The sequence below is a fragment of the Carex rostrata genome, chromosome 33 (genome assembly GCF_964058835.1).
Source record: "Carex rostrata chromosome 33, lpCarRost1.2, whole genome shotgun sequence".
In the NCBI taxonomy this organism is placed as follows: Eukaryota; Viridiplantae; Streptophyta; class Magnoliopsida; order Poales; family Cyperaceae; genus Carex; species Carex rostrata.
Genome location: NC_135950.1, coordinates 5004449 through 5123502, shown reverse-complemented (window position 1 = coordinate 5123502; position 119054 = coordinate 5004449). Strand labels below are relative to the sequence as shown.

Sequence of the window (119054 nt, the reverse complement as noted above, 5' to 3'; positions counted from 1 at the left end):
CAATCGGCACTTACAAATCATAATGTAAAATCATTGTGCGGAGGTGAGACTTACTCCCGATTTCTCCCCTTCATTCTCTTTAATGAGAAGTTTCTCTCTCCGTTCTGGAGCACAACCTTAGTAATTGTCCAGAAGTTCCTTATAGCATTTTATGTTGTTTGTAGTATTATTAAAATCAGATCGACTAGACGATTGGACTAGATAAATCGGACGATGTTACCAGTTTGATTTGCTTAGTGCATTATTTATCAGACAGTCTGACCAGTAAACCCTGGACCCGAATATTTACCTGCTCAAGGTTCGTCCGATTATGATACCATTGGTTGTTTGTGAATATCTCTCCAGTTTCCATTGAAAAGGATTATAGATTTAGCTGAGCATTGATTTATAAAAAACTATGGTACATCAAATCAAGGTCATTTTGTCACACCCCGCGGCCACGGGTCGTAACAGTCCCCCGCCGTAAGCATACAACGCCGTGTATGCTTACAAGGCTACTCACATTTCAAACCAAACAACAAGCAATTCAAACAAGTTTCTAATATATATATCAGAGTACACAGTCTGGTCAGCATATAATACAACAAAAGTATCTCATCCGGATACCAACCACGAGGCCTACCCTAAATCTATACAACAAAAGATATCTAGGGTCATATACTGGTAAGCTACTAAGGCCTACTACTCTCGTGCCTCTCCGGAATCAGTCGCACCAATACCTGTAAAATAACGGGGAAGGTGGGGGTGAGAATAAATTCTCAGTGCGAAAATTTGCCACAGTTCAGACTATTGGACTTGCAATCAAACTCTATATTCAATAATGAAACCCAAACAACAACAATGCAAACGGTTATATAAGAAAACATAAATAACAGAATGCCACTACTCGACAACAGTTAATCAACCTGAAACACAGTTTACGAAATTTCCAAGATGAATCTCAAACACAACATATATTTTGGCTTAACTCGATTCCTAACTCAGTTCAGTAGGGCTTGTAGCAATTACAGATGTTCTTTCGAGCTGAACCTTTATCAAACCCACATCTGTAGGGTTACTGACACCTACAGATGGCCAACCGCTGGACCCTTTATCTGACACCCATCTGCAACCGCTTGGCTTAACAGTTTATTAAGGTCTGGTTCAAATCATGTAAAGAAAATCCACTTTAGAATCGTTTCCAATATTCGTCATATTCAATCGACCGTTCAAATGCATTAACACGTAGGAAAATGCTACCGAGCCATAGACGTTACACAAGTCAACCACGATTTCCTATCACACATCTCATAACATAATCACCCTCCCTCGTCCCAACCGGTACTGGGAATATCGAGGGCCGTTCACCTAAGGCCATTTAGGATCCTGGGAATCCAAGTCAGCATACAGCCCGACTTGGCAAATTCATTGGATCCAAGTGCTTAACTTCGTAAATCCATTCACATACATATCAAATCAAATCAAATCAATCGTGGTGACTTTCAATCAAATCAGATCATAATAGATCGACACAACCTACAACCATACCAGCATGCAAAATCACTCAAGTCATATCAATTCGAGTTTAATTTGATTGGGATATGCAAATGCTTTACACAATTCAGATGCAATCAATGATATTCAACATGACAAAACGAATACACAGTTTAATTCCTGAAAATAAAGTATCAAACAAGTCCAAGAATCCCGCACCTTAGTATGACGAGCGTACCGCTTAATTTAAGGATCGGACGTCTCGTATTGTCTCGCAAGTTCTTGCTCGACCGAGCCTACACCTATATTATACGTATACTTGGTTTAATTTGGATTCAGTGGTCCATACGTTTACTTAGGGTTTGTACAGTCCTAAATCAATTCTTATGTTTTGGTATCGATTCTTTTCGGTTCTTTCTTTCTTACCAAAATCTCACATAACGGTACACAATTCCATCTAGGCCCTCTAGCCTTATACTATTTCACTTTGGTAACCATCAATCACCGTTTCACTACTTTGGTTCTCGGATCAATTCGATTCACCGTTTGGTTAACCCTAATTTGGTCAAAACCTCAAATCAGCCGTTAAATGTTCTAAAAATTCACGATCAGGAGGCAACCCTACCGATTACAAGTCTAATTGGTCGGGTTAAACAAATCAAATCACGATTATGCCAACTTTTAATTTTGGCACGAAACCCTAGAAATCAGATTTCATAAATCGGAAGAAATCGGGAAAAAGAATGACAAACAAACTAGTAAGAAGTGTAGAGGAACTAGTCCTCGAGCAATTCGAGCACAAATCTCGGGTTTAAAACGAGAATCCGAGAAATCGAGAAAATTCGAGGTTTCGAAAGTAAAAAGGAGAGAAAGAAATACCAAATAGAAGGGTTCTGAGAGATCCTCGGCTGCTTTCTCGGTTCCAAACTCGATTTCTCGCAACAATCGGGAGTCTGAACGAAACGGAAACTCACGGGATCTTTTCCTTCTCTCTTGGACGAATTTCACTTAGAAATGGGGAATGGTGGAAGAGAGAGAGAGAGAGAAGGTTTAATTTGGGTTTTAGGGTTAAAATTACCCTGAATGCGGATTAGCCAATCCGCACTGCGGGTTACCTAATCCGCACTCGAGACTTAGTCGGTTGTCAGCCGAATCCAGGAAAAGTCCGAGCCTACTACGGATGAACCTGATCCGCACTGCGGTTCAACCTCATCCGCACTCACTACTTAGCCGATTTCAGGAAAATTCAGTGCAATACAGAAATTCATGAGTGCGGCTAAACTAATCCGCACTGCGGATCCCTCACCCGCACTCACTACTTAGTCGATTTCAGGAAAATTCAGTGCAATACAGAAATTCATGAGTGCGGCTAAACTAATCCGCACTGCGGATCTCTCACCCGCACTCACTACTTAGTCATATTTTTGTCAAAATTCCAGAAAAATCCTGAGCCACTGCGGATGAGGTTGATCCGCACTGCGGTCAATCTAATCCGCACTGAGCCCATAAGGTTCCGAAATCTCGAAATTTCGACGCGGTTTCAATTCACAATTAACTTACTTATTTAGGGGAACCTTAATTAAGGTTTAAACTTCCATTTTATTAACATGATTTATCGATTCTTTCTTTTAAATCATTCGAATTTAATTGTAAAAATTTCATAACGTAACACATTTGAAAACCAAAATTTCAAATCAAAATTGTAATTAATTCATAAAAAAATGCAAGAATTTAAAGTAACTTTTTTGGAAAAAAAATGAAGTCATTATTCATGTGACATGTAACATGAAGTAATAATTTACTCAATTTCAAGTAATAATTCGTGGTACATCAAATCAAGGTTTTTAATAGCACGTTATAGCGTTTTCGGACTATAAAAATTGTGGCAAAGCAATATGAGCATAGTGTTGTTTTTTAATCGTTCTGCTATGACGCAATAAATGCTAATTAAATATTTGCACCAAATAATAAATTGTATAGAATTAAACCTAAAATTGCAGAATTTCAAGATTTTTCTTATAATACATATAATTTTTTATAAAATTGGAATAAAGTCATGCAACAATATTTTAATATTAGAGAAATTCTTCGTTCAGATTTTCCACACAAAAGATACTACCTTTTGTAGTAGATCAAAATCAAAAGCTAGTTCTAAAATTAAATAAATAATTATTTGTGCAACACGAACTATGAAGTGATAATTATCGATCATTGCATTTCTCACAAATTTCGATCTCTAACAACAAAAAATAAATATAATAGAAATGCAATTTAGATATAAATTAAAGTTGGATGTAATTTCAGATATTACCATACATTAAAAACAAATATACATATAGTACATAAATTAAAGTTGGATGTAATTTCAGATATTACCATACATTAAAAACAAATATACATATAGTACATAAAATTAACGCCCATCACATCATGCGGTGTAGATGAGAAGTTGAAAATTGTAAAAAAGATAGAGACAAAAATGATCCTATTGTCAAAGCAGTACTGTTGTACATCATAACCTTTAAGAAAGAGAAGTACACTTTTCAAAATTAAACTGCTTGTCAATGAGCTTGTTAAATTAAATAAACGGAGTAGGTTAAGTAATTAATAGATATATACAGTTAATCAGACAAATTAATTATTACTCAGTCTCATCTGCAAAATAGCTTTCCGATAAATCTGTTCGTGACAGTTTAATTATCGCCGCTAAGTAATCGATCAAATCTGTAGATTAATTTGGTCACCGCCACTGTGAAATTCTGAAAGCAAAGAGAAGGTAGCTTGAAAATCTCATGATTTTCGCGAAAGCTGCCGGAGACAATGAATCAATCATATTCGTATATATAGAAAGCCACACCTACATACATACATAAATACTGCTTTTAGCATCTAATTAAAGTTTGTGACAAGTTGATCTGTAACCAATCATGCATACCAATTAATTAAATTAGTCGATCGCATTCAAATAATACAATTAATGATTATACTACCAACTACAAAGTAGCCGTTAGTGTACCATTTTAATTAATATTTGACCTAATTAATTATGACTACTGCCTTTGAGCCAACAGAAAAAGAAAGAAGTGGACGGACAAGTATTAATTAATCTCATTTAAGTGACGCTTGCTAATATCTCCGAGCACAAGTTCCGTGCAAAACAAGCTCACGAGGCCTTGTCTCCGAGTTGTCTGCAACTTTCACACTTATTCGTTTAACTACTGGACCCCTCCAGTTCATCATCTATGATACCATACTAGTGAAACAGGTTGTTATTCTGTGGAGATCAGTCATTCAGTTGGTTCAGGTTCAGGTAGTAGATTTGTTAATTAATATAAGAGATGGTAGGCATTAATTGTACATTTGTTTGTTTTGTTGTGTGTTTCTCAATCTCAATGATTGGTTTTATAACACAATCTACCAAGTCCAACTGTCAGAGATGAAACAAACTGTTATTACTTCTAGCATACCTACTCCAGATCAGGCCCAATGCACTTAAAAGTTGGCCCAACACACTTTTTTATTAATTGGGCCCAGTTCAACCCATTCAAACTCAACCTTCTGTCAATGAATCGAATTTGGATTCAATTACAATATATAAGGATCCATTCATATTCATATCAATTCAGTTCAATGAGGCCATGCGGGTAACCAACATATATGCCCCAGCCATATCATTGACCCCCTCGTAGGAATCCAAAAAAGCTCCGCCCCGCCATGGCGCCATTAGACAATAATTAATAAATATAATTGTCAGATAGAAATGTAGTTTAAATATGATTGACGCATGCAGTGCGTAGAGGATGAAAACAAATGATACAAGCAAAGCAAAGGAGGCGGGAGAGAGAGGAGGCAGGTTGGAAAGGGGTGGGAGAGGGAAAAATTAAGAAGCAGATGCGAAGAATGCAGGAGAGGGAGGAGGGCTCGGGAGAAGGATCGACGCTGGCGCCAAGGAGCTTCAAGTTGAGAAAATTAACAAGACACTAGGCGTACGTCTCTAGAATAGAATCGCCTTGCAAAATTACTAGTTGACGATTTGCCTGTAGCTTCCCCCTCCCTCTGCCTTCATCTTCCGTCAAACTCTTCACTCTATCCTCCACTTTTGATATGAGCCGGTGCTTCTGTCTAATGGTTCTAACCACTACTGCACGCTCTCAGTGCTTTTATCTAATGGATCTGGCCACCGCTCGTTGCTCCGTTTTCGTCTGAACCGAGTTAGCTCGAATTTTTCTGCATTCTAACTTTTGAGTTCAAAATAATTAAATAGCTCGTCTGTTAAGTCCTAATCCCTTAAGCCTCTCATATACAAACAAAATCATGACATGGTCAAGTACCTATTTGTCGATACATATATAGAAGCAATTCATGTCAATTAAACCCATGCGAATTAATTTCATACAGAATTAATGGTTAATGTTGGTGGCAAGTGCATGTCAATTAGCTCAACAATATTTGGCAAATATAATTCCAAGTAGGCAAAAAGCCTACTTCCAAAAAAAAATGGCTCAACAATTCCTTATACATATATTGTACTCTGCATTTCTATTTAATTTTAATTTTGTGAGCAATTGAATTCTCCATGTTAAGTTCATCTCATCTGCCAACAGTGAGGAGTAGGGGTGTTCATCGGTTCGGTTTGGTTGAAACCGAATCGAACTAGGCAAATTAAAGTTATAATTTGGTTTCAAAAATAGAACCAAACCGAACCGATTTAGCATTACAACCAAATCAAACAGAAGTTTTATTTAGGTTTGTTCGGTTCAAACCAAAATATAATAATTTTTTTATTTAAAGCAATGAATTTATAATAAACCGAAGTATATTAAGAAATAAACCTAAGTATTTAAAGCAATTGATTAAGAAATAAACCGAAAAGGTCCGAATCAAATTCATAATATATAAAGTTCGATCGGTTCGGTTATTTCAGTTTTGAAAATTTCCAAACCGAACCTAACCATTAAATCGAAAAAACCAAACCATTTAGTCTAAACTAATTCGGTTCTGTTCAAAGCCGACTAAACCGGACCCAATGAACACCCCTGTTGAGGAGCAAATTAAGAGACTCCATTTGCTATATATATATATATATATATACAGAGAGAGAGAGAGATGAGCTATGGTACATTGCAATGTATAGTATTCTTTGTACATTGGACTATAAATCACTTGATTCAAAGTCCAAATAACAAATTCAAACCGTTCATCTTGTTGTCCATATTAATATGTGTTTGGAGACCAAATTTTATATTTTTTGAATTTTTTTTACTATTTTTTTAGATTTATTGAAAATTACTGTTTTCAGACAAATATGGACCATAAAATTTAGAGCAAAATGAAGTTCCATGGGGTGATTTTAATTCTTGCTAAGAAACCGATGCTCAGCGAGATTAAGTAACTAAAAAAACTAAATGAAATCATTAAAAGAGCCTCAATGAGATTTAATTTATGAATAAAATTTGGTTTATCTAAAAAAATATTTTCACTTTTAATTAAAATGTTGTAGCAACGTCTCAAATTGTTTCTAGGAGAAAAAATTGAGAGAAATTTAGATATATACCCGTCATAACTTCTTCAATTAGATATTTTTCCATCAAAACTTTAAAATTAATTATTTTCCCATCTAAACATAACTATACTATGAATATATCAATTACAAACACTGATTAATAATAAAAATAAAATAAAAGGACAATTATACCCTTTTAATTAATTCACTGCTATGTCTCTCATCATATATGACAGGTGGGACCCCTTTTTTATGTCTCAATTATATCACTGCTATGGCTCTTCCGGAACTCTAAGTTCATGTACCCTCTTGAATTTGCTTCCTGGCGCATGGAACACCAGTCTTCTGAGTAAAGAGTCTCCTTCCTCCTTAGTCTGTGAAAAGAAAAAACAAAAAACGAGATTCGCGAATAAGAAGGAAAGAACAACAGTGAAAATGGAAACAGAGAAATTAGGCTCTTTTGATCGATTCCTTGCAATTATTGAATGAGGAGGATGAGGAGAGCACACTGGTGCTACTAATTTGTCCTACAGTTGCAGGAATTAAGAGAACACCTTAGTGCTTCTCGGGTTAACTTAGTCAAACTGAGCAGTTGAGAACACAATTAATAGTTTAAATCACTTATACAGGGAGAATTATGACAAGACCAATTGGACGACCAATTTGCTACTAAACTAAACGGTAGTAATTAACAACTAAATACATGAAAAGGGTGCCCGAATAGATCACCATAAACAGAACGCACAATGTTAGACCACTACCCTGTCATATTTTCTTTTTTTGAAACGTGATTATAGTAAAAGATATTTGGCATAATGATAGAGTCGATCATAGAATCATATTCATTTGAAAAGAAAGCTTAATATATATAAGGATGACACTATAAAAAATACAAACCAGTTTAAAGTTGAAAATAAAGTTTCATATCAGGATTTAAGGGCTGTATGTGTCAGTCAAAGCAGTATGCTAGAAGGTGCATGTAATAAAGCTCAAGCTCAAGAACTGCACAGATGACTTTCGAAGAACAAATAGTACCACTTACCAAAATAATAACATAAAAACTTACTCAAAGATGTAATAAAGCTCAAGCTCAAGAACAATTCATCGGTCTAATTAGTAAACCATTTACTCAAAGATTTATCAGATTGAGATCCGGTCTGATTGATAACACTGGTCATTTGTCAATTATCTCTCGAGTTCTCATGGAAAAGGATTATAGATTCAGCGAAACATTGATGGTTCATTTCAAATACAATTTCAATCAGACTTTTATACAAAATTTCAAACCAAAATTGTAATTAATTCATAACAAAAATTCCAAGAATTTTAAGTAAATTAAAAAAAAAAATGAAGTCATTATTCACGTGACATGTAACATGAAGCAATAATTTACTCAATTTCAAATAATAATACTTGGTACACCAAATAATAAATTATATAGAATTAAATTGAAGAATTTCAAGATTTTTTTTTAAATAATAGATATACTTTTAATAAAATTGAAATCAAGTTGTACAACAATATTTTTAATATTATGAGAGATTTTTCATTTAAATTTCTCACACAAAAAATATTACCTTTTGCAGTAGATGAAAAGCTGGTTTTAAAATTGAATAAACCAAATATATATAGTACATGAAATTAGCGTTTATCAAATCATGCGATGTGGTGGATGATAAGAAGTTGAAAATTTAAAAAAAGATAGAGACAAAAATGATTTTATTGTCAAAGCAGTACTGTTGTACATCTTTCCTCCAACATATACAATCTTTTTTTTTTTTAGTGGAACCAATATACGCTGCTTGTATCAAAAGCTAGCAGTGGTGCAAACGTCAGACGAACAGAGTATTATTAAACAATTAATAAATATGCAGTTAATTAATTAAAATTTATAGATAATTTTGTATTTTCATTAAAGTTATATATATACTCATAATATATTAAAAATGATTAATTTAATTTATTAAACTTATCAAAATAAATTTATTTTAACTTATTTACTTTGTTAATTAATAAAATTTTATAAAATTGTCATTTAGAAAATATGCATATAAAATAAGGTAAAGTATAATGTATATATATAAAGAATAATTGTAAAAGGAAAATAGCAAAGTATAGTGTATACAAAGAATAATTGTCAAAAAAGATAATAATAAAAAAGACCATTAATTGACCGTATTAACATAAAACTTATGATTAATCAGATAAATCAACTATTACTCAGTTTTATTCACACAATTACTTTCCAACAAATATGTTCATGACAATTTGATTATTGTCACCAACTAATCAGCCAATTAATTGGTATTTATTTATTTATGTAAATTTTGTCACTACCACTGAAATTCTCGAAGCAAAGAGAACGTAGCTTGAAAATCTCATGATTTTCGCTCTCCTCGATACGACAAGACTCGCAATATATTCACGTTTTATTTATTTTTTGACGTTTCTGAACTGAACTCCGAATAAAACGCGAATCACGAATTATTCTCGACAAAAACGCGAAGAAAAAAGACTTTCTTTTTTTAATTTTTCTTATTTTTTTACTGGGGTTTTTTGGATTTTATTTTGCTTCCTTATTGTACCAAATCATTCCCGAATTATACTCAAATTATATCCGAATAAAAAAATTTTGATCCCGCCGAACCGAACCCGAACTATTCATTTGTCATTATGCCCGATACAATGAATCAATCATATAGAAGGCCACACGTACATAAATAAATACTGCTTTTTTCATTTTAGTGATAGCTAGATCGATAGCCCCGTAGGAATAAATAGTGCTTTTCGCATGTAAAGTATGTGACAAGTTGATCGGTAACCAATCATATCAATTAATGGCGATCATCTATATATCTAACTGATTAATTAAATTACTCGATCGCATTCAAATAATGCAATTATACAATTAATGATTGTAGTACAAAGTAGCCGTTAGTGTACCAATTTAATATTCGGAGTAGAATTAGGGTGTTCTTAAGTTCATCAAGTCCTTTGGTGAACTCAAGTCTAAAACCCGTTAAATCGACTTCAAATAATAAATCTGAACTATTAAAACCTATCTACCTTACGAGTAATGTGTCTACATGTAAAAAATTTAAATTTGTAATGTAAAAAATTTAAATTTGTACCGTAAAAAAATACTTTTCTCACTCGAACGATATATAATTATCTGTAACGGTAAAAAAGGAAAAGAAAAGAAAATAGAAAACAATCAGAAGATAAAGGCAAGGATAAACCACAAAAAAAACAAGCATGACCAAAGTAGATAACAAAATTAAAAATAAACAAACACCCATTTACATAAAATCACCTTCCGAATGGTTTATTTTATACCCTCAGCACCGCTCTTTTTGCATATATATATATCTTGAAAATGAATAAATGATAAATTAGTTTTATAGCTCTGATACTTGTTATATATATATTGTGCAATAATTAATGCTTTGTTATATATGTAAAAGCAATATTCTCTGCTTGAAAGATTCTAAAAGTAATATTTTCTGTTTTTTCTTCGTCCTATATATTAATAATTTATTTGCTGAATCGTTATATACATTAGATAGTGATCCATATATATATATACGTACGTTATAAATAAATTAGATAGTGATCCATATATATATACGTACGTTATAAATAAATTAGATAGTGATCCATATATATATATACGTACGTTATAAATAAATTAGATAGTGATCCATATATATATATATATATGTTATACATACGTACATTAGATAGTGATCCATATATATATATGTGTTATACATATATTAGATAGTGATCGATATATATATATATATATACCTCAACTGAACGCAAGCAATGTAATAATTAAATAATACTAATAACACATTTTTGTCATATATATTTATTTACATGGATACAAATTAATTGTTATCAACTAAGGTGCTTAGAAGGACCAATCTCTAAGTTTTTATGGAACATTTACCAATTTATTACTGTTGGATGACAGCCACCATAATTTCTTATAACCAGATAATTTAGGACAGAAAGCAATTTGATATAACCAGCCAGAAATGATTTTGCTCTTTTCAATGAAACCTCATTAAAATCAGCAATCATAACATACTAGAAAGGGGCTAAAAACAAAGAACTCAAGAGTCAAGACCATACTGGTATGGTACTGATGGGGTTCCATAGGTGCTATTTGTACTTGAATATAAAAACTTATTAAATAGCTACTGACCTTGTGCCTGCATTGGTGGTGAAACTGAATGGTGTCTTCTTGTAAGTAACGTATAAAGATTCATTCGGTGAGTAGATAGTCACATTGGGAATGTGTTTGAATATGCTCCACTCAGAACCACTTCTTCCTTCGCTTGCAATCTTCACCAACAACTCCTCACTACACCCGACTGTTAGCTTTTGCAGCATTATAGTTGCCAAGTATTCTGGGAGGGTTTCCATTTCAAAATCAATTAAAACCATTCTTTGTAATGCCTTCAGGTCCTCCAAAGTTTGTAGGTTTGGGCATTTTTTTATTAGAATATGAGAGATGCTGGGTAAATTTGAAAATCTCTCCAGGATTAGATTGTTAGAAACACGAATTTCTTTGATTGATGGGAGTTTCTCCACGAAAATTAGATTCTGGGCACAATTAATTTGTAGGGACTCCAAGGAAATAGCATGGTGCGAAAGACCCTCCGGAAGAGATCTCAACTGGGGACAATCCTCAATTACCAGGTTTTTTAGCTTGGTCATGGCTGGCTGGCCCATATTCCACCACCACTCTTTCCATTTGGGCAGCCCCAAAAATTCTAGTTCACTCAACTTGGGAAATGCGGGCTTGATAGGACAACTCATAGCTATTACATCTTCGCTTTGGATATCCCTCCCCAAGAACTCTTCTCCCACACTCACGACTGAATATACACCTTTTATTCGAAGAAACACCAAATTGGGAAGTTGGCCTAACGGAGCAAGCTCCTCAAGGCAAACACAATTATGAATAACAAGATAGTTAAGGTTTGGAAGGGCTGCTCCCAAGTTCAACCAATTTGGAAGGCATCTACCAAAGTAACATTCAATTGAAAACTCTTCTAGAGAACTTGGAGGACAGAGCTCATTTAAAACATCCTCAATTACCATCTTTTTCTCATTAGTTTGGGAAAGTTGTTCTATTGGGCTCAATAAAGTGTAATAGAGGTATAGTTGCTTCAAATGATTCTTGCTCCTAAGGTTAGCCTTCTTTGCTATGTTCCTATCACATACTCTCTCTAAGCCCTCTAAACGAAGTTGAATGAGTTTAGATAGAGATTCTAACCCATCTAGGCTACTAAATCTCTCCAAATTATTCTTGTATGGCTTGAAACCATGTAGAACATTGAGCTTTTCTAGATTATTTATTCCCGTTGGGATTGCCTCGACCTTTGTAATTTCAAAACCAAGACACCTCAATTCTCGGAGATTACAAATGCTTTCGGGGACCTGCGACAACTCAGTGCAGTTTGTACACCATAAACATGCCAAATTTCTCAGATTTTCTATGGAACTTGGAATACTTCTTAACTTTGAAGCACCGACATCCAAGTATCTCAGATGCACAAGGCCAAACAAAGAATCTGGTAGGCTTGAGATACCGGTATTGCTTAGATTTATAATACGTAGATTACAAACAGTTTTACACAGATCATCAAGTGTAAAATCAGATTTTTCACGATGTACTAATGTTCTCAACCCTATTTCCTTTTTAATTACTTCAATATTTACCTCAGATGCTTCTATTGATAACCGTCTTACTTTCAGTGAACCGTCAGACTTGGATAAAACTTGTCCCTTCCCTAAGACATAGTTCTCATCTTTTCCCAATTGACGGGCAAAAGACCACAAAAGGTCATGCATTTTGCACGAGGACTTATAGCCAGGAAGACTTTCCAAAAGATTTCTCATAATTAACTCCTTGTAATACGAATCTCCCAACTCCCAAATATCTCCCTTATCATGCAAAAAGCCTTCTGCTAGCCACATATATATTAAATCTGGTTTTACGATCTCACAATCTTCGGGAAAGAGGGAACAAAAGATGAAGCATTGTTTCAAAGGTGCTTGAAGGTCCTCGTAGCTTAAATAGAATGCACGATGGATATCTCCCGATAGCCCATCCATGGACCACACATTGCTTCGAAGAATTGATTCCCAGTTGTCTCTCGTGTTGCCTTTTGTGCGAAGTACACCGCCTATGCTTTTGATGGCAAGAGGCAAACCATCACATTTTTCAACAATTTGCATTCCAATTTCCTTGAAATCTTGAATCTCGCTCTCAATCCCGTTTGGCGCGACCTACCAAATAATTATACACACATGAAATTAGTAACTTCATATTAAAAAATGAACAACTTTTGGTAGAAAATTAATTAATGTCATTGGTATACTTGCATTCAAAATTTTAAAATTAGGAGTTTCCAATTTGCATTCAAAATTAATGCCATTCATATTAGAAAATTTAAGGTAGAAAGTTTACAATTATACAGTAAATGAACAATCTAATTTAGTTGGCCATGATCGTATGCACATTTTTAAAATGCTACATCTACTGCATTTCTTTTTCATCAAGTAGATGTAGAACTACATTTTTAATTAAGCTAGATGCTGCTCTCTAGTTCAGACAACAGTAAGTCAAGAAAAAAAAATATAGAAAATAATAGCAGGTTAACCCATCTAATGTTAATTCAAATTAGGAGTAAATTGTAAAAATCATCATAATTTCGAGTGATACCTGTTTAATTAACAATGACCAGCCATCCATGTCAGATAACTTATTGACCTGATGAGATCTTGATGCCCTCATTACATTCGCAACTCTTTCATCTCGAGTGGTGACTAGTAACCTACTCCCATGCGCTGCACCACTCATGGGAGCACGCAATAGGTTATCCCAAACTGCTCGACTCTCTTCCCAAACATCATCGAGAACAAGCAGGGCCTTTTTCTTCTGAATGGTTCTCTCAAGTAAAGGCACCAACTCTGATCTTTCTTGAGCGGCACCGTGCTCACCTCCTGCCTCCCGTATCATACACTTCAGCACTTCTACTCCGTTCACCTCCTTTGAGATGCATACCCAAATTTTTAACTGGAATTCCTCTCGAATTCTCTGATCATTAAAGATACTTTTGGCTAAAGTGGTCTTTCCAATTCCTCCCATCCCCACAATAGCAGTAACAACAATGTTTTCTCTCACATCATTCTCTTCTTCAGTTAGCCACTTCACTAGTAGCTCAGTATCATGTTCAATCTTTTCTCCAATAATATCAGTTAGCACAACTGCGGGATCAGTCTTCTGGCTGATGATCGAGTCCACTCGGCTACCTCGAACGAAATGCCTAGAAAAGATCATTTGTGTTTCGGTCAAACCCAGAGCAGCCTTACCCTTGGCAATCTCTTGTAGCCTCGAATTTATATCTTTGATTTTGTTACCGATCTCGTGAGCAAATAAAGGATTGCGGAAGCAAGACAGCAAATGGCAGCCAAAGAGAGCATTTGTTGAGGAATGGGAACTGGAGGCAGCAAGGCGCTCCTTTGCCTTGATCTGACAGAGGTCAATGACATCATCGGCATCGTACAAGACATCCTTGAGCTGCCTAAGCCAGCGCTCTATGGCACTGCCCTTGCTCTGCTTTCTCTCAGCATCGGCTAGGACGCATTGTATGTCACCAACAGTCTTGTTGAGCTTCTCGATCTGGCCAGGGATGCCCAACAGCATGCCCATCTCATCCTGTGTCATTTCCACGAGAAGCTCACTAAACTTTGACAGGAAGGCATCGAGTATCATCACCATTTTTGTTATGGACGAGAGCTACAGCTAGAGCTCGGGAGAAAGAGAGATTACAATGAGGATAGTTGGAGAATGTGGATTGAGAACAAAGAGAGATTAGATTAATTATTCCTTTCTTGGGGTGGTTGAATTAGTCGGTGATGGGGCTGGGAGCAAATTGGTTTTTTTTTTTAAAGCAACAAATTATGAAAGCAAAAAAAACTTATTCGTTTCTTTCTGTTGTACCTTTTCCTTTTCATATATATATATATATATATATATATTTTGTATTTGAAGCTTTATTATTCCAAAGAGGTGGAGCATATATAATGGCAATACAACCAAATGTTGCAATGCTTTTGCTTTGAGCAGACATCTATAGATTTCATTCTTTATTTACTTTTTTGATGATATGAAAATTCATTGCTTCAGCGACTAGCCGATTTTTTTAAAAATATCCAAAAAAAATTATTTTATTAAAAATAACCAGGTTCTGAGTGGAACTTTAAAAATACCCAGGCTGCAGATTTTTTCCGCGCCTCGGAATTTTTATTCCGCGTCGCGGAAAAAATTCGCGATCCGAATTTTTTTTTTATTTTTTATTCCGAGCGCGGATTTTTTCAGTGGCCCGGATTTTTTTTTTTTTAGAGTTTGGAGAAAGAAAATATTGTTTTTTTTTGGCCCAAATTTGCACTTTTGATTAACATATCAAAACACTTTCAAAAATCATGAAAATTTACCGACATGCATTCTTGACTTCATAGAACAAGACTGTGAAGTTTCATACAAAATCTCAAAACAGATAGTGAGATATCGGCTCTCAAAAATTGCCCGAACTGCTAAAGGAGTGCTTCATGATTTTTAAAGTTTTTTTAATATGTTAATCAAAGGTGCAAATTTGGGCTCAGAAGCATTCCTTCAGAGAGAGTTCAGTTTTGTTATGTTTGAGTTTTGATTTGTTATGTTCAGGTTTATTATCTTCTTATTATATGTTTTATTATGTTTGAGTTTTCAGTTTTGTTATGTTTCATTATCTCACGATATGTTTTGAGATTTTGTATGAAGCTTCACAGTCTTGTTCTATGAAGTCAAGAATGCATGTCGGTAAATTTTCATGATTTTTGAAGGTATTTTGATATGTTAATAAGAGGTGCAAATTTGGGCTCAGAAGCACTCCTTTAGCAGTTCGGGCAATTTTTGAGAGCCGATATCTCACGATCTGTTTTGAGATTTTGTATGAAACTTCACAGTCTTATTCTATGAAGTCAAGACTGCATGTCGGTAAATTTTCATGACTTTTGAAGGTGTTTTGATATGTTAACCAAAGGTGCAAAGTTGGGCCGAAAAAACAATATTTTCTTTCTCCAAACTCTAAAAAAAAATATCCGGGCCACGGAAAAAATCCGCGCTCGGAATTAAAAAAAAAAATTCGGGTCGAGAATTTTTTCTGCGGCCTGGAATAAAAATTCCGGGACGCGGAAAAAATATGCGGCCTGGGTATTTTTAAAATTCCACTCAGAACCTGGTTATTTTTAATAAAATAATTTTTTTTGAGTATTTTAAAAAAAATCGGAGCGACTAGCCATTTGTTAGTATTTACAAACATAGTTTTTCTTGGCTGGGTCTTTTATTACCGAAATTTTTAAATATACCATTTTATAAAAAATGTTAAACCAAAACACCAGTTCTGGCTGTTTTTTACAAAAATCGCATGGCCGCTTGCCCTGGAAGCGGCCACATGGAGCTTGGCCGCTTTGGAGGGAAGCGGGCACCTATTATGGGCCGCTTTGGGGGCCAGCGGCCACTGTTCATTTTTTTTTTTTTTTTTTTTTTTTTTTTTTTTTTTTTTAACAGAATTTTATTTTTATTGTTTGTATTAAAATATTAGAAATGTTGAACATATTTCTTTGAAAATAGATGAAATACAATATAATTTGATTTATTAGAAAGACTGCAACAAATAACCGGATCAATATTTTTCAGGCCGGATTTTTCGCGGCTGTAAGAAAAATTAATATATTTCTTTATGTGTTATTGGAAAATAATAAAAATACTTAGATTTTGAGTTATTGATCCCGGTTCAAAAGTCACTTCTAGGTAATCCAGAAAATATTGTGATCTTTCTAATACATTTAATTTATAAAAAGTTATATCTATTTTTAAAAATATTATGATCCTTCTAGTGCATTATGATCCTTAATAGAAAAACCGAAACTAGTTCATTTCGAACTAGAAGGATCATAATATTAATCGAACCAATTAATAGAAAAACCGAAATAGATTAAAAATTGAACCAAACTAGTTCATTTCAAAAAAAAAAAAAAAAAAAAAAAAAAAAACTGAAACAATTAGTTCAAAGTTTTCTAATTCGGTTAAAAGCTGAATAGACTAGAAACCAATTAAGCAACCACCAGTGAGTGCAAATTGGCACGCTCGTATAAAGTTGATGCAAACCTGTCTATTTCTGTTTTTGTCATCAAAGGTTCCGAACTTCCAAGTGTTACACATTAAGAGGAAAGTAAATACACTTTAGATGGCTCAATTGCATGGGCGTGCAAACCTTTTTTTGCATATGTTATGATGCGTCACAATTTAGATGGTCCAATTTATCATAATTATGATGTGTCACAACCTGATTTGTCCATACTAAATTACTTTCATATTAAAAATAATTCTAAAAATAGATACAACTTTTTAAAAATTAAATGTACTAGAAGGATCATAATATTTTCTGGATTACCTAGAAGTGAATTTTGAACCGGGATCAATAACTCAGAATCTAAGTATTTTTATTATTTTCCAATAACACATAAAGAAATATATTAATTTTTCTTACAACCGCGAAAAATCCGGCCTGAAAAATATTGATCCGCGTTATTTGTTGCAGTCTTTCTAATAAATCAAATTATATTGTATTTCATCTATTTTCAAAGAAATATGTTCAACATTTCTAATATTTTAATACAAACAATAAAAATAAAATTCTGTAAAAAAAAAAAAAAAAAAAAAAATGAACAGTGGCCGCTGGCCCCCAAAGCGGCCCATAATAGGTGCCCGCTTCCCTCCAAAGCGGCCAAGCTCCATGTGGCCGCTTCCAGGGCAAGCGGCCATGCGATTTTTGTAAAAAACAGCCAGAACTGGTGTTTTGGTTTAACATTTTTTATAAAATGGTAATTTTAAAAATTTCGGCTTTTATTACAGCAATGTTATAATAATATTTTATCAATAATTCCGAAAGATTTCTAGAGCTATTGTTTTGATTGTATTGAAATTATTTATTAAATTAGCTCAGGTTTGATATAATTTAAACAAATAATGTTCGTTAGTTCAGAGAGTATATATATATATTTTGCTATTATCTAAAACTTGCGTAGTTTTCTTGGCTGGGTCTTTAATTAGTACATTAATGTTATGATATATTTGATCATTAATTCCGTAAGATATCCAGAGTTATTAATTTGATTATATTGAAATCATATATTAAATGAGCTTAGGTTGGTATAATTTAACAAATAATTAAGAGTGAGCCTATGTTACTTTGAAATGTACGGATCGTTACGTGCATTAATTGGATTCATATCTTTTCAAAGTTTAAATAGTCGATCCGAACCGCTCAACATTATTATCATATGAAAATATACTTGGAGACCAAATTTTATATTTTTTGAAACTTTTTTTACTAGACAATTAAAAAATCACTTGATCTAAAAGTTCTAGACCATCCAAAGTAGTGATTTTCTATACCTACCAACAATAGTTAAAAAATCCCAAAAAAAAATATAAAATTTGGTCTCCATGTATATTTTCATACGATAATAATGTTGAGCTGTTCGGATTGATAAATCCAATACACGAAACGATCCGCACATTGCAAAGTAGCATGGCCTCACTCAATAATTAATGTTCGTTACTTCGAAGAGCAATTTTGCTACAATGAAAGAGTAATTATTCCTTTCATTCTGTTGTACCTTTTTCTTTTTCTTTTTCTTTTTTCTTTTCTCTTTTGTAAATTTGAAGCTCAATTATTCGAAAGAGATGGAGCATAATATGGGATTGGATATTTGACGCTTAATTGTTGATCAATTTATACATAGAATATTAGAGGGCCCCAGGCGTTATAGGTGTGGGTTAGATTGGCTCTGATCCTGATCAGACGACTGAGATGCAATCACTAGTGGAAAAACTAGAATCAGGATCAGCCTATCTGGATTGGCTATATGAAACAACTGATCCTAATATCTATCTGGATTAGTTTTCTTAAAAAAAACCGATTCTAAAAACTATTCAGATCGGGTTTTATGGTCAACCGATCTTAATTTATGAACTATTAGGATCGGTTTTTTGTTAGAACCGATCCTGATACTATCAGGATCGGTTTTTACAAACAACCGATTCTAATGTAACACATATTAGGATTGGTTGTTTAAAATAACCGATCGTAAAAGTTTTTTTTTTTAGAATTAGAATCGGTTATTTTAAATAACCGATCCAGATTACTACTATTAGGTTCGGTTGTTTAAAATAACCGATCCTAATTCTAAAAAAAAACTTTTAGGATCGGTTGTTTAGAATAACCAAACCTAAAAGTTTTTTTTATTTTAGAATTAGGATCGGTTATTTTAAATAACCGATCCAGATTACTACTATTAGGATCGGTTGTTTAAAATAACCGATCCTAACTATTTTATTTTTTTTGAATTAAGATCAGTTATAATAACCGATCCTGATAGTATCAGGATCAGTTTTTTGGAATTAACCGATCCTAATGCTTATGTAGCGCTAGGGTTTATTTTCGTTTCACGCCTCTGTACTTATCCAAAATATTTGAGTCTCAACTCATCCCTTTATTTTTGTTTCGCGCCTCTGTACTTAGCCAAACTATTTTAGTCTCAACTCATCCCTCTCCTCCGTGTCTCTCTCTTTCTCTGTCTCCGTCTCTCCCTCTCCTCTGTGTTTCTCTCTCTCTGTCTCCATCTCTCCCTCTCGCCTCATCTTCTCCGCTCAGTAAGCTTCACTGTTAATTTTAGATTTATTAACAAAGAACTCACAACCAATCCTAATAGTAGTAATCAGGATCGATTGTTTAAAATAACCGATCCTAAAAGTTTTTTTTTTTTTTGAATTAGGATCGGTTCTATTAAGCAACCGACCCAGATTTCTGAGGTATTAGTATTGCCCCGATCAGGATCGGTTGTATTCCGATACTGATATGCGTATATAACCGATCCTGATTTCTGTTTTTCTACTAGTGAATAAACTCAAAAAATTCTTCTTCTTTTTGAGTTAATGCAAAATACGTGGACTCCCCCTCCTCCGAACCAACTCCACTCTTTCCACTTCTTGTAGTCCTTTTTCTTGACACAACACCTCTAATTTCTCTCGATTCTACCTTTTTAAGTGGAGAAGAGAATGAGAGAGAGGAGGGACCGGAGCTGAGAGTGTGGTATCGTCGAAGTTTGAAGTGTAGAGTCCACATCTCGATTGGAGCATGACAATGAGTAGATTCGGTTGTCGTTGGAGCGTGGCGATGGTCAAAGAAGCAGATTCGGTCATGGAGCGAGATGACATTTAAAATATTAGAGTGATTAACATCTCGATTAGAGTGTGACAGTGAGTAGATCCGATCGTTGTTGGAGCGCAGCAACGATCGAAGAAGCGGATCCAGTCATAGAGCGAAATGGGAATTAAGATATTAAAGTAATTAAGATTGTGTATAAATATAATTATAATTGAGAGTGTATATAAATAGAATTCTAATATAATAGTAGTTTAGAGAATTTTACGAGAATAAAAGAGTAGATATAGGAATAACAGTCATATGACTCATTGTAAATATTTTTCTATCAATAAAATTATCAGTAGACATTTAAAATCACTGACTTTTGAAAAATAAAAATTCCTTTCTTTATGTTGTACCTTTTTCTTTTTGATTTGCTCTTCTCTTATGTAAATTTGAAGTTTTATTATTCCAAAGAGGTGCAGCATATAATGGCAAAAGCAACCAAATGGTGCAATGCTTTTGCTTTGCACAATGTGGACAGGTACATATAAGTTCCATTCTTTATTTACCTTTTTATGATATGAAAATTCATTGCTAGAGTGACTAGCTATTTGTTAGTATCTACAAATTAACATAGTTTCTCTTATAATATAGTAAATGAGCTCAGGTTTGGTATATAGTTTAACAAATAATTAATGTCCGTTACTTCGAAGAGCAATTTAATTTGCTAGGATCAAAGAGTAATTATTCCTTTCGTTCTTTTTTACAAAAAAAGAAAAATAGGCATAAATGCCCGAAATTTTTATTAATATTCCAAAAAAAAATATTAAATGTCAAAATCTTCACTATGTTTGACAAGATTTTGAAAATTGACCAAACTGCAGATTTATTTTCCGATTTTAGGCCGAATTACCGGAAATTTATTTCTTGGTTTTGGGATTCCAGAACCGGATAATAAATTTCCGGTTTTGGTTTTTGAATTCCAAAACCGGAAAATATATTTCCGGTTTTAAGTTTTTTATTTTTAATTAAACCAAAATGCTATAATTTTTTTAATTTAAATATTAGAAATATTTTTTGACATTTTCTAATATTAGAAAATTGTTATAATTTATAAATAAAATATTTCTAATATTTCAATATAAAAAAATAAATAAATTATAACATTTTTTGTTTAATTTGAAAATTACTTAAAACCAGATATATATATCCGGTTATGGAATTCAAAAACCAAAACCAGAAATTTATTTCCCGATTCTGAAATTCCAAAATCAAAAAATAAATTTGTGATAATTCGGCCTAAAATAGAAAAATAAATCTGCAGTTTGAATAGTTTTCGGAAACTTATCAAACATAGTATAGATATTGAAATTTAATAGTTTTTTATATTAATAAAATTTTTGGCACAAATGCCTTCCCATTATATAAAAAAACATACAGAGTTCTCCCCCAAAAAATCAAAGTGCTTTTGAATAGTCTCAACACAGCACACCCAACATCAGCAACCATATATATATACTGACCTTTCGTTCTACTGTACCTTATTCTTTTTTTTCTTTTGTAAATTTGAAGCTCAATTATTCGAAAGAGATGGAGCATAATATGAGATTGGATATTTGAGACTTAATTGTTGAACATTTTATACATAAAATATATACTAGCATCGTACCCGTACGTTGCAACGGAAACAAATTATTTCATTATAAAATATTATAAAATGAAGAAGATCAAGCGTTTCAGATGCAACTGGCAAAGACAGAAACTGGTAAAGCAGCTACAGGGAGTCAAGCAGTCTGTTCAAGGATTTGGTTCTCATATCATGCGAAATCTGATTAAGGTATTTGTTACGAGTGTAAAATTGTTTGCGTGACCTTTTTGAAAATCAATCGTTCAAATACGTGCTGTACAAATCTCAAAGCAATAATAATACTGATACGATACGGATACGGCGATACGGCAATTTTCAAAAATGAAGGATACGATACGGCTATTAATATATATATTTTTTCATTATTTTATATATGATATTTATATAATTATAATTTAAATCAAATTTGTAGAGAAAAATAGTTAAATACTATATTTATCTACAAGATAACACATGTGAATTCTAGTGCAGTGGTAATAATTTTGGCACCAACAGAACCCAACTTGGTTCGAATCCCGCCTTCAGCAGAAAAAAGGGTGCGCGGTGCACGAACTCGATCCACAGGCGCCGTGCGTAGTTCAGAGGCGCGGTCCACGGGTGCGGTGCGCGGTCTATGGGCGCTGGGATCATATGCGGTGCGACCAGTGCATGCTTAAGTGTTGAAACGCATAATTTGGAAAATTTGTCTATGTGCGATCTGGAAATTCAACGGTTGAGCATCCTTAAAAAAAAAACAGTAAATCAGGACCCTTGCAGGATCTAGATATTAAGTTCCTTAATAAGGATGAGAGATAACTAAAAATATATACGCTGAAAATTTCTAAAAAGATAGAGAAAAAAATGATCATGTTGTAAGCGTACGTTATCCGCTGTTGTAAACAATTCCTTGATACATACATAATTCAGATTCAGTGAAGTAATCCAATATTTGGATTTTGGATCGGAACCGTCCGATTCGAATCTGTGATAAACTATCTGAAGTGGAGCACATATATTATGAGAGATGAATTTGAATGATGAAGAAATATTGAGCGAGGAATTTGAATCGGACGGTCCTGATACAAAATCCAAAGATTTGGTTACTTTAGGGTATTCGGACCCTATGTAGGTATAGTCACTTCAGATCAAGAATTTCATGTCATATATATGCGGAAATTGTTATCTGTACCATTTTCTGAAAAAAAAAGATAAATAAAAAAATTTCAATTTTTTTGAAAATTCAACTTCTATTTGTAGTCGCAGAACACGGTGCGAACTCAAAGACTGAGATACGCACTATGCCGATGCGACCTCAGACAAGAATCCACACCGGTGTTCTGTGACTCCATCTTTATTCTTTTTCTTTTTTGGTCTAAAGAAATATGCTGATGTCTCTTGGAATTCGCATCCTCCGATATATATCAACCCCATTCTCAAAGCAAAAAATGAATTTGAAAGTTTAATTCTTCGGAAGAAAAAAGAGAGGAAAAAATTGGGCCACAAAATACGTGTGTGGACCCTGTTTGGGGATACATCGACATAGTGCGAACATCAGTATTTGGGGCCACATCGGTGTTCAACAGCCGTTGTAGAAGTCGAATTCCTCAAAAAAGAGAGTTTTATGGTTTATTTTTTGGGAAAATGCTAGAAATAAAAATTTCGGTATCATATGTCATATATTGGAGTAGAACTAGAGTGTGTGTTTTTAAACTCATCACTAATTATCATTGTGAATTCAATTTTAAAATTTATTAGATTGACTTTAATAGCAAATTCGAACCATTGAAATCTGTTTACCTTACAAGTGATACGTTTACATTCAAAATTTTTAAACTTTTGAATTAATTTAATATAAAATCAAGTGGTCAAAATTAAAAGGTTTGTAAATTAATTTGGTGAAAGAAACACATTTCTACCTCCAGCTTAATTTGTACTTATTTTAAGTTTCAAGACATACTAGAAATTAATATTCTTTTGGAGGAATATCACGTATACCCCTCAAAAACCTCAAAATTACATATTTCTCTATCTAAAGTTTAAAATTACCGTATTTCTTTGTAAATTTCCAAGACTCACAAATTTACCCATTTTATTGTCTTTTATATTAAAATTCATTTTAAATTTATAAAATACTAATTTTACCATTTATTAAACTCATAACAAATTTTTTACGCTTTTATTGAAGGGTAAAATGAGTATTTTATAGATTTAAAATGAATTTTTATATAAAAGACAATAAAATGGGTAAATTTGTGAGTTTCGGAAGTTTAGAGGCAGAAAATACATAATTTCAAAGTTTAGAAGGGAAATACGTAATTTTGAAGTTTTGGAAGGGTATACATGAAATTCCCCCCTTTTCTTTTTGTAAGACAAAATCACTAGATGAGTGTGTGCAAAAGTCATAGATCCTTGTGAGCTCTAGTATATATATATGAGGAGGGTTCAAATGCCTCCATGTTTTTGTGCCTCCATCATGTCTCCATCTCTCTCCATTATTTTCAAAGTTCAAACAGTCAATCTGAACCGCTCAACCTAACCTCCATACTAAAATATGTTTGGAGACCAAATTTTATATTTTTAGGAATTTTTTTACTATTTTTTTAGATAGGTAAAAAAATACTGTTTTTAGATGGTTCAGATTTACTGATTTTGTACCTATCTAAGAAAATAGTAAAAAAAATTCCTAAAAATATAAAATTTGGTCTCCAAACATATTTTAGTATGAAGGTTAGATTGAGCGGTTCGGATCGACTGTTTGAACTTTGAAAATGATGGAGAGAGATGGAGACATGATGGAGGCACAAAAACATGGAGGCATTTGAACCCTCCTCTATATATATATATATATATATAGCATTTAAGACAGTGACGCTAATATTTCACACTTATTCGTTTAACTGGATCCCTCCATTTCATCATAATATATTAATATATATGTGAAACAGGTCCCCTAAGCTAATCTGTCAAGTTGTTATTCTGTTGTGAATTCAATTCAGTTAATGTAACCAATTTTAAGGCTAGGCCTGAAAGAGGGTCGGAAATAAATCTGCTGCGATTCTAAAGAATTGTAGGGACTCTGTTATTGTAAATTCAACCGTTTATTTATTTTAAGATTCGTGCATAAAAATTAATTTTTATAGAGATTCGTACAATTCAAAAAAATAAAAGGTTGAATTTAGAATAACAGGTTTATTTCCATGAAAGGTGTACCAGTACCTCTCCATTAATTATATAAATTAAATTTTTTTTTTTTACTTGATATAAATTTATAATTCAAGACCTTTTAGGTACCTATATAGGTAGTAGATTTATTAATTAATTAATATAAGAGATAGTACGCATTAATTGTACGTGTGTTTCTCAATCTCAATGATTTGTTTTATAACATAATTTTTCGGAATTTTTAAAATCAAACATAATTTTTCGAAATTATTAAAATCAAACGTACAGAAATAGAAATAGTGCTTCGTTTTCAATAAACATAGAAAGATCTGATTCATTAAGTCCAATCCAAATATTATAGATCAAATTCAATAATTCAGATCCATGTTACTTTTTTTTTTTTTAGTTTGGATTCGAACCGTCTGATTAGATAAGAATCAAGCTCAGGTCCAGAGATGATTTCAGAAAAACATAATATTTGGATCTGGATCATTGAATCAGATCCATATATTTTAGATTGAACTCAATGAGTCAAATCTTTCTATATTTGTTAAAAACAAGACACTATTTTTATTTCCGTATGTTAGAATTTAATAATTTTTATGGATAAAAAATTTCCCAATCTTCCAACTCCAACTATGTGAGATGAAACTATTATTACTTTTAGCATTCCTACTACAAATCAGAATTATCTCATATGATTTATTTGACAATTAAGTACGAAATTTGGAGTAAATACACAAGCATATGGTTAGGTTTAGGAGATTCATATTATAGCACAGGCCCAATAGGCAAAGGAAAGGAAACGAAATGTACTCAAAAGTTGGCCCAACAACAGTTTTTTTATTAATTGGGCCCAGTTCAACCCCTTCAAATTCGGCCTTCTGTCAATGAATTCGGATCCGGGTTCAATTACAACATATAAGGATCCATTCATATTCAATTGCAATCGGATAATCAGAATCCGATCCGCATCCGGTCATTGTAGCTAGACTCGTGGTAAGGTTTCGCAATGCGGGTAATAAATCTGAATCGGATCTGAACCCGTATGCCCCTGCCATTGACCCCCGCAGGAAGGAATCGAAATAAGATCCGCCATCAAACTAAACCTTCGACCAACACCACCAAGTATGCTTCTCAGATCTGATCTCCACCGAAACCGAATGGTGAATGGTGTAAGAGTAGAGCACTAACACTCAAACTAACATGGCAAAGGGATCAATTGAAGAAGAGGGAAAATGGTCATCCATGTGCAATTGCGTCGTTAACTTTTTGTTAGAAGAAGGTTATCAATTGACTGCGTTCGAGCTGTTACATGAATTACTAGAAGATGGTCGCCATGACCATGCAATTCGCCTCAAAACTTTCTTCTCTGATTCTGAATCCTTCCCTCCTGATCAGATTGCGAGATTCAATACCTCCAAAGGTGATTATCACTTCTTAATTTGCTCTCACAAAAATAACCTCCTAATTTACTGTAACAGATGAAGATCAGACATTCTTTTTCTGTTAATTACAGTGGCAGATCCCCAGACTTTGCTTGGGGAGAAAATATCGACAGAGGCGAAATTGGCACTTGCTGAGTATGACCTTAGATTAGCTCAAGAGGATGTGGCAAGGCTCACATCAGAGTTGCAAAAGCAAAAGGAATCATCCTCTCAAGAAGCAAATGGTTTTTATTTTTATATTTTTTTCTCTTTCTTATCATTTTGAAATTTTTTTTTACTATTTATTAAGCTGGTTTGAAAACCGTTGTTTTCAGTAAATTTCCGCAATATTGAAAACAGCGGTTTTCAAACCAGCTTAATAAATAGTAAAAAAATTCTAAAAAATCTAAAATTTGGTCTCCAAGTATATTTTAATATAGATTAAACATCTAACGGTTTAGATTTGTTGTTTGAACATCACACGGTTAAATATAGCCTCGGTAGCATCTGCTAAAATGCTACCAGCAGCAATTTAGCCGGGCTCATATATATATATATATGTGTGTGTGTGTGAAACAGGTTCCCTAAGCTAGCCTGTCAAGTTGTTATTCTGTTGTGAATTCAATTGAGTTAATGGAACCAATTTGTTGAAGGCCTATGATCAATGTCTCCACTTCTACATATAACAAATTACAAACAAGCTCAAGCTCAAAATTAGTTTTCATGAAGATATCAAGAATTGTTTAGAAACTATTAAATAAAATATCTTGTAGTGTAAGATGTAGGAAAATCTAGAAAAGGCCAAAAATATTTTAGATCTAGATGTTTCTTTAGCTCTTATGGAGCAAGTATAAATAGGGGTCTTGGTCTCCACTTTGAACCATCCAAGCAAGAAAGCAATCCAAGAAAAATAAGAAAGTAAGAGAGATATTAAGAAGAGTGTTGTAGTATTTTGGAGATATAGGATAATATTAGTAGTGGGTGTAATCTTGGAGGTTAGATAATTAAGTAGTAGAGTTGTAAGAATAGTTTGAGTGAGTAATAAAGTTAGTTTCAATATAGCGTTCCTACTCAACACAATTTTAAGGCTAGGCCTGATTGAGGGTGTACCAGTACCGCTCCATTCATTATATAAATTTAGAGTTTTTTTAGGGTAAGGTGGCAAGTTGCCATCTTGCGATTTTCATTGATAAGGAAAATTATACAACCCAAATGGGCTTAAAGTTTGAAACTTAATTACAATTAATTACATTATCTCAAACAAACCTCAAATTCCATCTACCAACTAGTCTATCATTGTACCAATTATTCTCGTCATCTAACTGTGGTTAATCCATTGCCTAATATTGCCTCTCGTTTCTCTCGTTAGTATTTCCTGAGTTTTCGATCTCAAGCTAAAGATTCTATTATTCCTCTCGCGCCATAGAGCCCATAGCCCTACCGACCAAACCGTATCCCATGTCCTCCTCCCGACCTCATCCAATTGCCGAGCTATGGCTATCCATAGTTGCACATGTGACCTGGCATTTATCGGTCGTCGATCATTGTAGGATGTCAGAAGCATACGCCAGTATATAGCTGTATAGGCACATTCCCAGAAAAGGTGCACATCTGTTTCTGTTACCGTGTCTCCACACAATACACAATCTCCAAGCACTTGACATCCTCTGCGTAAGAGTACCCCTCTAGTCAATAGTTTGTTCTGTAATAGAACCCATAGAAAAACCTTCACTTTAGGCGGTGCCCTGATCTTCCATAATCTCTTTTGGTAGCCGCAAATCATACCCGTGTTGTGTAGCATCCTATATGTGGAAGCTGTTGTGAACTTACCACTTGCTTCCCATCTCCACATGAGTTGTAGGGAATTTGGATCCTGCTTGGTTGAGACCCTATAGAATGGTAATAGTTGCTGAAGATCTTTGAGGAAGAAAGAAAATCGTTGTTGCAATGGTTCCTCAGATAAATCTTGAATACCATATAGGTCCATCAAAGTGGCGGCCCAATTACCCTGTCTATCCGAGTGGCATATCCAGATCCATTTCGTCAGAAGAGCATCATTTTGAGTTTTTAAATCCATAATCCCCAAACCTCCATTCTCCTTGAGCGCACAAGTTTTTTCTCAATTAACTAAACAATTGATCGGTTTACACATCTGGTGACCCTTCCATAGAAAGTTTCGTCAATAGCCTGAAATACCCATTTTGGTATTTTCAGAGCCTGCATATAGTGAAGTGGAACCGCTGATAAGACCGATTTAATGAGTATCAGCTTTCCTCCATAGGACATAAGAGCCGATTTCCAGCTCGCTACTCTAGCCTCGACCACCGCAATTAGTGGAAGGAAGTCACTTCTCTTGGGTTTTCTATCCGAAAGCGGAAGTCCCAGATATTTAATCGGCAGTTCTGTTGTGGGGTATCCCAGAGTTCTCTCAATTACCTCCTTGAGGTCGCTTGGGATAGCTATCGAAACGAAGGCGCTTTTCATTCTATTGATCTTCAATCTCGTAATCTTCTCGTAAATTGCCAATATGAGAGCAATTATTTTAAGAGTTTTCGGGTGTGCCTCGGCTATGATAATTGTATCATCTGCATACTGTATGAGTTTCAGTGGGATATGAATGGGTTGATGCATCAAACTTAGTGAGTTTTTTATCAACCAGTTTAAGGAATCCGCGACAATTATGAACAACATTGGTGAGAGAGGATCCCCCTGTCTCAAGCCTCTTGAGTGGGTGAAGTATTCTGTTAAGTTTCCATTGACGCATATCGTTGATGATGAAGTTCTTAGAATCAAAAGTACTGCTGATATCCATTTTGGCGGAAAACTGCGCTCTATGAGTAGGTTAATTAGAAATGTCCAACTTGTTGTATCAAATGCCTTAGCAAAATCTACCTTGAAGAGAATTGATGAAATCTTCCTTTTACTACATGAGTTTAGGAATTCCCGATCCACCAAGAAGGATTCGATAATTGATTTTTCTTTCACAAAAGCCGTCTGGTTGTTGGAAACCAGAGCCTTTAAATGTGGTTGCAGTCTATCAGCCAGGATCTTCGTGATGATTTTAACCGAAATGTTTATCACACTAATGGGTCTAAAGTCCGCAATTTCCACTGGGTTTTGTTTTTTCTTGATCAAGGTTACCGCTGCTCTGTTTATGCTCGATATGTCAATCCTTCCCATTTGAACCCTCGTTATCACCTGCATGAGGTCAGGTGCAATGATTTCCCATAAATGTTGATAGAACTCAGTAGAGAATCCATCAGGCCTACTGGCCATATTCTTCGGTAACTGCATGACGACCTGTTGTACCTCCTGTGCTGAAATCGGGTCATCCAAACCCGCCAATTCGGCTGTCATATCGAGCCCTACTCGGCCTGACAAGTTGAATGGATGATTTTGAAGTTCCCGTTCTCCCAATAGGCCTTTATAGAAGTTGAGAATTGTTCCTTCCAGGAGCTCCGATTGAATTTTGAAGCCATCTTGAATTTTGAGACTCGTAATAAAATTGTTGTTTTTTCTCACATTAGCAGAAGCATGGAAATACTTAGTATTTTTATCTCCCAGTTGTAGCCACCTGCAACCCGATCTCTGTTTCCATTTGGATTCAGTGATTGAAACTAAATGAAAGATGTGTTCCTTGAGTCGAATTCTTAGAACCCTTTCATTTTCATTTAAATTTCTCCTTTTTTCTACCCGATCCAGTTTATGAACCACCCATTTAGATCTAGTGAGGTATGTATCTCTTTTTGCAAATACCTCTTCCGACCATAATTTCAGTTCATACGCTATTGCTCTCAGTTTTATCTTGAAATTTAGAGTTTCAGACCTTTTAGGTGGTAGTAGATTATTAATTAATTAGTATAAGAAATAGTAAGCATTAATTGTACATTTGTTTGTTGTGTGTTTCTCAATCTCAATGATTAGTTTTATAACACAATCTACCAAGTCCAACTCTCAGAGATGAAACAAACTGTTATTACTTTTAGCATACCTACTCCAAATCAGAATTATGTTAATAATTTATTTGACAATTAAGTATGAAACACGGAACAAATGCAGTTCAATTAAATTTGTACAACTAAAAAAAAAAAAAAAAAAATTCTCGCTCGAAACGATATGGAATTATCTGGTGACTAATTATTTACGCATATGGTTTGGGAGATTGATATTAATTATAGTACAGGCCCAATAGACAAAGGAAAATAAATGCACTTAAAAGTTGACCCAAAACAGTTTTTTTTTTATGAATTGGACCTTTTGTTGGACGACCGTAACTGAATTGAATTCGGATTGAATTATAATATAATCTATATACGGATCCATTCATATTTATATATTTACGGTCATTTATGCACTAACCAGTATATTAAAAATATGAAAATCCAAGCAACGGTTCATAATTAATCTCCTTTTTTTTTACCATAAAAAAAGAAAAGAAAAAAAAAGAAAAGAAAATGAAAAACAATCAGAAAATAAAGGCAAGGATAAACCACACAAAAACAAGCATAACTACAGAAAAATTGTTTTGACTTTTGAGTATTTTTTAGGGCTAGAACAGTCTTTTTCCCTCCCTGCTCCGTTATCTCTTTCTCACATAAATAACATCGTTACATTCCTTGTCTCCTTCACTCTCTCGTCGCTCCTTGATCGGAACACCAATTCTCCAACCAAAACGCGAAATGATTTGAAGGGAAATTTTCGGCTCAATATTTTCTAGTGAAAATTGATGAGATTCGGCGAGAATTCATTCTACAAAAACTGACGCTCTTTTTTCTTCCAGCGATACCCTTTCGCTTTCCGTGAGTATTCTCTTTGCTTCTACCAGTGTCAGTGTTCAATAACAACAAAGGAGAAAAGGGGCGGAGTCCTACGAGCAGTATTCTCTTTCACCTTATTTTTACTTTTTACTGGTAGTTCCCTGTTAAGGTATAAACTCTAGAGTAGTATATTTTTTATGCATTTTTTTTTTACTTTGGATTGATTTAAAATTGAGAAGCTATTTACTTTGAATTAATTTTCTAGTTATTTCACATGGAAGTGAGTGATTTGTATTGTATATTTAGTGTTTGAGATCAATTATATTCTCATGAAAGGATTATGTAGATATGGCAACACCATCTGTTTGATGAAATGCCAAACTGAGAAGAAGCCCGTATTCTTCTTTATGCTGTCTACAATGGTTTACACATGGGGATGCTCTTTAATTTTTCTCTTTATCCGAACAACTCGTATCAATGCATTGCCAATTTTGAACTTTTTGTATTTTGTCCCTAAACCATGTGATACGTGAGGTGGAGGGGGATTTTCACTGCTCATAGATTGGTGCTCGCTGCTCACTGCTCGGTCGCCGGTATTCAATGCAGAGCTCTTCGGGCCAATTTTTGAGAGCAAAACTGAGACCATAACTATTAAAGATATGAAGGCAACAGTTTTCAAGGCCATGCTTCATTTCATCTACACTGACTCGCTCTCTGAACTTTCATTACTGTATTATAGACATTTCTTTTTGTTTTTTTTAACATATGCTTCTTTCTGTAGGTAAATGATGGGGCTGTGTTACCAGACAAAGCAGCTCTTTGTTTAATAGCAATTTAGGATAATGTGTATGGATTCAACATGAGTGGTATCAAGAAACTAGCAATGACAGAGCCGCTTGTTGATACTGTCGATCCCAATCAGATTGTCACCAATTCCCAACTCCTCAAAGTGGGTGGTTTCTATTTTCTTCCTTTCTTATCATAGATTTCAAAATTGTTACTTCATGTCTTTGCTGGTATACTCGAGGTGAATCCAGGAATAGGTAACGAGTGCATGTTCATAAATGGTTTTGTGATGTATCAGTGACAGAAAGTCATTTAATTTTAAATTTAACTCTGGTACAGTTCATGCAGGCTAGATTGAAGTTAATTTAAACTTCTAATTTGAAATTACAACTTGTATTCCTTTATAGACTATAGACATATGAAAAATGACGCCAGGAGATTCCTCGTTCACCACACCATTTAAGTTGATAGCTGAGCGAACAGACTACATACATGCACTTGTTGCTTACTTTAATTAAGAAGGTATACTGATTCCTCTCTGTTATAATTTATAAGTAAAGAAATTACCAGTACTACATACATGCACTTCATGTTGATATAGCATGTGACAAAGTGCTAGTAAACCTTACTCTCAGCCTAACTTCTTTTCTGATAAATTCTAATTGCACAAGTGAGAGATGAGAAAAGCTTAATTACTTGATGCTGGATAACACCAAATGAGGGGGGGGGGGGGGGGGGGGATGGGGTTGGATTGGGTAACTTGAGATGATTGCAAACCTTAGGATTAATTAGGTTCAGTTGATTATTAGGAAGGGTTGCAGACATTAGATTCAAGGCAGAATTGTAGGACTGAGAATTTATTAGTGAGCCAAGTGCTGATTGCATTGTTGGAAATTATGACTCGGATTGTGGTATTGGATATAGAAGAGAGGAGTTTATATAACTTTGATATATTCTATTATTTAAGAGTACAAGATTGTGATATATTCTCACGCCTCACTATTATCTGATTCTATATATATTTCACTTCATTACACCTATCCTCTATTTATATTACATACATGTCGGTTACAAACTTTCTAGATTGTTCCTGGTACTAATATATAAAATATTATAGAAGTTTCTACTACAAATCCATAACCGGCCATATAAGTCGGTGATTTACAATTATCTAGAATGTACAAGATATACAATAATATAGACACTATAAGAAGCATCTAGCACATTTTATTTTACCGACTATATGAGTCTCTTTGGTAGCTATTGAATATTCCAGAAGGAATTAACGGGCCGGGCTTTCGGTGCTGATTAATTTCAACATGCATATTACAAGTTCTATTACATACCGAAGAGGGCTTGATCTAGGCTTCTATTTTCCAAGTATTTTATAGACCAAAAGGGGGTTGTTTCCTTCAATAGAATTTTACATACCGTTCAGTAGTTTCTTTATCTTGTAGGTAACGGCAGCTGGGCTCCTTCAGCCTTTGTTTTCAGTTATGTTTGTTTTCCAAGAGCAGTTTGCACAATAGAAGAACAATTTTCTCAGCAAGGTTGAATAGAAGGGCAATATGAGAAATGAATTGTTTGTGTAGAAGCAGTAGCAACTTAGGTTTTTTGTTTTAATTATTCACAACAAGTAGTAGTTTTCTTACATATAGTAGGATCTTAACTAAATTTGTACATAATCAATTTGTTTATAGAACAATTACCTTTTTCATTGTTAATCTTCTCGATGAGCCTTTGTCAGTATGATACTTAATTTCTTCACCATTCATTGTTAATGCTTTTTGGCACATCATCAGACATATATCCATTCTTTGGAGATTCTTTTTTGTTATGGAACATAATCTCTAATAAGGTGAATTCTTTTTGTTATGGCATATAAATCCATTGTTTCGAGTCACATATAATTATGATCCACTACAGCAGAAATACCCTTCTGCGACCGGCCAAATGGGTCGCAGATGGGTGAAGCGCCGGTCCCAGATGACTGAAATGGGTTGCAGAGACCCGGTCGCAGTTGCTCCGTCACTGATGCTTGCCCTGCTGACGTCACCGGTCTCTGAAGGGTATGGCGCCAGTCGCAGATGACCCCTTCAGCGACCAACTAAATTCGTCCCTGATGTGACATGCTGACGTGGCTAAGGGCTTATCAGAGACCACTGAGTGGTCACAGAAGGTTCCCATATGGGTCGCAGAAGCGTATTATTTTATTTTTTTGTTATTTATTTATTTATTTTTATTTCCAATTGGTAAGAACTGTAACAAACAAATATAATATTAAACCCATTCTATTCATATATTTTTCTCTCGCCTTAATTAGTACGAAACGTGACCTAGTGACGAAAACTCATATATTTTTTTGTTTTAATTGGTACGTACCATGAATTTAACATCAAATATCAAGTAATTCGCAAACAATTCACAGAACAACATAAACATGAAACATCTAAAGTACTACATAACATCAAATATGAAATATCTCAAAGTATGACATAAAACATCTAAAATACATAAACATCAAATATGTAACATCTCAAGTACGACATAACATCTAAAGTACTACATAAACATCAAATATGAAATATCTCAAGTACGACATAAAAACAAAATATTTAAAGTACGACATAATATCCTAAAACATCAAATATCTACTAGTCATCTCCGAGATCATCCCTGCTGTCATCATGAGTATCGGGGTGCAAGGTAGAACCTCCCTATGATAATATAACTAAAATTTTTATGGATGACCTTATTGGATTCAAACATACCCAAAAATTGGATTCCGTACCTGATGAGATGAAGAACCCGCCATGGTACGCCTCATCTCTTCCATGAATTCCATGAATTGGTTGAGCTGTGGTTGAATAATGCCTAACACCTGACCTGAAATCGCATTTATGTCTTCTTGCCTGAGAGGAGGCGGCCCCGAAGTATACGAGTGCGATTGCGATTCGGCTCGCGATTGTGAAGAAGACGCCCGAGACCCTCCTGGACGATACATCGATCTCGTCTTGCCTAAGACATTACAAAAAAAATAATTAGTGTTACATTACAATTTTAAATACAAATTTATAAAATTTAAGTATGTGTATTTTACCTAGAGTACCGAGACCGTAGTTGTCGCCGTGAGCATTATTGTCAGTGTTGGCATACCATATGTCTTCGTCAAAAGAGGGCCAAAGAGCTTCATCAGGCCCATACTTTTCGCTCATATCCTGATTGTACTTGTCCTGCAAAATTTATAAAATAAAACAAATAAAAAACGTACAAAAAGAATGAATATTATTAAAAAATTGTTATGTTATATTACCCGTGCCCTTTTCGCCCTCTCGGAACAAAGTTGCCCTGTCTTCTTGTTGGTATGTGTCGGCGTGAACAGCTCGTCAGACCACCTGGGCTCGCGATTGTTTTCATCCATCTATTATGTACAAACATTTCAACACAAATAAAATTATCAAAGTTAGTTCGAGTAAACTGAAATTAAAATTAATTGTTTTGATGAAATAAAACATCTTATGAATTTTTGTTTGTGAACTAGCATGTTCACTGAGCCTGTGGATGCAAAGGTAGCCTCTTTAGATGAGGTCCTATTTTTATGATTCTTCTCGCTCCGGATAGCAAAGTCTTCACTGCACCAATGGTCGCACAATTTGAGCCAGTTATCCCCCGTTATCCAATCATATGTGCTTGGCACCCCTCGGTCTTTCCACTCCAGAATGTTATCACTGTACTTATCTTTCGCATCATCTTTGCACTTGTTTAGCATGTTTTGGAGAAGTTTGTTGGCTATGCTGCTGAATGTCTTCCAGGCCTGAGCCATGTCTTCCTCTGGGGCAAACTGAAAGTGCTTCTGCATGCATTATTAAAAAGTCGTTAGTTAGCTAAAAAAAAATAGTAGATTGCCAATTTCAAAAAAAGAGATTTTACTTACCAAAAATTCTGCCTGGACCCCGAGTTTAGTTTTATCAGGAAAGTCATCATATTTTGTGCACACTGCTATGTTGGGTCTGTTAGTTGTCTCAGGAAAGTACAAACGTGCACATTGTGAGATTATTTTGTTGATATTTTTTGTCACGTCCGCCTTTTCTCCAATAAAAGCTCTACAAACAAAATTGATTAAAACCACTACAAATGGATAATCCTACATACACAAAAATAAAAAAATAAAATGAATTTTACCTATAACCGACTCGACGAATCACTGGTCTCTCCTCCGGCGTGTCTGGTAGCTTAATGTACTTATTTCGACCGCGCGGAGGGTACTTAGTCCCACTGGAAGATGCCTCCTTCTCCTTCCCCTTTCTGCTCGACATACCTTCAATAAGGTTTGTCTTGACTGTTAGTTTTATAAACAATTTTAACAAAAATAATTTCATTGAAATGTCAAATAAATAATACAATCACAATAAGGATTCAGTGCTTTCTTTTTATGAAAAGCAAGGACCCAGTCCTTGTGTGATTTATTCATAGAAGGGATTGTTACAAGTTTCAGGTTCTGAAAACCAAACCCGTCGAATGAAAGCAAAAATAAAAGGTAAAAAAACTTAAAAAATCCAAAAAAACCTAAAAAATCTATCTAATGTAAGAATCGCCATTGTAACAGAACTTCATCCACCATTTCATCTAAGTACTTAATCTTCTCGGTGCTTATTCACGAACACCTTTCTCTCCAGAAGATAAACATTGTCCTAATTCCTCATTGGTTGTTTTTTCCTCGACCTTTTTTTACTTTTCGGTTCATTACTTAAGTCTTCTACTGTTACTTCCTCAGGATCGGCCTCATCCACGAAAAGACTTGATTGATTCAATCCATCCTCAGCACGCACTTCAAATTCAGTGGGTGTGCCATCTTCTTGAAAGAACGCATCGCCATCGAACAAAATAAGCGGCCTGGATTTTCCTTTTGTCTTAACAGTAACCCACCAAAACCGAATGTTGAAATTAAAAAGAACTTTACTGGTACAGGAAAAGGATAAAAAAAACTTTACTGGTACCAGCCAATAATAAAAAGGAAACACAAAAAAGTGCACTTTACTGGTACACGAAAAGGGTAAAAAGACCTAGAAGCTGAAATTAAAAAGAGCACTTTACTGTACCAGAGATGAACCGCTGTACCACTGCGAAGCCAGAACCAGAGATGAACTGCTGCACTTTACTGTACCAGAGACAAAATCGATTAAAATCGTGTAATAGCTAGAAAAATCAATTAAAATCAGGGACAAAATTGAGGATTAAAAGATGTAATTTTTGAAAGTCCAATTCATTAATTAATAGTCCTAACTTTATATCAGTTTATTAAAGAATGATATCAAACTTCATAATTATGATCCTTGCTAAATTGTCAGAAACCAGAAAGCATGCTATTTAAATTTGCAATCCCCAATCATGCTAAATTGATTGAAGTAATTAAACAGCACCAAACCACTTGATAGAAAATATTATTTTAATCCTTCTTTCTTTCTTTTCAAATTTCACATCAAAATTACATATTATGGTTGGTAGTGGAATGAATGCTGGGAATGGTTTTGGTGCAGAAAAAATAATATTTAGAAAGCCCTTTGAGAAAAAATATTCTCTTGAAGCAGCAAAAAAAATTGCAACCAGTAGTTTTGGTGCTTCACCAATGAACTGCTTTTAAGTGGTCGCATAATGTTCAATCAATCATTTTCTCCCAATCTTCAAGCCCTTGGGGACATTGCTTCTACAGCCAATTTTAGTGAATTTCTCACTATTATCTACAACAAATTGCCAATACTTCTTCGGACCTGTTTTGCATATATGGCTGCGCTTTTCCCTGTCAATTACCTAATACATGCTAATTCACTAATTCGGCTGTGGATTGCCGAAGGAATATTGGTACAAAAGGAGGATGGAAGAACAATGGAGCAGACAGCTGAGCTCTATTTAGATGAACTCATCCAAAGGTATTATGTTAATAATAATAATCATAATTATTATTATTATTATCATTACTAAATTGTTGGCCATTTATTTTCAAATTTCACATCTAAATAAATTGAAGTAATTAAATGATTCATGAAATTGATGAACTTCATGTACCATCTGATACTGGTACAAGCATCTCTGTACCGGACAGGTACTGGTACGAGCAACTCAGAGATGAAAAATTTTCGAAATTTTCAATGCTCATGCTTATTTTCAAAAAGGGGTAAATGCAATGCATGGTAAATTAATTTAAGAGGAGTTAATTAGTACCGAGAGTCAGAAGACGGAGACTGAGGTGAAGGCCTTCTCGATTGCTGAAGGAACGCGAGCAGGGGAGGAAGGCCTTCTCGATCGCCGATCGTCGCCAGCAGGAGAGACCCGATCGCGTGCGGCGTGTGTCGATTTCCCTTTTTTTTTTTTCTTTTTTTTTTTTAGCTAAACAAAACGCGCCAAATAAAATACTTCACGGGTTTTCGCGGTGTAATGTTTCAGGGACCTTCTGGGACCGGGCCAAATCGGTCCCAGAAGGCTCTGGGCGCCGGTCCCAGAAGGACATGGGCCAATCCGTCCCCGCTGCGTACATTTTTCTTTTTTTTTTTTGGTTTTTCGTGGGATCTTCTGCGACCGGCGATCGGACCCGTCCCAAAATCCGGTCCCAGATAACTAATTTTGCTGTAGTGATCTGATTGTAGAGCTCAGGCAGATATCAGTACCATCAGTTTATTCAATGGTTCGTATCAGGTCTGTCTAGAAAAATATAAAATAAAACACTTTGGTTCCAGATGTAACTAATCCAGTCATCGTCTATCTTATTTTCTTTCTGTAAACATTCTAAATCTATATCAATAAACTCACAAAAGGATATGGAATAACTAAACTAAAACAACGCATGACCAGAATAGAAAAGTTGATGCATAAAACATTAGATAGCGGTTAAGGTAATAACAAACCAGAACAACATTAACAATAATGAATTAAATATGAAATAACTCCACCACACACAGCACAGAGAAAAGTTTATCCATATACTCCGTGTAAATTTCTGAAGTACAATTTTTAGAAAAAAAATTAACTAACATTTTGAAAACTTCATCCGTCACAGCGAGCACTCACAAAAGATTGTCATTGCCACTTCCAACTGCTTGTCTTCTTCTTCCATGTTTGATTTCTCAAATCGGGAGCAAAGAAAAACTATTGTTGGATCGAGGCGGCAATGGCACCAAGTACTTCAAGAGTTGGAAATACAACAAAAATATTATCTTTTAGCTCAATTAATTGCACAAAAGGATGTAATTATAGCAGGATTCATTGGCTGCCTACTCTCTTACAACATTTCACAGTACTCTCACTTAATACTTCTTCCACGCTATATTTGTACATGAACCCCAAATCAACCAACTTATTTGAACTAGTCTTCAAACTCTTCCCGTTTCCTTCAACCCTGAAATATTATATCATTGTCATATAAATACCTTAATGATCAAATTTTGTAAAAAAATTGAAACTTTTTTGTTAGTCCTTGTACGGTTCAGATTATCTAGCATGCACACAAAGTAAAAAAAGGCTCATTGTTATACTGACCAAAAGAGAAACCACAATTACAACAATATCAATGTCAGTGGTCTTACTCTTTGAGTAGCTTGAGCTCTGGAAACGGTCCCCTCAACTAAAGAGCATATCCTCTCTGGTACCTGACATCCTAACTGCTACCCAATAAGTCCCAACTTATTGTCTGCATTGAGATTCATGCTGGCACAGATATCAAAAGGGATGAACAACTTAAAATTTTCTAAAGGGAAGGGCAAGGGACTCGGGTCAAATTCCTCAGCTAATTGTTGCTGATTATATAAACAAGACAAATGTAGCTCTTTCCTTGCTACATTTTTTTTTTATTCTTTTCTGAATATTATACTATGCTGTTACTGGCACTATTGTTGTTGTTATTACTACTATTACCACTTTCTGATGTGAAAGGAACTAGATAGATGAAAGGAACAAGACTAATGTACCTTACTTGAAGGAAAATAAGAAAAACACCGACTAATGTAATTCCACCAGCAACAGAAGTAATCACTTTGTGGCCTGTGTGTCTCACTTATTGCTTCCTCTCTTTTTCACACCCTTCACCTTGACACATTTATTTGCTAATTCTACAAAGCACAAACAAGAAAAAGATAAATCAGTTTTATAGTTCTGATACTTGTTATATACTGTGCAATAATTCTTTGTTATGTAAAAGCAATATACTTTGCTTGAAAGATTCTAAAACAATCTTTTATGTTTTTTCTTCGTGCTATATATTTATAATTGTTTGCTGAATCGTTATACATACATTAGATAGTGATCGATATATATACCTCAACTGAACGCAAGCAATGTAATAATTAAATAATACTAATAACTCATTTTGTTACCAACTAAGGTGCTTAGAAGGACCAATCTCTCAGTTTTTATTGAACATTTACCAATTTGTTACCTTTGGATGACAGCCACCAGAAATTCTTATGCATGTTATCAATCAAGAAAGCTACTTGATATAACCAGCCAAAAATGGTTTTTCTCTTTTTAAATGAAACCTCATTAAAATCAGCAATCATAACATACAGAAAGGGGCAAAAAGGAAAGAACTCAAGACAGTACTGGTATGGTACTGATAGGGTTGCATAGGTGCTATTTGTACTTGAATATAAAAACTTATTAAATAGCTACTGACCTTGTGCTTGTATTGGTGGCGAAACTGAATGGTGTCCTCTTGTAAGTAACATATAAAGATTCACTCGATGAGTAGATAGTCACATTGGGAATGTGCTTGAATCTGTTCCACTCAGAACCACTTCCTCCTTCGCTTGCAATCTTCAGCAACAATTCCTCACTACACTTGACTGTTAGCTTTTGCAGCATTGTAGTTGCCAAGTAATCTGGGAGGGTTTCCATTTCAAAATCATTTAAAACCATTCTTTGTAATGACTTAAGGTCCTCCAAAGTTTTTAGGTTTGGGCATCCTTTTATTTGAATATGAGAGATGCTTGGTAAATTTGAAAATCTCTCCAGGATTAGATTGTTAGTAACATGAATATCTCTGATTGATGGGAGTTTCTCTATGAAAATTAGATTGTCAGCACGTTCAATTTGTAGGAACTCTAAGGAAATAGCGTGGTGCGAAACACCCTCCGGAAGAGATCTCAACTGGGGACAATCCCTAATTACCAATGTTTTTAGCTTAGGCATGGCTGGCTGTCCCATATTCCACCGCCACTCTTTCCATTTGGGCAAGTTCAAAAATTCTAGATCACTCAATTTGGGAAATGCGGGCTTGACAGGACAACTCGTAGCTATTACATCTTTTCTTTGGATATCCCTCTCCAAGAACTCTTCTCCCACACTCGCAACTGAATGTAAACCTTCTAATCGAAGAAACACCAAATTGGGAAGTTGGCCTAATGGAGCAAGCTCCTCAAAGCAAGCACAATGTTGAATATAAAGATAGTTAAGGTTTGGAAGGGCTGCTCCCAAGTTCAACCAATTCGGAAGGCATCTACCAAAGTAACCTTTAATTAAAAACTTTTGTAGAGAACTTGGAGGACAAAGCTCATTTAAAACATCCTCAATTACCATATATTTCTCGTTAGTTTGGGAAAGTAGTTCTTCTGGCCTCAAAAAAGTGTAATTGAGGTATAGTAGCTTCAACTGATTCTTGCTCCTAAGGTTAGCCTTTTTTGCTATGTTCCTATCGGATACTCTCTCTAAGCCCTCTAAACGAAGGTGAATGAGTTGAGATAGAGATTCTAATCTATCTACACTACTGAATCTCTCCAAATTATTCTTGTATGGCTTGAAGCCCAGTAGATCAGTGAGCTTTTCTAGATTATTTAATCCCATTGGGATTGCCTCAACTTTTGTATTTTCAAAACTAAGACACCTCAATTCTCGGAGATTACAAATGCTTTCGGGGACTTGCGACAACTCAATGCAGTTTCTACAACATAAACATGCCAAATTTCTCAGATTTTCTATGGAACTTGGAATACTTCTTAACTTTGAAGCACTGACATCCAAGTATCTGAGATGCACAAGGCCAAACAAAGAATCTGGTAGGTTTGAGATATTGGAATTGCGTAGATCTAAAATACGTAGGTTACAAACAGTTTTACACATATCATCAAGTGCAAAATCAGATTTGTCACGAAGTACTAATGTTCTCAACCCTTTTTCCTTTTTAATTACTTCAATATTTACCTCATATGCTTCTATTGATAACCGTCTTACTTTCAGTGAACCGTCAGACTTGGATAAAACTTGTCCCTTCCCTAAGACACAGTTCTCATCTTTTCCCAATTGACGGGCAAAAGACCACAAAAGGTCATGCATTTTGCATACGCTTTGAGTGCTATGAAAACCTTCCAAAAGATTTCGCATAATTAACTCCTTGTAATACAAGTCACCCAGCTCCCAAAAATCTTCCTTATCGTGCAAAAAACCTTCTGCAAGCCACATATAAAACAAATCTATTTTGTAAATCTCACAATCTTCAGGATAGAGGGAACAAAAGATGAAGCATTGTTTCAAAGGTGATGGAAGATCCTCGTAGCTCAAATAGAATGCACGATGAACATCTCCCGGTAGCCCATCCATGAACCACACATTGTTTCGAAGAATTGCTTCCCAGTTGCCTCTGGTGTTGCCTTTTGTGCGAAGAACACCGCCTATGGTTTTGATGGCAAGAGGTAAACCATCACATTTTTCAACAATTTGCATTCCAATTTCCATGAAATCTTGAATCTCGCTCTCAACCCCGTTAGGCGCGACCTACCAAATAATTATATACACATGAAGTTAGTAACTTCATATTAAAAATGAACAACTTTATGGTAGAAAATTAATGTCATTGGAAAATTTGCATTCAAAATTAATGCCATTCATATTAGAAAATATAAGGTAGAAAGTTTACAATTTTACAGTAAATGAACAATCTAACTTAGTTGCCCATGATCGAATGCACAGTTTTTTTTAAAAAAAAATGCTACATCTACTGTATTTCTTTTTCATCAAGTAGATATATATAACTATACTTTTAATTAAGCTAGATGTTGCCCTCTAGTTCGAACAAAACAATTAGTCGAGAAAAATAAATATAGAAAATCATAGCAGGTTAATCCATCTAATGTTAATTCAAATTAAGAGTAAATTGTAAAAAAACATCATAATTTTGAGAGATACCTGTTTAATTAACAATGACCAGCCATCCATGTCAGATAACTTCTTGACCCGATGAGATCTTGCCGCCCTCATTCCATTTGCAACTCTTTGATCTCAAACCAACTCCCATGTGCTGCACCACTCATGGGAGCACGCAATAGGTCATCCCAAACCGCTTGACTCTCTTCCCAAACATCATCGAGAACAAGCAGGAACTTTTTCTTCTGGATGGTTCTCTCAAGTAAAGGCACCAACTCTGATCTTTCCTGGGCGGCACCATGCTCACCTCCTGCCTCCCGTATCATACACTTCAGCACTTCTACTCCTTTCACCTCCTTTGAGATGCATACCCAAATTTTTAACTGGAATTCCTCTCCAATTCTATCATCATTAAAGATCCTTTTGGCTAAAGTGGTCTTTCCAATTCCTCCCATCCCCACAATAGCAGCAACACCAATGTTTTCTCTCACATTATTCTCTGCTTCGGTTAGCCAGTTCACTAGCAGCTCAGTATCTTTTTCAATATTTTCTCCAACAATATCAGCTAGCACAACTGTGGGATCAGTCTTGCGGCTTATGATCGAGTCCACTCGGCTACCTCGAACGAAAGGCTCAGAAAAGATTTGTGATTCGGTCAAACCCAGAGCAGCCTTACTCTTGGCAAGCTCTTGTAGCCTCGAATTTATATCTTTGATTTTGTAACCGATCTCATGAGCAAATAAAGGATTGTGGAAGCAAGACAGCAAATGGCAGCCAAAGCGAGCATTTGTTGAGGAAAGGGAACTGGAGGCAGCAAGGCGCTCCTTTACCTTGATCTGACAGAGGTCAATGACGTCATCAGCATCATACATGACATCCTTGAGCTGCATAAGCCAGCGCTCTATGGCACTGCCCTTGCTCTGCTTCCTCTCAGCATCGGTTAGGACACATTGTATGTCACGAACGGTCTTGTTGAGCTTCTCGATCTGGCCAGGGATGCCCAGCAACATGCCCACTTCATCCTGAGCCATTTTCACAAGAAGCTCGCTAAACTTTGACAGGAAGGCATCGAGTATCATCACCATCTTTTTATTGGACGAGAGCTACAGGAGATTAGTGCGCGGGAGAGAGAGAGTGATTGGAATGGGGATAGTTGGAGAATGTGGATCTAGAACAAAATTTCTTTCCTTATACTTTTGCTAGGATCATAGATTAATTATTCATTTCTTGGGGTAGTTGAGTAAGTCGGTGATGGAGCTGGGACCAAACCACCCACCCCCCCAAATTAAAAAAAAAATTGCATTTGTCAAGACTCAAGAACAACTCCCGCCCACCCACCCACCAAAAAAAAAATGCATTTGTCAAGAACAGCTCATCGTGATAAAGAAATCATTTTTTATAGTGGAATCAAATGGAGTCACGGGGATAAGAATTCTCTATTTTCTCGCTAAATGCAATTCACTGACATCACATGGGTAATAGTGTTCAAAGAAAAGACAAATAAATAGATGACTGTCTAATTATTTAGTCTCACAACAAGAGATTAAAACTTGATTGAAACAGACCAACGGGTGATGCTGCTGCTGGAGGTTTAATACGAGATGAGCACGGCTTTTGGATGGGAGGATTTCAAGCATCATTAGGCTCCATTTCAGTTCTAAATGCCGAACTCAAAGCTATCCAACTTGGACTTCAAATAGCGTAGGGAAAGGGGTTTGAAAAGATGATTGTGGAGACCGATTCAGCAGAAGCTTTTCAGATTTTACAAAGTGAAAGAGAGGAAACTGAGAACAACACATTGGAGCAAATTTGGGTGTTAATGGACAAAGATTGGGAGGTGAAGATCATGTGAACCGAGAGGAAATGGAACGGTTATGTTGATTTATTAGCAAAAAAATGCCCTTTCAAGTGGCATTATTTTTAAATCCTTAAGTTTTATTCTCCATTTTATAAATAATTTGTATTGTGCGGATGTATTAGGTACAAATTGTAATAACTTGTTTAATTATGTTTAATAAAATAGGAGGTATACTCCTCTGATGGCTATGCCGAATGAGGGGTGTGCTTTTTTCCTTGTCTGATAAAAAAAAAAGAAACTTGATTGAAATAGTTATATACAAGCCTGCTCCAAGGTAATTTATATCGAAGCAGAGTGGAGCGGAGCAGAAAAGGTAGAAGATTTTGATACACTTTTATGACTATTTCAATACCATATGCTTATAAGTTGTTTTTGTGTTTTAAAAATTCAAATAATTGATTTAAACTGTTTAACAAGATATCCATATTAAAACTTACTTAGAGACCAACTTTTATATTTTTTTTAAAAACTTTTTTACTGTTTTTGAAGTAGGTAGAAAATAATTGTTATTTATGATCTAGAATCTTCTGACTCAATGGATTTTTTATCTATCTTAAAAACTAGTAAAAAAGTTTCAAAAAATATAAAATTTGATCTCCAAGCACTTTTTAATATGGATATCATGTTGAACGATTCCAATTGACTGTTTGGACTAAAATGACTGATAAACATATGGTGTTGAAGTACTTGTAGAAACGTATTAGCTGATCTTATAAAAAAATTGTATATATAAACGACGTCCCAAATTTTTCTCTCACTCCGGACCTCAAAATCTTCAGGACTGACTCTGATGATGAAGTCACTGATGGTAAGTAAATTTTGTATGTAAAATCTATAGGTGAATTGAACATTAGTTACATAAACACAATAGTAAATGAGGAGGGTTCAAATGCCTCCATGTTTTTGTGCCTCCATCATGCCTCCATCTCTCTTCATCATTTTCAAAGTTCAAACAGTCGATCCGAACCGCTTAATCTAACCTCCATACTAAAATATGTTTGGAGACCAAATTTTATATTTTTAGGAATTTTTTTACTATTTTTTTAGATAGGTACAAAAATACTGTTTTTAGATGATTCAGATTTACTGATTTTGTACCTATCTAAAAAAATAGTAAAAAAATTTCTAAAAATATAAAATTTGGTCTCCAAACATATTTTAGTATGGAGGTTAGGTTGAGCGGTTCGGATCGACTGTTTAAACTTTGAAAATGATGGAGAGAGATGGAGGCATGATGGAGGCACAAAAACATGGAGGCATTTGAACCCTCCTCATAGTAAATAGGAAGGAGCAATTTATCAATGATCAGTAGCGGCTTTATATTATTGCAATATTATATTGGCATGCGATCACCAGTCAGGGCTAAATTCACATCATAAAAACACAAAGTTTTTTTTTGATGGTAGGTTGGCAATTGACAGCCTACTGTTTTGCATTGATAAAAAATTAATTACAAATGTTCAAACACCTCCTATATATATTACATTACTCAATGAAATTAGATATTCTACTTTTGAAGAAATAAGAAAACCGAGGGTTCATGCTCCTCTAAAACCCCTCATCCATTATCTATCCATAGTCTAACTTCCTTGATCGTTTCTTCTACGAGCAACGTAACTGTCTTTGTCTTTTGATTAAAAATTCTACTATTCCGTTCTCGCCACAGGGACCACAATCCCGCTGCCCAAGCTGTTGTCCACACCAACCTCAGTTCTTCCGTTTGCATAGCTCTTGCTCCTGCTCCTTCTCCTACCCAGAGTCTAACGTGATCGCTAACACTATTATGTATTGTACCCAAACCCAATTTGAGAAGCAACAGAATCCAGTATGCTTTAGATACTGAACAATCCCAAAAAAGGTGTTTACTTGTTTCCACCATATGACCAGCACATAATCCGCATCCTCTTCTCCGTAGCATGTCTCTAGTTAATAGTTTATTGTGTAACATTACCCATATGAATACCCTTACCTTTGGTGGCGTCTTGGCCTTCCAAACCCTCTTCTGATATGGGCATAGTACTCCTGTGGTGTGCAGCATCTTATATGCCGAAGATGTCAATAAAGAAGTGAACAAGTATTAATTATAGTGTGTGTGCAAAAGTGGTAGATATTTATGAGTTATGAGCTAGCTCTAATCTCATTTAAGTGACGCTTGGTAATAGTGGTTTGATTTTGTCCCAGTCGGGTATACCCTACCCTGCCTGCCCGTACCCGATACCCGGGGTACTCGTGCCCGAGCCCGGGTATAGGTCGGGTACACGGGTAGGCGGGAAGGGGCAAAAAACGGACCGGACCGATTTTTTTGGACAAATGCCCGACCATATACATGTATTTTGTAATATTTATTATTTATAATATATGCATTATTTGTTCACTAATTTTTTTAAATTTTTCAATAGTTTCGCTTCTAGGAGCACTAGCAGTGGTGGTTTGTTAGCAGATTTCCAGTCAGAGATCGAACCACAAACAACAAGCGAGATAGTGACCTATGTATTGATGATGAACGGAAATGAACAGGGACTTGATGTCATGGCATGGTGGAGGAGGCATCAAAGGGCATTTCCAACACTGGCGATGATGGCTCGTGACGTATTTGCCATGCCCGTGTCAACCGTACCTTCCGAAAGTTGTTTTAGTTTGGCGAACAGGATCCTCTCCGATAAATGCAGTAAATTGGGTGCAAATGTTTTTGAGAGACTTGTGTGCTTGAAAGATTGGATTCAAGCTGAAGAGCGCAGGCAACATGTGCATGAAGCATCATCATCCGAAGTCGACACTGAGGAAAGCGGTACCGAGGCACGGCACGAGGCTAATTCGGATTCAGACGGTGCAGAAGAGAGCGAAGAATGGTATAGGAATGAGAACTTCTAGATATGTAGTGTCGGTATAAATTTCTAACTTCTTTTAATCTTTATAATTATTTTTTAAATTATAAATTTCTAAACATTCCAATTAGTTTTTAAATTATTCGTTTTAAAGAAGAATTACTAACAATAAAAAAGTTAGAATCCGCCTATGTTATTTTACATAGCCGGTCTCAAGCCCGGAATAAAGGAGGAGGGTAACTTTTATTTTTTAATCTATTGCTTTAAAATAATTCATAATTATTTAAAGTAATTGATTTAAGAAAATTTTTATTTTTATTTTATTGTTTTAAAGTAATTGATTTAAGATATTTTTTATTTATATTTTTTGGTACCAATTGAAAATAAATGAACGTTTACAAAATATATTATCAATTTAAAATGAACGTTTAGAAAATATATTATCAATTTAAAATGTAAACTAAAAAGTTCGAGATATAAATAAATTATGAAACTATATAATTAGAATGAGAATTTAAAAATAAAATAAAATGACTCGTGTAAAGAAATAAATAAATACATTTGTACTTAGCCGATTAAACATATAAATTTTCGCAAGAATAATTTATATATATATGTTACAAATTTTATTTATGTAGGAATTATAAAAATGTGACTTGATAATTTTATGTATATATATATATGAGGAGGGTTCAAATGCACCCAAATTTTTGTGCACCCAAATGCACCATATCCTTTTTTTCCATTTTCAATGTCCGAATAGTCAATCCGAACCGTTAGATGCGATCTATATATTAAGATGTGCTTGGAGACCAAATTTTACATTTTTTGGAATTTTTTTACTATTTATTAAGCCACTTTGAAAAATCGCTGATCTAATGGTCCAGAATATGTAAAATCAGCGATTTTCATAGTGGCTTAATAAATAGTAAAAAAATTCTAAAAAATGTAAAATTTGGTCTCCAAGCACATCTTAATATATAAATCGCATCTAATGGTTCGGATTGACTATTCGGACTTTGAAAACGGAGAAATATAATTTGAAAGATAGGGTGCATTTGGGTACATTGGAACCCTCCTCTCTCTCTCTCTCTCTCTCTATATATATATATATATATATATATATCTCCATTCTATTATTAAGCACGTTGGGTGTCCGATCCGCCAACGGCTACGATTGAAAGATAAAACTTCGGATTTGATCTCAGCTCTCCAATTACATAATTTGTCTTCTTTTGATTAAATGCATCTATTTTATGTATAAAAGTCTAAATTTAGTTAAAAGTATACTCACCACATGTGCTGCCACACGATATGTTACAATTAAAATTGAACAAATTCTGAAATTTAGCGATATATTTATTCATTTCCTTATTTCTTTGTTTCTATATTTCTCATCTTCAATTGAGAAGACTCTACCTTCCATTTTCTTATTTCTTTGTTTCCTTACTTCTTCTTCGTTTCTATACAGATCATAATGGAAATCAATTTTTTTTTATTTCCTTATTTATCTTTCTTTGTTTCTATACATATTGGTGTGTGCAATTTAAAATATATTTTCAATATATAATATATCAATGTGCGTGTGTGTATTCTAAATTAGAAACAAAGAAGAAGAAGAAGAAGAAGAAGAATACAAAATTGGAATGTGTGTAAGCATATATTTCTCTTATAATATGTGTGTGTGTATGTGTGTCTATATATATATATATATATATATATATATATATAGAGTACGGCTAACGCGCTTCCTCTAGCATATGGGCCGAAATGCTTCCGGTGGAAATTTGAAATTTTAAAATCCAAAAAGTCGATCTGAACCGTTCATCTTCTTCTCCATATTAATATCTGCTTGGAGACCAAATTTTACATTTTTCTGAAATTTTTTACTATTTATTAAGCCATTTTGAAAATCGCTGATCCAACGGTAGCTTCTGATTTTTACTGTTTGGTAAGCCACCGTTGGATCAGCGATTTTCAAAATGGCTTAATAAATAGTAAAAAATTTCAGAAAAATGTAAAATTTGGTCTCCAAGCAGATATTAATATGAAGAAGAAGATGAACGGTTCAGATCGACTTTTTAGATTTTGAAATTTCAAATTTCCACCGGAAGCATTTCGGCCCATATGCTAGAGGAAGCGCGTTAGCCGTACTCTATATATATATATATATATATATATATATATATATATCCTATACATACACATGATAATACTTTTTATTTATATTTTTTATATCATATTATATGTCGATATTGAATTGTTGTATGATATATATATGTCGATATTTGATATTAGATTCGAATCGAGTATTTGATATTAGATTCGAATCGAGCTATTATTTGATATTATTGGTACTTAAAAATAAAGAATCATCACATCATCAAATTGTTATTAAAGATCACGATTAAAGTTAATTAAAAATACAAAATCATATAATTTTTCTATTAACATGTGTCTTAATTTTTAGATAATTATTATTTTCATTGACATATTTGTTTCTTATAATATATCCCCGTTGCAACGCACGGGTATGATACTAGTATATATATATATATACTATTTGATATTGAACTATTCAGATTTTAAAAGTCGAATTATAAACACGTAATAATATTTATACGACACTGTTAAAAAAAAAACATAACAAAAAAAGAAAAAAAAATAACAGGAAAAAAATAGAAAAAAAAACAGAAAAAAAAACGGACCTACCCGGACCGCCCTACCCCTCAAGGGTACCGCGGGCAAGGATATAGGACGGACAGGGCACAGTTTTTGAAAAAAATACTCGAAATACCCGTATACCCGCCGTACCCGTGCCCGACCTCTACCCGTGCCCCTGCCCGGGTATACCCGGCCCGCCCGTGCCCTGCCCGAGGTTAATACCCTACTTGGTAATATCTCCGAGCTCCGTTCAGAAGCTCATGAGCCTTGTCTCCGACTTGTCTGCAACTTTCACACTTATTCATTTAACTGGATACGTCCAGTTTTTCATAGATATGATACCATAGTGGTGAAACATGTGGTTATTCTGTTGTGAATTCAATTCAGTTAATGGAACCAATTTTAAGGCTAGGCCTCAGGGCTCAGGGTGCATGTACCGCTCCATTTAATTAATTAATATAAGAGATAGTAGGCATTACTTGTACATTTGTTTGTGGTGTGTTTCTCAATCACAATGATTGCTTTTATAACACAGTCTACCAACTCCAACTGTCAGAGATGAAATACACTGTTATTCCTTTTAGCATACGGTACCTACTCCAAATCAGAATTATCTCAATAATTTATTTGACAATTAAGTATGAAACTGGAAATAAATGTAGTTCAATTAAATTTGTACAATTAAAATATATATATATATATATATATATATATATTTTTCTCGCTCGGAACGATATAGAATTATCTGTAACGGTGACTAACAAAAGAAATCTTCATGATATTAGTATAGCACAGGCCCAATAGACAAAGGAAGGGAAATGCACTTAAAAGTTGGCCCAAAACAGTTTTTAGTTTTTATTTTTTTATGAACTGGGCCTTCTGTTGGATGACCGTCGTTGAATCGAATTCATATTGAATTATAATATAATATACTAGTATCGTGCCCGTGTGTTACAACGAAGACGTATTACAAGTTATCTTTGCATGTCAATGCATGCACAATAGTTTTTTTAGAATTATTTACAACACAAATGAAAAATATATATTAAATTTGAAGTTATATGTTGCTAGACAACAAAAACAAATATAAACAACAAAAATAACTTGTATGTTGCTAGATAACCTGGGTGCAAAATATACAAGGACAAAGTATTTCAGCTTAAAAATGTGCAACATACTATTATAAAAAAGAGAGTAAAAAATTCATAACAAGAAAAAAGAAATTATGCTTTGTTCTTACATTTACTGACAAACAAAAAAACATGCCCTTTGTTCTTACATTTACTGACAGATCATTCTTTTTGTTTGTTATTTTTGGGAAGGTTATAACTAAAACCAAACATGTTAGATTCTGCATCTTTTACCTACAATTAACTCACTAATCCTCTTCTCTTGTTACTGTTCTGATTCCTCTTTCTAGAAGATTGAAGAGTCCAGTTCCATTTGGAAACTCTTATCACATTTGAACTGTGTACTTGGTGCCCCTTGAAAGCTTGTGTTATTTCTTCTCGCCCAATTTGCAATTCAATGCGGCTGTTCCAACGCTTTCCTTGGTACAAAGGTTAGTTTAATGTATTCCTTGTGTGCCTGGTACGTGGCTGCACAGTGTGCCACCAATGCTGCCGCTCTCCAGTATGGCAGTTCCTGTCACCACGATCCTACAGTCCGAGAAAATGTCGAATCTTCCATTAGCAGATTTAACAAAGAATAACAGATTTATAGTAAGTAATACAACAACAACAACTACAACCAAGCCTTCAGTTCCAAACAGATTTATAGTAAGTAATTAATAGAATTACTTTTTTTATTGTATTAATTACCTTCTGGCAACAGTACAAAAATATGTCGGAAGTTCAGGAAAGAAAAGGAAAAAAAATCGGGGATTGGTGTATAAGCTGACTTAAGAAAATAAAATCTTGAAAGTACAAGCAATTAATTACCAGAATGGTAGCATTCATGTTTTCGTTTGAGTTCATTCTTTTTCATTTTGCAGCCCTAATTCCAGATTTATATATGAATCTTCTAAATAAAAATAAAGGATATTAAATATTTAATCAAGAAAGCATAATTAACAATTGTTGAATTTCAAGACTTGTGCAAAGAATACTACAAAAGATAGTATAAAGTTTGTGACAATATCAGACACTAATTCAAAGGGTAGTACAAAAGTTTATGACAAGAGGCTAGTGTGGAAAAAAGTGCCGTGACCAAAATTATGAGAGGTGGTCACGGCACACGAATGGTTACGGCGTGCGTCGTGATTCGCGTGCCGTGACCAAGTCGTGCCGTGACCAAGTCGTGCCGTGACCAAATCGTGCCGTAACCAAACGTGCAGTGACCAGTCACGTTAACAAAGTTTTAGAACCACACATGAAAATTTCACAGCCAAGCCCCTACTTTTATTTCTTTTTTTTTTGTGCCGTGCCGTGCTGTGACCAAGATAATTTCCGTGCCATGCCGTGCCGTGTCTTCTGTGCTAACAATTGGTCACGACACGGGACACCCGAGTCATGGCACGTATCTGACACCCGTGCCGTGCTGTACCGTGACGGAGCCATGCCGTTCCGTGACGGACCCGGCTCCGGCGTGCCATTTTTCCCACACTACAAGAGGCGCACCATAATTTAAAGGACTTAATGGCAGCCATATTTTTGCAAAGAAGCCCAAAATTTGTTACTTATTTTTTGTTTGAGATTCCTAGCAAGTTGACATTTTGTTTTAGTGATTTGCAAAGAAGCCCAATATAATATAAAGGAAAATCACAAGCAGGAACTTCTTGTTCTGAACGGTTCTCTCATGTAAAGGCACCAACTCTGATCTTTCTTGGACAGCACCGTGCTCACCTCCTGCTTCCCGTATCATACACTTCCGCACTTCTACTCCTTTTCACCTCCTTTGAGATACATACCCAAATTTTTAATTGGAATTCCTCTTCAATTCTCTGATCATTAAAGATCCTTTTGGCTAAAGTGGTCTTCCCAATTCCTCCCATCCCCACAATAGCAGCAACACCAATGTTTTCTCTCAGATCATTCTCTTCTTTAATTAGCCAATTCACTAGCAGCTTAGTATCTTTTTCAATCTTTTCTCCAACAATATCAGCTAGCACAACTGTGGGATCAGTCTTGTGGGTGATGATCGAGTCCACTCGGCTACCTCGAACGAAAGGCCTAGAAAAGATTAGTGATTCGGTCAATCCAGATTAGCCTTACTCTTGGCAATCTCTTGTAGCCTCGAATTTATATCTTTGATTTTGTAACCGATCTCATGAGCAAATAAAGGGTTACGAAAACAAGATAGCAAATGGCAGCCATAGCGAGCATTTGTTGAGGAATGGGAACTGGAGGCAACAAGGCACTCCTTTACCTTGATCTGACAGAGGTCAATGATGTCATCGGCATCCTTGAGCTGCATAAGCCAACGCTCTATGGCACTGCCCTTGCTCTGCTTTCTTTCAGCATTGGCTAGGAGTCGCCCACTGACTGACTCTGAGGTAGACGAAGGCTCAGCCACAAAAGTAGCGATAAGACCAGATGAGAAATAAGAAGAGAATAGCGTAACTTATTTTCTTTTCCAATAGCGGCCGAATAAACTACTGCATTCAGACATTAGGCCCGCATAAATTACAATAAAGGCCCAATATTTGTAAAAGCCGTCAAAACACATGCCTCTATTTGTTACATCTCGGCTCTCTTTCAGATGTAAATAACCAATCATACAATTCTAACTGATTGATTAAATTAGTCGATCGCATTCAAATAATACAATTAATGATTAATTATACTACAAAGTAGCCTTTAGTGTACCATTTTAATATTTGACCTAATTATATACATATGATCGAGTAATGACTGCTGCCTTGGAATCAAAAGAAAAATGAAGAAGTTTAAATATTTTAAAACATCTACGTATTTTGCATAGAATTGAACAACTTGTGTATGAATATATGTAATTTAATTTGTTGATAATGACACCAATAAATTTATCTTGGTTTGAACTGAACAAACCAAAATTTACTTCGGTTCGGTTTGTTCAGTTAGGTTCAATTCTATTTTTAAAAACTAAAAAAAAAATTATTTAGTTATTTTAATTCGGTTTCAACCGAACCAACAGTTGAACACCCCTACATGAGACCTTGTCTCCGAGTTGTCTGCAGTTTAAATAGTTTTTAAAAAAACGTGGACAGAATAGTCCAAAATAATTTTTTCCTTTTTTCTCTTCACTACTTTGAGCCAAAAAGTTTACTGTTGAAATCTACACCCATCAAGGACCCGCTGAACTATATACTTTAGTTTTATTGGTGATAAATTTGATTTTATACGGAAGTGATACAATTTTAATTTTTATACAAGACATTTAAAAAAAATATATACCTAATTTAAAGATTTCCTTTTAAAAAAAAATGCAAACCTTTTCTGAAGTCATAATTTATAATTTAATATGTAAAAATAATTCAGAGTAGGTGCGATATCCATCGGACCTAATTTGGTTTGATGGTCTCAAACACCGATCTGTATTAAGATGTATGTGCTCCACTTTAAAATTTGTGCATGTTAACTTTTATGTTCGTGTGCATATATTTTAATACAGATCGGACGATATCAGAGCTCATTGAACTCAAGAGTAGATCATATACGGTCATACCCATAAAACCTACTCTGTTCTCATGTATAAATAGACAAAATAATTATTGTTAATATAGAAATAAATAGACACTTTTAAATAAACAATTGAAGAATGAAGATAGGCGCTTTACCTTTTTCCTTATTGAAACGATTTAAATTGGTTCCATTGACTGAACCAAAACTCAATAAATAAATTATATTTTACTACCTCCGTTCCAATTGTTAACTTCTCAAAACACGGGAGCGGGTTGACAAAGGTAAATGGATTAAACTTTAATCCACGCTAGAGAGATTATGTTTGGTAGGCTTAATTCGTGATCTGTAGAGATAAGGATTAAGAATACTTAATTTATGAATAGAGGTGTCTTAAGGCCCGGACATATGATTAAAATTTATAACAAAATGAAGTTCAAGGAGGCGATTTTAATTCTTATTAAGAAACCAATGTTCAGCATAATTAAGTGACTAAAAAAGTTAAATGAAATCATTAAAAGAGCCTCAATGAGATTTAATGTCTGAATAAAATTTTCGGCCATTTTTATTAATATCCTTAAAAAAAACTTAATTTTAAAAATAATCCTACATTTAATTTTTTATTAAAAATGCCCCAACCGCCAGGCTCTATTAATAATCCTATATTTAGACTTGTGATATCCAATTGACAAATAAAATCAAAGTTCACCAAAAAAATAAAAATAAAAAAAATCAAAGTTATAAAAATTTACGACATCACTTCGTAAATATATCAAATATTTTATTTTTTGGCATACACTCTAAATAAGAAAACTTTTTTTTTTCACAAAATTATTCAAATCAAAATACTAAGATCTCTAAAAAAAAAAAAAATCAAAGGCCATGGGGCGCCCTAGCCACGGGCGCTCCGCTAGTGGGTATGGAGCGCTCCGCTTGTGTTTTGGGCTGCCCCATGGCCTGGCGGTTGGGGCATTTTTAATAAAAAATTAAATGTAGGGTTATTTTTAAAATTAAGTTTTTTTTAAGGATATTAATAAAAATGGCCGTAAAATTTTGGTTTATCTAAAAAAATCTTTTCACTTTTAATTAAAATGTTGTAACAACGTCTCAAATTGTTTCTAGGAGAAAAAATTAAGAGAAATTTAGATATATATCCATCATAACTTCTTCAATTAGATATTTCTCCATCAAAATTTTAAAATTAGTTATTTCCCCATCTAAACATAACTATATTATAAATGAGGTGGGCTACGGTGAGTTGCGAAGTAAAACGCATTTCTACTTCACGCCGTATTTTTATTTTGAAAGTCCAAACGACCGATTCGAACCGTTAGATATTTAATCCATATTGAAATGTGCTTGGAGACCAAATTTTACATTTTTTGGAATTTTTTTACTATTTATTAAGCATTTTTGAAAATTACTGTTTTGCTGTAAACAGTAAAAAACAGTAAAATTTTCTAGACCATCAGATCAGCGACTTTCAAAATTGCTTAATAAATAGTAAAAAAATTCCAAAAAATGTAAAATTTAGTCTCCAAGCACATTTCAATATGGAGAACAAGATGAACGGTTCGGATCGACGTTTTGAACTTAAAAATCGCAAAATATGAACGTGAAGTAAAATAGTCGCTTTACTTCGCAACTCACCGTAGCCCACCTCATTATAAATATACCCATTACTCAATTATATAAATTAAAAACACTGATTAATAATAAAAAAAATAAAAGGACAATTATACCTCTTTTAATTATTACTTCACTGCTATGTCTCTCATCAAATATGACAGTGGGACCTTTTTTTATGTCTCAATTAAATCACTGCTATGGCTCTTCCTGAACTCTAAGGTAATGCACCCTCTTGAATTTGCTTCCTGGCGCATGGAACACCAGTCTCCTGAATAAAGAGTCTCCTTCCTCCTTAGTCTGCCAAAGGGAAACAAAAAATGAGATTCGCGAATAAGAAGGAAAGAACAACAGTGAAAATGGAAACGAAGAAATTAGGCTCTTTTGATCGATTCCTTGCAATTACTGAATGAGGAAGATGAGGAGAGCACACTGGTGCTACTAATTTGTCCTACAGTTGCAGGAATTAAGAAAACACCTTAGTGCTTCTCGGGTTAACTTAGTCAAACTGAGTAGTTGAGAACACAATAGTTTAAATCACTTATACAGGGAGAATTGTGACATTCATACGAGACCAATTGGACGACCAATTTGGTATTAAACAGTAGTAACAACTATATACATGGAAAGGGTGCATGCCCGACTAGATCACCATAAACAGAACGCACAACGTCAGACCACTATCCTGTCACATTTTCTTTTTTTGAAACCTGATTATAGTAAAAGATATTTGGCATAATGATAGAGTCATAGAACCAGATTCATATATTTGAAAAGAATGTTAATATAAGGATGACACTATAAAAAATACAAACCAATTTAAAGTTGAGAAGAAAGTTTCATATCAGGATTTAAGGGCTGTATGTGTCTGTCAAAGAAGTATGCTAGAAGATGTAATAAATTAAGCTCAAGCTCAAGAACTGCACAGATGACTTTTGAAGAACACATAGTACCACTTACTAGAATAATAACATAGACACTTTGTTCAAGTTAAAGTTTCTAGGGATCTTCGTGTATTTTTGTTCAATTTGGTAATTTTTTTCATGTGTTTTTGTGTAGTAGTTTTGATTTTCTCATGATTTATCCGGTACTTCACAAATATCGTTTAAAAGGGCGGAGGCGTAGTCATCTCAATTTTTTTTTAATGTAAGGGCATAATTATCTTTTTTATTTTTGTTATTATTATTAATTAGTATTTTTAATTGATTTAGTTGAGTAATAGGTATATTTATAATATAGTTAGAGTAGAACTAGGGTGTTCTTAAGCTCACTAGGGTGTTTGGTGAGCTTAACTCCAAATCTATTAGATTAGCTTGAAACAATAAATCTAAACCGTTAAAACCGATTTACTCCAGTGATGAATTTATATTGAAAGTTTTTAGAATTTCGAATTAATTTTGTAGAAAGTCAAGTAGTAAAAAAGGTTTAAAAAATGAATGTACTAAAATTCATTTATAAACCTTCTAATTTTGACCGCTTGACTTTCTACAAAATTAATTCAAAATTCTAAAAACTTCACATATAAATTCATCACTGGTTAAGTAAATCGGTTTTAACGGTTTTGATTTATTGTTTCAAGCCAATCTAATAGATTTTGGAGTTAAACTCATCAAACACCTTGGTGATCTTAAGAACGAATGTGTATCCTCTGCATTAACTCATGAGTTAATGAATCTCAACCGTCTGATTTTAAACGGAACAAATCCGGCTCTTACTGGTCTTTAATATTAGTGTAGATGTAGTCCGCACAAATCTTAAAACAGATCGGATGGTTGAGATTCATTAATTCAAAAGATTATCTTTTGAGTTAATGTAGAGAATACGAATTTCTTAAGAACACTCTAGGGAAATAACTAATTTTAAGTTTTGATGGGGAAATATCTAATTGAAGAAGTTTTGATGGGTATATATCTAAATTTCTCAAAAATTAATTATATTCTAAAATTAATAAATAAATATTATAATGTGAAGCCTAATGTTGTAATGAAGATAGAATTTTTATTTTCTTCGAGACCAAAAAAAAATCTGGAAGCAAAAAGTAAGAATATCTTTTTGTATTTCGTAAAATTAATTTTCTCAGTTTGGGAATAAAATGCAAATATTCGTTAATAGGAATAATGATTGGAGTTCAAATACCAAATAACAAAAGAGAAGGAAATAACTGTTAAGAGCTGGTCTATTTTCTTGAACAATTGACCAATTTGCTCATTTCCGGGAAAGCCTCAGCTGAGTTGTAAGTTTGCGGAGATTTGATAATTAGCTCTATTATCTTGTTCCGTAATTAAAAAAACATTAAAAATTTCAACATAAAAAGTCAGCCCCTTTCTCTCTGTTTTTTTTTTTTTTTAAATCTTGAAATTTACAAAAATATTAAAAATTACAATATAAAGTAAGAATTGTCCATAAGTTCCTTATAGCATTCACTTTTCTCTCTATGTTATTTGCACTATTATTAATATCGATGCTATTTGAACATAGCGCTGTTTTTTTAACCAGTCTGCTATAACACGATAAACGCTATTTAAACCTTTGATAATAACAGAAGATAGATGGCTATACGGACTTCTAGTCCTAGATGGCATTACATGTGAACAAAAACAAGAATTTGTTTTGTAGTCTTATAAGTTATATACACAAGACTTCGAATATTTTTTTATATTACAAAATAATAAATTATATATATTATAAAGGGAGCTGCTAACAACGCACTATAGTACTTGCACTATATCCGCACCATAATTATCTGGAGAGACCGCAAAAACTCCAATACTTAATTTTTTTCTAAAGTATAATAATATCCATGTATCTATACCTATGTGTCAACTATTTTGTTAGAGGAAGGTTGATGCGCGGAGACGATTGGAAAAGATTGTGGTGATACGGAGTCCTCACTACTTCATTAGACGGATGACTGAGGGACTGAAAAAGATATGATCATAACAAGTTATTCATCAAAGTATTAATATTTTATTTTTCAAGTGTTTATATTTATGAAGGTTGATATGCAGGGATAATATACAAGAATGGGAGAGTACTCGCGACCGATACTATCGGTATACCCTCGCGGATACTATTGTCGCTAATAGGAAAAACACCTTTCTGTCGGTATACCCTCGCAGATAGTCAATTTTATCCTCACGGATACTCTTCCATTAATTCTTGTAGTATCTTTTTAGAATAATAATTAGTGGGGACTATATAACTAGCAAGGATCATAGTACATAATTTCTTTAAATGAGATGCATAAATTTTGGAGTACTCCAATAATCATTTTCTTATAAAAACTTCAGTATATTTAGTTTTTTCTCAAAATAATAATTATTGTTATTCTACTATTCATTCTAATTCACGTTAATCTTTAAAGTCCTCTATATTTTATTAAGAACTTAATTTATTATTATTATTAAAAATGATAAAAATAAAAATATTGATTTATTCTATTTTTTTTTACTAAAGATAAACACTAATAAATCAATATTTTTAGAATAAAGATTTCTTTCCCCCAGTTTATTTCCCCCATCCATCCCCCAATCATTAATTGTATAAGGGGATCACAACTTCCAGCACAAAAAGACAAGTATTAACATCTAATATAGTAATGCGGGGGACTGCTAATTAACTGAGGAACTACTTATATTTGAAAAACTTTACAACTGATGCGCGTAAATATGTATACTTATATACGCAAATATTAACATCTAATATAGTAAGTATTCATATGTAAGATATCAAGTATTTCTTTAAACAATCTTTCTTATTACATGCTTATTTTTTACACATTTTTAAATGTGGTTTTTTCTCTTACTTCAATGTCGCTCATATTTCTGATAATCTGTGAATTCTTTTGCAAATCTAAAGTCACAGACGTTTTCTACATAATTTTCTCTTTCAAATGAGATCCATGGTGAAGTATTTTGAGTTTTCCACCGCGCAAGTATTCATACCTCGTAGTGGAAGTATTCATAACTCGTCGTGATCTCGATTTAGACTGCATCACTTCCGACTTCTTATCTATCGGCTCCTACCGATTCGCGGCAACAAGGCTTTTCAGGTTGTCACATGCGATTTATTAATACTTTCCCAATGAGATATGAATACTTGCTCGACGAAGTATCAATACTTGCACAAAGATGTATGAATACTTGCTCGACGTGGTAGAATACTTGCCCGACGAGGTATGAAACTACATGACAAGATATGAATACTTACGCGACGGACGACTCGGAAGTATGTCATCATGGATTTCATTCGAAAGAAAAAATTACGTAAAAGATGTTCGTGATATTAGATTCACAAATTTCATCACAGATTGTCAGAAATATTGGCGAGATTGGAGAAAAAAACCCACATTTAAAAACGTGTAAAAGATGGATGTGATGTGTCCATTTTTTTTTTAAATACTTGATATATTATATATTAACACTTGCGTGCATATGTATCTATATTTGCGCATGCCAGTTGTAAAATCTATCAAATATTAAGCGGTTCCTCAAGTAGTTAGTGGTACACCCAGTAAATGAGCAGCCTCTCAACTTAATAATCGATAATGATGCATTTTGTTTTGTCTTTTAGTGTTGAAAGTTGTGACCCCCTCTTAATTAGTGGTCAACAAAGACAGTTGTTGACTGGGGGATAAATGAGGGAAATAAATTGGGAGATAATTAGTTGATCCCATATTTTTATTTGGACGTAAAATTTTAAAATATATCGATAAGTTCGGTTTTATATGAGATTATTGAATACATATATCTGGAAATTTCACAAATGTTATATAAAAGTATGTTCATAAGAATATTGATATCTCATATATATGTAAGTATTTAATTAAACAAGTAATCAAATCTGTTGATTCACCGGTCTAATCAGTAAACCATTTACTCAAAGGTTTATCAGATTGAGGTCCGGTCTGATTATGATAACATTGGTCATTTGTCAATTATCTCTCGAGTTCCCATGGAAAACGACTATAGATTCAGCGAAACATTGATGGTTCATTTCAAATACAATTTCAATCAGACTTTTATACAAAATTTCAAACCAAAATTGCAATTAATTCATATTAAGTAACTTTAAAAAAATGAAGTCATTATTCACGTGACATGTAACATGAAGCAATAATTTACTCAAGTTCAAATAAAAATACTTGGTACATCAAATAATAAATTATATAGAATTTAGGAATCGACTAACTATCCCCCAGTCAATTTTTTCCATTCATCCCGCAGTCAATAACTACTTGTGGGAGCCATTAACTAACTGAACTTCATTAATTACTTGGGGACCACTTAATTTTTGATAGATTTTATAACTGATGCGTGCAAATATTGATACATATGCACGCAAGTGTTAAAATATAATATATCAAGTATTTATACCTAAGATACCAAGTATTTCGAAAAAAAAAACTGGACACATCACACATATATCTTCTACACGTTTTTAGAGTTGGGTTTTTTTTCTCCATTTGATCTCGTCAATATTTCTAATGATCTGTGAGGAAATTTGCAAATCTAAAACCATAGATGCCTTCTACGTAATTTTCTCTTTTAAATAAGATCCTTGATGACGTACTTTCGGATTGTCCGTTGTGTAAGTATTCATACCTCATCATGCAAATGTTCATACATCGCCGTGAATACACTCTCGTGTAAGGATTCATATCTTGTCGAGCAAGTATTCATACCTTCTCGTTCAAGTATTAATATCTCATAATGCATGTGTATATAATTCATGTCTGAAGTGTTTGTATCTAACATATTTTATCAAATTTTTTTCATATGACACATGATGACATTTGAAAATATTAATTGCAGAATTTGAAGATTTTTTTAAAAAATAATAGATATACTTTTAATAAAATTGAAATCAAGTCATACAGCAATATTTTTAATATTATGAGAGATTTTTCATTTAAATTTCTCACAAAAAAAATATTACCTTTTGCAGTAGATGAAAAGCTGGTTTTAAATATTGAATAAACCAAATATATATAGTACACGAAATTAACGCTTATCAAATCATGATAAGAAGTTGAAAATTTTCAAAAAGATAGAGACAAAAATGATTCTATTGTCAAAGCAGTACTATTGAACATCTTTCCTCCAACATATACCATTGATGGATCCAAAAAAGAAAGCGGTACACTTTTCATACGCTGCTTGTATCAAAAGCAGTGGTGTAAATGTATGACGAACAGAGTGTCATTAAACAATTAATAGATATGCAGTTAATTAATCAAAATTTATAGATAATTTTGTATTTTCATTAAAGTTATATATACACTCATAATATATTAAAAATGATTAATTTAATTTATTAAACTTATCAAAATAAATTTATTTTAACTTATTTACTTTGTTAATTAATAAAATTTTATAAAATTGTCTTTTAGAAAATATGCATATAAAATAAGGTAAAGTATAATGTATATAAAGAATAATTGTAAAAAGAATAATAGCATAGTGTATATAAAGAATAATTGTAAAAAAAAATAATAATAAAAAAGACCAATTAATTGACCGTATTAACATAAAACTTATGATTAATCAGATAAATCAACTATTACTCAGTTTTATTCACAAAATAACTTTCCAACAAATATGTTCGTGACAATTTGATTATCGTCACCAACTAATCAGCCAATTAATTAGTATGTATTTATTTATGTAGATTTTGTCACTGCCACTGTGAAATTCTCGAAGCAAAGAGAACGTAGCTTGAAAATCTCCTGATTTTCGCGAAAGCTCCTCGATACCATAGTGACAAGACTCGATAGCCCCGTAGGAATAAATAGTGCTTTTAGCATGTAAAGTATGTGACAAGTTGATCTGTAACCCCGTCACTTAATGGCGATTATCTATATATCTAACTGATTAATTAAATTACTCGAACGCATTCAAATAATACAATTATACAATTAATGATTATAGTACGAAGTAGCCGTTAGTGTACCAATTTAATATTTGGAGTAGAACTAGGGTGTTCTTAAGTTCACCAAACTCTTTGGTGAACTTAAGTCTAAAACCCGTCACTGATACAAATTCTGTTGGACGTCCGTCACTGAATCGAATTCAGATTGAATTATAAATTTATAATATAATCTATATACGGATTCATTCATATTTATATATTTACAATCCGATTCGGTCATTTATGCACTAACCAGTATATTAAAAATATGGAAATCCAAGGAACGCTTCATAATTAATCTCCCATTTTTTTACCATAAAAAAGGAAAAGAAAAGAAAATGAAAAACAATAAGAAAATAAAGGTAAGGATAAGAAAAATAAAAATAAAAACATAACCAAAGTAGATAAAAAAATTAAAAATTAACAAACACCCATTTACATAGAATCACCTTCCGAATGGTTTATTTTATACCCTCAGCACCGCTCTTTTTGCATATATATCTTGAAAATGATGAATCAGTTTTATAGTTCTGATACTTGTTATATACTGTGCAATAATTCTTTGTTATGTAAAAGCAATATTCTTTGCTTGAAAGATTCTAAAATTAATCTTTTCTGTTTTTTCTTCGTCCTTTATATTAATAATTTGTTTGCTGAATCGTTATACATGCATTAGATAGTGATCCATATATATATACGTTATACATACATTAGATAGTGATCGATATATATACACCTCAACGTACTGAACCCAAGCAATGTAATAATTAAATAATACTAATAACTCATTTTTGTCATATTTATTTTACATGGATACAGATTAATTGTTATCAACTAAGGTGCTTAGAAGGACCAATCTCTAAGTTTTTATGGAACATTTACCAATTTATTACTGTTGGATGACAGCCACCATGATTTCTTATAACCAGATAATTTAGGACAGAAAGCAATTTGATATAACCAGCCAGAAATGATTTTGCTCTTTTCAATGAAACCTCATTAAAATCAGCAATCATAACATACTAGAAAGGGGCTAAAAACAAAGAACTCAAGAGTCAAGACCATACTGGTATGGTACTGATGGGGTTCCATAGGTGCTATTTGTACTTGAATATAAAAACTTATTAAATAGCTACTGACCTTGTGCTTGCATTGGTGGTGAAACTGCATGGTGTCTTCTTGTATGTAACGTATAAAGATTCATTCGGTGAGTAGATAGTCACGTTGGGAATGTGTTTGAATATGCTCCACTCAGAACCACTTCCTCTTTCTCTTGCAATCTTCAGCAACAACTCCTCACTACACCCGACTGTTAGCTTTTGCAGCGTTATAGTTGCCAAGTAATCTGGGAGGGTTTCCATTTCAAAATCAATTAAAACCATGCTTTGTAATGCCTTAAGGTCCTCCAAAGTTTGTAGGTTTGGGCATTTTTTTATTAGAATATGAGAGATGCTTGGTAAATTTGAAAATCTCTCCAGGATTAGATTGTTAGAAACACGAATTTCTTTGATTGATGGGAGTTTCTCCACGAAAATTAGATTCTGGGCACCATTAATTTGTAGGGACTCCAAGGAAATAGCATGGTGCGAAAGACCCTCCGGAAGAGATCTCAACTGGGGACAATCCTCAATTACCAGGTTTTTTAGCTTGGTCATGGCTGGCTGGCCCATATTCCACCACCACTCTTTCCATTTGGGCAGCCCCAAAAATTCTAGTTCACTCAACTTGGGAAATGCGGGCTTGATAGGACAACTCATAGCTATTACATCTTCGCTTTGGATATCCCTCCCCAAGAACTCTTCTCCCACACTCACGACTGAATATACACCTTTTATTCGAAGAAACACCAAATTGGGAAGTTGGCCTAACGGAGCAAGCTCCTCAAGGCAAACACAATTATGAATAACAAGATAGTTAAGGTTTGGAAGGGCTGCTCCCAAGTTCAACCAATTTGGAAGGCATCTACCAAAGTAACATTCAATTGAAAACTCTTCTAGAGAACTTGGAGGACAGAGCTCATTTAAAACATCCTCAATTACCATCTTTTTCTCATTAGTTTGGGAAAGTTGTTCTATTGGGCTCAATAAAGTGTAATAGAGGTATAGTTGCTTCAAATGATTCTTGCTCCTAAGGTTAGCCTTCTTTGCTATGTTCCTATCACATACTCTCTCTAAGCCCTCTAAACGAAGTTGAATGAGTTTAGATAGAGATTCTAACCCATCTAGGCTACTAAATCTCTCCAAATTATTCTTGTATGGCTTGAAACCATGTAGAACATTGAGCTTTTCTAGATTATTTATTCCCGTTGGGATTGCCTCGACCTTTGTAATTTCAAAACCAAGACACCTCAATTCTCGGAGATTACAAATGCTTTCGGGGACCTGCGACAACTCAGTGCAGTTTGTACACCATAAACATGCCAAATTTCTCAGATTTTCTATGGAACTTGGAATACTTCTTAACTTTGAAGCACTGACATCCAAGTATCTCAGATGCACAAGGCCAAACAAAGAATCTGGTAGGCTTGAGATACCGGTATTGCATAGATTTATAATACGTAGATTACAAACAGTTTTACATAGATCACCAAGTGTAAAATCAGATTTTTCACGATGTACTAATGTTCTCAACCCTATTTCCTTTTTAATTACTTCAATATTTACCTCAGATGCTTCTATTGATAACCGTCTTACTTTCAGTGAACCGTCAGACTTGGATAAAACTTGTCCCTTCCCTAAGACATAGTTCTCATCTTTTCCCAATTGATGGGCAAAAGACCACAAAAGGTCATGCATTTTGCACGAGGACTTATAGCCAGGAAGACTTTCCAAAAGATTTCTCATAATTAACTCCTTGTAATATGAATCTCCCAACTCCCAAATATCTCCCTTATCATGCAAAAAGCCTTCTGCTAGCCACATATATATTAAATCTGGTTTTACGATCTCACAATCTTCGGGAAAGAGGGAACAAAAGATGAAGCATTGTTTCAAAGGTGCTTGAAGGTCCTCGTAGCTTAAATAGAATGCACGATGGATATCTCCCGATAGCCCATCCATGGACCACACATTGCTTCGAAGAATTGCTTCCCAGTTGTCTCTCGTGTTGCCTTTTGTGCGAAGTACACCGCCTATGCTTTTGATGGCAAGAGGCAAACCATCACATTTTTCAACAATTTGCATTCCAATTTCCTTGAAATCTTGAATCTCGCTCTCAATCCCGTTTGGCGCGACCTACCAAATAATTATATACACATGAAATTAGTAACTTCATATTAAAAAATGAACAACTTTTGGTAGAAAATTAATTAATGTCATTGGTATACTTGCATTCAAAATTTTAAAATTAGGAGTTTCCAATTTGCATTCAAAATTAATGCCATTCATATTAGAAAATTTAAGGTAGAAAGTTTACAATTATACAGTAAATGAACAATCTAATTTAGTTGGCCATGATCGTATGCACATTTTTAAAATGCTACATCTACTGCATTTCTTTTTCATCAAGTAGATGTAGAACTACATTTTTAATTAAGCTAGATGCTGCTCTCTAGTTCAGACAACAGTAAGTCAAGAAAAAAAAAATATAGAAAATAATAGCAGGTTAACCCATCTAATGTTAATTCAAATTAGGAGTAAATTGTAAAAATCATCATAATTTTAAGTGATACCTGCTTAATTAACAATGACCATCCATCCACGTCAGATAACTTATCGACTCGATGAGATCTTGCCACCCTAATTCCATTCGCAACTCTTTCGTCTCGAGTGGTGACCAGTAACCTACTCCCATGTGCTGCACCATTCATGGGAGCACGCAATAGGTCATCCCAAACCTTTCGACTCTCTTCCCAAACATCATCGAGAACAAGCAGGAACTTTTTCTTCTGAATGGTTCTCACAAGTATAGGCACCAACTCTGATCTTTCCTGAGCGGCACCGTGCTCACCTCCTGCCTCCCGTATCATACACTTTAACACTTCTACTCCTTTCACCTCCTTAGAGATGCATACCCAAATTTTTAACTGGAATGCCTCTCCAATTCTCTTGTCATTAAAGATCCTTTTGGCTAAAGTAGTCTTCCCAATTCCTCCCATCCCCACAATAGCAGCAACAACAATGTTTTCTCTCACATCCTTCTCTTCTTCAATTAGCCAGTTCACTAGCAGCTCAGTATCTTGTTCAATCTGTTCTCCAACAATATCAGCTTGCACTACTGCGGGATCAGTCTTGCGGCTGATCATCGAGTCCACTCTGTTGCCTGGAACGAAAGGCCCATAAAAGAGTGGCGATTCGGTCAAACCCAAAGTAGCCTTACTCTTGGCAATCTCTTGTAGCCTCGAATTTATATCTTTGATTTTGTAACCGATCTCGTGAGCAAATAAAGGATTGCGGAAACAAGACAGCAAATGGCAGCCATAGCGAGCATTTGTTGAGGAATGGGAACTGGAGGCAGCAAGGCGCTCCTTTACCTTCATCTGACAGAGGTCAATGACGTCATCGGCATCGTACATGACATCTTTGAGCTGCATAAGCCAACGCTCTATGGCACTGCCCTTGCTCTTCTTCCTCTCAGCATCGGCTAGGACACATTGTATGTCACAAACGGTCTTGTTGAGCTTCTCGATCTGGCCAGGGATGTCCAGCAGCATGCCCACCTCATCCTGAGCCATTTGCATGAGAAGCTCGTTAAACTTTGGCAGGAAGGCATCGAGTATCATCACCATTTTTGTTATGGACGAGAGCTACAGCTAGAGCTCGGGAGAAAGAGAGATTAGAATGGTAGTTGGAGAATGTGGATGGAGAACAAAGAGAGATTAGATTAATTATTCCTTTCTTGGGGTGGTTGAATAAGTCGATGATGGGGCTGGGAGCAAATTGCTTTTTTTTTTAAAGCAACAAATTATGAAAGCAAAAAAAACTTATTCGTTTCTTTCTGTTGTACCTTTTTCTTTTCATTTTTTTTTTTTTTGTATTTGAAGCTTTATTATTCCAAAGAGGTGGAGCATATATAATGGCAATACAACCAAATGTTGCAATGCTTTTGCTTTGAGCAGACATCTATAGATTTCATTCTTTATTTACTTTTTTGATGGTATGAAAATTCATTGCTTGAGCAACTAGCCATTTGTTAGTATTTACAAACATAGTTTTTCTTGGCTGGGTCTTTTATTTCAGCAATGTTACAATAATATTTTATCATTAATTCCGAAAAATTTCTAGAGCTATTGTTTTGATTGTATTGAAATTATTTATTAAATTAGCTAAGGTTTGATATAATTTAAATAAATAATGTTCGTTAGTTCAGAGAGTATATATATATATAGAGTAGAACTAGGGTGCTCTTAAGCTCACCAAAGTTTTGGTGAGCTTAACTCTAAAACTTATCAAATCGATTTCAAATGAAGAATCTGAACCGTTAAAACCTGCCTACCTTACGTGTGATGCATCTAGATGTGAAATTTTTAAACATTCGAATTAATTTAGTATAAAGTCAAGCGGTCAAAAAACGTTAAAAAATGAATGCACTAAAATTAATTTATTAACCTTCTAATTTTGACCGCTTGACTTTATACTAAATTAATTTGAATGTTTAAAAATTTTACATGTAGATGCATCACACGTAAGGTAGGCGGGTTTCAACGGTTCGGATTCGTCATTTGAAATCGATTTTATGAGTTTTAGAGTTGAGCTCACCAAAACTTTGGTGAGCACCCTAGTTCTACTCATATATATATTTTGCTATTATCTAAAACTTGTGTAGTTTTCTTGGCTGGGTCTTTAATTAGTACATTAATGTTATGATATATTTGATCATTAATTCCGTAAGATATCCAGAGTTATTAATTTGATTATATTGAAATCATATATTAAATGAGCTCAAGTTGGTATAATTTAACAAATAATTAAGAGTGAGCCTATGTTACTTTGCAATGTACGGATCGTTACGTGCATTAATTGGATTCATATCTCTATTTTCAAAGTTCAAATAGTCGATCCGAACCGCTCAACATTATTATCATATGAAAATATACCTGGAGACCAAATTTTATATTTTTTGAACTTTTTTTACTAGACAATTAAAAAATCACTTAATCTAAAAGTTCTAGACCATCCAAAGTAGTGATTTTCTATGCCTACCAAAAAAATAATTAAAAAATCCCAAAAAAAATATAAAACTTGCTCTCCAAGTATATTTTCATATGATAATAATGTTGAGCTGTTCGAATTGATAAATCCAATACACGAAACGATCCGCGCATTGCAAAGTACCATGGCCTCACTCAATAATTAATGTTCGTTACTTCGAAGAGCAATTTTGCTACAATGAAAGAGTAATTATTCCTTTCATTCTGTTGTACCTTTTTATTTTCTTATTTTCTCTTTTGTAAATTTGAAGCTCAATTATTCGAAAGAGATGGAGCATAATATGGGATTGGATATTTGACGCTTAATTGTTGATCAATTTATACATAGAATATTAGAGGGCCTCAGGCGTTATAGGTGTGGGTTAGATTGGCTTTGATCCTGATCAGATGACTGAGATGCAATAAACACAAAAAATTCTTCTTCTTTTTGAGTTAATGCAAAATATGTGGACTCCTCCTCCCAACCAACTCCACTCTTTCCACTTCTTGTAGTCCTCTTTCTTGACACAACACCTCTAATTTCTCTCGATTCTACCTTCTTAAGCGGAGAAGAGAATGAGAGAGAGGAGGGACTGGAGCCGACCGGAGCTGAGAGTGTGATATCGTCGAAGTTTGAAGCGTAGAGTCCACATCTCGATTGGAGCACGACAATGAGTAGATTCGGTCGTCGTTGGAGCGCGGCGATGGTCAAAGAAGCAGATTCGGCCGTGGAGCGAGATGACATTTAAAATATTAGGGTGATTAACATCTCGATTAGAGTGTGATAGTGAGTAGATCCGATCGTTGTCGGAGCGCAGCAACGGTTGAAGAAGCGGATCCGGTCATAGAGTGAAATGGGAATTAAGATATTAAAGTAATTAAGATTGTGTATAAATATAATTATAATTGAGAGTTTATATAAATAGAATTCTAATATTATAGTAGTTTAGAGGATTTTACGAGAATAAAAGCGTAGATATAGGAATAACAGTCATTTGACTCATTGTAAATATTTTTCTATCAATAAAATTATCAGTAGACATTTAAAATCACTGACTTTTGAAAAATAAAAATTCCTTTCTTTAATTATGTTGTACCTTTTTCTTTTTGATTTGCTCTTCTCTTATGTAAATTTGAAGCTTTATTATTCCAAAGAGGTGCAGCATATAATGGCAAAAGCAACCAAATGGTGCAATGCTTTTGCTTTGCACAATGTGGACAGGTACATATAAGTTCCATTCTTTATTTACCTTTTTATGATATGAAAATTCATTGCTAGAGTGACTAGCTATTTGTTAGTATCTACAAATTAACATAGTTTCTCTTATAATATAGTAAATGAGCTCAGGTTTGGTATAGAGTTTAACAAATAATTAAGGTCCGTTACTTCGAAGAGCAATTTAGTTTGCTAGGATCAAAGAGTAATTATTCCTTTCGTTCTTTTTTTTTTAAAAAAGAAAAATAGGCATAAATGCCCGAAATTTTTATTAATATTCAAAAAAAATATTAAATGTCAAAATCTTCACTATGTTTGACAAGATTTTGAAAACTGACCAAACTACAGATTTATTTTCCGATTTTAGGCCGAATTACTGGAAATTTATTTCTTGGTTTTGGGATTCTAGAACCGGATAATAAATTTCCGGTTTTGGTTTTTGAATTCCAAAACCGGGAAATATATTTCCGGTTTTAAGTTTTTTATTTTTAATTAAACCAAAATGCTATAATTTTTTTAATTTAAATATTAGAAATATTTTATGACATTTTCTAATTTTAGAAAATTGTTATACTTTAAACATAAAATATTTATAATATTTCAATATAAAAAATAAATAAATTATAACATTTTTTGTTTAATTTGAAAATTACTTAAAACCGGATATATATATCCCGGTTATGGAATTCAAAAACCAAAACCAGAAATTTATTTCCCGATTCTGAAATTCCAAAATCAAAAAATAAATTTTTGATAATTCGGCCTAAAATAGAAAAATAAATCTGCAGTTTGAATAATTTTCGAAAACTTATCAAACATAGTATAGATATTGAAATTTAATAGTTTTTTATATTAATAAATTTTTTGGCACAAATGACTTCCCATTATATAAAAAAAACATACAGAGTTCTCCCCCAAAAAATCAAAGTGCTTTTGAATAGTCTCAACACAGCACACCCAACATCACCAACCATATATATATACCAAGCTTCTAAATAGCTAGCTATAGCGGTTTTGGACCCAGAAAGCTAAGCTACGGGCTAAAACTGCGCTAATCAAGCTACGACCGCTATAGCGGTAATAGCGGTCCGCTATAGCGCGTAGCGCGTAGCGGCAATAGCGGTAATAGCGGTCCGCTATGCTACATGGGTTATGATTTTGCAATTTTTTTTTCTGAAAACATGATTTTGCAATTTTAATGGGCCTTAATATCTAGATTGGTTTATTTTTTTTACTTTATTAAGCTATATCAATACAATGGAACATGTGCGGGCTATACCGCTATATCAATTAAATTTTGTATCATGCATTAATATATGGTAGTGGTATATTTTGAATATAAAATATATCGATAGTTTTTGAATTATGAATATTTTGAATGACAATTTGAACTTTGTATTGGTTTAATATGAATAATATTAGAACTTCTTAATTAATTTGATATTTTTTTTCTTGATGAGACATTTTTACTAGGCAAAGTCTTCTATGGACATAAGGACCTATTTGTAAAATGAACATATTTTTATTTTTAAAGTTCAAACAGTCGATCCGAACCGTTCATCTTGTTCTCCATATTAATATGTGCTTGGAGACCAAATTTTATATTTTTCTGATTTTTTTTACTATTTATTAAGATGGGTACAAAATTCAATGGTCTGAATTTGATAATTTTTATACCCATCTTAATAAATAGTAAATAAATTCAGAAAAATGTAAAATTTGGTCTCCAAAGATATATTAATATGGAGAACAAGATGAACGGTTCGGATCGGCTGTTTGAACTTTGAAAATAAAAATATATTCATTTTACAAATAGGCCCTTATGTCCATAGAAGCATCACTCTTTTTACTATTAGTAGAAATATAAAATATAATTTTTGAAATAAAAAAACGCTATTTATAATAGCTTTCGCTATAGCTCCGCTATTCGCTAAAGCTTTTTTTTTTTGGTCTCCCCGCTACACCGCTATAAACGCTATTTAGAAGCTTGATATATACTGACCTTTCGTTCTACTGTACGTTATTCTTTTCTTTTTTCCTTTTTCTTTTTTTTTCTTTTGTAAATTTGAAGCTCAATTATTCGAAAGAGATGGAGCATAATATGAGATTGGATATTTGAGACTTAATTGTTGAACATTTTATACATAAAATATATACTAGCATCGTACCCGGTACGTTGCAACGGAAACAAATTATTTCATTATAAAATATTATAAAATGAAGAAGATCAAGCGTTTCAGATGCAACTGGCAAAGACAGAAACCGGTAAAGCAGCTACAGGGAGTCAAGCAGTATGTTCAAGGATTTGGTTCTCATATCATGCGAAATCTGATTAAGGTATTTGTTACGAGTGTAAAATTGTTTGCGTGACCTTTTTGAAAATCAACCGTTCAAATACGTGCTGTACAAATCTCAAAGCAATAATAATACTGATACGATACGGATACGGCGATACGGCTATTAATATATATATTTTTTCATTATTTTATATATGATATTTATATAATTATAATTTAAATCAAATTTGTAGAGAAAAATAGTTAAATACTATATTTATCTACAAGATAACACTTGTGAATTCTAGTGCAGTGGTAATAATTTTGGCACTAACAGAAACTTGGTTCGAATCCCGCCTTCAGCAGAAAAAAAGGGTGCGCGATGCACAGACTCGATCCACAGGCGCCGTGCGTGGGTCAGAGGTGCGGTCCACGGGCGCTGGGATCATATGCGGTGTGACCAGTGCATGCTTAAGTGTTGAAACGCATAATTTGGAAAATTTGTCTATGTGCGATCTGAAAATTCAACGGTTGAGCATCCTTCCGAAAAAAAAACAGTAAATCAGGACCCTTGCAGGATCTAGACATTAAGCTCCTTAATAAGGAGGAGAGATAACTAAAAATATATATGCTGAAAATTTCTAAAAAGATAGAGAAAAAAATGATCATGTTGTAAGCGTACGTTATTCGCTGTTGTAAACAATTCCTTGATACATACATAATTCAGATTCAGTGAAGTAATCCAATATTTGGATTTTGGATCGGAACCGTCCGATTCGAATCTGTGATAAACTATCTGAAGTGGAGCGCATATATTATGAGAGATGAATTTGAATGATGAAGAAATATTGAGTGAGGAATTTGAATCGGACGGTCCTGATACAAAATCCAAAGATTTGGTTACTTTAGGGTATTCGGACCCTATGTAGGTATAGTCACTTCAAATCAAGAATTTCATGTCATATATATGCGGAAATTGTTATCTGTACCATTTTCTGAAAAAAAAAGATAAATAAAAAAATTTCAATTTTTTTTAAAAATTCAACTTCTATTTAAATTCACAGAATACGGTGCGAACTCAAAGACTGAGATACGCACTATGCCGATGCGACCCCAGACAAGAATCCACACCGGTGTTCTGCGACTCCATCTTTATTCTTTTTCTTTTTTGGTCTAAAGAAATATGCTGATGTCCCTTGGAATTCGCATCCTCCGATATATATCAACCCCATTCTCAAAGCAAAAAATGAATTTGAAAGTTTAATTCTTCGGAAGAAAAAAAAGAGGAAAAAATTGGGCCACAAAATACGAGTGTGGACCCTCTTTGGGGATACATCGACATAGTGCGAACATCAGTATTTGGGGCCACATCAGTGTTCAACAGCCGTTGTAGAAGTCGAATTCCTCAGAAAAGAGAGTTTTATAATTTATTTTTTGGGAAAATGCTAGAAATAAAAATATCGGTGTCATATGTCATATATTGGAGTAGAACTAGAGTGTGTGTTTTTAAACTCACTAATTATCATTGTGAATTCAATTTTAAAATTTATTAGATTGACTTTAATAGCAAATTCGAACCATTGAAATTCGTTTACCTTACAAGTGATACGTTTACATTCAAAAAATTTAAACTTTTGAATTAATTTAGTATAAAATCAAGCGGTCAAAATTAAAAGGTTTGTAAATTAATTTGATGAAAGAAACACATTTCTACCTCCAGATTAATTTGTACTTATTTTAAGTTTCAAGACATACTAGAAATTAATATTCTTTTGGGGGAATATCACGTATACCCCTCAAAAACCTCCAAATTACATATTTCTCCATCTAAAGTTTAAAATTATCGTATTTCTCTGTAAATTTTCAAAACTCACAAATTTACCCATTTTATTGTCTTTTATATTAAAATTCATTTTAAATTTATAAAATACTAATTTTTCCATTTATTAAACTCATAACAATTTTTTTATGCTTTTATTGAAGGGTAAAGTGAGTATTTTATAGATTTAAAATGGGTTTTAATATAAAAGACAATAAAATGAGTAAATTTGTGAGTTTCGGAAGTTTAGAGGCAGAAAGTACATAATTTCAAAGTTTAGAAGGGAAATACGTAATTTTGAAGTTTTGGAAGGGTATACATGAAATTCCCCCCTTTTCTTTTTGTAAGACAAAATCGGGAAATTTGATAAAATACCCTACTCTCCAAATATTTCAAACAAAATACCCCTCCTCTAATTTTTTTGACAAAATACCCCTGTGGGACCCACATTTACTCCTCCTTCCTCTCCCTCCTCTTCACTCTTGCTGTTTTGGCACATAATTTTTTTTTTTGAGAATTTTTGGCACATAATTTAAAATTGTTTACTCCCGCAGTTGGATCTGTAATTTTAAATTTAATTCACTTCTTCCTTGCTGTTAATTAACGCTGTCTCTCTCTTCTCCTTCTAAATAGATTTGCATCCAATGAACAAAATCATACCTCAATTTCAACTTTTTATGTTCATGAAGGACCTAGCATAGAGTCGCCACAGAAAAACAAACATTTTCTTTGATCATTCTCCTTTTTTTCATGTCCGTTACCTTGCTTCCCCTCTCATTCTGGTTTGAAGGCTCTTCTAGGGCCTGCTAGACCTCCATTGATGATGTGCTTTGCTTGGTGTAATAAGTTTTTTTTTTATTACAATTTGTTGGTTTCATCTCTTTTTTCTTCCAAATATTTGTTCTTATTTGAGGTTAATTGATCAGTTTTAATTTTATTTGGATGCTTAAGACTATCCGAGATAGTGGCGAAGGTAGCATTGTATATGGGTAGGCATTTGCTAATTATTGCTATTGAGCATTGAAAATGAATTGAATTATGGAGGCGATTCGAATCCGAATCCGTATCCTGTTTTTTATTATTACTCTGTTATTGGTGGTTTCCGTGAAAAATCATACCATTGTCGTGGGCATACTGGTCATATCCTTACAAACATAGGTGAACCAAACAAAGGTGAATCACATTAATGCAGAATAAACTAATTAATCAAATAGTCAGTTGCTAAGAGCAAAAACAAATAAAACAATATATATTAATCAACATATGTAAATGAAATTGCTTATGGTTTAGCAACATAATATTTCTTTTGTTTCGAGAAAAGCAGTTTAAAAACTTATTTAACAATAAAATATTTAATTTTGACATATACATCCTAGCAATTAGAAATTACTAAGTAAAGGTAAGGACTCCAAATTAAGTTAACCAAATTATCATGTTATGACTACAGATCTGAATTAAATAAGTATGGATGCTTATCTATTTAGAAGGGGAAGAGAGATACGGAGTTAAGAAGGAAGAGGTGAATCAAATTTGGAATTACAGAGCGAGAGAATAGTTTTTAATTTTGTGCCAAAGCAGCAAGAGTAAAGACTCTAAAGAGGAGGGAGGGGAAGGAGGAGTAAATGCGTGTCCTACAGGGGTATTTTGTCAAAAAAAATTTAGGAGGAGAGTATTTTGTTTGATGTTTTTAGAGAGTAGGGTATTTTATCAAATTCCCCGACAAAATCACTAGATGAGTGTGTGCAAAAGTCGTAGATCCTTGTGAGCTCTAGTATATATATATAGCATTTAAGACAGTGACGCTAATATTTCACACTTATTCGTAAACTGGATCCCTCCATTTCATCATCATATATTAATATTTCACATCATATTTTAAGGCTAGGCCTGAAAGAGGGTCGGAAATAAATCTGCTGCGATTCTAAAGAATTGTAGGGACTCTGTTATTTTAAATTCAACCGTTTATTTATTTTAAGATTCGTGCATAAAAATTAATTTTTATAGAGATTCGTACAATTCAAAAAATAAAATGTTGAATTTAGAATAACAGGTTTATTTCCATGAAAGGTGTACCAGTACCGCTCCATTAATTATATAAATTAAAATTTTTTTTTGACTTGATATAAATTTATAATTCAAGACCTTTTAGGTACCTATATAGGTAGTAGATTTATTAATTAATTAATATAAGAGATAGTACGCATTAATTGTACGTGTGTTTCTCAATCTCAATGATTTGTTTTATAACATAATTTTTCGGAATTTTTAAAATCAAACATAATTTTTTGAAATTATTAAAATCAAACGTACAGAAATAGAAATAGTATTTCGTTTTCAATAAACATAGAAAGATCTGATTCATTAAGTCCAATTCAAATATTATAGATCACACTCAATAATTCAGATCCATGTTACTTTTTTTTTTTAGTTTGGATTCGAACCGTCTGATTAGATAAGAATCAAGCTCAGGTCCAGAGATGATTTCAGAAAAACATAATATTTGAATCTGGATCATTGAATCAGATCCATATATTTTAGATTGAACTCAATGAATCAAATCTTTCTATATTTGTTAAAAACAAGACACTATTTTTATTTCCGTATGTTAGAATTTAATAATTTTTATGAATAAAAAATTTCCCAATCTTCCAACTCCAACTATGCGAGATGAAACTATTATTACTTTTAGCATTCCTACTACAAATCAGAATTATCTCATATGATTTATTTGACAATTAAGTACGAAATTTGGAGTAAATACACAACCATATGGTTAGGTTTGGGATATTCATATTATTATAGCACAGGCCCAATAGACAAAGGAAAGGAAACGAAATGTACTCAAAAGTTGGCCCAACAACAGTTTTTTATTAATTGGGCCCAGTTCAACCCCTTCAAATTCGACCTTCTGTCAATGAATTCGGATCGGCATTCAATTGCAATATATAAGGATCCATTCATATTCAATTACAATCGGATAATCAGAATCCGATCCGCATCCGGTCATTGTAGCTAGACTCGTGGTAAGGTTTCGCAATGCGGGTAATAAATCTGAATCGGATCTGAACCCGTATGCCCCTGCCATTGACCCCCGCAGGAAGGAATCGAAATAAGATCCGCCATCAAACTAAACCTTCGACCAACACCACCAAGTATGCTTCTCAGATCTGATCTCCACCGAAACCGAATGGTGAATGGTGTAAGAGTAGAGCACTAACACTCAAGCTAACATGGCAAAGGGATCAATTGAAGAAGAGGGAAAATGGTCATCCATGTGCAATTGCGTTGTTAACTTTTTGTTAGAAGAAGGTTATCAATTGACTGCGTTCGAGCTGTTACATGAATTACTAGAAGATGGTCGCCATGACCATGCAATTCGCCTCAAAACTTTCTTCTCTGATTCTGAATCCTTCCCTCCTGATCAGATTGCGAGATTCAATACCTCCAAAGGTGATTATCACTTCTTAATTTGCTCTCACAAAAATAACCTCCTAATTTACTGTAACAGATGAAGATCAGACATTCTTTTTCTGTTAATTACAGTGGCAGATCCCCAGACTTTGCTTGAGGAGAAAATATCGACAGAGGCGAAATTGGCACTTGCTGAGTATGACCTTAGATTAGCTCAAGAGGATGTGGCAAGGCTCACATCAGAGTTGCAAAAGCAAAAGGAATCATCCTCTCAAGAAGCAAATGGTTTGTTTTTTGTTTTTTTCTTCTCTTTTTATCATTTTATTGCGTAATTAGTCTGTAATGTACCAGTAGTTGGTAATGTAATGTACCAGTAACTGGTATGCACCACTACCCAGTATACCAGTACAACTATAATTCCTAACCTAACCATCAGATGTGAGCACACAATGAGAGAAATCAATTTGTGTGGTATGGAATGATCAGGAAAAAAAAAATGTAGGGCCTCCTTCGGAAGTACCATTATCTGATGGACCTGGTAGTGAGAATGCAAAACGAGAAATTACACTTTCATCCCTGGGCCCACTAAAGGATGCTGAGAAAAGAGACCTCAACTGTGCTGTTAAGGAGTATTTGCTTTTCGCTGGATATAGACTTACTGCCATGACTTTTATTGAGGAGGTCATCTGTCTCTACTCTCTCTTTTCCTCTCTCTCTACCTAATTTTGAACATAGAATGGATATTTAGGTTTCTGTGTGTTTTCTCTTGGCTTGTTTGCTCCCTAATTGTAACAATGGCGGGTAACTTGAGGCTAATTAAGGGATCAATGATTGAAAATTGAAGTAATTGTTCAAGGTTTAATGATAAGTTTGACACTTTGAATGCTCAATTGAGGTTAAACTTAGGTTTAATTCACCATTAGAACGTACTTTCATTCGAGATTATTTTCGTAATGAGCATTTTATTGTGTTCAGTTAAATTTATGATTAATTTCCACGAAGTTAGGTATAACTTAATTGGGCTGAAATCTCTAAATGCTATGTTACATTAATATGTGCCATTTAACTTCTAATGTTTTTGCACACCTGTATAGGTAACAGATCAAAACCTTGACGTATGGCCGAACAGCTCAGCATTTGTTTCTGATGCCTTGCGCCGTTATTACTATCAGTACCTCTCCTCATCCTCTGAGGCAGCTGAGGTAATCTTCTTATATAATGTTTATTTTGATGCCAAGTTTACTATGAAGATACTGTCATAATGAATTCTGTAAAATCTGATCTGAAGACTATCAGTTGAAAAACAATGAGGTTTAAGTGTGAAACTATACTTGGTGACCAATATGAATCTAACTTACTCCCCTTAATAGTTGGCAGGCTCTACTGAATCTTATAAATTATGGGTCTATAGAAGCCAAAATATCGGCATATGAGCCTAAATTGCATTTGTCACTCCTGGCTCTCAATTATAGTAGTTGGTATGCATATACATTTAATATCTAATCCGTATCCGATCCATTTTCACCCCTACCTCAAGGGTCATTATGTACCTGGTATGCTGGTATATTACCAGCATGTGGTTGACAGGTTGGTACTGGTAAGTGCAATAGTATCTTCTGTATTTTGTGTCTTTGGTACATGTCCATTATTTGTTCTTTGTAAAAGTTTTACCAGAGTGCAGTTGGCAGGTTGTTATTAATGGTGTATATTCATGTAAAATATGATATTGCATATGCCTCCACTTGATTCAGAAGTCTTGTGTTTTAATCCTGTACATTTGTAGGAGAAGATATCTCTTATACGAGAAAATGAAATATTGTTGAAGGAAAAGGAGAGCCTTACAAATGAAAAAGACTCGCTTCTAAAAAGCAAAGAGTTGGCCGAGGGACAATTATCAGTGCTTAAAAGGTCATTAGAAGCTACTCAGAAGGATCTTAAAGACAAGGACAAACAGGTACCCTTCATCATTGGTCAATCTTGTGTGAATGAATACTAATGTACCAGATAATAATGTAACATATATGTAAAAGATTTTTAAACTATTTCTGATCTGAAGGTCCAAGATCTGAAACAAGCTACAGAGATTCAGAGAAAGGAGTTGAATAACCGTCGGGTGGAAATCACAGCTCTAGAAATGCATATTGAAGGTAGTCGATCTGGCAAGGCTTGGTCGACGAATCCAAATGGAAGTGAAGATACAAATCTAAAGCTGCTTGATTCTGACCCTTGTTCCAATGCCGATTCTAATTCCATTACCACTGAAGGATCATTGAGTTCACAAATCAACAAACCTGTGACAGAGAATTCAACCGAAGGTACCCAGAGTGAAGGAACTGAGATTTCTGATAACGTTGAGGTGTTTTCTAATTCTGTTCCTGTTACTTGCAATGGTGATGTCAGCGGAGAGAAAAAAAAGGAATCAAAAGAAGATATGCTTGCATCGGTTCTGGAGGAGTCAGAGCCCCTATTGGAGAACATACAGAGCTCAAATAAGGAAAAGGAATCTCACAAAATGGTTAGGTTATAGTTTTTTATTTTCCATTTCGTTGATATTAAAAGTTTTTTACTTGTATAGTATGTAATCATTAATTTGTTTCTAATTATAATTCATGAATGCATATTTGCTCAAGGAAGTTTCACTCATGTACCTCTTAATTATTATAATTCTCATCTGTAGGGGCACATGCCAAATTATTAGTTCTTTTTCTAACTATAATTGGTATTATTTATAAATTTGAACTTTTATTATTTCAATTTTATACAGGCAATGGAAACAATACAAGTACTGGCAGATGCTTTGCCAAAGATAGTACCATATGTTCTCATCAACCACCGTGAGGTTTCCATCTATGATATCTTTCTCATATTCATTCTCTTTACTTTTCCATTACCAAACTGTTCTATGTTGTTCTACTGGACAGTGCATTTTTGATTGAATTATGATAAAATTCATAAATCTAAAATCTCAATTAAGCTCCTTTTGAGGCATCCATGTACCATTCAGCTATGTGCCAAAAGGAGGTGCTTTTAGTACATGGATGTAACTAACACTGAAATGTAAAAACTTTAAAATAGGAACTTCTTCCATTAATGATGTGTGCAATAGAGCGTCATCCAGATGGCAATGTGCGTGATTCACTTACCCACACGCTTTTCAATCTCATCAAACGGCCTGATGAGCAACAGAGGCGAGTTATCATGGATGTATGCTTTGCTCTCTCCCTCTCCCTCTCCCTCTCCCTCTCCCTCTCCCTCTCTTCCTAATATAATATTTGGTAATATATTATTATAAACTAGTACCGAGCCTGACTACATGGCTTGGGCCATACCAGTTTGATACTGGAACCTTATCTGTACAATTGATAAAGTGGTTTATCCAGTTGATTGATAAAGTTGTTTATCCAGTTGAACACTGGGTCATGCTATTATGAGTACCTAGACTAAAAGTATCCTGAAATACAATACTTAAATTATGACTGATTGAATTAGACTTGAAATGTGCTACAGAACAGAATAAGGAAAGGGGACGACAGCTTAGTCAGATTTGTAATTAAAATGGTACAAGTATTATACAGCTCGGTACATACTGGTACTGAACACAGTAATTTATTCCTTTGCCTAGAAACAAGCTTGAAGCAATTCAATGGTGAGGCATTTGATATGGTGAATCATTAATAATTTAAAATTATTTCTTTTTTCTAACAAAGAATTTTGTAACAGGCTTGTGTAAACCTAGCCAAGAATATAGGGGAGACGAGAACCGAAACGGAGCTGCTACCTCAGTGCTGGGAACAGGTACAACTCTAGTAAAGATTTTGGCTTGAAGAAATTATCGTTAATCCGATGTATGTTTCCAAAAAGGCTCACCTCCTGAAATTGACCGATCCACCTTTAATTTTGGTAATCATAATTGTGAAAACTGAAATGAGGAGAATTGAAGTACCTCTACCTTTTGTACCTCAATACTGCCTATACCTTTTACAAATCAATAATAAAAAGGTTTATGTAATGACAAAAAATGAAACATTAGATATGACTATCACTTCCATCTATGTACATGTAAAAGGCTTGTGACATTTTAGCTTTGTTGTGATGTGTCATCAAAAGCATAACAAACAATCAGTAGAATTTTATTGAATGCAGTTATTAAGTGGCTTACCAACTGATAAAAGGACTTGACAAATTTTAACTTAGGAAGTTTGTTTAATCTATAAATCTGGATCATCCTGTTCTAGTGCAGTTTTCTGTAATTTTCAGGAAGAAACACAAACTTTATTTTGTACCGAGTTCTTAGTGGATTACCAGTTCTTTACACCCGTTTTTTTGTGTACTTATTTTCATTTGCAAAATAAATGATATATTTTGCATAACATGATACTTCTGTTTTCAAAATTCATAAAAATAATCTGTTTCTATATGATAAATTGCAACATTTTTATTCTCAATTTTGTATCCCCGTGCATCTTTTGTGCTCAGATAAACCACAAGAATGAGGAGAGAAGGCTGCTGGTAGCACAGTCATGTGGGGAGTTAGCTGGGTATGTTCGGCCGGAGATGCGAGACTCACTTATCCTCTCCATTGTACAACAACTTGTTGAAGACACAGCCACTGTAGTGCGTGAGGCAGCTGCTCACAACCTTGCTCTTCTCCTCCCACTCTTTCCCAATCTTGACAAGTATTTCAAGGTCTCTTACTCTCTTATATACCATAGTTGTTATACCAAGAAAGGACTTTCTAAATTGGGCTGTGACGCTTTACTGATTGGTTTGCTTCTTATATATCCAAAATAATTTCACCTTTTTTGCTGCTTTTATTGTTTCTTGGTTTGCTTGGCATATAGTGTACTGAGCACCCAGCTACATTTTAGAAAGTTTATGTTTGATCAACCCATAGTCTGAATGCTGGGCTCTATATATTTCCTCAATTTATTAGAATGTTTTAACAAAATACATAATGTAAGAATTCCTTTGTTGATTTGATAGGTAGAGGAGCTAATGTTTCAACTGGTATGTGACCCTTCGGGTTTGGTGGTAGATACGACTCTAAAGGAGCTTGTACCAGCTGTTATAAATTGGGGAGGCAAATTGGACCATATTCTTCGTGTCCTTCTCTCTCATATATTGGGATCTGCTCAAGTACGACCCTTTTTCTGAACAGTTACGGGATTTACAACAAGAAATTATTTTGTTTCTCTTAGAAATGAAATGCTCATTTCTTTTGAAGTACAACTTTACCCACAAGGCCCGAGTGTTTTTCCAATTACTAAAAATTGATGGATCTTTTTTGTAAAATTATCTCTAATTGTTTATTAAAAAAATAGGTTATTATCCATCATACTTCTCTAGGGCAAAGTATTCCATTTGAACAGGATCTTTGCAGCCTTTTGATTCCAAGAATGGTAACTATTCTTGGCTCAGAAGTTATATGAGCTAACATTTTACATTTTTCCTTTTCAAATTTTAAATTGTTCAGAGGTGCCCGCCGATTTCGGGAGTAGCGGGTTCAGTGGATTCATACCTGCGCGCACTAGGAGAAAGGGAGAGATGGAATATAGATGTGCTCTTGCGCATGTTGACTGATCTACTACCCTTTATACATCAGAAAGCGGTTGACACGTGCCCCTTTACCCCTTCAGCAGAGCCCCCCACGAGCCCCAAGAAGGACAACTCATGTTTTTCCACTTCCTTCCTTAAACTTTATGCCACGTAATGTCTATTTTAGTCCTACATGTTTTCCTTTCTTCATTTATAGTTGTCTATTGTTGTTATATCACGAGGTTTTATCCCCTTTTTTCTAAAATAGTAGTTGCTACGGACTACTGATTCCATTAAAATAAAATGGCGTAAACAGACTAAGGAACAGCCTGTTCAACGTCAACCCCATAACAAAACCACCAAAAACCTATCATGTAATGAAAATCATTTTCCCTTCCTATTTGCTGCCCCTTTGCCAATACAAGAGACAAATAGTACATCGGATAATGCTACAAGCACCCATCCAATATCTATCATCTCTACTCATTATATGAGAACTCACGCAGCTGCACCAAGACCTCCAACCATGCCACCTGTCCAGTAAATGAAATGAGAGAATGAGAGCCGTTGGAGATTTACTGGAATTTGGTACCTCCAAATCCCCTTTCCCAAAGGTCAGCTTATTCTATTCCCAAATTACCCACAGGACTACCCTAAAAGTGCTCCATGTGCTCTGAAAGTGTCCTTGCCTCCTTGGAGCAATTTGCATCCCTCTCACAGGTTTTCAAAGGGTTATATTATGAGTTAAGTACTTAACCAAGGACTACGATTTGAAAAGTGAAGAAGTCAAAAGACCTAATTTCCCTTATAAAAACAATAAAATAAAGTTTCGTGTTATCAATTGCACATGAACACTACATTACAAATCAGAGTGATGACTTAGACTTACAAAAAACTTAACTATTTGCCCTGTTTGCTATCAACAGAGGACATATGGAGTGGCCCCTTTTTGAGTGGATGCACATGGACTGTCTTCATGATTTGATAAAACTCACAACATTTCTTCCCCAGAAGGAAGATAATTTGAGAACTCGAATTGTGAAGGTATTATTATTTTATTTTTTTGGCCAAGTAGATTCAAGATTTCCAATCATGACTCAAAACCACCAGAATGAGATACTGCTGTACCCGATTTATGATGGGATTGAATTGACCACTGGAAATATTTGCTCTTCTCATTTTGTATTGGTCAAGAGTCAACTGATTGTATATTGTGGCCACTATTGCAGAGTTCAGGGTTAATTAATGCCAAAGCATATAATCGATGGATAATTGCTACTTATTTGTTTATAGCATATTACAATTTATCTTTCTTTTGTTTTAGTTTTTAGGCCTATTTGTAGAATAAATGGATAGTTGCTTCATAATTTGTGTTAAGATTTTCTAAACATTTACATCTTTTTTCTATAACTAAGATCAACCCTCTGTTTGTTTGGTTTATTTTGATAAATTTTGACAGTACCTATTGAATGTTTCTGAGAGATATGGGAAAGATTATATGGAGCACATAATGCTACCTGTATTTCTTGTGGCAGTTGGTGATGGTGACAGTGCTGATTTGACATTTTTGCCCCTCGCTATCCAGTCTAGAGTTAAGGGTACTGCTTTTTTATTTCAACCATCAAGTTTTAGAACTCTTTTGTTTAGCAAGAAATGTAAGGATGCTGTATTAATTTAACAGGCCTTGATTGTATTTAAACCTCCCAATATTTAAAACACAAAGTAGTCATTATCTGTGCTCTGACCATAATGCCATGAAAATTTTGTCAAAGTTGTGCAAAAGAGTTGGTTAATACTGGGTCCTAACAGATAAAACTTATCTTTCTTTGCATTTGAAATTTCTCTTATACATTGGGTTCATCTGACCAAATACAAGCTGTAACAAATTGTAGGGTTACAACCAAAAAACATTGTCTCAGAAAGGTTGGCAACCATGTGTGTACTTCCTTTGCTGCTCGCTGGCATTTTGGGCACTCCTTTGACCCGTGACCAACTGCCCGCCTACCTGAGAAAACTACTTGTACATACAAGAGATGGTCCCTTCTCTACTTACGACACCACTGAGTTCATAGATGCTGTTCGATTCCTTTGGTGCGTACTTTTCACATAGAAGGACTTATTTGTGAGAAATATACATGTTTGAATTGGAGGTTACATTCCATTCAATTTGTAGAAAATAAATATAGAAGCATCAGGGGAGGATATGTAGGATAGAGTTCCTTCAATTTGTGAGATAGTGTTCATTTTACTTGCGAATTTTATTTGTTTTATATTATTTATTTTTGATATGTAGTACATTTGAGGAGCATCAGGGGACGATATTTAATATCCTGTGGGAGATGGTCGTCAGCTCTGACCCTGATCTGAAGGCTAATGCTGCGGCTCTTTTGAAACCACTAGTAAGCTTTTCAATCCTAAAGGGGTCAAAATTTAACCCAAAATTTCCTTAGTTTTTCACTTATCCATAATTAGGAATTAAGGAAAGTAACAAAGTAAACCTGTAACTATGGAGAGGCTGGCACTTGTTTTATCTCATTTTGAGAACCTGTAACTATGGAGGCCAACTGAGGAGTTAAATTTATTTTTGCTCTGAAATTACATTTGGTCATGTAATCCAGGTACCATACATAGATGTGAAGGTGACATCGACTCATGTATTGCCAGCTCTGGTGACTCTGGGCTCTGACCAGAATTTGAAAGTGAAATATGCAAGTATTGATGCTTTTGGAGCTGTTGCACAGCACTGCAAAAATGAAATGGTATTGTATTATTATACTTCCAAAGGTTACCATATTTACCAGATTCCAAACTTTTTCAGCTTTTGTTTTTTTTTTTTGAGGTAGAAACAGGGGAGTCAGGCTCCCAGATTTCATTGATTTTGACACCTGGTTTTTCAGCTTTTGTTTAAAGAGCAGAATTAGAAATGTATATTACATTTACCAGGTTCCTTGATATAACTTGTGTACCATCTAATAATTGTATTTTTTTTAAGGTTAATGGTAAGTACCATCTAATAATTTATATTACAAGAAAGAAAACAAGTACAATGAAAGAAATAGAAAACAGTTGAAAGCAAAAAAAAAAGCTAAAGCTGAAGAAGTTTGAATAAAAATGTCATCGGTGCCCTTCCTTCATGTAATGTAACAACCAAGGAACTGTATGCACACCAAACTGTAAATTCTTAGTATATATAGCAAATTCCACTTGAAATTTCAGAATAGTAGCAGGGTTATTAAATATGTCATCCAGATTCAGTTTCACCCTGAAAAGTTGTTCCTGTTTACAATTAATTGTTTGAATAGGTTGTTGATAAGATAAAGATACAAATGGATGCATTCCTTGAAGATGGGTCCCATGAGGCTACCATCTCTGTTATACGTGCCCTGGTTGTAGCTGTGCCTCATACAACTGATAAGCTTCGTGAATATATCCTTTCAATTTTCCTTTTCACGAGGAATTTCTTCTTGTAAGCTTCTTAGTTAGGCATTTATATATGCCATTCTAATAGAATAATGAACTGAACACTATCTGCTAAAGTGCATAAATTTGTATGTTCCTATAAAAATAATTTTACCTATGTCGGTGATGAAAATCTTGACGAAACAGTTGTCAGAATGACTAAATTATTTTCCTTGACGAAAGAAAACATCTATTATCAAAGATATTCAAGTTGACAAGCGTGCCGTCTCAAGGGAGCGATATTAGACACCGCCGTGAGAAAGCTAATGCCTTTTGTGAAGCAATTCGTGCCCTTGATGCTACTGGTTCCCTTCTTTTCCTTTCTATATATTTACCATTTTTACTCCTCAAAATAATTTATTTTTTGTTTAGTTATTCATTTTATTTTTTTTATTATGTGGGACCGGAAGATATCTCGACGACAAATACAAGAGATTTCCTGCTGCCGTCGATCCAAAACCTGCTCAAGGACCCGGATGCACTTGATCCTGCACACAAAGAAGCTCTAGAAATAATGATAAGAGAGAGATCTGGCCTCACTTTTGAGAGCTTAAGCAGTAAGGTCATGGGGGCCCACATTGGGCTTGCCTCGTCAGTCAGTAGCTTTTTTGGTGACAGCGGACTCCTAGGGAAGAAAGAAGAGCAACTACCCCATGAGGAGGTGGTTCCTGTGGGCCCTACTGCCTCTCAGCCTTCTCCCCAGGCAGCCCCATCTCCTGATGACACTGCATTTAAGCGCATTATGAGAGGAGGCTTTGGGGATATGTTGCGGGGTAAGGCCAAGGGGGTCGATGAGTCTCCTAAATAAAATTAATACTAGTCAATTGCTTTTTTGTACAAGTGTAATGTTTTAGGGGTAAATTTTGTATGCATGACTGTATAGAAGGAACTAAAGAGTAACATTGCTTTGTGTAGTACAACATTTCATATAGCAAACAGTAGCGTTTTATTTTTTATATATTCCCTGGAAGTTTTTATTTTGTTCCATGAATAATTGAGTTTTTCTTTTCTTTTTCTCAGAACACTTGCGATTTATTATTTTATATTCAACAGCTTTCCTTTCCAAATTTAGATTCTCAATTTTCATATGCTTGTAGACTTGTTTCCATGTCTATGTCCTCTGTTTATGTTTTCTTTAATAGGTCTGGAGGGTTAAGCCTTGTGGTGAACAACTTGATTTTGCATCTAGAGTTTACAAGTTTTTGGATCAAATGCTCTTTTGTTTTGATCTCCCCCAAAACTCGATATCTTGGGCCTCAGTGGAGTAAAGCAGTGACCCTTGCTCTATATTCTCTTTCGGCCCATGTAACACAGCTTCCTTCTTTTCGGTATTTGGGCCCTCAAGCCCAACAACAGTTTTCCCTTCTTCGTTTGTCAACTCCCTTGCGCCATTTGTGAATATGTTAAGGCATTCATTGGATGTCTCCAGTAGCATCTTCAAATGGAGATTGATTCACCTTTCTTTAACAGACTTTTGATTCTATTTTGAAATGCAAATCTGCTTCTGTTTGGAAATAATCAAGTAAGAAATTCTTATGTATTCATTTCCTTGATGCTACTGGGTCGTCCAAGGTTCGCTACTCCATGGAAATAATCAAGTGGGCCCACACGATGCTCTTGGAAATAATCGAGACAGGAGCCTGGTATGAAACTATTAGCAATACATTGTCTCTAATAATTGAAACTTAATTTCATGAGCTTATTAATTGATCAATATGATCAATAATGTTGATTTTAAACGAGAACATGTAGTTCATCAGCCGAAACTTCTGGGCTTGAAGCCGGAGTAGGGGTAGGGGCAGGGGCAGGGGTAAGAGTTGGAGTATGAATTGGGGTTATTGGAGCTGGAGTATGGCAGAGTTGCGTTTTTAACAAAAAAAGAAAGAAAAAAAAGAATAGCTCTCTATTTATATTTAATTTTGGGCTAATAATAAAAATGTCATATGAATATGACACTACTACAAAACTGCAGTCTTCTATCAGGTTAAAATTCCCTGCCGCTAGAGGCCAACATGATAGAAGAACTGACTTCTCTTATATCAGCTTTTTGCCCAAAGAAGAATCATCTTATTCTATCAGTATGAAACAAAGTACCGATAAAATAAAAAAGACTTATTCTTTTGGTAGTACTTTACATCCTTGCCAAAGAATAAGTATTATCAGTACTTGGTTCAATATATATATACCAATATAAGAACTGCCTTCCTCTAACGATATATCCAACAATGCCAATACAAGAATATATCACTCTTCTTCTTTCGTTTTGTAATTAACAATAATAGAAGAACTACTCAGGAGGGATCCAATTATACATTTTTTTGGTGACACCAAATTACACTCTTCATTTTCAAAATTTTCAAGCTTCAAATAGTCGATTCAAACTGTTCAACATAATGGATGTATTAAAATGTGCTTGTAGATCAAATTTTACATTTTTTCGAATTTTTGCACTCTTTATTAAGTATTTAACAAAATCCCTATATTTAGATCATTGAATTTTTGTACCAACCTTAATAAATAGTAAAAAAAATTCAAAAAAATGTAAAATTTGTTCTGCAAGCACATTTTAATATATCTATCATGTTGAACGGTTTGGATCGACTGTTTGAACTTTAAAAATATAGAGTGTAATCCGGTGTCACCAAAAAAGAATGTAAATGGATCCCTCCTCATATATATATATATATATATATATATATATATATATATATATATATATATATATAGGATTTGGCTAATATGCTATGGGTAGCTAAGAGGCCTCCCGTGCTACGGCTCAATATTTGACTTTTCAAAATCCTAACGGTCGATCCGAACCGTTCATCTTGTTATCCATATTAATATGTGTTTGGAGACCAAATTTTACATTTTTTGGAAATTTTTTACTATTTTTTTAGATTTATTGAATATCGCTGTTTTTTATGGTCCAGATTTGTCTGAAAAACAGCAATTTTCAATAAATCTAAAAAAATAGTAAAAATTTTCCAAAAAATGTAAAATTTGGTCTCCAAGCACATATTAATATGGAGAACAAGATGAACGGTTCGGATCGACCGTTAGATTTTTGAAAAGTCGAATATTGAGCCGTAGCACGGGAGGCCTCTTAACTACCCATAGCACCGTAGCCAAGTCCTATATATATATATATATATATATGGGTCTGTCTAAATTGCTGCTGGCAGCATTTCGGCAGAGGTGCTGCCGGGGCTATATTTAGCCGTGTGATGTCCAAACAACAAATCCAAACCGTTAGATGTTTAATCTATATTATAATCTACTTGGAGACCAAATTTTACATTTTTTGGAATTTTTTTACTATATATTAAGCTGGTTTGAAAACCGCTGATTTCAGTAAATTTCTGCAGCATTGAAATCAGCGGTTTTCAAACCAGCTTAATATATAGTAAAAAAATTCCAAAAAATGTAAAATTTGGTCTCCAAGTAGATTATAATATAGATTAAACATCTAACGGTTTAGATTTGTCGTTTGAACATCAAAAAATAGAAAAAATGGTGGCAGCACTGCCGGCAGAAATGCTGCCGGCAGCAAATTAGCCACAGCCTATATATATATATAGGCTGTGGCTAATTTGCTGCCGGCAGCATTTCTGCCGGCAGTGCTGCCACCATTTTTTCTATTTTTTGATGTTCAAACGACAAATCTAAACCGTTAGATGTTTAATCTATATTATAATCTACTTGGAGACCAAATTTTACATTTTTTGGAATTTTTTTACTATATATTAAGCTGGTTTGAAAACTGCTGATTTCAATGCTGCAGAAATTTACTGAAATCAGCGGTTTTCAAACCAGCTTAATATATAGTAAAAAAATTCCAAAAAATGTAAAATTTGGTCTCCAAGTAGATTATAATATAGATTAAACATCTAACGGTTTGGATTTGTTGTTTGGACATCACACGGCTAAATATAGCCCCGGCAGCACCTCTGCCGAAATGCTGCCAGCAGCAATTTAGACAGACCCTATATATATATATATATATATATATTAACAAAATTTCATATTTATAATTAACTTGCTAGTCCCCCTACAATTTGCTAGCGACTATATACATACATACATACAACAAAAAATTATACATGTAAATATCATCATAATAAACATTTAAAATTGAGATAAACCAATTATGTTCCATAAAACAACCATACAATATATCTCCAAAATCAGGTTGATACCAACAGAGATACACAACCTTTCACAATTTTCTGTTTGAACATTCAAGCCAAAATAAACGCACAAATTGTATTCCAAAATATAACACAAACAAATAAATTAATACCATCTAGCAATTGTTGACCAGATGGTGTACAACATCTTTCAACAGAAATCGGAAGAACAAACATCGTACTTCCTCTATCTCTTTTTTCGTGTAGGAAGCCTGAGACATTATGTTCTGCATGTATGCATGAATTAGTCAGAAGTTTCAAAGTTATTTATTTAATGTTACCCTTTGTATTAAGACAAAATGGGTTTACCCTTGAGAAATTGGTAAGGTGACTGTTGTTGATCAGGTCGTACATGTATCTGATCACATAATATATATCCACATTTCCATAAACCTTTGTATTGATGACACTGAATTAATTGCATATTGAAAAGAAAGCATCTTAGTATTGTTTTAAACTTGTAATAAGTAAGCATTTCGGCAAAGGTAGTTTCTTTGCACCTTTTACTGTATTGTGAACCTGACTTGAAATCCAATGTAGTATCCCTTTAATTTGGAAGTAATAACGAGTGTTTTAATCTATGTTACTCGGATACTCTATATTGGGATCCGTATCCATGTCGGATGCGTATCAGATATGGATATGCGACCGATAAGTATCCGATACACCAGCTGGCATATCCGCTTATGTGGCGTATCACATACCATCCGATACAATCTCTGATACAGATTGACTCATAGAGATACGTCTCCGATACTTCTGGATATGGATCTAATATGGCTATGATGTGCTTTGCAGGTGTGCACCGCGTGTAGACCAGTGGTTAGCAATCCAGCCCATACACCGTGCATGGACCACATGCTAAAAATTGTTGTTTTCTAACGCCCAAGCCGAATTGAAGCTAGGAGCCTAGGACCTCAGACCCAAACAACAAACCCCTCTACCTCTAGGCCACTTCACATTTGTTGTTAGAACTTAGTAACTATATATATAATATTTATTGTTTACTTGAGTTCTAGTGTCAAACTATATCCATAATTTTTTTATATTTAATTTATATAATACAAAGATTGAATTATAAATATAATTAAAATAATATATAATAGGTGTATCGTATCCTTAATTTTTTGAAATTACCGTATCGTTGTATCCGTATCGTATCGGATACGATATCCGTAACCGTATCCATGTAACATAGGTTTTAATTAAGAGACCAGATCATATAAGAATTTTTTATTTTTATAAGTTTGACAATATTTAAAAATAAAATTTAAATTTGAAGTTCAACAATATAGGTATAATCTATATGATGTATGTTTCACCGTATATCATGAAGTAATTCAAATTTTAACGGGTTGAATTTACAGTCCTTAATGCATCATCAAGTAATATTGAAATTGCATTAAATTTGATGTTAAAGACTATTTATATGTCCAATTATATATGTATAATATTTACATTTTAATTTTCAATAGCAAAAGGAGCTTGATCATCAGCCAAAACTCCAGGTGCAATGCAATATATCTTTCTTTTTTCTTTTTTCATAAGTTTGGTAGCAGCTGCCAAGTTGGTGCAATGTAATAGATCAATCTGTATATCGGAGCTCGATCTGAACCTTCTTAAAAAAAAAAAAAACGGTGCTAACCGACGGATGGGGTGGCGCTGATTGTTTTTAATCTGCATATCTCAAGTGTTTTTTAATGCTAGATATGATTTATTTAAGGGTGAAGATTCTGCTCGAATCAATAATGGTGCAGTTGGTTGATTACTCAATAGGCAGATCTGACCTTACTAATTTTCTAAAATTAGATCGAGTTAATTAACAGCATCGATCTTGTCCAGTTAAGCGCTTGCTAATTAATTATAAGCTAGTTTCTTAGTATAAATTTTTGCTGAATTTTTCTTTTATCTCCATTTGGTGTGAATCAGTTTACTGCTAAATTAATATGAAATTGATTGAAATTGTCGAATGCCCCAATTGAAGTAATTATCAGAAAAAATGACAAAAAAAGAATGATGAAAATTGCTCCGGATATAAAACACTATAAACAGAAATAAGCATATTAGAATATTAATTATTTATTGAATGCAATGACTTAGAATACATTACACTTGCGAGCTCATTTATTCTTCCTATTCAATCCTAGAAAGCTAAAACTACTTCCAACACATGGAGACGCTCGCAAATAACATAACCAGTTGGAATAATAGCCATACATTGTCATAAAATAATTGGAACTTTTAAGTAACTCAAACGACTGGGGTTGGAGGTCGGGTCCGGGCTGGAGTTGGAGCTGGAGCGGGGGTAGGAGTCGGGGTTGGAGCGCGGGCAGGAGTTGGGGTTGGAGCTGGGGTCCGGGCTGGAGTTGGAGCTGGAGCGGGGGTAGGAGTCGGGGTTGGAGCGCGGGCAGGAGTTGGGGTTGGAGCTGGGGTCCGGGCTGGAGTTGGAGCTGGAGCGGGAGTAGGTGTTGGGGTTGGAGCTGGGGTCCGGGCTGGAGTTGGAGCTGGAGCGGGGGTAGGAGTCGGGGTTGGAGCGCGGGCAGGAATTGGGGTTGGAGCTGGGGTCCGGACTGGAGTTGGAGCTGGAGCGGGGGTAGGAGTCGGGGTTGGAGCGCGGGCAGGAGTTGGGGTTGGAGCTGGGGTCCGGGCTGGAGTTGGAGCTGGAGCGGGAGTAGGTGTTGGGGTTGGAGCTGGGGTCCGGGCTGGAGTTGGAGCTGGAGCGGGGGTAGGAGTCGGGGTTGGAGCGCGGGCAGGAGTTGGGGTTGGAGCTGGGGTCCGGGCTGGAGTTGGAGCTGGAGCGGGAGTAGGTGTTGGGGTTGGAGCTGGGGTCCGGGCTGGAGTTGGAGCTGGAGCGGGGGTAGGAGTCGGGGTTGGAGCGCGGGCAGGAGTTGGGGTTGGAGCTGGGGTCCGGGCTGGAGTTGGAGCTGGAGCGGGGGTAGGAGTCGGGGTTGGAGCGCGGGCAGGAGTTGGGGTTGGAGCTGGGGTCCGGGCTGGAGTTGGAGCTGGAGCGGGAGTAGGTGTTGGGGTTGGAGCTGGGGTCCGGGCTGGAGTTGGAGCTGGAGCGGGGGTAGGAGTCGGGGTTGGAGCGCGGGCAGGAGTTGGGGTTGGAGCTGGGGTCCGGGCTGGAGTTGGAGCTGGAGCGGGAGTAGGTGTTGGGGTTGGAGCTGGGGTCCGGGCTGGAGTTGGAGCTGGAGCGGGGGTAGGAGTCGGGGTTGGAGCGCGGGCAGGAGTTGGGGTTGGAGCTGGGGTCCGGACTGGAGTTGGAGCTGGAGCGGGGGTAGGAGTCGGGGTTGGAGCGCGGGCAGGAGTTGGGGTTGGAGCTGGGGTCCGGGCTGGAGTTGGAGCTGGAGCGGGAGTAGGTGTTGGGGTTGGAGCTGGGGTCCGGGCTGGAGTTGGAGCTGGAGCGGGGGTAGGAGTCGGGGTTGGAGCGCGGGCAGGAGTTGGGGTTGGAGCTGGGGTCCGGGCTGGAGTTGGAGCTGGAGCGGGAGTAGGTGTTGGGGTTGGAGCTGGGGTCCGGGCTGGAGTTGGGGTTGGAGCGCGGGCAGGAGTTGGGGTTGGAGCTGGGGTCCGGGCTGGAGTTGGAGCTGGAGCGGGAGTAGGTGTTGGGGTTGGAGCTGGGGTCCGGGCTGGAGTTGGAGCTGGAGTGGGGGTAGGAGTCGGGGTTGGAGTGGGGGTAGGAGTTGGGGTAGGGGAAGGGGTAGGGGTTGTGGTTGGGGTAGGGGAAGGGGTAGGGGTCGGGGTTGGAGCGCGGGTAGGAGTTGGGGTGGGAGAGGGTGTCGGAGTTGGTGATGGTGCTGGGGTAGGAGTTGGGGTTGGAGCTGGAGTAGGGGTAGGGGTAGGAGATGGAGTTGGAGATGGGGTTGGAGTTATTGGAGCTGGAGTTGGTTCCGGAGTTGGTTCCGGAGTTGGGATAGGACCAGATGGTGGTGGTGGCGGCGGTGGTGGACTTGATGGTGGAGAGCAGATAGGTAATGTTTTGCTTTTAATGGGACCGGAAATAGGCAACTTCAAACACGGCAGAGGAGGTACCGCAGTGGTCACATTTACTTTTACTCCGATTCCGGCATCTGTAAAACAAAATTCAAGATTACCTAGTTTAGTGAACACACACACGCACGCACACACGATAAATCATCTTAAGCTGAAGTCAATCTATTTAAATTTAAATGTAATTGAACGAACTGCATGCACGGTTAAATGACTATGCATGTCAGTGATTGTTTAGGGTTTAGGGATGCGCAAGCTAAACAGATCAAAGTATCAGTTTGGCTTGTGATAATTTAGGGATTTAATTATTGTGACTTTATTTAATATTGTTATCTATGATACATATATATTTTTTTAATAAAAGTGGGGTAATTCTACGCATTTCATTAATGAAACCAAACTACATTTAAAAGAACCAAAACACTGGTACCTATATATACAAAATATATATTGAACTAAACTAACTAACACCTAATAAGCTAGCTATATATTACATGCAAAAATGAAAAATCACATATCCAAAACATTGTTTGTTACAGACTAAATCATACAAATTAAAAAACAATCAGTTTCATGTTAAAGTTTTCTAATGATCAAAGCTGCATGGATCATTGCATTGGTCATTATCTATATATATGAATATGATAGTACGTAGTTTAGGTTATGAAATGTTACCAACTGCTCCTGCCTCTTGATTGTAAGAAGGATTCTGTCGTGCCATTACAAAAGGAACTAGTGCAATTGCTATCAGCACGAGAAAACTTTTGGAAGCCATATATATCTATATATGCTCACTTAGCTTGTAGTGACCTCTCTGTTGTTTTGATATCCTCCAACGCTAGCTCTTGTTGGCAATGGAGCAGAAGCAAGTGCGCTTATATAGACTTGGAGGTATCTTGAGACGCAGGAACAACTTAATTTGTTTTAGAAATTTGTGGTTAGGTGAAGATTTAAAGAGAAATATGGTACCATTCTCCAGAGTACGCAGTAATTTTTTAGTCCCAAGGACACAGGAAATCTTATGAAGAGATGAAACATTCTGGTAGCCAAGTAGGAGTGCAAACGGATCAGATAATGTCTGACTGTATCTGGATTTATATTCGAAAATTTAATACGGATATCCGATATTCGAATATCCTTGCAGATACGAATACATATATAGTTTTTAATTTTAATTATATATATACAAATAGTGGATATATTCTATATAGTTTAATATATATAATAAAAATATTTATGTATATATCTACGGATATCTGTTATATCCGATCTATATCCATACGTGTCCGTCTAATATCCGATTCGTATCCAAAGAATAAAAGTGGATACGGATATGATTTTACCACTATCTAATCCGTTTGCACCCCTATAGCCAATTCAAGCCCCCACTTTCAGGACAATTAAATTTGCCATAAACATAAGCACATGATTCTATATATATTTTCATTTACCTGTCAATAAGATTTCCATTAACCACAGTAACTTGAGTTCTTACTTGCGAATGACTATATATTTTTTGTTTTGTTTCATACCCAGTACTGCATACTAGTAAATTAATTTTGGTTCTTGGTTGATTGTAACTATGGAGATCAGAGGAAGTGACGATTTTTTTTAAGAAAATTACCTAATATATATATATAGAGGTTCACTATGGTGAGCCATGGAGTAAAACACGTTTGTACTCCACGCCATATTTTCATTTTGAAAATGCAAACAACTGATTCGAACCTTCCAACATGTTCTCCATATTGAAATGTGGTTGGAAACTAAATTTTACATTTTTTGGAATTTTTTTACTATTTATTAAGCAATTTTGAAAATTACTGTTTTGCTGTAAACAATAAAAATTTCTAGACCATCGGATCAGCGATTTTCAAAGTGGCTTAATAAATAATAAAAAAAATTCAAAAAAATGTAAAATTTGGTCTCCAATCACATTTTAATATGGAGATCGTGTTGAGCAGTTTGGATTGGTTGTTATCGGATGACACCCTTTTTTGGTGACATCGGATGACACCGTACATTTTCAAAGTCCAAATAGTCAATCCAAACCGTTCAACTTGATGGATATGTTAAAATGTGCTTGCAGATCAAATTTTACATTTTTCTGAATTTTTTTACTATTTATTAAGATGGGTACAAAAATTCAACAGTCTGAATATAGCGATTTTGTTAAATACTTAATAAATAGTAAAAAAATTCCAAAAAATGTAAAATTTGATCTGCAAGCACATTTTAACATATTCATTATGTTGAACTGTTTGGATCGACTATTTGAACTTTGAAAACTTTGAAAATGCACGATGTTATTCGATGTCACCAAAAAAGGGTGTCATCTGATCCCTCCACACACACACACACACACACATATATATAGAGAGAGATGGGCTACGGTGAGTTGCGAAGTAAAATGACTATTTTACTTCACGCTCATATTTTGCGATTTTAAAGTTCAAAACGTCGATCCGAACTGTTCATCTTGTTCTCCATATTGAAATGTGCTCGGAGACCAAATTTTACATTTTTTGAAATTTTTTTACTATTTATTAAGCAATTTTAAAAGTCGCTGATCTGATGGTCCAGAAAATTTTACTATTTTTTATTGTTCACAGCAAAACAACAATTTTAAAAAATGCTTAATAAATAGTAAAAAAATTCCAAAAAAAATGTAAAATTTGGTATCCAAGCACATTTCAATATGGATTAAACATCTAACGGTTCGGATCGGTCGTTTGGACTTTCAAAATAAAAATACGGCGTGAAGTAGAAATGCGTTTTACTTCGCAACTCACCGTAGTCCATCTCTCTCTCTCTCTATTATATATATATATATATATATATATATATATATATATATATATATATATATATATATATATATATATATAGGCTGTGGCTAATTTGCTGCCGGCAGCATTTCTGCTGGCAGTGCTGCCGCTGTTTTTTTTTATTTTGTGATGTCCAAACAATAAATCCAAATTATTAGATGTTTAATCTATATTATAATCTACTTGGAGATCAAATTTTACATTTTTTGGAATTTTTTTACTATATATTAAGCTGGTTTGAAAACCGCTGATTTCAATGCTGCAGAAATTTACTGAAATCAGCGGTTTTCAAACCAGCTTAATATATAGTAAAAAAATTCCAAAAAATGTAAAATTTGGTCTCCAAGTAGATTATAATATAGATTAAACATCTAACGGTTTGGATTTGTTGTTTGGACATCACACGGCTAAATATAGCCCCGGCAGCACCTCTGCTGAAATGCTGCCATCAGCAATTTAGACAGACCCTATATATATATATATATATATATATATATATAGAATGTGGCTAATTTGCTACCGGAAGCACTTCGGCCGAGGTGCTTCCGGGGTTATATTTTAGTGTGTGATATTCAAACAACAAATCTAAACCGTTAGATGTTTAATCTATTATAAAATCTGCTTGGAGACCAAATTTTACATTTTTTGGAATTTTTTTACTATTTATTAAGATGGTTTGAAAATCGCTGTTTTTATTAAAATTCTGCACCATTAAAAAACAACGATTTCAAACCATCTTAATAAATAGTAAAAAAATTCCAAAAAATGTAAAATTTGGTCTCCAAGCAGATTTTATAATAGATTGAACATCTAACGGTTTAGATTTGTTGTTTGATCATCACACACTAAAATATAATCCCGGAAGCACCTCGGCTGAAGTGCTTCCGGTAGCAAATTAGCCACACTCTATATATATATATATATATATATATATATATATATATATATATATATATAGTGCAGTTATCTATATGATCACCAAAAGAGATATAGAGGAAAATGACCTTCTTTCTTATTACCTTTCTTTTATCTTCTAATGTATCATTTGTATGTTTTGTAAATTTCGTTCTAAAATTGATGTATTCAGTAATTATACTATTGTAAGACTGAGTATATATATACTATATAGTACAATTTAGCTTTGTTGTAGATTATGCTATCGTAATGGATTGAGCTGGTATTTTGAGTTGGAACTATATATATATATTGTTCAACCTAAGAGTTGTGATTTAATGTTTATTTGAATGACTGTATTTGTATCAATTAATGGCAGTAGTGAATATATATAGGCACTTGCAATTGACTTATAAAATATTTTTCTATCTTTTTATTTGTCTTTTGAGTATATATATATATGCATGCAGTCATAACTTTTGCCAGTTGTACCGTTCGTAACCCTAGCGAATACTGTCTCATTTTTGTAGCTATTTGTACCAACTTCATTCAAAACCAACAAATGGACAAAAACTTTGAACATCCATATAGAGCAACTTAAATTTTATATTATTTATTAAAGACAGCATTAATGTACATTAATTACATGGACGAGCACTTCACAATTGCATGGGTTAATTATACAATTGTTCATAAGGCTATATGTGACATATTATATAAAAAAAATAACTATAATGATTGATTTATCATATTACAAAAGTTCATGTACACTCTCTTTTATTAATTCCACCTTCAAATTTCGTACCCCCATACAATAAATGAAAGCTGTTATAAAATATATTTATGTGGATGTTCATTCTATAACTTCCAATATTAATTATCCACTACCTCCACTACCTCCATTATCTCCACTACCATGGACATTCATTTTCTCCTTTATTATTGTAACATCTCTTTCTAGCCTATAAATAGAGGCTTTGTAAATAGAGAATTGACACACATATTATACACAATAGTGGAGAATAAAATTCTATTATTGCTCTCTCTATCTCTCTTGTTATTTACTTACTTTTGTTGCAACTTTATCTTAATTTTACAACACGTTATCAGCACGAATTGCTCGGAAGAAGTTGCAAAGTAATCATGTAAGTAATTTGTGTGATTAATTATTATATCTTTCATTAATTTAAATTTCATTTAAATTTTTGATTATATTTGTTTTAGTTTATAAGAATCATTCCTTGAAGTGAATGATGAAATAATAACCTGAAGTTATTATCAAAACTAAATGTTTATCAAGAACCTGAAGTTCATATTACATTAATATAATAATAAGAGTAATAACCTGAAGTTATTATCACAACTAAAATTTTATCAAGAACCCGAAGTTCGTATTACTTGAATAAAATAATAACCTGGAGTTATTATTAGAATTATTTACAACCTGAAGTTCTATTATAAATTTTAGTATAAAATTAATATAATAACCAGCAGTTATTATAGGCCACTGGATGAATAATAACCGGAAGTTATTCTCAATTAAAACCTGAAGTTTTATTAGAAATTTTCATATAAAATCAATATAATAACCAGAAGTTATTATAGGTCATCAGATGAAAATATAACCCGAAGTTATTTCAAATTAAATTATACAATTGTGCAGCCAAGCAATTTAATAACTAGAAGTTATTAAATAAAATATTTTATTATAACCTGAAGTTATATAATATTAACCTGAAGTTATTAATACATTTAATTTATTTATTTATTCATACAATTTACGTATTCTTTTATTTATATTTATTTATCTCCCTTTTCATAATATGAAGTTATGATATTAATAACCTGAAGTTATGACATTGATAACCTGAAGTTATGACATTTATAATTCAAAATTATGACATTCATAATCCGAAGTTATGGCATTAATAACCTGAAGTTAATGCGTATCTATTTTGTAGTACATATGACAAATCTCACAAAGTTTGAATTTATTTCATTTTCCATTTATCATAACTTGAAGTTATGGTAGTAATAACCTGATGTTGTAAATACATATTAATGAGAAAGAAAAACGTCCTGAAGATGTTTGTTTCAGATGTGGGATGATAAATCATTGGTCGCGTACCTGTCGTACGCCAAAATATTTTGTAGAGCTATATCAAGCCACAATCAAGAAATAAGGGGAAAATGTGGAAACTAACTTTACTGAATATGACCCCAAAAAGAATGCCATATGGATACACATCTTGATGTATCATATTTCTTCCATAATGTCAATGAAGAAATATATATTATTACTTAGGAAGAAAATATAGTATAAAAAATTTATATTTATGTTTAATAAAAGTTTAGTTTATTTTTTAAATTTTTATATGCAAATAAGTTTAATGAATAAAAGTAATTTATTTTTGCATTTTAAAGGAAAATGGCTGACGCAATGATAAGTAATGAAGATTCATGTCTGGTAGACAGTGGAACAACTAATACCATATTGAAAAGTAAGACATACTTTTCACTATTGTATCTTGGTGAGACTAATATTCACACTATATCTGGCACAAGTAATTTAATAGAAGGCTCCGGAAGAGCTTGTATTTTGTTACCTGAAGGAACAAAATTAATAATAGATGATGCATTATATTCAAGTAGATCCAGAAGAAATCTACTAAGCTTTAAAGATATTCGAAAGAATGGTTATCATATTGAAACTATGAATGAGAAAAATTGCGAATATCTTCATATCACATCTATTAAGAATGGCCAGAAGATCATAATTGAAAAGATGCAAGCAATGTCATCTGGATTATATAGTACTTATATAAGTAAAATAGAATCAAATATGGTTGCTAACCTGAAGTTAACCGTTACTAACCAGAAGTTAGTTGATCCAAAATTATTTACATTATGGCATGACAGATTGGGTCATCCAGGAAATATAATGATGAGGAGAATAATTGAAAGTGCAAATGGGCATCCCCTAAAGGACCTGAAGATCCTATTATCAAAAGATATGACATGCGAAGCATGCTCTCTTGGAAAACTAATTATTAGACCATCTCCAAATAAAGTTGGACCTGAAGCTCCTTCATTTTTAGAAAGAATTCAAGGAGATATATGTGGACCTATTACACCTCCATGTGGACCGTTTAGATATTTTATGGTGTTAATTGATGCATCAACACGCTGGTCACATGTGAGTTTGTTAGCAACAAGAAATGTTGCATTTGCTAGACTATTAGCACAAATTATCCAATTGAGAGCTAATTTTCCGGATTATCAAATCAGAAGAATCCGGCTTGATAATGCAAGTGAGTTCACTTCTCAAACTTTTAATGATTATTGCATGTCTATTGGAATTACGGTAGAACATCCAGTGGCCCATGTTCATACACAAAACGGTCTGGCAGAATCGTTGATTAAAAGATTACAATTAATTGCTAGACCATTACTCATGAGGTATAGTTTACCGTCTTCCGCATGGGGACATGCCATATTACATGCCGCTGCACTAATTAGATTAAGACCACTGCTTATCATAAATATTCCCCATTACAATTGGTCTCCGGAAGAGAACCAAATTTATCTCATCTAAAGGTATTTGGTTGTGCAGTATATGTTCCAATTTCTCCTCCACAACGCACAAAAATGGGACCTCAAAGAAGGTTGGGAATTTATATTGGTTTTAACTCTTCTTCTATTATTAGATATTTAGAACCATTAACAGGAGATGTTTTTACAGCAAGATTTGCTGATTGTCATTTTAATGAATCAGTATTCCCAAATTTAGGGGAAGAAAAACAAAAACTGGATAAACAAGTAACTTGGAATTCATCGTTATCTTATCTTGACCCCCGAAGTGGTCAATGAGAACTCGAAGTTCAAAAAATCATAAATATGCAAAGAATTGCAAATGAATTGCCTGATGCATTCACAAATACGAATAGAGTTACTAAATCACATATTCCAGCTATAAACGCACCCGCTCGAATTGACATTACAAAAATATCTAATGAATCTAATGTGCGTAGAAAACGTGGAAGACCACTTGGTTCTAAGGATGTAAATCCACGTAAAAGAAAAGAGCAGAATAAAGCAGTTGGTCCAACCCCAGAAGAGGTTGATGGTAAAACTCCTGCAGAAGTCAATAAAACCCCAGAAGAGGTTGATAGTAAAACTCCTGAAGAAGTATATAAAATCCCAGAAGAGATTAATGGTAGAACTCATGAAGAAGTTGATAAAAACCCAAAAGAGGTTGATGAAGTTCCAGAAGAAACTCAAGTACCAAATGAATATGAGATTTCTATAAATTATGTAATAAATGGTACTATATTAAATAGAAATAAAACACATGTTGATGAAATCTTTGCATTCGCTATAGCAAGCGATGTTATAAATGAAGAAGATAATGTGCCAAAAACTCTAGAAGAGTGTAGACAAAGAAATGATTGGCCTAAATGGAAAGATGCCATACAAACAGAATTAAGTTCATTAGACAAGCAGCAAGTATTTGGACCTGTAGTCCAAACGCCCAATGATGTTAGCCCTGTAGGTTACAAATGGGTATTTGTCATAAAAAGAAATGAGAAAAATGAGATTGTGAGATATAAAGCAAGGCTAGTGGCACAAGGCTTTACACAAATACCTGGAGTTGATTATGAAGAAACGTATTCACCTGTAGTGGATGCGATAACTCTCATATTCCTAATAAGTCTCACAGTTGCAGAAAATCTAAAAATGAGACTTATGGATGTTGTAACAGCCTATTTATATGGTTCACTTGACAATGATATATATATGAAAGTCCCAGAAGGATTGAAAATGCCTGAAGCATATAAGTCAAAACCTAGAGAGATGTACTCTATAAAATTAAGAAGATCTTTATACGGACTAAAACAATCTGGTCGAATGTGGTATAATCGACTGAGTGAGTACCTTCTAAAAGAAGGATATAAAAATAATATAATTAGTCCGTGTGTTTTTATTAAAAGGTCAAATCTAGGTTTCACAATCATTGCAGTGTATGTTGATGATTTAAATATTATTGGATCTCCTGAAGAGATTGAGAATACTGCAAAATTATTGAAGAATGAATTTGAGATGAAAGACCTTGGTGTAACAAAATTTTGTCTCGGCCTGCAGATCGAAGATCTAAAGAATGGAATATTTATCCATCAATTAAATTATGTTGAAAAAATATTAAAGAGATTCAATATGGATAAAGCTCATCCTTTGAGCACACCAATGGTCGTACGATCGCTAAATGCAGAAAATGATCATTTTCGCCCACAAGAAAATAATGAAAAAGTGCTTGGTCCTGAAGTACCATACTTAAGTGCAATCGGGGCATTATTATATCTTGCAAATAATACGAGACCCGATATCTCATTTGCAGTAAATGTGTTAGCAAGATATAGTTCCAAACCAACCAGAAGACATTGGAATGTAATTAAACAAGTATTTCGGTATCTCTGCGGAACTAGAGATATGGGGTTATACTATCAAAAAGATACAAATCCAATTTAGTTGGATATGCAGATGCGGGATATTTATCGGATCCACATAAAGCACGATCTCAATCAGGATACGGATTCACCTATTGTGGAGCTACAATTTCATGGCGATCGACAAAACAAACTCTTACGGCTACATCTTCAAATCACGCTGAACTGGTCGCCTTATACGAGGCGGGTCGAGAATGTGTTTGGTTATGGTCAATGATTCAAAATATTCAAGAAGAATGCGGACTTGAAAACATCAAGGTAAATCCTACTCCGCTATATGAAGATAATGCAGCATGCATTACACAAATCAAAGAAGGATATATCAAAGGAGACCGAACTAAACATATTGCACCAAAGTTCTTTTCGACACACGACCTACAAAAGGAAGGCGTAATAGATGTTTGCCAAGTCCGATCAATCGATAATCTGGCATACCTATTCACAAAATCTTTACCGACAAAGGTTTTTGTACAACTCACAAAGAAGATAGGTCTACATCGATTGAAGGATATTCAATGATATCAAAATGAGGGGAAGCATTATACGCACTGTACTCTTTTTCCCTTAACCAAGTTTTTATCCCAATGGGTTTTTCTTGGTAAGGTTTTTAATGAGGCAGTACATGGTCCTGAAGTATCATGTTGATCCTGAAGTATCATGTTAATATCGATCCTGAAGTATCATATTAACAGCGTATAATGAAAGATGAACATCCAAGGGGAAGTGTTATAAAATATATTTATGTGGATGTTCATTCTATAACTTCCAATATTAATTATCCACTACCTCCACTACCTCCATTATCTCCACTACCATGGACATTCATTTTCTCCTTTATTATTGTAACATCTCTTTCTAGCCTATAAATAGAGGCTTTGTAAATAGAGAATTGACACACATATTATACACAATAGTGGAGAATAAAATTCTATTATTGCTCTCTCTATCTCTCTTGTTATTTACTTACTTTTGTTGCAACTTTATCTTAATTTTACAACAAAAGCATTAAATTTTATAGCCCAAGTAAACAATAAAATAAACCAAAGGGTCCAAATCAAACAAAATATGGGATCTTCTGTGGCACCTGGGTGAAAATCGGTTAAAATTATGGGAGACCGGAGGGCTCCTCCGGTCTTGAGGAAAGTAAAATGTTGAGACCGGAGGAGCCTTCCGGTCCTTCTGATTTTAAAAAAAAAAAAAACAATCATACTGGATCAGTAAAAATCATTTTCTCAATTATGGTTTATCAAAAAAATTCCGTAGCCTTACTCTCTCTCTCTCTCTCTCTCTCTATATATATGAGTAGAACTAGGGTGCTCTTAAGCTTACCAAAGTTTTGGTGAGCTTAACTCTAAAACTCATCAAATCAATTTCAAATGACGAATCTGAACCGTTGAAACCCGTCTACCTTACGTGTGATGCATCTACATGTGAAATTTTTAAACATTCAAATTAATTTAGTATAAAGTCAAGCGGTCAAAAACGTTCAAAAAATGAATGCACTAAAATTAATTTATTAACCTTCTAATTTTGACCGCTTGACTTTATACTAAATTAATTCGAATGTTTAAAAATTTCACATGTAGATGCATCACATGTAAGGTAGGCGGGTTTCAACGGTTCGGATTTGTCATTTAAAATGGATTTGATGAGTTTTAGAGTTAAGCTTACCAAAACTTTGGTGAGCTTAAGAGCACCCTAGTTCTACTCTCTCTCTCTCTCTATATACACACACACACACACACACACACACCATATATATAGGAATATGCTAGCATGCTATGCATAGCATAGAGCCCCTCCATGCAACGGCTCGGATTTCGAGTTTTCAAAATCCTAACGATCGATCCGAACCGTTCATCTTGTTCTCCATATTAATATGTGTTTGGAGACCAAATTTTACATTTTGTTGAAATTTTTTTACTATTTCTTTAGATTTATTGAAAATCCCTATTTTCAGCAAATCTGGACCATAAAAAAACAGCGATTTTCAATAAATCTAAAAAAATAGTAAAAAAATTCCAAAAAATGTAAAATTTGGTCTCCAAACACATATTAATATGGATAACAAGATGAACGGTTCGGATCGACCGTTAGGATTTTGAAAACTCAAAATCCGAGCTGTTGCATGGAGATGTTCTATGCTATGCATAGCATGCTAGCATATTCCTATATATTTATTACAATAATTATAGCACTGAATTGTTTTTTTTTTTTTTTTTTTAACTTGAACGCCCTAATTAGGCAACTTTTTTATATAGAAAACAGTGCATGCATGAAAAGTAAATCCCAGATAGCATATAATATAGGGAGAGGGGGGTTTCCGATGGGCATCGGACACAAATAGGGTTCGATGAGGGGTTTAAACCGTCGGATCTGCTTTAAGATTCGTGTGTACGGATTTTAAAGCAGACGCGAAATTGCGAGTGCGAATCTTAAAGCAGATCCGACGGTTTAAACCCCTCATCGAACCCTATTTGGTCCGATGCCCATCGGACACCCCCCTCACTCTATAATATATGGTCCTAGCTAGCTAGATAGAACTGTTTGCTCCTATTCTAGCCGTACAAATTTAATACACAAAATTAAGTCCAATGATGAAGTTCATGATAATTTCCAGTCAATTAAGATACGAAATTGATTTTGTCTGATTTGTATAAAATTGAATGCACAACATGAGTAAATAAGTTTCGTCGAGAATTAAATTCTCGCTTACAATAACTCCGTCATAACTTCATGAACGTGTTGTATGTCATTTTTTTTTCTTGTTGACTCATGTAAAATGATATAATTATATATGTTGTTTTTGACTAATTACTTTTAATTCCACACCAAAAAAGCTGAAAAATAATAACACATGAAAAATGTCTCCATTATGAAAAATGAGTCAAATTAATTTTCCAACTTTATATATTCATAAGAAATTTTCATTCAAATTTCAAACTGGCAATCTATACTACACAATTGACATTATCGACATATTAAGCGTATATATAGAGTCTAATTATATATGTGAATTTTAGGACTTCTCAATATTAACAGCCAGCAAGAGCTATACAATAATATGTTTTATCAGTAAAATTACTTAACACTGTTAATATTTTCATAAATACTCCCGACAATAATAGCAATATCTTTTGCAATAACATTTTCTGTGGTTTTACTCTTGGTAATAGTCATTTCTTACCTTCAGAGTTCATTAGTACGAACTGCGCGCTAGCAATACTTTATAGCAGTTTGTTCTTTTTTTGATGGTTGTCGGCAATTGCAGTTAATTTATCTCTAATTGAATATGTATTAAACCTTTTTTCATTTACTTGTACACAAGACACACATATATATGAGTCATTGTTTTTTTAACAGAGGCAGCAAACATATATTATTACCTTGTTCATGCATTGCATGTACGTGGTTCGTTAAATCCCTTTATGAAATTCTGAAATGACAGAGACGATTGATCAATTAATGGCAGCATCAATTTCACATCAATGTTAAAACCTAACACATATATATATATATATATCCATCGGCAGACCCAATTTAACATGCATGCATGCTGCGTTGATTGTTCAAACCAACAGTTTGCACAATATAGACTGAAAATTAATCAAAAAAGGTGAATGCTACAGTATGTAAACAGGTAAAATGTGAAGTTCCCAGTTACAGTTATAACAAAGAACGGCCAAATTATAGGGGTGAAAACTGTATGGATAATATCCAATCCGTATTTGATCTATATTCGAAAACTTAGATGTGGATATCCGATATCTAAATATCCGTATGGATAAGGATATTGATATGGTTTTATGTTTCAATTATCCATATCCGAATGCTAGATATATACCATATATTTTAATATATATTATGAAAAATTTATGTTATTCACCATTATAATTAGATAAATATTATGAACTTTAATATTTTTTAATATTATTTTAATAAATATCCGATCTCATCTAGATCCGTATCCGTCTGATATGTCTGATATCCAGATCGTATCCGTATCTGAAAAATAAAAAAAGAAATGTAGATATGATTTTAACACTATCCGCTTAGTTTTCACCCCTACCAAATTACCTATAATAGTACATCTGTTCGATCATTATAACTACAGATAAATATTGAGGCAATTTTACAAAATAACCTTCCTAAAACCGAGCTGACATGCAATTAAAGGATGGCAGCAATTAATTAATTGAATGCGGCGGAGATCCCAGGAACATGGAGTTTATGAAATTATCAGAGTTGGTTAAAAATATTAAGATGAAATGTACCAGAGACCAATAGACCTTCAAGGCGTCTCAATATATTGTGTATGTTGCACATGATGACTTTTTGTGATTTTTTTTTTAAAATAGAATCAAACTTGAATATTTCAATGAAACAAGTAAGTTGGACTTTGTTTTTATGAAAAATAGGTCTACCGACTCTGTGGATCAGTGAAGGCAGTTTACTTATGCTTACTTTGTATGCAGTGAAACAAATAATTTTTTGCATGTTTTTTATAGAAACAAATTTCAACGTGTTTGTTTTGTTAAAATATTTAAGTTTGGTTCTATTTTAAGAAAAAAAATATAATTTTTGTGAATGGGTTTTGAATAGGCAGTAAACAAGTACCCAAGTTAGTGAGGTAAATTAATTGTGGTTTTAAAACGCGTCCCAATGTATTATGTCGTCATTAATTACAATGTAATTTGGATGATCATGTGTTGTGATTATATGTGACTTAACTTGTTATATATATGCAAAATATTTAATAACACGTTTAACTATATTTTTCGAATATATAAGTTTGTTGAAGGAAGAAAAATAATGAGAACAAATGTGAAAATATATAATATATGTATAATAAGAAACAATATTGTTGTAACAAAAATTTATGTACAATAATATATAAATATATTGTTCAAAATTTAAACTGTTGTTTGAGATCAGATAAATATTGACATAAAATTTTATGTTATTTTAATCCAGTGTTGTCACAAGCTCTACATACAGTGTCGTGTCCCATACAGTTATGTGATTAGATCGATTCACATATGTTGTATTGTATCCTTTTTTCCAAAAAGTAATCACAACATGGAACACACGAATTACGGCCCAAGATTTTTTGTGGGATATTATAATACACAAATGGGAGTTAAATCTAACTGATTTCATGACTACTAAATGAATTAGTTTGTAAAATTAATTCTAGATTTCGATAAATCAAAACTCAATAATCAATTTAAATCATTATATTATTTACTACTTTAGTAGAGGGATATTAATTTATAAAATTATTGAGGGCCATGGTATTGTAAATAGCGCATATTGATTCCTACTATGAATCAATATATCTATTCAAAGTACAATAGTCGATATCTCCATATAAAAAAATATTTGATCTAAACAACATTTAGACCATTCGAAATAGTGATTTCTACCTATATTAAAAAAATAGTAAAAAGTTCAAAAAAATTTAAAATTTAGTTTGCAAATGCATTTACAAGAGATGTATTAATTATTAACCTAAATTATACATTTGTTAGTTTATTTTGTGACAAAGTGTAATGTTAAAAAAAATAAAAATTTAGACATTATTTTTTTGTTACATCTCCTCAAGTTGTTTTTAAATTAGACGAATTGATCAAATAACACGATATTTGTTCCATATAATTCGTAATATTTACAAGGTTTCTTATGCATTATACAATAGTCTCAATATTTTGCCATATAATTGTTACAAAAAAAATCGACCAAATTACTTACAATATGTTGTACATTTTGTTCACTATAACTTGAGATAATTTTACAAAACAACATTCCTAAAACCGTGCTGACAGTTAACGGGCCACAGAGCATATGGACCAATAATTGGTTACGGCGGAGATCCGGAGGACCATACATACATGCATAGATATATATATATATACAGAGGAGGGAGCAAGTTACAATAATTTTTGAGTTACAACAAATTATTACAACCATTTTTTACATTTTCAATGCCCAAATTATCGATTCAAATCATTAGATGTGATATCTACAATAAAATATACTTGTTAGACCAAATTTTACATTTTTTGAAATTTTTTTACTATTTATTAAGATGAATACAAAAACTAGTCAAATTCAGACCATTGAATTTTGTACCGATCTTAATAAATAGTAAAAATATATATATGAAACATTGAAAACTATATATATGAATACATATCCGTACGTATTTGAATATCGGATATTCGTATTTAATTTTTGAATACGGATTTGATCGAATACGGACAGATAATATCAGATCCGTTTAATTAATTACACCCCTACTGACATTACTTGTAATATTTTTGTGTACATGGCTTCTGAGTAGGCAGTAAATTAACCAAGAATTAACCAAGTATATCGCCACAATTTTGGACTCCAATGGTTAAAGTTTCTTAGAGTATCACGGCCCATATATTATTTCTCTCTATATATATCTTCATTTTGAAGTTAAACTTATCAACCAGCTATGTCACTGTCAGCTCAAGTAATTTATCCGTGATGCTAGCTTAACTGTACTCTCTATTAGAGTAAACCTAGCTAATTAGTTTAGCTATTAGAGTTAAAGGTTAGGATTTATATTTTTTGCATTTTTATAGTAATGTATTTTAAGTTTTTATTTAAAAATATAGAATCATAAAATGACTAGCAAAATATACTTAAATACTTGAGTATGCTTCAGTCCTTTTGCGTTCCTATTCTACGTAGTTTGTGGATTTAATTCTATAATTAGATAAATCAAAACTCAATGACCAATTTAAGTCATTATATTATTCAACTTTACGACTGAAATATTAATTTATGAAATGAATGAGGCTATGGTACTTTGCATATTGATTTGTATTATATGAAGAGGAGAGATCGGATGACACCGTCTATTTTCAAAGTCCAAACAGTTGATCCAAACCGTTCAACTTGATAGATATGTTAAAATGTGCTTGCAGATCAAATTTTGCATTTTCTGAATTTTTTTTTGGTTTATTCAGATGGGTACAAAAATTCAACGGTCCGAATATAGCGATTTTGTTAAATACTTAATAAATAGTAAAAAAATTCAAAAAAATATAAAATTTGATATGCAAGTAGATTTTAATATATCCATCATATTGAACGGTTTGGATCGACTATTTGGACTTTGAAACTTCAAAAATTGACATTGTCATCCGATGTCACCAAAAAACGGTGTCATCCGATCCGTCCTCTTATATGAATCACTATATCTATAGAAATAGTACAATAGTCGATATTTCCATATACAAATATACTAGTTGATAAATTGTATATTTTTTAGAATATTTTTACGAAAGCGTCTAATTGATCACAATGAGCTGTCCACATTTTTTTAACAAAAAAAACTGCCATTTAACTTGCACGAATACTATAAAATTCCAATTTTATACTGTAATCTTCTACAATTAATGACAGTTTTAAAATCTTATACAGTATTTTATAACCAGACCACTTCTCAAAATTGTAGTTTTTCAAAATAACCCCGGAAATATGCAAAATTAATTTTTTTTTGAATCAAAATTATTTTTTGTGAATAATTTTTTTTTAAAATTTCATATTTTTTTCGTCAATTATTGATATTTATATATGCATCTATATCATGTAAATTAATACTACACATACTGTAAAACATACAGATGTTAACTATAGAACTTAAATACTATAAAATTTCCAAATGTAAATCATAAAACTACATATGCAAACTATAAAACTGTAAATCTGAAATCTAAAACACTATAAAACTGAGATAAACACACTGAAACTTCAATACTATAAATTTAAAAGATGTTAACCGTAAAATTAACATATGCAAACTATAAAACATCAATGCATCAACTATGCACAACCACATTAAGCCACTTTGAAAATCATTGATCCAACGGTGGCTTCTGGTTTGTTAAGCCACCGTTGGATCAGTGATTTTCAAAGTGGCTTAATAAATAGTAAAACAATTAAAAAAAATGTAAAATTTGGTCTCCAAGCACATTTTAATGTAGTGATCACATCGAATGGTTTGGATTGACTTTTTGAACTTTGAAAATTGAAAAACGAATTAATTGCACAGACCTCAGGAACAATTGATTTGATGTTAGCTTAACCTCTCCTCTTTCTCTCTCTCTCTCTATATATCTATATATATATGATCCGATCTGTATCAGTATCCGTATCCGTATTCGCTAGTATCTGATGGGTATCCAAATCTAAAAAATTAAAAAGAATATAAATATAGTTTTACCACTGTCCGCTCTGTAGCCACTCCCGCCACTCCGTTTTCACCTCTGCATTTGTTCACTATAACTTCATATAATTTTTGAGGCAATTTTACCAATAATCAATTGCGGCGGAGATCCGAAGGACCATACATCGAAATAATTAAGAAATTATGTACCAGAGAGAGAGAGCAGTAGGCCTTCAAGTTCAAGGCGTCTCCATGTATTGATTTCTGTTGCACATGACTTTAAATAAATGAAGAGTTGGTGTACATATCTTTTGAGTAGGTAGTAAACCATGTACCAAGTATCGCCACATGGTTAAAGTTTGTTTATAGTATCACAGCCCAATATTTCTATATCTCCATTTTCCGATAATCATCAAAGTTACTTATATATAGTAAAGTTAGCTTAACTTTACTTTCTATGCTCATATTTAGTTGTAAAGTAAGAGTTGTAGTAAATACCTTACTTAATTCACACTTAAGTTGTCAAATAAGAAGCAAAATAGGAATAAAATGGAATAAGAGATTAGTTAATTTAGAGTAAGTTATTCCACCTCCAGACGGATTAACTAACTCCACACTTATTCCATGTATGACCCATCATAGACAAAAAGGTTCAAGTTTATTTTCAAGCATCTTACTCTACATGAATTAATTTAAGCAATGATTCATACTACCAAAGGAGGTGTAAAATATGAGGATTGCAATATGGAATAAGTAATTTAATTCTTATTAACTTTACTTCACAACCAAACATGACCTATTATAGAGTACTGAACCTAGCTTAATTCAAGATCTAGAGTTTTTTTGCATCTTTATAGGTAACGTATTTTAAGTTTTTATTTGAAAATATAGAATCATAATGACTAGCAAAATTTTTTTTACAAATTTTTGATTCTGTACTTAAAATGATATAGAGGGATTACTGGAACAAAAAGAGGTAAAAAAAGAGGGATTACTGGTGCTTTACTTTATTTAGTGATAAATTGGTTGTGATTGTTAATATTTAGCCACACATTTACACAATTAGATAACCCAAAAAGAAATTTTTAACTTTATTAATTAATTGATGATTACTAAGGAAAAAACATCACTTATCACTTATCACTAAATAACTGCCACGGATGCATGTTCTCTTCACTGAATTAAATGTTAAGTTATTATTAATTACTAACACAAGTATTACATTGTTAATTAGTTTGTACATTTAAATAGCTGTAACAAGTTCAATTGAGATAATGTCATATTTTCATACTTTATTTAGTGATAGTTAACATTTATGGCTAGCTAAGGCTAGCCACATTTACAATCTTGCTTCTAGTGACAATTGCTAAGGAACGCCATTGATAGCAAACATTATTTTTTTAATACTAATATCAACCGTCTGACGCTTTGAGAAAAAAAGATAAAAATTGTTATCCAGGAATAAATTGAAACTTTCCAGTCAGTATTCGACGGAAAAAAAAATTAATTTGATATATCATTCCCGACGGTACCCATTCAAAGAGTGCGCATATTTTAAATTTATCTTGATGCTTATTCTTGTGGTATTGCATGTTGAAGATAACAACACCGAAGCCCAAAGCCCAACTAATATTTGAAAAAGGCCCAAATCCAATTATACTCTTCTGAATTATTCAAGAAATAGAAACCGACTTTATATGATCGGTTATAATGGAGCATACTAGAAAATACTACTATTATATAGTATACTTTCCATACCCTTGTATCAAGATATTTTAGAGAAATCATAACCGACATTGTTATATGTATAAATAGGAGAGGTGTGTAAATGAAGCAGATATAGAATCAAGAATCAGAGAGCATATTAAAGTGAGGCGTTATCGAGTGAGTGAAAATATATATTCAAAGCTTTGTACTCCTCTTGAAAATATATATTAAAAAATAGAGTAAAGATGTTGTCCCCCTTGAATCTGTCCCCTATCTGTCCCCCTAACAACTTTTCTTTTTTGTTTCCTCACGTGGTCAAAATCTACCCTCTTCAATCTTCAATCTTCTCACGTGGCGAGGAGAGCGTGGTGCACCGTCGAGATCCGGCGAGGAGAGCGTGGTGCACCGTCGAGATCTGACGAGGAGAGCATGGTGCACCGTCAAGATTCGGCGGGGAGAGCGTGGTGCACCATTGGAGAGGGTCCATGCTAGCCCAGCGAAGGTTGTCACAATGCAACATATGAATACTTCATTAGTTAGATATGAATACTTCAGTTGTTAGATATGCGTACTTCATGTTACATATGAATACTTCTTGGAAGAGGTGGAATGAGAGAGATGAATCTGACTTTGAATTTTGAATTGTATAAATTATTTCGAACATGTATGAATACTTCGTAATCGTCAGTATGAATAATTCTTTAGTTAGATATGAATACTTCATTGTTTTAGATATGCATACTAGTATGTTGAGAATATTTCTTGGTCCCAATCTGGGCAAGTGTGAATATTATTAGTGTCAGATGTGAATATTGTTAGTGTCATGTGTGAATACTTTATTAGTTAGATATGAATAGTTATATATATGAATATTTCATTTGTTATATATTGAGTACTTCATTAGTTAAATATGAATACTTCATTTGTTATATATGCATACTTCATGTTAGATATAAATACTTCTTGGAAGATGTGGGTGAGGGATGAATTTGATAATGAATTTTGAATTGTATAAATTATTTTGAACATGTATGAATACTTCGTAATCGTCAGTATGAATACTTCTTGGAAGAGGTGGGGTGAGAGATGAATCTGACTTTGAATTTTGAATTGTATAAATTATTTCAAACATGTATGAATACTTCATAATCGTCAGTATGAATACTTCATTTGTTTAGATATGAATACTTCTATATTTAGATATGAATGATATATAGTTTCGCTGTAGTGGTCCCCAATCTTGGCAAATGTCGCTTTCAGACGATTGCGGTCCCCAATCCAGGCTGTCACAAGACGTCAGCGGTCCCCCTGGTTGTTACTGGTCCCCTCCAGCTTGTGTTTACATATGACAAATAGTTATGATAATAAGTATGAATACTATAAATTCGTAGGTATGAATACTATACGTTTTGACTATTAATAAGATAGCATTAATCTTGCTCTTTGGTGGTAGTTAACACGTTTTAACTATTTTTTTTGTCTTTTAGTGCGGGGGACAGATAGGGGACTGAAGTAGGGGGACTGTTAGTCGATCCCTAAAAAATATATATATTATATAAACTCCTCTCTTCTATATCTAATACCACAATCCGAGTTTAATTTCCAACACTGCAACCTTATTTACGTCTACGAACAAGAAAAATAATAAAAAACCATGTCAAAATAGTTGTGCCTATCAAATACTTAAATACTTGAGTATGCTTTAGTCCTTTTGTGTTTCTATTTTTGCATGCATCGCGTGACTTGTGTGATCATTTAATTATAATTTAAGTTAGTTTATTTAACATTGACCATTTAATCAATATCTAATGGTTCTAATTAATTACACATGACTTGTGTGACTACGTATCATGCTCTGCCGTGACTAATTGTACGTCCCTATTAATTTTAGCCTTTTACGTGCTAAACAAATCCATCATAGTACCATGCAACGCATTTAACTTTCTCGGTATTAACCAAAAATAAAAAAAATTCGCCGGTATTTAATAATATTCATGTAATGCAATCAATAACCACATATATATAGTGCTGATGCTAGTAGTGTTTTATTATAATTAAAATGCAGCTACATAAGAGCTCAATTTATTCCCTAGCTACTAATCTCTCAGCAAAGTACCTACCTACTAATACACATATTCTCCCTTCTAAAAACTAAACATGAACTCATCAAGAATTTGAAATAGAATATACTGAATTTAATTGATAAGTTCTTGAAGAATTAATAGAACCACTAATTAACTATCCCCCTCTTCCATTACCATTGTTGTCATTGTTACCGTTGTTTCCGTTGTTGCCATTGTTTCTGTTGTTACCGTTGTTACCATTATTTTACGTTATTCCCATTGTTGTCATTGTTTCAATGGTTACCTGATGGTGGTGCTTGAGTTCGTACTTGATTTTGAGCTGGTGTTGATGCTAGAGATGGATTTGGATTATGAATTGGGACTGGAGGTGGAGCTAAGGCAGGAGGTGGGGTGGGAGAGAGGGTAGGAGATGGTGTCGGAGCTGGGGTTGGAGTATGAATTTTCACCTCCAACATCCTCCCCCATTTTGTCCTTCGAGCTATACAGCAATGCCTCCGCGGAGCCTATATATCATTATCAATCAAATTATTAAATTGACATCACAATTCATAGCCAATTTGGTCATTGATATCTGTTTGTAATAATTATTAATTAAGCAAGTAGCTAGGCACCTGTTTCCACAAGAAAGGATCCATCTTTGGTGCAAGAACCCTGACCCTGTCGATGCGAGAGGCCGCATAGAAGCTCTTGTTGTTGCACATGGCCTTGGCATTTTCTTGAGCCTGATCCTTACTGGTAGTGTACTGGGTGAGGGACACATCCGTATGGTTGCGCAGCTCCCGGTCGAAAAAGTAGATGAAAGGGCGGGCGCAGGGTTCTTGGTTGGGGCCGTTGAGGGGACGGGTGTTGAACATGAAGGGCCCGTCGCTGGAGGTGCGCCACGTCTTGAAGGTCTGCACGGGGGTCTCCAACTCATGTGGGGGGCGCACACTAGGGTAAACCTGAACTGTGTACCCCCACGATACTGACACTGATAGCACCACCCCCATATCTGCATCATAGCAGAAGGCCTGCTGTAGGATCCGGGCTGGGTCGACTTGGTATGCGGAGAAGAGGGACCGCAATGCCTCCAGTGTAGGATCCGGGCTGGGTCGACTTGGTATGCGGAGAAGAGGGACTGCAATGCCTCCAGTTGGCTGGGCCTGTTGGGGATGATGGGCTCCACATAATCCAGGTGGTGGAGCGATACCAGCGGCGCGATTGGGTGGGCCGCGAGCATCCCGTATATCTCTCCTCACTACAACAGAAAAGACTTTCAGAGACCGGTTTTCCGGTTTCTGATAGTCACGTCGCCGGTCGCTGATAATCATTTCGGTCTCAGAAAGCCGATTCCGATCACTGAAAGCATTGTCGCAGATACTCTTCTAATGACGTCACCGGTCGCTGAATGACGTTAGCCGGTCGCTGATACTTTTTTTGCGACCATTTTTTTTGTCCTGTTGCGCTTTGCTGACGTCAGAAAAATGTATCTGCGACCGTAAAAACGGTCGTTGATAGTCAAAATCCGGTCGTTGTTTTTTTTTTTTTCAAAATGTAGGTATTAACTATTAACACATTACAGAGTGCATCACTAATTAAAATAACACATTTAGGTAATAAAAATTTTACATATTAATTCCACATTAATTTTACAAACATGATACAACCAGTACATCAAGTACATCAAGTAATGTTACAAACAGTACATCAAGTAGGTCAATATATCTAGTAATGTTACAAACATGATACAATCAGTACATCAAGTAATGTTAAAATGAAGCAATGTAATATACCAGTTACTAATAAAAGAAGAAAAAAAAGATGAAATATACATTAAAGAAAATAAAGAATAACCTGATATTAGGTCAATATCTCTAGGAATAACCTGAGAAAACAAATCAATTAGAGTCAAGTCAGATTTACAAGAAATCACTCAAAATAAGGACATTGATTTGGCATCTCATAAAAAGAAGCGAGAGTCACATGATTTCAATTAGGCCAGACAAAGAATTAGCACATGATAAGTGACACTTGACTAACTTAGTACCAGATACTGCCTTGTTGCTATACCATTCTCATTTTTCATGAAATCTGTACCGGTATGGTTATCGTACCGGTTTCATTATTGTATAGGTCTGGTTAATATTGCAGTATAAAATATGGTACAAGTACTAATCTAATACAATTTAGATATGGAACAGGCACGAATATGTTACAAGTAT

The 119054-nt window shown here is 34.1% G+C and overlaps 7 protein-coding genes, 2 long non-coding RNA genes and 2 pseudogenes across 13 annotated transcripts in view; 3 read left to right on the top strand and 8 right to left on the bottom strand.

Moving 5' to 3' along the window:
- Window positions 1–7022: 7022 nt before the first annotated feature.
- LOC144548432 (putative disease resistance protein RGA3) lies at window positions 7023–14877 on the bottom strand. The gene is made up of 3 exons (XM_078297090.1): window positions 13719–14877; window positions 11190–13282; window positions 7023–7350 (listed from the first exon to the last, which is right to left on the bottom strand). Exons 1-3 carry the CDS (start codon window positions 14775–14777, stop codon window positions 7227–7229), a joined length of 3276 nt encoding a protein of 1091 aa, XP_078153216.1. The 5' UTR covers window positions 14778–14877; the 3' UTR covers window positions 7023–7226.
- An 11162-nt stretch (window positions 14878–26039) lies between these two features.
- Window positions 26040–27130, top strand: LOC144548511 (uncharacterized). The gene is made up of 3 exons (XM_078297202.1): window positions 26040–26468; window positions 26562–26714; window positions 27123–27130. Exons 1-3 carry the CDS (start codon window positions 26249–26251, stop codon window positions 27128–27130), a joined length of 381 nt encoding a protein of 126 aa, XP_078153328.1. The 5' UTR covers window positions 26040–26248.
- A 3768-nt stretch (window positions 27131–30898) lies between these two features.
- Window positions 30899–33758, top strand: LOC144548257 (uncharacterized). Its single transcript, XR_013509316.1, has 3 exons — window positions 30899–32175; window positions 32420–32534; window positions 33470–33758. It is a non-coding gene; the product is annotated as an uncharacterized LOC144548257 (long non-coding RNA).
- Window positions 33759–34606: 848 nt separating this feature from the next.
- On the bottom strand, window positions 34607–35228 carry LOC144548760 (uncharacterized). Its single transcript, XM_078297477.1, has 3 exons — window positions 35113–35228; window positions 34804–35030; window positions 34607–34729 (listed from the first exon to the last, which is right to left on the bottom strand). The coding sequence occupies exons 1-3, from the start codon at window positions 35225–35227 to the stop codon at window positions 34667–34669; spliced, it is 405 nt and encodes a 134-aa protein (XP_078153603.1). The 5' UTR covers window position 35228; the 3' UTR covers window positions 34607–34666.
- A 63-nt stretch (window positions 35229–35291) lies between these two features.
- On the bottom strand, window positions 35292–38544 carry LOC144548510 (uncharacterized). The gene is made up of 7 exons (XM_078297201.1): window positions 38458–38544; window positions 37821–37915; window positions 37112–37208; window positions 36760–36922; window positions 36195–36351; window positions 35947–36115; window positions 35292–35865 (listed from the first exon to the last, which is right to left on the bottom strand). Exons 1-7 carry the CDS (start codon window positions 38542–38544, stop codon window positions 35476–35478), a joined length of 1158 nt encoding a protein of 385 aa, XP_078153327.1. The 3' UTR covers window positions 35292–35475.
- Window positions 38545–40634: 2090 nt separating this feature from the next.
- Window positions 40635–44313, bottom strand: LOC144548448 (putative disease resistance protein RGA3; annotated as a pseudogene). The gene is made up of 2 exons (XR_013509355.1): window positions 43179–44313; window positions 40635–42767 (listed from the first exon to the last, which is right to left on the bottom strand). The product of XR_013509355.1 is annotated as a putative disease resistance protein RGA3 (transcript).
- A 7322-nt stretch (window positions 44314–51635) lies between these two features.
- LOC144548433 (putative disease resistance protein RGA3) lies at window positions 51636–68578 on the bottom strand. Its single transcript, XM_078297091.1, has 4 exons — window positions 67287–68578; window positions 64757–66849; window positions 56824–57007; window positions 51636–52141 (listed from the first exon to the last, which is right to left on the bottom strand). Exons 1-3 carry the CDS (start codon window positions 68340–68342, stop codon window positions 56884–56886), a joined length of 3273 nt encoding a protein of 1090 aa, XP_078153217.1. The 5' UTR covers window positions 68343–68578; the 3' UTR covers window positions 51636–52141; window positions 56824–56883.
- LOC144548446 (disease resistance protein RGA2-like) lies at window positions 51695–53977 on the bottom strand. The gene is made up of 2 exons (XM_078297109.1): window positions 53850–53977; window positions 51695–53653 (listed from the first exon to the last, which is right to left on the bottom strand). Exons 1-2 carry the CDS (start codon window positions 53882–53884, stop codon window positions 53323–53325), a joined length of 366 nt encoding a protein of 121 aa, XP_078153235.1. The 5' UTR covers window positions 53885–53977; the 3' UTR covers window positions 51695–53322.
- Window positions 68579–78173: 9595 nt separating the features above from the next.
- LOC144548431 (HEAT repeat-containing protein) lies at window positions 78174–88509 on the top strand. Of its 2 annotated transcripts, XM_078297089.1 has the most exons (20): window positions 78174–78504; window positions 78598–78750; window positions 78968–79146; window positions 79560–79667; window positions 80249–80419; window positions 80522–80980; window positions 81230–81304; window positions 81541–81669; window positions 82186–82260; window positions 82942–83151; window positions 83449–83601; window positions 83939–84171; window positions 84927–85044; window positions 85460–85598; window positions 85893–86091; window positions 86294–86399; window positions 86619–86759; window positions 87303–87426; window positions 87648–87764; window positions 87870–88509. In XM_078297089.1, the coding sequence occupies exons 1-20, from the start codon at window positions 78285–78287 to the stop codon at window positions 88265–88267; spliced, it is 3507 nt and encodes a 1168-aa protein (XP_078153215.1). In that variant the 5' UTR covers window positions 78174–78284; the 3' UTR covers window positions 88268–88509. The 2 variants fall into 2 exon arrangements, with proteins under 2 accessions (XP_078153215.1, XP_078153214.1); XM_078297088.1 differs by lacking the exons at window positions 87303–87426; window positions 87648–87764; window positions 87870–88509 and adding an exon at window positions 86922–86967 and having other exon boundaries at window positions 78213–78504; window positions 86619–86839.
- A 28616-nt stretch (window positions 88510–117125) lies between these two features.
- Window positions 117126–119054, bottom strand: part of LOC144548404 (uncharacterized) — a 5572-nt pseudogene continuing 3643 nt past the window's right edge. Inside the window, exons 3-5 of the transcript XR_013509345.1 lie at window positions 117980–118086; window positions 117465–117920; window positions 117126–117356 (exon numbers count right to left, since the gene is read on the bottom strand). The product of XR_013509345.1 is annotated as an uncharacterized LOC144548404 (transcript). The remainder of the gene's footprint in view (window positions 117357–117464; window positions 117921–117979; window positions 118087–119054) is intronic.
- Window positions 118481–119054, bottom strand: part of LOC144548732 (uncharacterized) — a 2075-nt gene continuing 1501 nt past the window's right edge. For both annotated transcript variants that reach the window (XR_013509440.1, XR_013509439.1), the window contains exon 3: window positions 118481–118717. This is a non-coding gene — a long non-coding RNA (uncharacterized LOC144548732). The remainder of the gene's footprint in view (window positions 118718–119054) is intronic.

Coding starts and splice junctions, on each gene's coding strand:
- LOC144548446 (XM_078297109.1), bottom strand. CDS start 53,884: ATGCCGATGACATCATTGACCTCTGTCAGATCAAG. Junction 53,654..53,849: donor TTGACCTCTGTCAGATCAAG/GTAAAGGAGTGC, acceptor AATCTTTTCTAG/GCCTTTCGTTCGAGGTAGCC.
- LOC144548510 (XM_078297201.1), bottom strand. CDS start 38,544: ATGTACGCAGCGGGGACGGATTGGCCCATGTCCTTCTGGGACCGGCGC. Junction 37,209..37,820: donor AGTGAATTAGCATGTATTAG/GTAATTGACAGG, acceptor TGATTTTTCTAG/CTATTACACGATTTTAATCG. Junction 36,923..37,111: donor GGTACAGCGGTTCATCTCTG/GTACAGTAAAGT, acceptor GTTACTGTTAAG/ACAAAAGGAAAATCCAGGCC.
- LOC144548433 (XM_078297091.1), bottom strand. CDS start 68,342: ATGGTGATGATACTCGATGCCTTCCTGCCAAAGTTTAACGAGCTTCTC. Junction 66,850..67,286: donor GGTCATTGTTAATTAAGCAG/GTATCACTTAAA, acceptor ATTATTTGGTAG/GTCGCGCCAAACGGGATTGA. Junction 57,008..64,756: donor ACCACCAATGCAAGCACAAG/GTCAGTAGCTAT, acceptor TCCCTTTGGCAG/ACTAAGGAGGAAGGAGACTC.
- LOC144548432 (XM_078297090.1), bottom strand. CDS start 14,777: ATGGTGATGATACTCGATGCCTTCCTGTCAAAGTTTAGTGAGCTTCTC. Junction 13,283..13,718: donor GGTCATTGTTAATTAAACAG/GTATCACTCGAA, acceptor ATTATTTGGTAG/GTCGCGCCAAACGGGATTGA. Junction 7,351..11,189: donor ACCACCAATGCAGGCACAAG/GTCAGTAGCTAT, acceptor TTCTTTTCACAG/ACTAAGGAGGAAGGAGACTC.
- LOC144548760 (XM_078297477.1), bottom strand. CDS start 35,227: ATGAGCGAAAAGTATGGGCCTGATGAAGCTCTTTGGCCCTCTTTTGAC. Junction 35,031..35,112: donor CTACGGTCTCGGTACTCTAG/GTAAAATACACA, acceptor GTAATGTCTTAG/GCAAGACGAGATCGATGTAT. Junction 34,730..34,803: donor CGGGTTCTTCATCTCATCAG/GTACGGAATCCA, acceptor ATATTATCATAG/GGAGGTTCTACCTTGCACCC.
- LOC144548431 (XM_078297089.1), top strand. CDS start 78,285: ATGGCAAAGGGATCAATTGAAGAAGAGGGAAAATGGTCATCCATGTGC. Junction 86,760..87,302: donor AGCACTGCAAAAATGAAATG/GTATTGTATTAT, acceptor TTGTTTGAATAG/GTTGTTGATAAGATAAAGAT. Junction 87,765..87,869: donor TCGTGCCCTTGATGCTACTG/GTTCCCTTCTTT, acceptor TGGGACCGGAAG/ATATCTCGACGACAAATACA.
- LOC144548511 (XM_078297202.1), top strand. CDS start 26,249: ATGGCAAAGGGATCAATTGAAGAAGAGGGAAAATGGTCATCCATGTGC. Junction 26,469..26,561: donor GAGATTCAATACCTCCAAAG/GTGATTATCACT, acceptor TGTTAATTACAG/TGGCAGATCCCCAGACTTTG.